This window comes from Dromaius novaehollandiae, chromosome W, assembly GCF_036370855.1.
Source record: "Dromaius novaehollandiae isolate bDroNov1 chromosome W, bDroNov1.hap1, whole genome shotgun sequence".
Classification (NCBI taxonomy): Eukaryota; Metazoa; Chordata; class Aves; order Casuariiformes; family Dromaiidae; genus Dromaius; species Dromaius novaehollandiae.
This window is the reverse complement of record NC_088130.1, coordinates 17,293,551-17,402,375: the sequence shown is the minus strand read 5'-3', so window position 1 is coordinate 17,402,375 and position 108,825 is coordinate 17,293,551. Positions and strand designations below refer to the sequence as shown.

General features: G+C 37.9%; 1 protein-coding gene across 7 annotated transcripts; it reads left to right on the top strand.

Moving 5' to 3' along the window:
* Positions 1–19,691: 19,691 nt before the first annotated feature.
* Positions 19,692–104,884, top strand: LOC135323501 (Fanconi anemia group C protein-like). Of its 7 annotated transcripts, none has more exons than XM_064499873.1 (17): positions 19,692–19,805; positions 30,351–30,447; positions 31,911–31,931; positions 35,171–35,344; positions 36,868–36,952; positions 42,772–42,866; positions 73,996–74,115; positions 74,891–74,955; positions 78,056–78,220; positions 81,684–81,840; positions 87,744–87,796; positions 90,418–90,517; positions 94,113–94,188; positions 95,035–95,107; positions 99,154–99,325; positions 102,357–102,554; positions 104,504–104,884. In XM_064499873.1, exons 4-17 carry the CDS (start codon positions 35,180–35,182, stop codon positions 104,645–104,647), a joined length of 1,668 nt encoding a protein of 555 aa, XP_064355943.1. In that variant the 5' UTR covers positions 19,692–19,805; positions 30,351–30,447; positions 31,911–31,931; positions 35,171–35,179; the 3' UTR covers positions 104,648–104,884. The 7 variants fall into 7 exon arrangements, with proteins under 7 accessions (XP_064355943.1, XP_064355940.1, XP_064355944.1 ...); XM_064499870.1 differs by having other exon boundaries at positions 31,911–32,028; XM_064499874.1 differs by having other exon boundaries at positions 31,908–31,931.
* Positions 104,885–108,825: the final 3,941 nt, after the last annotated feature.

Here is a 108,825-nt window from a genome sequence, read left to right as displayed (position 1 = left end):
CCTTATTAACCCCAGGTAAGACTTTAATCAGATTTTTGTCGGAGATCAGCCATATTTATTCAGGCCTTAAGTAAACATGCGGCCCAATTTTTGTTGGCATGACGCATGTATTTAACAGCTCCAGGAATGCTGCACGCTGCTAAACTGCAGCAGCGCCGCTGTATAAACAGGTGTTTCACTTTTGGTAACTCCCTCCCAATGAGCATCTGCGACTCCGGCTGCTTAAGCCTGAAAACCACCTTTGCCAAATCGTAATTACTTTTAACGGCTGCTGCAAGGAATGAGAACAATCGCTGCTTCCCCGCATTCCACGCGATCGCTCCGCTCCTTTCTGTTGCGGACGTGTCGGCGTTCTCGCTGGACCGGGACGCGTGCCGGGGAACGGCGCTGCCCGGCCCAAGCGGCTGAAGAAATACTGGCCCGCTTTAACTTTACGTGGTTGAAAGAAGGGAACGGAGTTAGGCGTGAATTACTCAGTAGGTAGAAAGGATCCAGAGCGCTGTTGCGCTTGCTTTCTCCGGCCTACGTAACTCCCGACTGGCGGAAAGGTTTCCTCCGCGAGCGCCGTGGGCGTGGGCGGCTGCCGGCCGGCGCGGGGCTGCACGGGGCGGCCTCCTGCGGGAGCGGGCGCTCACCGACCGTACACGAGACGTCGCAGGTCGCCAAACGTAGGTGACGGGTGACCTCTGAGATGGGCTGGATTTAAACTAATAGTCTTGAGGTTAAAATACCAATTAGCCAGTTAGCAAAGGTATAATGCACCCGTAACGATAGCTCACCTCTAAACGTGTCCTCATTCAGCGGGGGGAGCAGATATTTTGTTAGCCGTTAAGACCCAGCTGTGAGTGCCTTATTTCAGCAGAACAACTGAAAACGTGTAGGATGCTCACAACTTTCACCAGCGACAACCAGCAAACACCACAGGCGAATGCACGCAAGCCTTTCTCTTTATCGCTGCCCTTCTTTGCAGCCATATTAAGTAAGCTATTTTCAGTTAAGAGTACTTCCTTTGGCAGCCGTTTCAACGTGCTTCTGTACCATTCTGCAAGATTTTAGAGGACTATAATGGAGTCAAATGCAAAGATGTAAAATAGACTAAAGGAGAGCAGTGCGGTACGGTACCACGCACCTCAGCGCAGCGCTTAGGCAGACTGTCGGATGGCACCTCAAAGACAGCGGAGAGTTTTTATTTTGGTGTTCGTATTACGCAGCTTGTCTGCCTGGTGAAATATTCCTCCTAGAGGAGGAAATCTTTGTGTTTGGTTTCAGCTTCTCCGAGTTTGGAAAAACCCAGCCAGAGAAGTTCTCGTGAAACTAAATGAATGGAATGAAAGCACCCGTGGCAGGGGCCTGGCGAACACCGCGCATTCATAGGTTTGCTCAGTCCGGCCCACACTAAAACACGTGAGGACGTGGAACTATAAATTAAGACGAGTTCAGTTATTCTTAGCCCTTAAAAAGGTCTGAATATATGAATATAACAAATTATTAGGCATATAATTGGTGCAAATACCAACAAATACATAAGCTGTGCTTTCTGACTCTTCTGTATAAGTTAACACTTAACAACTCAACAGCGCTTCATTTTGTTAATTCAATTCTTTTCACGCTGCGTCTCCATGCTATTGCCAGGCATTTCAGCATAATTTTGAGGAAAAGTACATGTATGGAGGCAAAAAGGGGCTTTTAAGCACATTGTCTGTGAGAGCTTTAATCTCATTCATTAATAGATTTCCCAATGAATTATATAGTACGTGGATTTAAACCAATTTCAATGGATGTTCGCTAGCGCAATAGACTGTAATGCTCCAAAGTAACCGTTACAGTCCATTGAATCAGTAGCCCGTGAACTAATGAGGATTTACACATTAGCTGGTTATGGTTCCTTAGGAGCTATTAAGAACTTTTTAACATTTTGTTATTGAAATGAGTGTACGTGGAGCGTCCTGGACGTTCCTGCCAAGCCTAATGGGAACAAACCGTGAGTCAGCAAGGCTGCTCAAGGACGTGCTCAGCCTTAAGCAAGTATTGCTTTTAAATCGGCTTCAAAGGGATTACTCATACAGGTAAATCTGCATTTGTGCTAATATTTGCAGGGCTTGGCCCGTAATACAGTGAGAAGCGTGGGCCTGTTTACGCTATTCACACGCTTCCTTTAATACTGGATACGCATGCGGTGACTCAACCCACGGAGATACCCATCTCTTGCTGTTGATCACGTGGGGCATAAGGATTTCTCTCTCTAGAGGCCTCAACGCACACCCGAGGTAGATGCTCAAATTAGAGGATATGAATCAAGGCAAAAAAGTGTCTTTTTTTCCCTCAGATTGTAAATCGTATTTTTCTTGATGATATTCTGGAATTTCTTGAATGGCTTCACACTCTCTGGGAGCCTTTCTGATTTGCATCTGAAACAGAAAGTTGCCCAAGGAAAACCAGCCAGCGCAGGGTTTTGTTCATGGAGGTGTCCTGGCTCGCGCCCATCAAAGACACATAAGAGCTGTTCTGGGATATGCGCATGAATCTTAATCCTACACCTCCAGGTCCCTGACATTACATTCAGGCTTTCTTTAATTATGTCGATATTTCATAATTGTATTGTTTTGCCCATTCTGAATTACATTACCACCTTTTAAATTTGTTTAAATCTTCCAAAACCTCCGAGTCAAGAAAATTGTTGTGCTCAAAGTATGATGACCCAAACTGCACCCTTTAGCTCCGTGGCAGTGGCTCTCTACGCATGGAGATGGCCCATTTTGTTCCTTTAAGATAGCGTAGCAGTCACCACTACAGTACTGCTCTTCCTCCCTTTTCCCTGCCTCTTCCTCACCTTGCTTCTCCCCACGGGGACCTCCAGGTGGCATCCTGCAAGGCTCAAGAAATCCCAGGAAAAAAATGGTCGTAAAGCTTCACCCTAAGAAGCCTCTGAGGGTGGCTCTCCTGGGAAGGGCTCACCCACTTTTGGGTTGTGTTGTTTCTCTGCTTTGTGCAAAGGTTCGTGGATGGTTGTATGGTTCCAGTTTTGCTCGAGTTTCCCAAACACATTTATATTTTTACAAGGCAAGTCATTTATACCAGACAGGTTTAGCAGCAAGCATTGTGTTAAGCAGAACACGGGATTTTACTAACAAAAAATGGTGCTTCATTTATTACGGGGAGTAAATTAAATACGTACTAAAGCATTTGCAGAAACGGGATAGCAGTGCTTCAGCGCTTGGCTAAAAAATACGTATGAAAGCGTGCGTTCTACTACGCTCACAACGGTGAAATTTGGCTCAAGGCGGGACTGCAGCGCTGGGACTGTATGGCATGCAGCGGCGCGCGCTGCGGTGCTCGTGTGCTTCCCTTGGTAGATGCCGGGATGCTGAGAAAAACAGCAGCCAAAGGGGCAGCAAACTGTACAGTACAAAGAGAGGAGAAACAGAGCAGAAGAGAAAGGGAGCGAATCACACCCGAGCGCATGTGGGTGCACCCACAAAAGTTTCCTAAAAAGCCACGTTTTCAAGCTTGCGTAACACCAGCGAGGGTCTCATTCTGCCGGGCAAGGGAGGCTCGGGAGCTTTGGCCGTGACGGGCTGCTGAGCATAAGAGCCCAGTGTTCCTGCTCATAAGGGAGGTGATAACTTGCTTTGGGGGATATTTTTTATAATGTTGATGCTGGCTTTTCGAATGTTTTTCTATGCGGCATGTGTGTGCGCGGGTCTGTGCGTGTGTGTGTGATGGGAAACACGCGAGCGCGCAGAGCCGGCTGTGGTTTGAGTGTGTGGAATTTGCTACTGGCAAGTTATTCTAGCGCTGAGGCCAAGATAAACACCAGGTAGGCCTAGATTTTTGCATGCGCTTTTTTGTTCTGAAATGTTTTAAAAAGTCTTCCAAAATGCAGGAAGTTGCACCTGGAGTTTCAGACTTTTCTTGGGGCCGGCGTTTCTGGTGCACATCATTTAATGCTTGGCTTCTGCTTTAACTTTGGTTGTTTGGCAAACTCGCCGAAGGGAAGCTCGGAGGGAGAGGCTCCAGGAAAGTGTTTTCTCTTGGGCTGGGGGCTGCCCTCATTGACGCTTCCTAAAAAATGTTCTTCTGCTCTGTCCAGCAGACTATGGGAGTCTCCAGACTGCTCCCCCATGCTCCCCTCGTTTTGATTCACTTCTTCAGGGTACAGAACCAATGGAAAGGCACTGACTTACTGGAAATGGTCCTGTTAGCTTCTTTAATATATACGTAATAGAAGCAAAAGGCTTCGACTTGAAGACACTCCCTTGAGTCACTTAAAATTATTTTCTCTGGCCTTGAAGTACCTTTCCCTCTGAAGACTTCTTTGCAAGGATCTTGCACTACTCCGAGTTTATTCCTGCTGAAATTGTGTGTCAGACCTAGAAGTAGGAAAAAGACACTTTTTGCCTATTCCAGGCGACACGTGTCCCACTAATAACCATCACATTACTCCTCCCACGGCACCGAACAGGCTCAGGATGTGAGCAAGCCGGGACTCTGGGAGCCCCTGTGAAGAAGCGGCGCAGCAGGGATGTACAGGAAGGCATCACCTACGGCGCAGCTGGGAGTCTGGCTGCCGCACTGCCTTTCCTGGCGTTCCCACGGGGATTTGTGATCCGTGGCCTGCACCTCTGGTCAAGAGGAATGGAAAGAGCGGCTGGACTTGGGCAGACATGAAAGCCACTAACAGAGTGGCAGATGGGGAGGAAAGAGCCAGAAAGAGCATTATCCGGGTCTGAACTGTGCAGAGCAGCGGCAATATCCCCTTGGGAGCAGGGGAAGAAGAGCCGATATGCCTTGTGCTCAGGCAGCAGCAAGGAAGGAGGTTTGGGAAATCAGGGATTAGGCTGGGGCTCGAGCCAGGAGAGATCAGGGCTAGGAGGAGCAGGGACCTCTGAGATGGGAGTCTGGGGCTGGTGGTTCAGAAAGAGCAAAGAAGTCAGGACCAGATGTGAGAAATGGCGACTTTGTAAATGAAAATGCCTGAAAAAAAACTGCATAAACCCCACAAACCAGCATGTGTGCTTTAAAAATCTTCCAAACCTCAAAAATATTCATAGATCTTTATGACATGCCGACACAAGTCCACACAAAACAGACAGAAAGCAATGCAATCACAACTATTACCAACGAAATTAAAATCGCGATCTTTGAGTCACAGGAAATCAGGCCTTGAAATACGCCCATTAAGTACTGTACGTGGAAGGCTTATAACCTGTTCAGGCCAATCATTATATTTAAGCTACACTACACTTACACTAACAATAAATCCCACACAAGATTTAGGAACTGTCTGGCGAGGAGGAGAGCATCGCACGGGAAGGTAACGCACTTGCAGGTCACAGAGCTCAGAGCAGAAGTCTTGCGTCGGCATCTCGGAGCATGAATGTGCTTCACTTGCTGTTTTGCCCATTTTGTTGTCTTTTTTTTCAAAATTCTCACCAAAACAACAAAAAAATCCCAAAATGTAAGAGAGGCCAGTGTTGTCCTAGAACCTTTTCTTTCAAAATTTAGTTACTGATGGGGAGGAATGCATTTTAATTTTTTTTTTGTTTTTGCTGCAAGCCGGTTGTTTTTTCAAGATCAGATTTATAGTTGTCAGCCTTTTCACAAAGAAGGGTTTAAAATGCAAATGAGATTTTGTAGTAGGCCATCAGTAGGGGCGTAAGCTTGCTAAAGGCACCTAGAATTAAACAAATTCTTTAATTTCAGAAATTCTGCTTGCACGTTCATAGGTGCACATCTGTGGTCACTGACAAAGAAGCTTCTCATCGGGTTAACGTCTTGAATATTTGTTTCTCCAAAGCTTCACGAGCAGAACAGTTTTATGTCGCCTAAAACGAAGCATGAAAGAATCGCAACAGAAAACAGTGCCACAGTGGGGCTGTGACAAGTGGATGGGGAATTGTGCTTTCCTAAGAGCTGTGGTTTACCATGTTGGACGCTGGCCCCTTTCTTTCACCCTACAGAGGTAGGAAAGGATTTCTTTTTTTTATTATTATTTTTTTTTTTGCTATACTTTGTTCCAAAGGAAGTGGGTTCTGGAAACGTTCGCTGTTATAAATCATGGTTTAAATTTGATACTTGTTCATCTGCTTAACTGCTGCTCCGTGTTTTCAGACTCTCAGCCGGTGCTGCGTTCTCAGCAGAGCAGAGGTAGCTCTATTGCCACCCAAAAACACGTGAAAGTTATAATGGACTGCAGCAATTTGCATAAAACACTGATATTTGACAAGTTCTTCAGTCTCTAATGTGAAATTAAAAATGGTTACACAGGTTACTTACTGTGTGCTATGAATACTTTCCCATTCTTTCATGGTTTTATCCTGTACTAGGTGATAAAATCAAAGCCTTACATCTGTAGGAGGCTTTCCATACCCCGGTGAACTTCTAATCCAATATGATCTTCTTAAGCAGGAGCATTTTCTGTGGAGAGTTTTGACGTGAAGGATATTTCGCAGTGAGGCCCTTTTATTAAGTCCCAGTCTGCCACTCTAACAGAAAATATAGATGCATGATCAGTTGTTTACAAGATATTAAACAAAAATCTATGCTTTAATTACTGGATTCGTTGCCTTAGTACTTTCAGAAATGAATTCATCATTCCATTTTTCTAAACAGTTTATGGCTTGTTTAATATGAACAGATTTTCTGTGGTCCTGTAACCAGGGAATTAGTAAATGGAGAGGCAGTGTAATCTTTTAGACTACTCAAAAACTGTGTGGCTCTCAGCCTCATAGAGTTAAACTTGATTTTCTGTTATTGAAATACTGAGATTTGTGTTTGCTTCCATTTGCCAGTGCTCTACTTTGGACTGCTGTATTGCTCATACATATTCAGTCTTTTTTTTTTTTTTTTTAACTAGGATAGGTCACTTGGATTTTTACATGGGTTTGGCCCTATTTCCTCTTCTGTCCCCCTAAAAAACTGACTTTCCTGAGTTTGGCCTTTTACCATTAGGTAAACTAGAGGGAATAAATGGTAAGGTGTGGAAGCACGCGGAGGCTTCCTTTTATTTTGCAACACATGCAGCTCTGGCAAGAGCACTGCTTTAGCCAGTTGAGCGATATCTAACTCTCCTAACATGGAAAGAAGTCTGCCTAATACATGATTAATCTGAGGAAGAAGTGCTAGTGCTCGGAAGATCTCAGTGAAAACAAAATTATTTCAAAGCTTTTTTTCAAGTATTTGTCCACAGAAAGATAAGCTGTGGTTTAACATCTAGCAGCATTTAAACATTTTGCCAGTATCTATTCTGAATATCTGAAATGGATTTTGGGGTTGAAGCTGTCCATTTGACGAGAAATTTTTGTTCAGAGCAATGTGCAATACATTGGACAAGCCGATGCTGCTAAACCAGGCTGTATATCTAGGGTGCTACGTTGTGTTTTGGAATAGTGGTTTTATTATTAATTGTCTGGTTGAGAGACTTAAACCATTTGGTGCTTGGAAAAAATTGGAATCCTTTAAGTAAATAGTTTAGTCTTGGCATCCTTTCACCCTAACTGCTGCAACTTATCCAGTTAATGTCGGAGGGGTGGATGTTTCATCTCGAAAGCACATTTAGGACAAAATTTGGTTTTTATACACACTGTCTCTTACACTAAAAGCACAGATTTCCAAACAGTGTATAAAAGTCAATAATTCATACCCAGCCACAAGCAGCATTTGCAACCAATTCAGTTTCCTCAACTGGGAAGGCACCTTTTTGTTCTTGTCAGAGGAACCCAAATTTCTTAGACTTCCTGACTGGGAGTCTGACTTCGTGGACTACATTCGGTTACAGCTACTAAATGCTGGGGACCGAGAGGGAAAATTTACAGATAATATAGTCATACAGCTATGAGCACACTCCTGCATGCATAATAATATGTTACAATCAAAAATAGTTAGGCTTCAATCCTGCAAATGTTTATTAAGTGCTTAACTCTCAGAGGACTCTCAAGTGTGTAAAATTAAGCAGATGTGCAAGTGTATACAGGTTTGTGCCTTAGGACTTGCCCACTGAGCTCAGTGGAAGTTGGGTTTAGGCTATTCGGAAGCCTTAAGGCAACATACACATACCTTGTGGGGGCACTGAAAAATTGCTGAAATGTAAAATAGAGAAACCCATAACACATGTGCCAGCAGAAATAATCTTCGACTAGCATAGAGTGGCTGCTGGGTTGCATATGTACGTACGGAAAACAAGCAAAACAGATGCCAGAGTATTCCGTAGCAAGGATAGGAGATGTTGTAGTGAGACAGGATGTTGACAGGGCTGCTGGAATTATCTTTTGCTCTGCAGCTCTAAGCACCTTAAGAAAATAACGATTTTCGCTGCTGGAACACTGTTTGCCAAGCAGGATGACTGGCTTTAGAAACGTCTGTATTTACTGACAACGATTCAAAGAGCAGCTGAAAGGGATGCGTTGCTACTCATCTCCATCTTATTAAAAGCAGCGATGACAAGGCCTAAAGCCCAGTCACCTCTCTCGAAAGGTAATTGCTAAGGGAATTAAATCTTGATGAAACCCAAATCTGTCATTTGACAAAGGCAAAACTGCTTTAATGCACTGACCAAGTACAGATGCTTCAAATGAGTTGTCTAACATTTATACTGAAAATCAGAAGAGAGATAAAAGACTGAAATATTATATAATTGGCAGTGTAGCTTTATCTGTACCAGTGCTTTTCTGTTATCACTGTACAAATAGGTACAACAGTAAAAAATAATGTTTTCTTCTAAATTTCCAGAATTTCCTTTTTCTTCCCTAGCAGCAATAGCAGTATTTCAAGGACAATACTTGTACAGTATTTTGTTTTTGTTAATTTTTTGGGAATCGGAATATTAAAAGCCATGTGTGGATGGCTATTCTGAAAGATAACTGATCTGCTAGAAAGCATAAGATCTGAGATTTATTTAGTAGTCTATGGAGTTTAAATCAATCCCCGCTTTATTCAAAACGGTGCAGTTCCTATCTCCACTTATGAGCAGGAATACTGCCACTAAAGGCTCCTTCTCTGTTCTGGCAAATTGATTCCAAATGTATTTTCTCGAATCCCTCTTCTGCTACTACACTGTCTCCCCAGAAGATGTTTTAAATGGAATTATTTATTATTTATAGGCTCTTGTTAAAACCTATAAAATCCTGCCTGTGTTAGATTTTCATTTTGGCCTGGTGGCCAGCTGGTACTCTGAACGGTCACGTCTTTGTGCAAACACACGAGATAATGAGGAGGAGGAGGCGATGGTGCGCTCCACGGCAAATACAGGCACATCTCAGCGTGTTTGTTTGTTTGGAAGGCAAAAAGCATCTCATGTCTGCCAAGAACTCTGAAATAATAACGAGATAAACTCTCGTTTATCGTGCTCTGCTTCCATTTTTCGTAATAAGCATAATTAAACTGAAATGATGACTGGAATGCTGAGAGGTAACTCAAGTAATTGGGCTGGTTAATATTAAGAAGGTGTAAATTCTCCAGAAAAGCCCTGTGCATACCAACTGAAAATGCAACCCATGAAATAAATCCATGTGCCTACATTTGTTATAACAGTAATACTGACCTTCGAGCAAGGTATTTCCGAAGGATTTTTAATGACCAGCTGGAGTTAATAGCCTTTGGCTGTACCTTGGGCTTTAAACTCTGCCCAGCCGGTCATTAATTCTTAGGAAATGCTCTGTTCCTTGATTGTTATTGTTTAACTGCATGACAAGCTAGAGTGTAAATAGCTGTTAGCAGAGAAAATACAATTATTGTTAAAAGCCCGGAGTACCTTCCTTTAGAAAAGACTCCAAAACATACACAAGCTGAGGGTTCTGAAAAAAATCAGAAAAGGTGATTTTTGCTGCTGTGGAAAGAGGCTATGTTGTAACAAACAGGGCTCAGGAGATCCATATTCTCAGCCAGTCTCCGAGGAATCAGACCCTCTTTGGGTTGTCTTGTTGCCAACTACTGATGTTTCTGGCTGTAGGCTGGAGAACCATTACTCTCTTCTACCACTGGCTTTTGGCCAAGAGGATCTGAATTTTGTGGACATTTACTGATCTTTTGAGGAAACATGGCAAAAGCCTTCAAATATATGCCACCAGAGCTCCAACAGGCAGAAAAAATTAGGCTCATATAGGTAGCTTGAGGTTAAGTCTTATTATATAGGTGTATCATCTAAGGCAGTATAGCCTTGTCTGTGATGGGAGACTATTAGGATTGGGACATCTGATTACTGGAAAGGCTGAGTCAGACAAAATAAGCTTCATTTCTAAGGCCTCATCAAGAACATCCCTAGAGACGTTAAGAACCAGAAGGATGAAGAGAGAGACCCAGCGCATCATACAGCGGAGGACGCAGCGGGCCAAAAGCCAGATCTCTTGCCTTGCTCTGCTCCCCCAGCGGTCTCAAAGGGGGCCGAATCACCCCATCGTTTCCCATTCAGCCATGAGCATTGGTGAGCCGCCGAGAAAGCTTGCCCCGGTGCTGGAAAACCAGGTGCGCTTGTGCTTGCCAGCGGGCCCAGCGGCAGCACTGACTTTTGCCAGGATACTCTGCTCGATTTTAAGCACGAGTAGGTTTTGCTGGGCTATCGGCAGTGCCTGTAGAGAAGGCTTTGCAAGGCCTCCAGCCACACTGCACAGAAATACAGAATTTCTGGACTCCCCTATGACTTCCAGGGAAGCCGCTATTAAAACTGTCTCTTTCTAAAGTGTGAATGAGGGGAGACTGATACTACTGACCTCTAATACCTCTTAGGTATAACGTGATCAATGACTTTCGACACAGTTAGGTTAAGGAATTTTATCATGAGACTGTGAAGAAAAAATGAAGATGAGGATTTCACTTATACATAGCTTCAAATTTATAGCCAACAGAAAAAATATTGCTTTCGTTAATATACAGAATATTTTGCAGCAGCAATCTTTTAGTTATTCGTTATCTGTAACTGAGCTAGTTTGACTTTATTATATCTAACCTAGTTACAAAGTCTCTGAACAAGAAGTAATATATTTTACTATAATTTTAAATGGCGCACTGCTAAAGCTAGCAAAATGACATTCTAAACCCTTTCTTTTAGTAGTGGCAGACTTTCTTCAAAGAACAGACTTTTTTATTGTATTTTGTATTTTACTGTATTTTCTCCCAGCAGTTTCATAATTGGGTTTTCTATATCACCTGAGCACCCTTTAATCGTTTCCCGTTTCTAATTTCCTTCGGTGCTCCAGACCACCTATGCAGCGAACAGAGCGCCCTGGGGGCTGCACAGCACGGAGATGGCAGCAGCAGCGCGAGGGCGCCTCTGGCAACAGCTGCCCCAGGGCTTGCCCAGTTTTTACTTTGCCCTTGTCAGAGCCTGAGGAAAAGTCCAGACGGGGCCGAGCTCGAATCTTGTGGCCGGCTGTTGCCATCGACAGCCTGTCTCTCACTCAGGGGCGTGGGGTGGATTTTTGGGGAGGGTGAAAGGAATGCAGCCGCTCCCACGCAGGTTTTGGATATTGAGGAAACCGAAACCACGGAAGATAGTGTCTTGCTAACTAATTCAGCTACTCGTTTTCAACTTTTCATGTGCTTTCATGTAAAGCCATTTATTATCACCTTTAAGATATTTCACTGGCATATTCTGTGTTTCCAGTAAATATGCTCACTGTTTGGGAAACCACCCAGAAGCCTTTTTGTATTCTAGATGCTTTTCCAGGCTAAGCTCCTGTGGATACTTTTACAGGCCCTGTAGCCTTTAGTTAGTGCATGGCAAAGCCAAAGGTTAATAACTTGCTTGGTATCACAAAGCCAGTTAATGCAGAGTTGGAGGAATCAGGCCTCTTGACTCTTCTCCTTTGACTGGCTTCCCCCCTGCCCCCCCAGTAATGATTAGACTTATTTACATTATATTGCTTATTCCTGAATCCTAGAGCATTTTACAAGCCCAGTATTATTATTACCACTCAACATATGAGGAAAAATTGCCACACAGAGCAAGGAGATGAAATGCCTTCAGGCACCCTGTAGGCTCACGGTTTATCCAGTGCACTCTCCACAAAATTCATTGCCCATGCAATACACTTGAATATTACCTTACTGCCAGGGATGTAGTTGTATGCAATGCACTGTGACTTCAGTGAGAGAGAGTAACATTTCTAGACAGGACACAAATGATGCTCAGATTACAAACCTAGCAATTTGCTGGTGAGGTCAGACTGGACACTTTTTACATCCAGGCAAAGGTGGAGATCATGGGTGAACAGGCATGGTCATTTCTTTCTGCTTCTTTCTTCAAACTGTTGACCCATCCCTCCTGACTTAAGCACCGCTTCATTGCAGGATAGAATGTCTTCTCCTACAGCCAAATACCACCTGTTTATTTCTTCCCAATGTAGCTGGCCATTCAGTCAATTTGCACAGCCTCACCATCTGAAGTAAGGGCGTTGTGACTGAGAAATTTGTGGAGTCTTGACATTCTGCGAATGGCTAGTATTTCTAAATGTTGAAATTTTAGGATGGAAAATAATAATTATTTTTCTGTTCTCACTGAAATGAACTGTAGCTTAGGAGCAAAGAAATTTCTGTAGCGGATCAGGCCACTAGTATAGCAAGCTAGGTTATCTGTCCGCAGCAGTAGTCCATAGGTACATAATTCCGAGCTGCTATTCGTGAATGGAGAACTGCTTAGTCTGGCTTTATTGCTCTGTGCAGATTCTGCGGTTTTGTGCTAGCTCAGGTATCAGTAATTTGAAGGCTCCCTTGTCCGTTCCTGCCTTCACTCTACCTCGCACAAGACAGCAGAGCTGGGCAGACTGACAGAGGCAAACTGAGGAGCTCCTCAAATACAGAGACATCAGACTTAATCTATTAGACTCAATTTCTTTATCCAATGCTTTGTCCAGACCACTGAATTTCAGATAAGAGTTTAATAGGCAAGAATTAAGATTGCATAGAGATTACATATTTCAGGTCACTGTATGCTTCACGTGGTAGCACTTGGAGGGGAGGGGATTTGGCTTGGTATTCATACTTGATATGACATTATTTTATGATAAAAACTGTTTCAGCACATTAGGTATAAAAGAACCTGTAAAGATGTTGTAGTTGTCCCCAAAGTTGCTTTAAACCCTATGAAATAATAGAAGTATACAAATATAAGGATACTTTTGGTTAAAGCCTAGGGTTGAGCTGGAGGTCTTGAGCAACCTTCCAATGTCATCCTGGAGAGAAAGCAAGGGGTGTGACATTGTGGGAGACATGAGAAACAGGGGATAGGCTACTTTTTTCAAAATTAATAGAATCTAGTACTGAGCAACAGACTGTGTCTTAATCTTGTGATTATTGCATGAATAGATTTTTGGCTCTTATTTTGTGTTTCTTAACACATTTTCATTTACTTTATGTGTGATCTTGATTCTTAATAATTTGGCATTCTGATACTTGAATTTGGGATAATTCAACACAATTTATGTTTAATTTATTTATCTGTAATTTACTGATACATATTCTCAAACTCATCTCCATCATAATTCAAACTTTTGTCTTTCCTATTTTATTATGTATTTGTATATACATCCTTTATTTATGTTATATAGATAGCTGAAACACCACCTTTAAACCAAGCTTTATATGGCTGTATAAAGCACTTCTGAACGAAAGATACCGTATTCTTTATATGCATGTAAATGATTATCAGTTGTGAATCAGACTCATCACACAAAACTGCTAGCATTTTAAGGTGACCCAATGCAAATATCCATTTAAAGCAGCAAGAAATTTGAGGAAACAAGAGAACGCTATTTTAATGAGAGAATGATAGAAAACAAATTGATATTTTGTCTGGGATGTCATAAGGAAGGGGCTAAATCTGAAGATAGACAAGGTTAAAGAAAGGTTAATACCAATAAAGGAAGAGGATTGCTAAAACAACCGAGAGGAGATTTATGAAAGAGCACATTCCACAGATTTGCAACTATGAATATTGCAGGCAAAGGAGTGTGGATGACAAACTGTTTAAAGAAGCAGTGAAGGCACTGGAGTATCAGGAGTTGTATTTCCTTTGGGAGGTCAAAGAAACACCATATTGTACTGTTCGATAAACTAAACGAAGGAATGAGGGGGAAAAAGGAGATTTTTTTGGTTAATGTAAAGAAAAGGTGAGGGCGAAGTGGGCTATTCACTAATTGCACTTCTGGTTTTCTACTGCAGAGTTGTATTGTTTCAGGCCTGTTTTGAAGCATGAAGGTGATTCTGCAGACGTGCTGTACACTATCTTGGTTACTACTTTAATACTACTTAGGTTTGTTTGTTTGTTTTGTTTTGTTTTGTTTTGTTTTTTTTTTGAGAGATAGAGGCTATGCTGAAAAAATACATAATTCCCAAAGGCATGGAGGCTAGGCTAGCAGACTGGCATACCTGACTGTGAAAAAAGGATCATACACAACATTCAGCAAATGCTGAAAAAGGTAGACCATGGACACAGGTCCTCAAACTGGATAGCTAAAGCTCTCTACATAAGATCATACATACATACATAAAACCTGAGAGAAATCTTCTCTCTGTCTCTCTACTCGGTCTTCTGTTCCTATGTTCTCCAGCCTTTATTATTTATTACTCAAAATTTTTATATGCACTCTAGAAATCAGTATTAGGAATATATGGTTAATGTGTGGAATCTATGCATTGACTAAATATTGTTAATTTCCTCCCTTTTCTGCTAATGTAAGTATTTATGTTCACAGTTTGGATTTGTTTGGTTTTGAAGGACACAGATGCTTGGAAAGGCTTATAGAGGAAAGCTGATCTGATGTTTCAAACAAAACTGTATCTGTCTGGCAACTATGCTTCCATTTTTAATATATGTGCTTCATCCAGATGATAAAATGCTATATATATAATATATAATAAGAGAATTTGATCCACTTACGTGCTTACATTTCTCCCTTTCTTCTCCTGCTTGTCCTCTCCTCTATGGACAGTCATTGTGTTTCGCTGCATTTTTAGTGCAGCAGGATGTATTATGGCAACATTTTGCTTTTACCTCAGTTTGGGATTTGTATCATGCTATGAAAAGTTCAGGTATATCTTTTCTGTGTGTGAACTTTGTTTTATTTCAAAATCTGTCTATGTAAAGGAGTAAGTACTGAAATACAATTTAGCGTGCTCTGGGTTTGTCTGAAATTTAGGTGCAAGTTGTGATCAGCTTTCTCACCAATACGTATGAACTATGAGGAGAAAGGAATTTATTGAAATTTAATCTCTTGGTTTGATATTCCCACTTGGAATACTCAAGTTTGTAAAAGAAAAATATACTAAGGACTTTCAATGACTGATGTCTTTGAGTTCACTGATGTCCTTCTAATTATGCTGATAACTTCATTTTCTAAGATTGAATGCTTTGTAACTTGACACGAGTTTGAATAATGATGTGAGAATATGAAGTTTTACATTCTGATTCTGAACAGACAGTTTCTCACACCTGCAGGCCTCTGTAAATTGGTTTAAGTGTGATCCTTATCACATTTTGTTGATTTGTTATTTTAGCTCCTGCTTGCTGCTGATAAAATTGGTATTTCCCTTTTTACTATCTTTGCAGGTTCTAAAATGTGCAAATACCTCTTTTAGTTAAGGAAGATAGTCACATATATGAAACTCAAATTCTCACTAAAATATTTCAGATTGCTAAGAGTGAGAGAACAAGTAAAGGCAAAGTCATTAACTTTGTGTTCTATAGAAGGTATTTTCTGCTCCTTCCATGTAATCCATAGAAACTTTTCAGAGTATCAACAGGGACTATCATAGAAATGAGTAAGCTCTCTGCTTCTATGCACTGTATTCAGTTCCTGTGGACCGAGCTTTGGGAATGCTCCAGTATTCATCAAATGTTCAACTGTTGAACAGCAACAGGAAGTCAAGGAAGATTTCTATGTCTTGCTGCTTTCTCAGTCTTGGGAGTGATTGACTTCACTCGTTTTTTTCTACAGCACCTGCTGAGAACACAGATAGGTACAGGAATAATAATTATTTTCATGATATGAATCCATGAAGTCATGTTTCTATCTTTATAAAGACAGAAACACAATCAATAGCCAAGCTAAATACTTCAGCTTCTCTAATAACACATACAATGAAAAGACAGACATTCAGGCACATTATGAAAATCATGACTGTACCAAGATTGGCTAATTGATAGATATATGATATAATTTCCAAATTTTATGCTTGTGAACATACAAGTTGTGGAGGATTGAGAAATACCACGGGCACAGTGTTAGCAGATACTAAGAAAACTCCTAAGGTTTGTTTAAGGAGCATAAAATAGCACTGGCATATTCAGGGTCAATTTTTTAGACCCACACAGAGGCTCCCCAACTAAAGACTCAATGGTATTTCTGTTGTAAAGAAACCAAACATTTTTATCTACCATTTGGGACAGAGAACTCAGCAAATTATACATATATTATACATATTAATATTGTAATATTAAAATATTATAATATTATACATATTGCAGTATTACGTATGTGAGGGTCATGTGCATTGATGAATTATATTTACCATGCACCTTTGAGTGCCTCACCTGCACTTTGTCCCATTAATCTATCTCCCCCAATATTTATTCTAAGATTCCAAACTTCTGAGCCACTTCAAACAGCTGGGGCTTCTTTTTTTTTTCAAAACCTGTCAAAGATGTATTTCCTTCTCTTCCCCCAACAGGGGAATTTTTCCTACCAAATTAATACTGTCCAAAAGACCAAATGGAAATATTTTGCCCTGAACCAAGGTGTACTAACTGTGATATCTCATCAAGGTGCAAAGCTTAATGAGGGGCTTTTGCAACATATGCCAGGAAAGAGGAGATGGCTATGGTTCTAAAGGAACAGTCAGCAATTCCCTAATATTCGGAAGATCCTTGCCTAAATAGTCAAATTCTGAAGTCAGGGCATTCTTACCTATAGCAGTACTATATCTGGTGACTTTTAACAGTTTCAAATAATTTCTGGAAGTTGAGAAGATTTATAATTAGTAATTCTGTCTGAGACTAGGCAGCTGAATTAGCTACATATGTAGTACCTGCTACTACAGATCAAGGCTATGAAAAATAGCCCCAATATTTTTTAACACTCAAATGTTTTTCATTTATTAAATGTAGGAGGGTGGCAAACTGTATACAGAATATCTGAAGTAATGTAACACTTGTACTGGCAGTCATTTGATGTGTCCTACCTAATTCATTGTTCATATCACTGCCATTTATATTACGACTATTCAAAATGAGGATCATTTCAAAGGTAATCCTGTTGGGTACTCTTTCTGCCAGTGGAGTTTGTACCTATTAGTCATTTGCTTTCATCTTTGCTTTTATATTTACTCCTATTTTTATACATCCGTCTACTATACCCTTTCCCATGATTTTCTTGTATGCCATTTTTTTCCCCCTTGATATATTTTTTACAGCTTCTGTTATATTATAATAATCTTGGGCCAAAGTCTGGGCGTGCATGAGAACTGGGATGTGGATTCTTGCATAGTTAGAAGAGAATGGCTCTGCCAATGGTATAAACATTAAGCTGACTAAAAAAGGCAGCATTTTACTACTCTGTGAGTACAGGATAGAAATAGACATTGGACAACAATAGAATATATTAAGTCAGAACCATGAAAAATGATGCTATCAGACTTCTTCCACTCAAGCTTCTTCCACTGTACCACAACAGTTATATGTTTCAGCACTGAAATAATTAATAACGTTGACATCTAAGGAAGTGTTAGCACAATTCATGGCAGAAAATAAATAAAAATTCTCCTGTGTTGCCATTTGAAAAGAAAGGGAAGGAGCAGAATGATTAAAGACTTGCATGAGTTATGAACTGGACTCACAGTGTGAATATGGGCGTTACACCCAATGCTCTGTGCTGTGTTCTGCAGATGTGCTGGATGTGTGGGAAACATCCCAGCCAGTTTGTGTTGGTGCACTGCCTGAGGTGCAATTGCTTTTTCTCAAAAAGTATTTTGAAACTTCCCTTTTAATTCATCGGGTGTTGCTTATTTGGTAAGACAAAATGAAAAGAAAGTAATTTAAGAAGTATTTACACAGGGAGATATTACTATACAGGGTAGGGCAAATTTGGCTTTGTACTGAGGGGATGTGTCTTATTTTAGAAAATTTAAAGCACTGGTGATCAAAAAAGATGACACAGTGCACAAAATCTGAATAGAAGATTATGAATCATGAATAAGAGAAAAGAGTTTGGACATCAGCTGGATTGGGTAAATTGTGAAGAGAAAAAACACAACTTAGCTCTGCATCGGCTGTAGTCCTGTGTTTATACAGAGGACAAATCTTCTTGAACATTTACTATAAATTAGCCTGTTAATTCAGATTACTGATGTCAGTGGGATTTGATTTTAAATCCATCTGAAAAATTACATTCCAAGCTAGAGGAAAGATAGAAAAATTTTACTCTAGTGACTTTGTGCTTTCAAACAATTTGCTTTTTTTTTCTTTAGGCAGAATTACAGTCAGTAGCTCACTCTCCACAGCTCTTTCAAGGAAGAAATAAGGACAGAGTAGTACAAACATTAATATTTGGGAGGAGGGTGATGTTTCCTTAGGAAAGAAACAAACCATTTTAGGTGCTCCTAATACCTTCTCAAAAAGAGAGAGGGAAATATTGTAGCAATTTCCCACAAGCTCTTGGTTGGAAGCAGTTAATGCAGAAGCAGGAAAAAAAAATCACAAGTGGAAAAACCACAAGGATGAATATGGGAAGGAGCTGAGCGGATGAAGGAAAATAAGTGTATAAATTGGATAGGGAGTGAAGAACTGCAGTACTCAACAGTGCTAATGTAACCGAATATGTCTTTAGTTTATTTACTAATCAGATGCTTTTTAACAAACTGAGGGCAAGCATATTGAACCAAGTTGCACATTTCTTATTTTAGAAGCAGTGCAAATTTCAGCCATAGAAATCAAATATATTTGTAAACTCTTAGTTTATTTGAAGCAAAATTTCTCATCTACTAATATACTCATACTATCTGCATTGACGGCATTTTGGTGGAAAGGCTTGTTGATGTTGACAAAAGCCAGCAAGAGTTCAATAGGTTCTGCACTTAGGCTTAGACTGGAGGCAAACCCAGAGGATTTCATTCCTTCACGGTCAGAAACCAGAATGATGTCTCATGGAAAGCTGTATTCACCTGACCTTCGGAAACTGGATTAAAGCTCTTTCTTAGGTATAACATTGAACAATTCCTAACAGACTAATCACACCCACTGGGGGCCTGTCAAACGTCCTTGTTATTTTGATTCTCCTGTGGAATTACTTGTTCCCTTAATTGTATACATAGGATCAAAACTTGTTTTATTATATTTCCTTTGAACTGCACAAAATGAATCCCCGACCTAACAGTTTTATGCACCACATTTTTTGAAATATAAGTAACAATAGCTTGGTTTCCAGTCACTAACTGCACTTTGAGTCAGCCAGCTGTGAAGACTGATGAGGCTTTTGTTAAAGCTGCAGCTTACGCCGAGGTCCCGTTAAAGTCCACTATGTGAGATGGGCAACTAAAACCGCGTGTGGCGGAGTCAGCTGCTGAGCTGGGCGCACTCGAGAAGGGCGGGCGGTTAATTAAGCTGAGGTGAATCAGCTCCGCGGCTGACCCGTGCACACACGCTACCGGCCGCGCCACCCGCCCAACGGCTCCCCTCGCGCCCCGCCCCCGCGCGGCCGGGCGGCAGCGGCCGGCCTCCCTGCGCACGCGCGCGCGCCGCCCGGTGATAGGGCGGGCTCCCGCGGGCGCCCAGAAGCAGCGCGCGAAAATTCCAAACCCAGCGGCGCGAGCTCGGCGGCGGGGTGAGCCGCTGGGGAGGGGGCGGGGCCGCGGCCGCGGGGAGGGGTCCGCGCGCGCCCAGCCGTTACGGGCGGCGGGTGTTTCCCCCCCCCAAGTCTCCCTCGCGCAGCAGGGGCTCGGGGTGGCGCCTGAGCCAGCCGCGGCGGGGGGCGCTGCCCAGGGCCCCCGGCTGAGGCGGGGGGGAGCAGGGGGAGAGGCACTTCTGGCCCGCCGGTGCCGCGTCGGTGTCGCTGGCGCCGCGGGGACGGGGAGGTGGCGCGGGCAGGAGGGTCTGCGCATGCGCGGCCCTGCCGGGGGGGAGGGGGCGCGGGGAGGGGGCCGGGGGCGGCTTGGTGCTGCTCGCTGCGGGGCCCGCACCGGCTGGCGGGGCCGAGGTCGGCTCTGCCAGGCCGAAAGGCCGTTTCCGAGCCGCTGCTAGAGATTTCGGGCTTTGCTGCCACTGTGCTTCATCCTCGCCTTAAACCCGAGAGCCTAGGGGAGTTATGCTTCCCCAAATAACCGTTCAGCTTGTTAATGCAAACGCCAGTTAGGCCATTGACTCTCAGTGGTGGGCATGACTCGTGATAAAGGAAATGTATGGGGTCATGTGTTTAAAAATTCGCTTTACAGTCGACAGCTAATATTTGGTCGATGTTGGCTGGTATTGGAAAGAGAGAGACTTCCACATTTATGGTGTCTGCATCCTGCTATCCTCCTTTAATCCTAGGAACGGAGCAAGCGGGGCGGTGTGTCATTTTGTGGTGTGTGCATGACTTCAGCGCAACTGTAACACGTAGCTAGCTTCCTAAATGGTTTACGGAGAGAGCAAACAAGTAGTTTACAGCTTTGTTTCTGATTTAGCAGATGTGCCAACTTCTGTACTGTGCAATCTGACACTCGTAGACATCTGTTCTAGTGGAGGAACTCCTGTATGTATACAGTATGCTGTTAAGGATAGGTATGTAGCTGGCCTTTTATTTAAGGTAAAGGAATAGAGAAGACTAACTCCTCTTAAGTGTTGGGAGAAGTGCCATTTTCGTTTGAGGTTTTGATTCATAAATGTAGATAGTGAATCCATTTCCTTCCGTTCTTCTCAGAGGTTTTTCCCAAAGCAGTAGCAATGAAATAATTGCCATTTTAGATGTGGAAGAATAACTAAGATGGATAGCAGTTATTGTGCTATGTCACAGTGATGAATCCTACGTTAGGTAGGGGGACAAAAATTTGTGGGACATAATGTTATAGTGTGACAGGCTTTTGAAAACGAGGAGGATCTTGAATTTGGGACTATGTGATTCATTATTATGTGATTACAATGGTTTGAAACATCTTTTCAGGTCAAAATCCTTGAATCTTTTTTGTAAAAGGAGAGCTTTCCTGCTTGTGGCTGTTATACCAAACAGCATTCAATTTCTTTTCTCTTTTACACTGATTATGTGCTGTATTTATGTTCATCCTTCCTTCTTTGCCCAAGGCTGAAATGTTGTCTCATAAAATTCATCACCATAATGATGTTTCAAGTAAAACCTGAACTATAAGTATATTGCGAGCTACTGACAGGCGTATGAAAAACTTTTGTCCATGGAGCTTTCGGATTGCTGGAAAGCTCTCTCTTTACACTCTATTTGGTTACCGTTTTTTCCGTCTGTGTTGTACTGTCTCTTCATCTTGTGTGGATGTTTGTTCACCACTGCCATCTTTTGGATGGAAACAGGCCTGCTGCATGATTACGGTCCTTGTCCTCTAGTGGTTGGTTTGTAAAGAGAACATAAACTCTACCACACTTCTACCTCGCTGGAGACTTGTCTTTAGAGAATATGGCAATGGTTTAGTATGAGTCAGGAGCAAAGACTGACGATTATCTTTTGACTTATGTGCGTGGTTTTGATCATCGCTTCTGTGCTTTTTATTCCAGTTTCCCAAGGAAATCCGATCTATGTGATTGCACCAGCTTTCTGTCTTTTGGCTTCTAAGTATAGAACCTGTTGAACCCAATTTTAATGAAGTGTGAAAGCAAGTTTAGCGGTCTTAAAGATAATTGCATTCCTATATATATTTTCTAAAAAATAGATGCTGGGTCAAACAGAGAGGCTGAAATCTGTGCTGTTGTTGGGAGGAAGATGGGTGGAACCATGTTCCACATTCTCTTTGGCAGTAGTCATCTAGCTAGTCAGCACATGCACGTGGGCCAGCTGGCCCATGCGCACGTTGGGTTAGCCGCAGCACGCTGTCTGTTGGGCGAAAGCGTCCTGGGGACACCAGTGAGAGCTGGGATTTTTGAGGGTGGTGCTATGGAGAGTTCAAGCAACAAAAGGTATCCGTTTGTAGGTACTAGACAGAGTAGTCCTCCTGTTAATGGAGCAGCTTGTTTTATTTTATCACCCTTGTACACTCTCTGTACTCTCTTAAAGCATGATTCCTTTCTTTTTCCTTAAGCAGTATATTTCAGTATACTGACCTACAGTTGTGAAGGTGCTGTTTTTGACAAAGACCTCTTTTTAAAAGGTGGGAGATCCATTATGTAGCTCTAACAGTGGTTTCCTGAAAGTCATTTGGAAACTTTTGTAGTTCTTTGGTATACGTGAAATTGCTTTTGACATTTTTCAGGAAGCTACATATATTGTATGAGACTAACCCCAAATAAAAATCTTCAGTCTTAGAGTTATCAAACAAATTTTAGTTGATCAGTACAACATGTTTTGTACTAACCTGATATAAAAAAAAGTGTAAAAGAATGCCAGGCCGTAAAGATCTCGTTACATATATAAACAGTAGAACAGCTATAATAAATCAAGTAAAATCTCAAATTAAACAATTTAACCAAAGAGGGTATTCCCAGGCCTATTTTTGCAGTTAATGTTATATATATATAACATAATATAATATATATATATATATTATATATATATATAATATATATTATATTATATCATATTATATAACATAACATAATATATATATATATAATAATGACTGTCATTATTATTAATGTTGTTAAAGTGAAGACAAGCATACCATGTTCATTAAAAATCCATATTTTCTTTCATGTATCTTTAGAATTAAAAATTCCTTCCATCATGAAATTTGGTGGCACACCCCACCAACTTCTCAGACCATTTTAGGGGTAAATAGCTAATCTGCTTTTTAAGTTACAGGAATACAGAATATGTTGAGTATTCTCTCTTTAATGAGGACCAATAATTTTGTGGATATTGCAGAAGTATTTAAAAACTACTGAGGCTGGAGAGGCATAAGCTAGACTTTTACTTAGTTATACCTTCTAGTAGAGAAATAATATTTATTTTAGAATGGTTGTGACAAATGGTATGTGACGATCTTCATTTGGAATTGAATATTGCAATACAGAAACACTTGTGAATATTATATTATTAGTAAAGGAAGACATTAACACTGCTGTGATTTAAATCTTCTGAATTCACAATTTCTGTGTTACAGCTTCTTTAACATCTTTTCAAGAGTGGTTTTACTCTGAAGTATGTAATGGTAAAGGATGAACTCATGTGAAATTCACTTTATTTGCAAGAGGTTTCTATTGTTGTCATTTTTAACTGCCAACCTTGCATATGGTTTCAGGACTCTGACATAAAACTTCTGCATTTTTTTTTGGTGCCATTTCAACTTGAATAGAAATTCTATGGGTAAACAATGCCTGGAATTATACTTGCACAAATCTATTAGTCATAAGTTGTACAGACATTATTGGAAGCAAAATCTGAAGATGGTCAACTTGCCTGAATGTAATCTGCACAGCATTAGTTATGGTGATCTGAGGAAATAAAGTCCACCAGGCTACTGTAGCACAAGAAACTTGGTGAATCTTTGAGAGGAACAGATTATTTTTACTTGCAAATGGAGTAAATCTGATTTTACCAGATGTGTACTTTGTGTTTGATTAAAAAATGTAGAAAGGTAGATTAATATTAAAGCTTAAAATTAGAGCAATACTAATCATGCTCCTGCAGAAGTGAAGCAGAACAGGCCTTGGAAAATGAAATTACTTCTTCAGTGTCTCATGTGGGACATGTCAGAAGTACGAATCAGACTCCTAGACCTCTGACTCTGGAGCCAAACTTCAGGGCTGTCCTTCCTCCCTACTAGTAGATTCACTAGACATGTTTATTTTATAAATCTAGATTAACTATGTGACAGTACTGAAATATTCCAAACAGTGACTGTAATAAAGTAATAAAAGTATCATAATATACAACTAAATTGACATATGTGAGTGTCCAGGAAATCTAGGCCAAGAGACATACCACTAGTTAATACTTTTTCCCTATGCTGTACATTAAAAGTTCTCATCTATCATCGACTGACCTGAATTCACAAGGAACTCCCTTCCATTAGAATACCAGAGCTATATAGCTTCGCTTTCATGCCAGCAGTGGCATTGTTAAATTGTGAGTTTTTCATTAATGTATGGGACAGAAATCTTACTGCCAACTCACAGGATCCAGTATTAGCACATTTAAAAAGTACATGGGCATGGAACATGCAGGAATAATTGAAAGTTCCCCAAATAAAAGGCCTCTTTGCTTTGAATGTCACTGGCTAGGTCTCCAGTCTAAATGCCCACATAGCTGATTGTTGCTGCAGTACCGGTTTGACTGAGTGAATCACTCAGAGCTCTTGCCCTGCATGTTTCTGAGGAAACTTATCTCTTCTTATTTGCAAAGAATGAATGGGCTAATTTAATGCCTGTGAATAGCATGAAACCTTGTCAATGGACTCAAGGGACAAGCGTCTGTGGGGGTATGTTAAAATAGTGTACAACAAAAAGGTGTAGATGTCATGAAGTTGTTTAATTCTTCTGAAGAATACATTTTGCTGTTTCTGTCAGATGGACTTCGTGCCATAAATACATCTTTATTCAGAAAATTTCATTCTGTGGATATATCTGTGTGTGAGGCATCAGGGAGAGAGGAGACAAAAGTATAAGTCTCCTTGGCAAGGTTTTACACCGAAGGGAAACTCATTCTTTCATTTGCAAAGTTGCGGCCATTGTATATGGACTATGTGAATGCTTTTCACAGAAATTCAGTAGCCTTAGCTGGCGCTAGTATAACTAAATTCCATGTTTACCTGCGCTTATTGGGCTGTCATTAGAATCCATATAAAAGTAATTAAGCATATGAAATTTGTAAAGAAAATAATCTCCATGTTTGCTGTGTGATCAGTATCTTTTTTTCTTCACCATTGAATAATAGATGATCTCTGAGCAAATCCTTGAGAAGCCGTGTTGCCTAACAGGCTAAAACATGCGAGATCTGTGTCTTGTTTCACTTTCTGCTATTTGTTCCCTGAGTGACCTTTGTCAAGTCATTTTGGGTGTTTGTTTCCTTACATTTAAAAAACATATCTAAAAACGCTTTATGTTTGGATAGCTGATGAAAATTGCAGTGAAAGGTGCATGGGTCATTAGTATAGTAAGTTTAAAGGTTCTTGAAAGAAAAAAAAATTCTAGTGTGTTTTGGAGAAAAGGAATTAGTATGAGCTTAGTATGAGCAAGACAGTTCTGTACACTGTATGGATAGTTCTGGATATCAGTACAGTAAACAGTATTTTACCTGATGTTCAGATACTTATGCTGAAGAGTTTGGACCATTGTCAGGGTCCAGTGCTGTCTGAGCAGGTTCTTTTAGATATTTCACACACAGAGATGTTTATAACGTTTATATAAACATTTACTTTGAAGATATTTGAAGTTACACAGGATTTTTGATTTAGCAGAGTGATACAGCAATATACTGAAATCCCAATACAAGTGCATACACTCAGCAAAAGATAGCAATTGCAATGTACACTTCAATCGCAATACCAATGTGATCCGCATTACCGGTCTCTATAACACGCTCACTGTCGTAACGCTGGGCGTCCCCAGTGGCCAGGAAGGAATATGTGGGGTGAAGCCAGCTCAAGCCTGTTGCTCTCTTTGAAATTCCTTTGTCAGTTGTTCAGGTTTTATACTCGATGTTGGGCCAAGCCACGTATACACTTCTCCCATGCTGACCTCGCTAACTCAGGGAGGCATTCATGCTCTTGATAAACTTGGGAAGAAACATTTACACCAGCTGATCCGCTCAGCTGGGGTGTAGTCAGCTGATCCAGCCCTTTAGTGTTAACTCAGTACTGAATTTAAAAAAAAAGAAAGGCTGTAGTCATTTTACTCTGTCTGAAAAGTTCTTTTTTTAAAAAAAAAGAAAAAACAACCTTTTTGTTCTGTGTGTTTGTTTTTTAACATAAAACAAATTGAGTTTTTTGGAACCTGCTGCTTATTTGTAGCTGCTTATCTTCTCCACAGGCCAGCTGGAAGAAGATAATGTTCTGGTAGGATCTTCTTCTGAAGTTTTTTTTTTTTTTTTAATTGCTGTTAATTTTAATATGTATAGGTAGAAGTGAATGGTGTTCCTTGACTACCTAGTGCAAAGGCATATACTTTTTTTCTTTTTTGTTCCATATCAGGTCATATATGACTATTTTGAACAGAGGAATAATGTTATAACTCACTGTGTACAATTTAATATATGCCCTTCTCTTCTACTTATTCTTGGAAACCAGAGAATTAGTGCATTTTTGCTAATTGAAGAACTCAAAGTGAAAACTCTAAAAAGCAAGGAAGTGCCAAGGATTAATACACCCCCACCCCCCCACCCACCCCTTGCTGGTACCTCCAAGTACTGTAACTCTGGAAAGAGAGAAATGCCATATATTTCAGGGTGAAACTTTGAAACTATCTCTAGGCTAAGACTTTTGCAGAGGAATGAAATTTCAAGGCAATTATTTCTTTGTATGCCACTCAAGCAATATATAAATAAAAGTTAGTTGAGGAGGAGGTTCAATGGCAGGGGGAAGTCAAAGTAGTTGGTTTGGTGTATGTTCAGATCAGGTTGATGTTGTTGTTGTTTTTCTTTTTTTTTTTTTTCCTTGAGGAAATCTTTTTCTGTAAAGAAGAGGGTGAAGAAGAAATGCTTTTAGAAACGTGAAGTTACAATAAGAATTTACAACTGTGAATTTAAGCTGGAAGAGAGTGACAAGCACATGTTAAAGTGTAACTGAGAAAATACAATTTATATTTGTTTTTTTTTAAAAAAAGAAGACTTTACATCTAATTATAGTTCATTCATGTCTTTGCATTGGCTCAAATAAGAGTATGTGAGAAGGTGCTGTTTGCCGGGAGAGGGTGATGAGTTCATATCGGGTGACCCATGAGATTCTGCATGAAGCGTTAGGTGGCAGATTGGATTCTGGGAGGTGATACAAACAATACATTTCATCTAACAAGAATTTCCCGTTGCTGCTAATACCGATCTGACTTTGCTGGTGTTGCCAACTCTGTGGGGTTATGTGTGGATAAGGTTCCCAGCCTTCTGAATGCCCCCTGTGAAATCTAGGCTTTGCTGAGGCTAATGACGATTTTGCCGCTGATTTCAACATATTCAGATTTGTTCCTTACGCCGTAGCCTGCCAAAGAAGGTCTAAATTGTATAGCATATAAAATACTGATATTGGATGTCCATTCGCAATTGATCTGTGATATTACTAGCTAAACTAGTGTTAGCAGTGATTGGGCTTTTTGCAACGTATTAAAAATAAATTATTTTTATGTTCACAGATACTTCTCAGAGGCATTTCAGCAGTCTGCATTGTGTAGGCTGAACCAGGCCTAATTCCCCTTTCCAGAGCTGCATTTAATTTTTGTTTGCATTGTCCTCCTATCTCCATTTCTCTTTGTGTGGCCTTAATAGCAGCTGTTGCCCCAGAAGTCAGTTGGGAAAGAATTAGGCTGAGTGAAAAGGCTCTGTCCAGCAAAACAAATCTGAGAATATTTTAGCATTCATCTTCATTAGAGCCATACAAAAAAATCTTTATCCCTCAAGCAATAGAAAAGGTTGTCACATTAAAGGGACCTGATTGTTACCAAAATAATCTTGGACGGTTTGCAGTTTGGACTGTGTAAAAAGAAATAAGTACGTTTTTGCCTTACTGGGGAAATGCATTGAAAGGAGATGTTTTTTTTCCACCATTTCTGTAAGACTGTGAAGGCATGTACTTGTTTGCACTTCTGTTCATCATGTCCAGTGTGTCATTTCTAGCTTCTGCTACATTGTTTTACATATCATAAATTGTTGTTACCTTTGGAAATCTTGGTAGATTGCTGCGTTCTGATGAGAGATTAGCAATTCAGGTATAGAAGAAAAGCAAGTAGTTAAATGTTGAGCCAGAAGTCCCCTGATTCTTTCAAGTCTGGCTTCCGTTTTGGCACGCCATGTTGATCTGCTTTACATCAATGTGCACCAGTCAAACCTGGGATCTGCTCTCTTGCCTTGAAACAAATTTCCATTTTGTACATGCAGCTCATTCCTTGCCTAATAGTGTGGACAGCTTCACACGGGCCTTGCTGCGTTTGCTTTAGCTAGTTTTGAAGTTGGAATTCTGTTTTAGGACCCCGTACTGTATGGTGTTGTGTTGAACTGCGTAGAGCCTCCTGTCAGAGATGCAAATGTACTTTGCCTTATTGTCTGCTTTGTCCTGTTAAATGAAACCTATTCATTTTATACTCTTTTGACACTGGAATCTTCATTACTCTGTTGCTGAGTTGCTTCCAGAAGTGGCTTCCAATAGCTTGTGATCAGACTTTGTATTCGTTTTGCACCGAAAGACTAAGTAATCTGTTTTGGGGGCTGGCAGTTGCCTCTTTTGCCTATGGAAATGATAATTAATTGCCTCATTGACCTGTTAGGATTCATGATGGAAAACTAACAAGTAACATCTGTAAAACTGAGTGATATCATTTCTAAATATCTTTTGCATCTTTTACTGTTCCCTTGGGCAAGAGATACGAATTAGTATTAGATGTGCAGGGATATTATTTCTGCCCCTTTCCTTGAAGAAGGTTTTATTCACAGGCTCCACAAACGTGTCTGTCAGAGGTGAGATCTACTGTTGCAAGACAAGCCTGCCATTAGGACCAGAAAGTTTTAAAATCAATTTTTGTGTGTAGTATTTACTGTTATCAAGGTTTCCAAAAGGAAGGCTAATAAATAATACTTACTGGTCATAAAGCTCATGCTTCTCAGGACATCAGGTCTTTTCCAGTCCTGCAAGGTGACAGAGCACAAGCAGAAACTTCATTTTGCTGTTTGTAATGTTACTCAGATTTAAACCTTTGCAGGATATTTCACATGTACACTGTCTATAAGAATAGTCCTGGCAGTCACCACAGTCCCTTCAAGATGAAAATTGGGCTCCTTTTCCAGTGAGACGTGATAATATATTTCAGAAGGCAGATCTCACTGCGATTAAAATACTAATTCTGTGAGTAAATAGAGGAAACATTTCTCCTTCGATTCAGAGGAGCAATTTCCTTTCCCTAGGAGAACTGTCAATGCAGAGATTGAGATTATATCAGATTTTATATCTGCTTGACAACTATTAGTTTACTAAATTTTGCTTGTTTTCCAACCCACCTTAGCCAATGTTGTTTCCTTTTTTTTTGACAAGACTCTGTTCTTTTGGTTTTCTTTCCAGAGGAAGAGGGAGGAGATATTTGCATGCCATTTCTTTTAATTCAGAAAGTCTGTTTGTAGGCAGGCTGTTTTCTATCATAGTGGCACATTTGTGCTGTGAAAGATGTGTGGATGTTGGTGCAAAGAGGAATAGGCAAACTTGCAGTTATCTGGAAAGTTATTTTATTTAATAATCAACACTGCACATAAGTGTATTGTCCAGAATAGATATAAAAATTGCTCTCTAGTTTGTTTTGGACTCCTGGTCTGCCAGGAGTCTAGAATATAAATACATATAATATGCATCTAGTCTTAGCTACTCTTGAGCCTTTCTGAGGTTTCTAAAAATTATTCATTCTTTCCCTCAATAAATTTTTTCTGAATTTATTTCCTTGGGGATAGTAGTATATTATCTTTGAAGTGGGGAATAAAGAATGCTAGAAATATTACTACTTAAAAGAAAACTTAATATATGCTTCGTTAAGTCTTGGCAAGTATAAGGAGAGTTGTCAAGGTGACGATGAAAAATAGATTTGTGGGGAAAAAGATGAAGCAACCCAATAGATGTTTTATAGAGGAAAATAGTAAATGAGAAAATAGTGTCTTTGTTTCTGGATAATTACTACTTTTTTTTTTTTTGGCATAACTATCATCCATTTGATAGTAAGTCTGTGGCGTGATTATCATCATCTTTAAAACTTGGAGAGAGGAAGTTGAGAGAGTCATCTTCTCTATCAGTGTATCAACCACATTATATCATAATTCAGTTGATGATTAACTAAGGGGCCAAAAGCATGGTATCTTTCAATTATAAAATATACTGGAGTGCTTACTGGAGTCTCCTAATATCCATCAGAGTAATAACAAACGTGCATTGAAAAGACTGTTCTGCTTTTATAAGTGTGACAGCCCTAAAAATCCTGTGGAATGTGGAATGTCTTTATATGCTCTGTTAGCTCAGCAGAGACCCGTTCTGGTTGGGGCCTTTGGACCCTGATGTCATATAAATATTTTAACTGGTTTTCTTTTCTCACAAGCTAGGGTTGCTGATAGGTATGACTTGAGAGAGGAGATGGAGTAATGGAAAGTGATGTGTTCTTTTGGAGTGTGGAGCTACTTACCAGCAATTCAAGGAAAGGTATATGAATGAGAGTTTTATATCTTGAACACGAGGTTTTGTCACATTTGGAAACCTTGATGCTGACATAAAGCAATAATGTACCTAAATGATACCTCAGATCCTTCTACTTGAAGTGCTTTTATTTATTTAAAAAAATCATAGCTGAATTTATTACTCGTCCAGTCTTTACTCTTGTAAGTATTTAGTAGTCATTTTTTGGCAATCCATTAAAGGTAGATTTGGGGACATTGAAAGCTGTAAAAGCCTTTTTTCAACTGAATTTTCTATGGCAGAAATTCTTTCTAAGGAGCTATATGTTTTAGCAACTGCATATTTCCTTACTTTTTATTATTAGTGGGTCTATGTTTCAGAATTTGGAATAGTGAAGAAGTTACTGTGCTTTTACTGAGTTGTCTCTTACGGTTTTATTTAAAATGATTGCATTTCTGTGCTTGTAGAGGAAAAAAACGTACTCTTTTACTGCTTTACATGCTGGATGGAGGGATATTGTTTCATTTTCAGACCCTAGACAAGGAGATAGTTGTGAAAAAGTTTTCTGAAAACTTTGTTGGTGTCTCTTTGACCTTTTCAAATGTTTCATTCTCTACTGTAGATGAATAGTAAATGAGAGTGTTTCCTATGGAAGACTTTGACAGTGTGATATTTGTATATATGTGTTCAGCAGAATGTAGCTGTAACTTGGTTATTAAGTGGAGTGTGCTGGTATACTGTAGAGCTTTGCCTCAAGATGTGATAACAAAAGTTACTGACTAAAATGTTGCATGTCAGACACTAATCCAGATAGCTCACTTGACAGAATAAAGCTAATCCATTCCTTGTTAGAAATGCTGCCTTCAGCTTCTGAAAGATGTAACAAATACCCTCACGCCTAAGCTCCGCAGGGTTCCCTGTGCCTGGAAGTACAAGAGCAAGGGTGTTTGACTGGCAGCTTCTGCGAGAGGAGCAATAGGACTCTTTCTTCCCCTGCTTTCTAGAAGTAAAAGATAGCTTAAGGCAATGCATAGTAAATCCAGCTTCTGAATTTCTAATATTCTTGCATAAATAGTCAAAAATAAGAGGCAATTTTTGATTGTGGCAGCTGAAACAAAAGGAATCACAACTAATGAAGAAAGTGGAAATGAACCTGAAAGAGCTTGGGAATATACTTGACAGTATGACAGGTCAAATTATGAATCAGGACTCTACTATCTATAGTTTCTATAGGCCTTTTTACATGTTTTGTACTTTACTGGAATCTAAATGTTAACTCTAAATTTAATTAACCAATGGTTTTATATTTCTTTCATTAATAAACTATATGTCTGTGATAGTTCTTGAGATGAAATCTGTGTGTTAGGCTTGGTATGTCATGTTTTTTTTAATTGTGTTATTTATACATTCAGTAATTTTACTGTATGCTTTCCAGTAGTGTTGAAGTAAAGACAGGATTAACTTTAAAATTGCTCTTTTGTTTCTAGGAGGACTGGATGCTGTAGCATCAAGTAAGTACATAAGGAAAATTGCTATTTCACTGGAGGCTTCTGAAGAAAGCAAAGAAATAAATACAGCTTAAAAGCCATGCTTTTGCAAATAAAATAGGTGTGTAAAGTGTGAGTCCCTGATTTTGTTTTAGTCTGGCATAAGCAAGGTTGTGAATCCAGCAAAATATTTATGTACGTTAAGTTAAGCATGTTCTTGATCAAGGATGGATTGAAGCATATTAACGTGCTAAACCAGGACCAACTGCCTATAGGAAAAACACAGAAATTTTCAGAAACGTTACTTTAATATGCTCTTTTGTTGATCTCAGTACATGTTTTATAAGAATGTGAACTGATAGTATCCCAAAACAGATAACGGCAGTGACTCTACCACCACTGGATTGGCAAGAGTAGTTTATGTATAAAACCTTACAGAAATGATCAACCTTACCTTCTCTCCCTAAAAAGACCTACAACTAAGATTGTTGTTCGTGTCACTCTTGATGGTTTAGTTCTCAGTCTATGTACCACATTTTTATTACGGATATGCATTGTGAGTTATGTGCCCTCTTAATCATATAGACCACTTGCTCCTTATTTCTTATATTGTAGTCATTCTAAGGCAATTTTAGAAAACTATCAGAAAAATATCAGAAAAATATGCTTATTTGTCCTTTAATCTACTTTAGAAACTGGACAGAGAGCTGGTGTCTCTGTCTTTGTCCATGGACTTGTCCATGAATGAGTATTAGACTGTGGGTGAAACTTCTAAATTTCTGAAATCTGTTTTGGGAGAATTGTGAGATACAGATGATCTGAAAGGAGCAAGTTCAGTATTGATTCTTTGGAAGGCAAGCTCTTACGTCAAGGATTTTTAAGGGGTGTGTGTGTGTGCATACGTGCAGCCCCTTTGCTTATGCTTTCATACATCATACAACTGTTTTATTTATGTGACTAGAACTCGTTCTGTAGATGAGATGGTACTTTGCTCATATCCAAGAGATTCAGCACAAGTATCTTAAGGGAATTAACTATCAGAAACTAAAAATAAACAAATGGATTTAGCAGTGCATTGAATATATAAATTTCTAAGACTTTCTCTTAAACTGTGTGTTGATGTTTCTCCTTTTTGTCGTAGTTAAGCAAGAATGTGCATCTCAATCTTTGACTGTTTTTCATCTAAGGAAATTGCTCTGGACTAGCTAAGGAGCTGCTAAGCAGTTGCTGTGGACCTGCAAGTTTATTTAGATGTAATTAAGAAGGGAGATAAAACACCTTCCTTATTGTGGAGCTGGGTTATCAGACTTCTGGAAAAAGACTATACTCGCCCTATGATTGTTGTGCCAGTGTGCATGTTGAAATGGTTATTGCATGTACCTTGTACAGGAGAAAAGCCTGTTTGATTTGCTTACCTGGGGATCCTCTGTTCAGTCTTCATTTCCTTCTGTGACTGGCTCAAATGCTCCCGTGTGTGGGGGGGGTTTTCTTTTGTTTGAACAACCATTCTGTTAGAACGCTTATTTTGTAATTATTCAGGGGGATTAATCTTATGTGCAGTTAAGAAACACGCTTATTAATTTATGCAGATCTGTAAGTCAAATTTCTGGGCATAACTTGTTCTTCACTTCTTTATTATGTGCCTGTGACAATAGTGAGTTTGATGGCTAATTGCAGCTGGATGTTTGACCTACGCCATTTACTAGAGTGCTATTGTGATGAAGTCTCATAGCTGATGTTTAATTCTTACTAGTTGAGGGATATCTAGAAAATCAGTAGGGTTTTGGCACTGCACAGATCCATTAAGAGTTCCACTGACAGCAACAGTTACAAATAGAAATGGGAGTATAATAAAGAATGCAGAAAGCACAGGCTTTACTTACGTTACTTTGATCAAGTTTAGAGCAAACATGCTTTGAACTCTGGCCAGCCAACTACCTTACCTTGTTTAAATGTTTTCTTGCTGGACAGGATCCAACTCATATAATAGCTGTGATTCATTATGGGGCATTTATTTATATATTCTGATTAGAAAATTTATTAATCTTAAGTTTTTTATCTGGCTTGGATTAGCATGTTATTTAAGTGATGTGAATGTAAAGAGTTAATGAGAGCTGTATAAAGCAGGCTTGATTTGCAAGGCTAGTGCTTGGGTTGAGGTTTATTTTTTTTGGTCTATAGCTCCATGTCCATAGCTTACAAAAAACTGCAGAAGGTAAATATCCACCAACTTCAGTTGCTTCTACTAATGTCTGAATCTGCCTCCAAGTGGACACCAACCGATATCTGGAAACTGCTACCATATTTGGCCTTAATTGATGGTCATCTTTGTAGTCTTGGCAGAAAGGACAAAGACTGAATGGCTGAAGAGCTCATCTAGCCTGTCAGGTGTTTCTTTCAGACAGATTTAAAGGTTAATGTAGAGCCTGCTGCGCTGGTTCAAGATTTCAATATTGTGACTTGGCAATAATTCTGTTTCTTCTAGCACAGTTTTTTTTCAGTGAAGTATGTAACTAGGTATAGACTATATATCTTACAGAACTGGGTTATCAGTGATCTTGCACATGGTCATGTTTTATTTTTTCCCTCCTTTGTATGAAAATAAATAAAAAAAATGCAGCTAAAATACTGAATTTATTAGTTTCCTTTAAGGAAAACTTGTTTGGCCAATTACAACATTACAGCCAATTACAAATGCAGAACTTAAAACAATTCCCCTGCTTTTCCCTCCCCCTCTCCCCAAAAAACCCTTGTCTTTTGAGCAAATCTTTTAATGCTTTAATTTACCTTGAAACAGGCATTTTCAGTTTTCCGTCATGCAAAGTGTTCCAAATACTTTTTTTCAAAAAATACCAGAAAAAAGAAAAATAATATTTCACAAAGAAAGCATTGCATTAATGTGTTTCTGCATACCCACGTGTGCGTGCTCACGTTATTTTAATATTCTTTGAATGAAATATTGGCGATGACAAATTCAGATAATAAAAGCCTGAGACCCAGCTGGGTGGCACATTCTGAGGTAATTTGCCAATCACTATGCCACCTTTGCTGCCTTGTCACGGGGGGGTTACTGTTTTGTCCTCTTATAATTAAAAAGCAAATTGACAGCCTGACTGAATGTGAACACAAAGGAGAAAACCTTCGTTCCTTCTCCCTTTCCCATCTGAGCACAAAAAATTAGCAGAAGTCCTTCCTCCCTCTCGCATTCTTGGTCTCAAGTCCGTGTTTAGATCCGCCTGATTGGGAGTTGCAATCTCTTTTAGGACTGTGGAATGGCCCAGGATACTGCAGTGCCTAAACTGAACTTCGAGTATTGGCTGGATAAGGCTACCGAGTGGGGACAAGCCACCACTCTGGAATCCCAGAAGGATGTGTGCCGTCACTTGCCCCAACTGCAGGAGTTTCTCCAGCAGATTTATGAGACTTTAAAACATATGGTAAGTAATTTAACAGGAAGAATGCACTGTTTTGAAGACAGCCTCAGAAACCATCTGAACCGTGTTTTGACAAAACCAGAAGCTAACAGTAGCAAAGAAGCTTGTGGTATTGACCTAATGTATTGCTGGATCAGAGAGGCAAATTGGGGAAACTGCCACAGGTAATGCAAACAGGAATGTGCTTCCTGTTTCCCTGATTTATTGTGAAGGCAGCTTTTTCTTCTTGATTGGTTATGTTGTCATGTGAGACTTCCCAGCCAATCCTGCAGCCTCCTTAAAAACCTCTTTAAAATAAACAAGAATTTGATTCTGGTTGTCAGGTCATAAATTGGATTATTTAAAGGCCTGAACATGCAAAATCGTAACTGATCCCTTAAATCTTAGAGAGTCTGCTGACATGCTAACCCCAGTGCTATGGCATACATAGTGAATTCTAGAAATATGGTCAGATCATTGGCATATGCTGCTGGCTGTTCTGTCAAGTAATTTAATTGTTGTCTGTACTCACTAGATTGCTTTTTCTTTTTTTTAATACGTTTTTGTTATTTACGTGTATACTGAAAAAGTCATGTTCAGGAAAACATATGTAGTCATTGTAGTTATCCTTAGAAATATGGTATTATGTTATGAGGTTGAGTGTTTATGAAAGTATTTCTTTTTAAATATTCTCTCAAGATTGATTTTTTCCTAAACTGAAATTTGAATTTTAAAATAAAAGATTGTCGGGTAGTGATGCTTTGTCCTTTGTGTGTATATCTGATGGAAAAGATATAATTAGACAGGGAAAAAAATATAATTAATGTTGCTACTTCAAGTAATCTGAGGCTTGGCTCGAAATGGACCTTGTGCATATGGCCCCAGAAAGTCTAGGGCTCGCCCCAAATGTGAGACAAATCTAAGGAATTTATTGCAGCAGCAGGAGATGGTTATCGTTCTTGCTACTTACACGTTATCTCAGCACAGTACCATTTTAAAAGCCTTCATTTATTAGACAGTAAAGCTACAAAAATGGAAAAATAAGACTGATTACACAGGATTGTATATAGACTACACTGCCTACTACTTTCATAGTGAAGCTGCTTTCTATTTTGTTAGAAGTTAAATGACAGTTTGCTGACTAGTCATTATGTCATTTAATTTAAAGAAAGCAAGCAAAAGCAACAGAAAGATACTTAGTTTTATGCCATAGCGTGTATTAATTTCTTCAGAAACTCTGTGACACAGCATATTAAAGCAATGAGGGGCAACAAAATATATTTTAACTGTGCTTTTGTTATCATAAAATTCTGTTTACAAATATACTTTTCCTATTATTTGAGAGGAATTTTTTTTCTACCATAGTTAAGTATTATTAGTTGAGGAAATTAGCTGATTTCAGGAAATTCTGAAGAGATTTTGCTTTCCAGAGCATTTCACAGCAAAATCATTGGGATTATAAGTTATCATTAACAATGCTCCTAACCTGCTTTTGAGGCACAGTATATTTATTATGTTTTTGTTTGTTTTTAATTTTTTTTTAACAGAATTCAATTGAGGCAATCCAGCAGTTCCCTTTAATTGGCCAGCTTCTAGGAAGGCTCTGTTGGAATCCTTTTGTTATAGGATATGGTGAGAACTTGTAATGATCTTTCTATAACAGTTCCTAAAATTTTATTGTCTAGAAAGTAGCAAAGTCCAACTTGATGTATACTTTGATTTTTATGTAAAAATGCTGCAGAGTTGTTACTATCAATAGTTGTCTATCTGTTATCCTCTAATTCTTTTTTTATTAAGTAAAATTTTGAGATAAAAGTTAGTACAATTATGTAAAATATGTGGCATTTGGCAGTCTTAAATTTACTTTTGATTCTAATTAATTTCAAGGATTATCTGCAGAATCTTGACTTGGGAGCAGTAGGCTTTAAACCTAATGAACTTTTACGTGCTTCATGATTTCTGATTTTTCTTTTTTTCTTTTCTTTTTTTTGAATTTCATTAATTTTATTTTTGTTAGGGCCTCAAAATGCATATCATCTACTGTTTCAGATTACTTTCAACAGAGATTTCTTCCAGTTACAGAATATTCTATTATATATGTTAGCAAAGAAGAATTCCGTTTTCTGATACTTCTTTTGTTGTGTTTATTAATAGAAAGCTATGCTAAATTCATGATCGTTTGTTTTCATAGGTTTTATTCTGCATTTCTTTTTTTCCACCCCTTTTTAAATTAGTGAAAATGTAAATTAGATCAGAAAGCAAAACATTACAGTGGTAACATGGAAAGAAAAGGTATAAAAAATGAAGAGGCTCTTACTCTTAAAGTATGTGTGCGTGCACACGTGTATGTGATAACAAAGAGGAGGAAAGAAGTTAGGGACATAAAAAGTGGTGGGAAGTAGCGCACACTACCTGTGCTACATCATCAGCAATTCCAATACATACGCAGGGACTGAGATGTTGATAAATGGTTGAAGATCTACTGCTAAGCAGAAAATTACTTTTAAGTTACTCTTTTAGCCCCTAAAAGTATCTGTTTTCTTAAAATATTCTTTTGTCAGTATTCTACTACAACTACAAAAAAAGTTGCACTCTGTCTCCTCTGGTTCATTCTTCCTTTTGGGGAAATTCAGGAAAGGACTACTTTTGTGGTCTCCTGGAATGGCTTATTATAAGGTCAAGCACAGCATTAGGCTAAAGTGATTATGTGTCTTCTGGTTTGGATTTATCTTCTTCCAGCCAGGGCCAAGCACAGGCAGAATGAACATGTCTGTGAAGCACATGGTTGACATGCATTATGTCAGCATTTCCATTTTGTAAAGAAAATTTGGGAAGCAACCATAGATTTAAACATAGCTGACTTTCACTAAGCAGCAAATGTGTACTCTTGTGGCACCTTCTGAGAAAAGCCATGTTTTTTTCTCTCTGGACTTCTTAGTGAGAGGGGAAACCATTCTCTTGCAATGGAAAGGTTCCCTTTCTAATCATACTTTCAGTTTTGAGAATACTGATGATGATTATTAATGTTTACAGTTACATGCATGCTTTCCTTCTCAGTTTTTCCTTGGAATATGCAAGTCTTTAGACCACCAGTTTTCTTCAGCCGACAGCGTATTAACTTGTAGAATGAGACATCCCTCACTTTTCATCAAAGATGAAAGCCATCTGTTTCTGCTTTTTGACTCCTTTCCACAACAATCCCAGGAATACCTTCTCTGTTTCCTATTCTTTTCTTCTTTGGTATCCCTCAGCATTTTCTAAAGCAAAAAAAGCACTTTTCCTACAAGTCGCTCCTTACTTCTGAAGATTGCAAGAGAATGGATTTTTACTTTCGGCTTCCGTGTGTGTGCGCGTGGGGGGCCCTGGTTTGGTTTGTTTTTTTGTTTGTTTTGTGAGGAGGAGTGAGGAGAGTTGCCTCGGAGTTGCAAGCAAGCCAGTTCAGAAAACTTCGCTTGCTCACAACGGAATCCTTCACTTGAACGCTTAATGGTGGGTCAAGGAGACTTCCTGACGTCAGTAGACCTGAAGATGTCTGCTTATGTGTTCCCACCACTTCCTCTTTTTAGAGCCACCTGAGTTCTCTTTGGACAGCTGGCATTTTAAATTCAGCTGATTTTCATTTTGTTTGGCACTAGTTCTGAAGATATTCTCTAAGATAATGTTGGCTATAGCAAATGCTGACTCTCAAGTGGGTTTCATATAATTTCTCGTTTGGATAAATAGCTCATTCAGGCATATGTCTGAGACCAGGCCACCCTTGCAGTACAAGGAACTAATTTTGTTCAGTTCAGTCTTTCATACTAATACATGGAAGAGGAAAAAAACATTATACTTCTGCTTCATGTCCAAACCACAATACCTGTCACCTCAAATGTATGTCTGTTGGTGCTGGGAGCTGACATAGCTGACCAGTCAGTGCAGGAAGCATGGTCTCCAAGGGAAAATAATCTCCTCATAAACACTCCTGAGCAGGAGGTGACCAAGTTAGCCTTATTTAGAAGACTAATCTGAGGGAAGCATGACCAAACAAAATCTTATGGCCATACTTGTGGCCCTAAACCACTGGGGATATATGAAGAATTTATTCTTGGTAAGGAATTCTGGTGCTTTTTTTCTGTGGACTGGGGAGGATTATCTTCTTGGTAAGCCCTTCCCTGTTTAAGTTTTGAGCCCAAATGTCTTGAATCTCAAACTAATGCTATAAATGCCGGGGAATTTCCTGGTGGCTCTGTATATCAGTATCTGCATATGTGTATGTGTGCATGCTCATGTATCTGTTCATTTCCACAAAAAGTTCAGTTGCAGCAAATCTACATTTTTGGATTTTTTTTATCAGAAATTTTATGAAAGGCTCCAAAAAAGAATATTTCTGATTTTAAAATAAGAGCTTTCTCATTAGTTCTTGCCTCTGGCCCAGTTCATGATAGGGTATTTATAAATGGACTGAATCATAGGATGATTCAGACCACACTGTGTTAGGGGAAAGGAGTTACAACCGTTCTTCCCTTTTTTCTTTTTTCTTCCTTTTTTTCCTCCTGGGAGACTGGCATGGAAAGATTGCTATATATTTCATAATAAAGCTTTTTTTTTTTTTTTTTTTTCCCCATACAAAGGAGAGCCCAAGCTGTCTTAAATTTCCTACAGAAAAATTTCATTCCTTTAGTTGGAGTTCCAGCATTAACCTACTTAAATTCAGGAGAAAGTTGGTGAGATTTTTCTTTGGTATAATTTCCACCTTTAAATTAGCTAATTTTGTTCCTCTGCATGTACTTACCAGGTATTTTTAGATACAGTATGCATTCTTTCAAACCGTAATAAGATCAAATGTTCTAGTTCATATCTTGATAATGGCTTCCAGTTCATACCAGGATGGTAGGCTTTTCATGGGGATCACAATTACTAGCAAAATGAGAGGAGGAAAAAAACGACCACTAACTTTTCCATGGTTCTCTGTGTTAGGTCTTTTGACGTGATTATCTTTTGCAGTTGCCGTAAATTTGATTAAAAATCTATCTCCTATTCTTAATCTTCCTGTATTTCTGTCCCAGTTTTAAAGCAGCTGTGAAAAAAATACGATGAACCTGAGAACGGCCTCCACAGTGTTACTGGGTACTTCAGCAAGAGGACTGGATGACACCTTTTCCTCCTTTTCACAGATCTAAAGGAGGCTATAGGGCATTCAGTTGTGTCCTGGCCAAAAAGTGATTTTGTCTGGGAAAATTGCTCAGCTTTACACACTCTCAATTTTGAAGGAACTGTAAGCATGGCTATGACAGAAATACATGCTCATTTCAAGTAGACTGAGTTTTGAATGTATCTAGCTAAATCTGTATAAGCTCCTTATATTGGCAAATCGCACTTCATTTGTTAAAGCTTTTCTTTCATCATTTTAGCTTTCATCGTACTGATTTATATTACTGACAGGCAATAGTATATGCAATTTACGCTGAAGTATGCTAGAAGTCTTCTTGAGTAGCAAAAAAATCTTTTCATCTCTAAGTCCTAATTAAGCTGTTACATGTATGTTTCCTTGATTTTTCTGGTTACTGAGAAACTGTAACTTAAATAAAATGACTATATGGCTTACCGTAGATGTACAGCTACAAATAGGATGAGGCAAAAGGAGGACTGTAAGCACTTGAACTACATACATTTCTTTGGGATAGGTGGTTTGGACTTGATTTTTTTCTCTTTTCTGTTTATTTGCCTGTATATTTTGATTCTAAATATTTTTTCTGTTAATAAAGTCTGGCTTTGCAGATGACTTCAATTACTAGTATTAAAACAATATCTGTTTATAATATTTAAACTCCTTTTTTTCCGAGAAGCAAATGACTGAGCAAATCATTGAGCTGGTTGGACAATAAATCACTGTTGTTTATTTTTAACTCCCATATGATTTTTGTATCAGAGTTGGTCTAGATAAAATGAGTTTTGAAGGAGATAATATTGACTTCTAGTGCTGATATCTGAATGCTAGTTGGATATGATTGCAATCAGTGAGTATGGACACTTCAAATTTCTGCTGAGTGGTATGCAAGATGTGTCTTTTATTCTGATCTTAAACAACCTAGGAAATTATTAGCCTCATAAAAACCCATGTTAAAAAAAAATCCCCCAGCACACAATGGCAGAATATCCCAAATTGTAGTTAGTTAAATGTGTATGTTTGATAAACCATTTCTGTGCAGAGATGTTAGTCAGTGGGAGGCCACTGATGGCCTACAGGCTTGTTAGACATTTATTGAGGAATACTGGTTTAAATCAATATTAACATCTCTGATCACCTGGTGAAAATATAGACATTGTTTAATGGAGCTTTTAGTTTTTCTTCGGGCTTTGCCAACACAGCACTTCTACATAATATTGTTTATTACATCCTGGATAAAAAATATAAAGAGAATAGCAGAAATAATTTGTTGAGCATTATAATATTCAGATTATCTCCTAATGTTGCTTCTAAAACTCATGTAGCAATACTCTTTCGTATTATAATTAAAAATAGTGGCACTTAGTAAGTGAATGTTGTATCAAAGCTTCAATAGTACATCTAGTTTTCATAATTTGTATTACAATGATGCAATCTTACTCTGGGATGAAATTCAATAGAGAGGCTCTTGGTATCTGCCAAAGCACATTTCTATTTAAAATAAAGGCCAAATGAAAGTGAAGTTGTGGGAAACAATCATGAATTAAATGGCTCTTCAACTGCTTATTCCAAATAATCAGCCCTTCTGTAATATTCTCTGTGCATCTGAACAGTAGCAATATTGCTAAGTATAGTAGGGTTTTAGAGATGGCATCTTGTTAGCAGTAGTAGGTTAGAATCAAGTATAAACCTGATCTGATCTTGAATAGAAAATCACAACAGGATTTTTTCCATTAGTGTTCAGGTATTCTGTCTGCAGACATGTCAATGTCCTGAAGCACAGAGAATCTTAATTTGTTTTTACAAAAACCACTATGTTTTACGTTCTTGTTTTGAATGGTTTCGTGAATCCAGAAGTTAATTTTGTCAGAAGCAAATGCTCTTTAGTTGTGCAAACTTCAGACACAATGTAGTAATTATTGTATTACTGTTGAATATTGTTTATTATAGATGATATTACTTAGATACTTAAATTCCTTAATGATAGCTTCAGGTGTTATTTATGTAAACAATTTGCTAGGCTGTACATCTTTCTCAAGAATGTCTAAATATTGTATAGATTTTAAACTCTATGATAACTTTTAAATTGCTATTGAAGGGAATGATTATACAAGAACTATATATGAATAATATTAAATGTGTGGTCTGAATCTGGTAGAATGGAGGCATTATGAGTTGAGACTGATATTTAGCCCTTTGGTTTTGTGGATGGATAGCGATTGTTGTGTGTAATTCTGTCTGTGTTTTTTTTCTTTTTTTTTTTTTTTTCCTAAATGCATCCTTATTTGCTTTTTTTCTGCAGATGAAAGCCAGAAGACTCTGATGTGGTGCTTATGTTGTCTGTACAGCAGTGAACCACAGAACCCTGTGGAATTGAAGGCCAACAGCTGGATACGGGTAAGTGAATGAATCCTTCCCAGAACTGCTTTGAATTAAATTGATTATTTAAAGGTGCTACATCTATAGCATAGAAACATTGTCATTTAAGAAACTGCTCCAAACACAACTTGCATACATATTGCATTGATCCGTGATCATCTCTAATTATAACACAATTTGTGCTAATCTGTCATTTTAAAAGTAAAAAGAAAATGTGGTATTTTAAAGTGGGATAGTTTTAAAGCCTTTTAATCCAGTGAATTCACTAAATCCAGTAAGTGCGAGTAGGAAGCAAAGACCACAAATCAGAAGGGAAGAAAGTGTTATTTAAAAAAAGAACCTTTCAATTAAGGAAAAATAAATAATATGGAGAAATGCCATAGTTTGTTTTGAAAACAGCTTGTATTTGCTCTTTAATTTTGTTCTCTTTTGCTTTTGTTTAATCTTCTGCCTCAAAGGCAGTCACAGAGGGGAGAGGTAGTGCTTGTGTGTGGATTTATATTTAGTGACTTAACGAATAATGAATCCTTAACTTTAACCCCAAATTTAGGGGTTTTACATAGGCACATCTGTTCATATTTTATGTATTTCCACACTGAACTAGCAAAGCACGCAAGCATGTAAATAACTTGCAGCACACTGATGCTTAAAGCTATACATTGCTGAATAGCAATTTGAGGGGGCCATGTTGTTGACTTTCCATCTTGGCATTCTCCATGGATCCTTATTTAAATATGCTATAAAATACATTAACAATTCCATTATTTTTTTTTTTTACCATGTAGTCCTCACAACTAGAGAGATTATAGTATTAATTGATTATTATTAACTTACCTTCAGCTTTAGCAAAAATGTATTTTCAGGTTCCTCTGAACTGTTCATTTATCAATTATTAGTTGACTTTGCATGTACATACTAGTTTTCTAGGTATGCATATCATACTAGGATGTACAAATTATTATAAAGTAGGTAACGGTATTGCAGATGTGCGTGTTGGTAAAGAACTTTTAACTGAGCAGTATTGTTGATTTTGGTGAGATGATTCTCAGCAGTTCTCTCAAACATTCAGATGCCCTGTGTGTACTTGTATGTGTGTAGGCTGCCTTTATGTATGTATTTGCTGGGTTGTACCGTAAGCCGTGAAATTCTTGATAGCTTAATATTAACTAAAATCACCTTCATTTGCTTCCTGTCTTTAATCTTTTTCCAAAAGCTTTTCTTGAGGTCAGTGTAGTTGGAATTCACTGTCACAGTGAACTATTATGGCGTTAGTCTTGGTTTGTAAAGGATTTTTTAAAGATAGACTTGAAAACCATAGTAAGGTAAAGTAAAAATGATGCAAAACTTCTACCTTTTTAAATGTATTCTAGCTGGTTGGGACGATATTCTTCATAATGACCTAGGAGATGCAGCGTGGCAGGCACTTAGTTGTTATACAGACCAAGAGCAAAATTTGTTGTTGCATTTGTTACTAGCAGCAGCACACGCGTTAACCTGGTGAGGGAGAGAGATATCCAGACCACTTCCATTCCTGGGGAGGGGAAAAGTGTCATTTTAACTTAGATCAGTTACCTGATCTGGTTTATCATGTAACTGGACTGATGCTTTTGCTGGTGTAAGAGAAAGCGACACAGAAACAGGAACAAACAGGCATGGATGGATAGAGGTGGGACTGTTGCTTTTGGCAGCACTGCTACTGTAAGCTGTCTTAAATTGGGACTAACTTGTAAGCATTCAATCCAAGGTTCACTGTAGCCTGCAGGAATTTTTCCACTGACTTTCAGTGGGTTTGAAACAACCTTAAATAGTCATTGTGACTTAATGAGTCACAAGTTAGTCTGAAAATGATAGAGAAGAGGCGTTGAAGGCACAGACATAACTTACCATGAACTATTTTTATCATTCCACTCTTCCCTGGATGCTTGAAGTGTGTGTAGCATAATACAATCTGAAAAGTAATATGCTCACATTTTGTTTGCAGGGGAAGAAATAGCCCTCGGAAAAGTCTTAATGAATAAAAAATAAACTTAAGGAAGCAAGGGAGGCTGTAAAATGCACAGCGTAAGGATACAAAAGTTGAGATTAAAAGAGAGAGTATTACTAAGTTGTTTTCTATAGCAGTTAGAATTTCTTCTCGCTGTCTGTCCAGTGTGCATCGTAGTAAAGCTTTTTGAACAGAGTGGTTTAATCCCATTTTTTGTAATCAGCATTGTAATTCTAGTCATCAGCATATGTGATATAATAAGGACTATTGTTCTTGTTTGGACAGATGAACCCATGTTAAATATCTTGCTACTTTTGAAGAATTCCTTTTGGGAACGATGATGATGATTTCTATTGTCATAAAAATAAACATACAGTAAGTTGGCCCACCTAACGCATATTTAAAATTGTTTCCTCATGGGCTGTTTGTTTTCCACGTTGTACGTGTCTCAAAAGATTGTCACAGGAGGAGATCAAGACATAAAAGCTATGGGAGCCATAAATTTGAAGTTTGCCTTGGCTGTTTTCACATTGACTTGACCACCAACTTGTGCAGTGTTTCGTTCTGACCTCAGCCTTATTCGTAGTAAACAGGCAGCTCTTTTTATAACAGGGTTATTTACAGTCTTGTGTTGAAGACTGCAAATACACTGTTGTACATTATGGAAAAAATGGCCAAAAACAGTCTAAAACATATAGTTAAAACAACTTGTTGGGGTTTGGAAGGGAGGTAATTTTGTGGCAACATGATGAAAGGAAGTTGAAATCCTGAAGTTATTCTAAATAAACCTCTGAAAATCAAGTTTTACTTAGAAGGTTTTTAGGATTATGGAAAAGGTGTCCTGCTTGGAATGAAACAATAGATTGTCTAAGCTGTTTAAGCTATACAGAGAGGGTACGTAGGGAAAGCCATTCATGCCAGAGCACAGAATGGGGTTCTGCGTCAGCTCCAGGCATATATGTTGGCACAGAAGCTGTGGAAAAGGGGAGTTCCAAATCTTTACATATAGGAGTCGCTATTCAGCTTCTGCCCAGCTGACCTTCATAGTAGCCTTGTCCTTTAGCCCTGCAGCGCAGAGTTAATTTCATCTCTTCAGCTTAATCCTTTAGCATAAAGGAGGAGATACTCATCTCCTGCTTCGCCCGAAGGTGAAGTAGTTTTTCACTGTGCAAGCCATCATGCCTCAAACCAGTCAAGCCCTCTATGTGTACATTTATTCAATCTTAGAAGAAAGAAAATGTTACAGAAAAGTTGTGTGCAATGGGGATAGGCCAAAATTAAAATCCATAAAACTGGGAATCTCCAAAGTTTGTTTTATTGTTAAAACTAAAGCATTAATAGTAAACATAGATAAAGTTGTCCAAGATTAAAATTCTCCTTCCAAAATGCAAAGATATATATGACTACAAAATAATATTATTGAGTCAATTTAGTGGTGAGTGTTCTTCTCTTGGCTTTTATAGCTATATACATTGACTATTAAATTAAATCTTGCTTTTAGTGATGGCAGGCACCAGTTCCCAAAGAATAATTTGTGGCCTTCCAGTGGGACTGTGGTTATGTTTATTGATGAGAAGGTTGATCTCATGGCCCTTATTTTCAGCTACTACATTGCATTTTCAAAGTAGCAAAAGATATATTTGACACTAGCGTAGTTTTTAACTCTTCTGATGAACAGCTTGCTGCCACTACCATTAGGAAAGCTTGGTTACTTCTAGTGGGCAGAAGGGTAGCTGTGCACTTTGACTATATTATTAAGAAGTTTCAGAAGCCAAGTTTGCGTATGCCTGTTTAAGTCCTCATAAAGAATCAAATGTGCAAAGAAATGGTTTGGTAGTTAATTAAAAGGCACAAAGTAGACTGCAGTATTTTTAAGGTTGTATGCTGTTTAAAATTGTGAGAAGTTTCTTTCTTTTTCTTTTTTTATGGTTCTGAATTATAGTATTGGAATCTCGGCTCCTTATTCATCTACCAGCCAGATGTAGTGTAGGAAGCCAAGATACGTGCTGCTACAGACTTCTCACCGATGAAATCAATCGTGACCTGGTGAACCAGTTTCCAAGAATGAAAGTGATTTAGTTTCTCCATCTGGCCTGTTCTGAGCAGAGGATTTTGGAGCCATGCAGTATGTGTGGTTCTAAGATGGGCTTCTGTCTGGTGGGGCTAAACCAGCTTCATTTCAGTCACACTGCAGGTTACCTTTGCAATGATACTGTGCCAGCTAAAGAGCATTTCTGGAGTAGTTTCCCATTTTGTTAACGTGGTCACACCACCACCTGTGCTCTAGGTTTGTAAACTGTATTTATGAATTGTTTACTGCTTCAAGATTTGTTGGTTTATTATCCTATCACTGTTTTTTTTTTTTTTGCATGGTTTTAGAAAGCCGTGCAAACTTATGAAAGCGTTTTAATCCTCCCCCCCTCCTCCCCTTTTCAAATTTGGTAAAACAGGAACAATTAATATCTCTCTTTTGCCTCTTTCTTTATAAAAAGTATTTTTCTTACTACTCTAATTTCCTTCTAAGGAATATGAAGGAATAAAACGGTGTATATGTAATGCCTTAAACATAGGGGTTGGGAAGTCCATCACCCTTGATATCTAGTTTTAATGGTGTTTTTTGGTGTTGGCTAAGTTTTCCTTTTTAGAAACATAGTTATTTTGGATATCTGTATCCCATGTAAGGCCACATTTTTATTAATGCCCACAGGAGTATAAGTGTACTTTATAAGAGTAATTTTTAACAGCACTGGAATTATTTGTATTGCATTTTGCTAAAATGTCTAATGGAATGTGTGTTTTATCTTTCACAAGATTTTATACATGTTTATCTTTCACTAGTGTTTTTCTGGGTAATTTCTAAACTGAAGATGGTATGATGCCAAATTAAAATTTTGATTCAGAAAGCTTTAATGTTATTGCATCAGCAGATCTGTAAAAGTATTATTCTTGTGAAAAACGGAAACTGATTGTTTTCATAGTACCTTTACACATCTTTAATTTGAACATGTAGTATTTTGTATAATCTGGACCACTTCTGCACTGTGCTGTGTATGAGTGGGCATATGTGCAAGCATGTAACTCTATTTTGACTTGTCTGTTGATCAAACTCTGATGAACTCTGATTTTTGTCTGCTAATCATTTGTGAAGGTTACTGGGATAATCCTGTTGCCAGGCTAAGGTTTTGAACTGTGGTCTGCAGTCGCTGTCTCTCCCCGTTGTCTAAGAGTTAAACATCGCAATTTTCTGCTGAACTAAACAATGCTGGTGGAAAGCTTGTGGAAGACTTGTTTCCAAATGTATGCAATGGGTGGAAGAGACTGTTATTTTTTTCCTTTGGGCGTTGTGAGTAGTCAGTAAATAATGCTGTCTGCCTCTCAGTACCTCTTTGAAAATGCAAACGTAGCCTTTTCAAGTAAAGGGTCTCTGTTTTGCTGAATACAGCGTTTGCAGCGAAATTGCAACGTGCTTGCTGGAACTTGGCTATTTTTTTACAGAAATGTGAGGGACACCAAAATATCAATGTGATTTCATTAAGTGTTTTTTTCAATAGCAAACATGTAAACAGGTTTGAAAACTATTAATTTAATATGATAAGCTTTTTGTACAGCCTCTGCTTATACAGCAATTCTCAAATATTTTCTAGTAAAAAGAGTTTTGTCCCTTAGAATTTCAGTTACAAATCTGAAAGCCTGATGTCAAAGATGGTCTTCTATTTGGGATCTTTCCCTTTAGTGTTATTGCATTTTGACTCTTTTTAATGTGTCCCCATGTGGAGGACACATTAAACAATCTGAATGAAAGTCTTATTTTCCAGAAGGAAGGCATATACCTGTCCTCCACCTGTGAACCTTTTGATGTACCTTTAAGTTATATATATTGATTTAGTTTAAATTTGATGGAGTTCTGTCTATTGTATCTTTGAATTGTATTAGAGTGTTTTGTAGTGGTTTGCCACTGCTTGAATAGGCCAGATCAAGAAATTTATTGCCAATTAAGCACAGGATGTTTGAGATTTTTAGTGATGTTCTCCGGATGACCTGGATTTTTTATGATCATCTTGACTTTTTCATTAAGCTACAATTTTAATTGAGTTGGTTCAGTTAATGAAGTAGTGACCTTTCACCCTTGGTCCTGAATCTGTGCCAGAATTTTACGCAAAATGGGTTTTTAGGGCCTTTGCTTTTTTTATATAGTATTATTTTTGTTTTATATAAGAGCATTTGCTTAATGAGTAAGAATGTCATTCTTATCTCATTATGGATGTCTAAGGCTGTGATGAATTAACCCACCTTTGAAAGGATGGTCTCTCAGCCATGGTTGCGAATGAAATCGTTTGTGATTTCCTTCTTTAGAACAGTGGCACCTGCATTTAAATGTTTGGTTACCTCTCACTGCAGAGTTTGACTTTTCTGTAGTTTCCCTTTCCTTCCTCACTGTCAAGTCTTTCTTGACTGGTATTTTTAACTGTCCAGCTGTCTGATCAAGTGTTACCATATTTGTCATTCTTGAGAATAGCTTAGTGACATGTATTTTGTTTAGGCAACAATAGTCAGAAATAGTCAGAAAGTAAAAAGCATTTTTACAAAAATTCTGCAAATTAAACTTCTTAAAATTATAAGATTTGAGGGACTTATTGTTTTGTCTGTAAGGGAACAGTTGCTTATCTTTGATCTGCTGGGAGTTTGCAAGCTTATCCAGTTACTTCCGAGAAAGGAAATAATGTCTCATGCAAGTTGAAATAGAAGTATTAGAAGGAAATGTTGAGGGAGAGGGTGAGAAGAGAAAAGGAGGATGCTACTAGAGAGTTGTGCAAAATAGCTTGGAAAAAAACCTGGAAAGAAGTCCTATTAGGAAAAGGATACGGAGTGTGAAACTGTTCATGCATATTTGTCTTGTAGCTGGAATAAATTACCTCTGAAGCAAATCATCTGATTAAATGCTTTCTATATGTCTGTCACAATGAGGACAGTAAGGCACCACAGTAAAATAAGAAGGAACTGAGAGGGACTAGGTTGTCTTATGCGAGATGCATAGAGATTCTTATATTTTTATAATGTATCTAAATTAGCTTTTATGGATGGAAGAAAAAAAAGGCAGATAACTGTTTTATAATTTTCGTTATATTATTTATCTTTTATATTTCCTTCCTGTGTCTTTTACGTAGAGAAGCGCATTTTGAGAGGTGTATGGCTCATATACACTTGTTAAAATGCAGTATGCTGAGTCTGTAAGGAAGACGTTGTTTAAAACTGGACAGTGTTATTTGCAGTGCATAGTAATGGCAGTTTTATTGCTTACAATGATAGCTATTTACCAACTTCTGAGCAATGGTGTATATTCTTACATACCAGTAGATGGCATTCTTTGTATTATATGCAGGTATACATATGTTTATTTTGTGTACACAGCTGTCCATTTCACAGCATTCCGCTACATATTCTCCCAAGGGATTATAAACAATTTCTTATAATAATATAGTCTCTAGACTACAAACTAACTTCAGTACTCTCCAGTTTGTGAAGCGTTATTTTGAGCCTTAGTTGTCTAATGATACCTGCACCGGCGAGACATCTGTGTTAGGATTTCCTGAAATTGTTGGCAATTATTTAGGGCATTCACTAATAGGAAGACAAATTTCATGATCTTTCTACTTTCCTGTATGCACAATACATGCAGTTGAACTGATTTGTGGGAGAATTCTGCTTGTGTTTTACCTGTTGCTATGATAATGACTAACTCTTCGTATTTATATTTTTCAGTACTGAGGGGCTTTGTATCTAGGATGCATCCTACTAAACACTGTGCACCAATAGTTTAGAAAACATCCTTGGTTTTGAAGTGGTTACAGTCAAAGACTCATTATGCAAATAGGTGGAACAAAGAATCAAAAAGAAGCAACCACTCCTTTTCTCCAGCCCCCTTCCTTCACCATTATAAAATTACAGATAGTATAATGGACACTCCAGTTTTCTCTGTATTTCCCTTTTTCTCTCTTTCCTGACTGAGCTTTATCTCTGGCTTCAGAGCAACTCATTTATATATTGTCATGCACTGTTTTGTTAAAGACAAGTCCCATATGTATTTCAGGTGGTGGTGGTTGTTTTTTACGCATCCGTCATTGTACTACTTGGTTTGCTGCTCTCATGGTTTACTGTGTTCTGTCACCTTTTCCACTGCTGCTGGCTTCAGAGGTTTATTTGCTGCAGATATTAGCATCTCTCCACGATATTTGGCTACAACAAAGCATCCATTCTTTTATTTCTAACACCTTGTTAAGAGTAAGCCTTTTGTAGTGCATTACCACAGCAACTCTATCAAATGAAATGAACTGTGAACAGGTCTACCACTAAATGCCAGTAGGTGGCACACTCTTTATTAACGAGTTACTGGTATGTACATACATAAAAACGTACATACATACGTCAACAAGCACTCACACGCAGTTTTTAAACAGCGGGGTAATTTAGATGTTGTCGGGGATTAAGCTAATGGTCATTAACGTGGCCTTTCTGTGGTCCCATCTGGATGTGTTTTGTTAGAAAATTAGTTAGTATTATGTGGTAGTTTGCCTTTACTTTGTCAAATTTGTCAGAAGGATGACAAATAAAGATGAGTGCTTTCTCTAAGGAAAGACTGGGTTGAACTCAACTTCTCCAAGCAAAACTATGTGTATAAAATAATGGCGTTACAGAGTGAACACAAACAGGCATTCACGGGAACTGATAATGAGAAATAAAAAATGGGAATTAGCTATTGTGTGCTATACCATCATATAAATTGTTTTATGTTGCTGAAGTTTTCCGCTCTTAGTAACAACTAAGAGCAATTATTAAATAAATATGCCCCATAAAAATGGAAAGAAACAAAAACAGTCTACCAAATATCCCGCTTCTAATGGCTACCTGTTCTGGAGGCTTTTGTATACTTGTGAAAAATTCTGGAGTGGACAATTACACAATAATGATCCTTTCTATGAGATTGTTTTGTTTTATGTTTTGGAATTTTTAGATTACTCTTCTTCATGATTGGTCAGAGCATTGAAGAACTTGGACTTTAATGCAATTTTAGTAATCTGATTACTTATGCAATATAATTATTAATGATCTCATCATTCTTGCAAACTTTAACCCATGTCTAAATCCTACTTAGGCTCATATCGTGTGGACAGGATGGGAAAGGCAGATTTCGGTGGCATTTGTAAATTGCTAAGCTATCAAAGTTGCATCTAAGAAATCTGAATGTTGTATATGACTTGTGAGTCAAGGAATACTGAGGAAGAATATTGGCATTCTGAGCAAGAAAAGCTGCTTACAATTGTTTCACAGATTAAAGGGGAAAACATAAAAAATTTTGCTTCTTAATTCGATGTCAAAATTCTATTTACATAGTTTTATTTTTCTGGGTACAAAACTACATACAGTTATACCATCTTTTTCATCTTAAACCTGATCTGTTTAATAAAGAAGCTGAGTAAAGAACAGCGAGTATACCTAAATGAACATAATTGTCACAACAGTTAAACTGATGGCTTTCCCACTATTGTTTACTTAAGTTATAAGGTATCTAAAGCATTTGTTGCTCCATCCTAGCTTCTGGGTAGTTCTCAGTCCACCTTATTATACAAGGAAGTTTAAATATGTAGCAATGGCAGTGAATATAAAACTGTTCTTTGCTACTTTTGTGCTTTGCTGCTTACTCTCTTGACAGGTACGTATTCTCATTTGGATTTTTTTTGCAAAGAATAACTTCAGAAGCTATAATTTCCCAGTAAATGATGCTACTAAACCTCCATTATACTATCAAGGGATATTTTTCCCTGTGTCTAGTAGTATGAGTTGCTTCTCAACTTTTCTTCTTCTTTACTTGTTCTTTAAAGGTTCTGATCATGATAGCCTTCTGTTCTCCTAAGGACATAATTGGAGCATTTTTCAAAGTTTGGATTGCAGGGCATTAAAATGTGCTCAACAGAGGTGAGTGAGAAGCATTTAGAAGGAGATAGGTGGTGACTGTACCTATGAGAGTTACAAACCAGCTGAAACAGACCGAAGTTATACAGAGTTTTATTTGAACAATGCTGATCAACTAGATCTCGGGAACAGAATGAAACGAACACCTGAAATGCACTCTGTTCTAGATAGGTTTCTCAGTTATATGTAATAACAAAAATTAAGAAGCTATTCTGACTGAAGATAAAACAGCTGAAAATCCCCCGTCAGAGCTGAAAGGACATATAAAAGACTGAGAAGTGCCATTTTTGTCTCTGCTATCAAGCTACAGAAAAGTCAGAAGGCAGCTTTGCTCTTTATAGCTGTTGGAAATAAAGTATTCAATGTTTTAAAATAATTTTCAGTTAAATCGTCCAGAGGAAGCTGAATGGATTTTTATTGCAGGCGTATAATACAAAAACTATGCATGCACTCATACACACATGCACGCACACACACTGTAAAATGAAATGTAAAAAAGAGTTGTTATTTTTTTAAGATAGAGAATGCATAAAGACAATGGGAGTAGTTTTAAATTCTGTAAAACTGTTTGTGAATAATGTAAGATTAAAAAAATCAGTCTTGCAAACTTAAGGGCTGAATTCTGAATGACAAATCAAAATGTGACAAGGATTTGAAACAAACACTGAGAGACTTCAGCAGATTTAAACCTAACTTCTGATGCCTACTATTTGTCAGTCAGCAATGTGACCATTAGAGTTCTGTCAAAAATGAACAAACTTCTGTCAGTTGAAGCTAAAATGAGTTGGGGAAATGAAGAGCTGATTTTTATCAGAACCTGCTATAAAATGAAATCTGATGGGCAAAGGGAAGGAACTGAGGGAGCATGGCGATCTCAGAATACTAGGTAGGACTTCAAGTTTTGGTAGTGTTTGGGGCAATGGACAAGGAAAACGCTCAGAACTTTCAAGGCAGAAGAATAATACTCAGTGGGGGGAAAAAAAAAACTGGGGAGACTAACTGTTCAGTAATTCTTTTTTGAAGGATGGCTGTTCTAAAGAGCCACTTGAAGGGTACTTTTTTGGCTATGTACAAAAGAACATAAAGCAAAAACACCAAAAGATTATGGGATTAAATATTTTAAAAGAGAATATCTGATAATGCCTCATAAGGAGAGACATGTCTCAAGAAGTGACAGATGCCAGATGTTAAGCTTGCTTATAATGTCAGGGTTTAATAGTTGGTCTTAGAAAATCAGAGCAAACATTTTCAAATTCAGCCATCTCCATAAGGAAAATTGTTCTTTTGTCGTCTTGACTCTTTTTTGGGTTGGGTTCAGCAGTCAGTTCCTCTCAGCTGAATGCAGCCGCATGTTTTTGGAAAATAAGGAAGTTACAGGAACCTGGAAGAAAAAGAAAAGCTAAAACAACAAAAAACCCAAATGCAGCAACAGAAGAATGTAATCAGAAGCTCTGAGCAGTTTTTTAAAGAAGTGGGACTGCTGAGCTAAATGAAACAAGCAAAAATAGTAGATGTAGCATACCTGTGGAGAAAGTGTTAAGCAAGGAAGCTCACAGGAAGAGGAAGAGCATCATATATGTTCAGAAAGTCTTCTGAATGGAGTTCATGTACTTAATTGAGTTGCCTGAACCAGGCTGGTGGGTGTGACATTGTGCAAAGATGCCTACCAAACACTCTGTGCAGTAATTAGAAGAGTTTGAGAAATAGAAGGGAATTAAGACAGACTTTTAAGAAAATCTAATCCTTAGGTATTATGATAATAACTTTCAAAAAGACAGAGGGTATCATTGCAGTTATGTTATATTCTTATGGTTAAAATGGGAGAACAGCACTGTTTGAATCATGGGCCTAACAAAAGCAGGAGTCCATAACTGTCCATATTCTTTCATTGGCCTTAGTCCACTTAGTGAAATGTTTGTATTATTGAAATCAAACTTCAGCTGAAATGATGATAAACCAATTATGGCCATTCAAGAAAATGGTCTGAAGACGAATTCAGAGAATCAAACACTTTTTCAGCTCTAAATACAATGTTTGTAAACTTGAATTCAGACCTTGGACAGATTTGTTTACTGGAAAATCCAAAAAGCATTTGGCAAAAGCTTAGTGAAGCAAAGCTTAGAAATAGATTGGTTGTTTTTGATGTAAGCTCTAAGAGTGTTGAAGACGAAGACCAACTGAAAAGACTTGTAGTTGTACCTTTTGATGTTGAGTGTTGGGCCCGTAAAGTGACAGATGACATTCAGTGTAGATAAATGAAGAATGATGCATTTGGTGTGAGGGATCAAGAAGAATAAAATGCTCCACAGGACAAGGTGAGCCAGGATCCATGGATGCCAACAAGGCAGGCGGGGCAGTGGCTTTATGGGCAAGGGGCCCAGTCCCACAGTACCCAAAGAAGAAGAGCAGAGCATGTCTGGGGATAGTAACCAGGGTCTGCCACAAGTCCAGTGATCACCAGGCATGTTCACACTGACGAGGCACATCCCAGGTCAAGCCAGGAAGTCAAGTCCAGACTTGAATACATGGCCAAGCATATCCATAGCTGCAACATAGTTGAGGCAAGGACTAAAGGCAATCCCTGTGCTTAAATGTAGCTCCCAGGCAAAGTCAGGAGGCCCCAGGTTCTCACAGTTCTTGCTCGCAGAACATTTCTTACAATTATACTGTATCAGAGCTGGCCTTGAGCACAGGCAGCCAAATCCCCAAGAGGGAGGGGAAAGCAGTTGCAGTGTGGAGAATCAACTCCTTAGTTGGTCATTAAGACTGAGAAATGAGCTCATGAATAGATATTTCTGCGAAAACACTGCTCAGTGTTCAGCAGCTTTTGTTAACAGAAAGAGAGTACTAGGAGAGGAATAGGAAACAAAATGAAAAGTAACGTATGCTACTCATAAATTTGTGGTAATAGATAGTCTGCACCTTGAATACTTGGTGTAGTTTCTATGCCACCATTTTGAAAAGGATACCATAGAGCTAGAAAAGGTTCATAGGTGAGCAACAAAGGTAATCAAAGATATTTTGGCATCTTCCAGTTGAGGAGTGACTAAGGAGACTAGGAGTCTTCAAACTGAAAAAGAACCTATTCATAGAGAGAGATACCAGAGGTCTGTAAAATCACAGATGATACAGAGAGGATCATCAATGAGTGAGTGAATTCTTCATTGTGTTTCTATATAAGGATGTAGCATCATCAGGGAAAAGTGATAAGTTCAAAATTAAAAGTAGTAGTTACTTGTATGATCTATATTTAAAGTGTAGAGGCCGTAGGATGCATAAAATGTTTTGGATATTAGAAACTTATGTAGGTATAAGAGAAAATTGGATAAAATAATCAAAGATAAATTCACTGAGGACTACAAAATTAAAAGGTGCCAATTCTGGCTCAAGAAGACCCTGCGCTGCAAGATACTCCAGCATACTCCGGATACTTATATTTCTATTGTAGGAAATAGGCAGATGCCAGAATATGCTTGCTGTATTCTTGTAAGTTTTTCCAAGGCTCTGCCTTTCACTGTTTTCTGAAGCAGGATACTAGGTAGATAGAAATCTCTTTTTATGGCCTTTATGTTTTTGTGTAATTACATCTGTCTCATTTCAACACGCTGTGGGTTGTAATTGTTAAAGGTAGCACTGGAGAATATTTATATAAATACTCATATTTAAGAATATGAGAATGTAATTGAAGTATACTATTTCAGGGGGCCACTACTGTTCCCAGTTTGAGAGGGCCAAGGAAATGTATTGCAATACTCTGTGGGTATAGGAACTGCTATCATGGTTCCTTTAATGCAGTAGAGAAAAATATGTTAGAAGAGAGAAATCTTATTTAGAGATTTAAAAAAAACATTTAGTTTTGACAGAAATATTTTAGACTGATCTCAGATGAATATGAAATGATACTAAGAAATGTATTAAGGCTTATTTCAGAAGTTAAAATTGCAAGCTGAGTCAAGTGAGAATCCCCTAAATCTGTGTAGGCATAGATTTACGTAGTCTTACAAAATAAAAGTATTTTGATTATTGTTCTATTTCGTAGAGATAGCCATACAGTAAGATACTGTATTTAATAAGGTAATTGCTGCCTATTCTCTACTCTTTTTTCTTAGCTATAATATATTTAGTATACATGTAAGATATATTCTATATAGAATTCTACTATATTAGTAGGCTACAGATCAATAGACTTTTGAGGTATGCCACCCTAATGACATTTTTTGGCTTTGTTTTCTTATTGAGGTTTGTTTCAGGTCTCATTTTTGCCTTGAGTGATTTCTGTGTGATACAATGTGAGGTTTCTATAGAGGTGAATTAGGAGATGTAGGAATACAGTTTCAAAAAGTTTTGTTTGAAAAATCCTGGAAAGGCTTAGCCAGTTAAGCTAATTTTCCTGTATCTTTCAGTTGCCCCTTGAGGGGCAACTGAACAAATGTGCACTGTGAGGAGCTGCTGTGTGTATGGCAATTAAAAAGAACTTTTAATCGGGAAGTCAAACAGGTTTTTGTATGTGAGTCTCTTCTGCCCAAAGGTCGTGCTATTTTTTTCTGAGATGGCTAAAGCAATATTTTTATTTTATATTTTATTTTATATTTTATTTTATATTTTATTTTATATTTTATTTTATATTTTATTTTATATTTTATTTTATATTTTTATGATGATTGAAATACAAAGGGAAATGCATTCATTAGAGACTGAGGAAAAAACTGGTTCTTGGTGGTGCCAGCACAGGCTTTCTGGCTTTCTGACAGATGCTTTTTTCCTGTTCCTTCAATTTAGTAGTCTTTTGTAGGTGATTCGTGTTCCTGCGAGCTGACTGCTTGACTTTGGCTCAGTCTTGGGTAAGAGAGGGCATGATTATATTGGAAACCTGCTTGACTTCTGCTCACTGGGATGGACCATTCTTCACCTTGGAGAAAGTGATCCTTGAATATCAACCAGTTTTCTTGGACCCCTCTTCCTTCTAGGGCCCTATCCCATGGGATTCTTCCAAGCAGGTCCATGAAGAGGCCAGAGTCTGCTCTCCTGAAGTCCAGGGTTGTGATCCTGCTTTTTGCCCTGCTCCTTCTTCCCAGGATGCTGAACTCCATCTCATGGTCACTGCAGCCAAGGCTGCCCCCAGCCATCACATCTCCAGCCAGCCCTTCCTTGCTTGTAAGTATGAGGTCCAGCAGAGCACTCCTCCTTGTTGGCTCCTCTATCACTTGTATCAAGAAGTTGTCATTGATGCTCTCTAGGAACCTTCTGAATTGCTTGTGCCCTACTGTTTTGTCCCTCCAGCAGATATCAGGGTGGTTGAAGTCGCCCATGAGGACCAAGGCCTGTGAATGTGAGGCTACTTCCAGCTGTCAGTAGAAGGCCTCATCTACTTCTTCCTGATCAGGTGGTCTGTAGCAAACACCCACAGCAGTGTCACCCATGTTAGTCTGCCCCTTAATCCTTACCGATGAGCTCTCTGTCAGCCCATCGTCCACCCGTAGGAAGAGGTCCATGCATTCCAGCTGTTCTCTCACATAAAGGGTGACTCCCCCTCCTTGCCTTCCTGACCTGTCCTTACTGAAGAGCCTGTATCCAGGCTCTTTAGAGCAGCATTCCAGTCATGTGAGCTATCCTGCCACGTCTGTAATCACAATGAGATCATAGCTCTGCAATTGCACACAGATCTCTAATTTCTCCTGTTTATTCCTCATGCTGCTTGCATTTGTGTACAGGCTCTTCAGAGAGGCATCTTAACTTAATCCTATCAGACTAGAGCATCATCTAAAGTTTAGGTCACATACCTTGACCTCTTATGCAGAGCTTTGCCTGGCGTCTTTAGAACAGGTTTCTCAGCATCTCATGCAGTCAGCCAGCTTTCCTGCCCCCAGGAATATCTTTATTCCTGTGACAGTGAGTCCTTTAATATCTGTAGTAGGAGGCACGTTCACCTTCTGCCTCTTTAGTCTGGCTGACTGCTGTAGTCACCTAATCTTGGGCAGGGATACCATTTCACAGACATAACAGTTTTATGATTTTATTCCCTTGTGAAGAGAAGTTTGTGTACTAACATCGGAGAGCTCAAGGCTGTTTATAATCTCTGTCTGCAGATTATCCTGTCCAGATTATAGTGGGTAACATGTTTAAGTATTTTTTATCAGTAAAAGTGATAAAACATAATCTTCCCTGAGCTGGGAAGTGGTTCATACTGTGAACCATCAAAGCCACTTGTCTGTGATTTCTCCTTGGTCTCATGAAGCTATCTTTATGCTGCAAGGTCTTGAGCTGGAGATCCAGGGTGGTGTCTTCTGGGCTGTCTTCCAGGACTGAAGGTTTTCTGAGGTCAAGTCTTCTGTCTCAATGATGAACAAGAGATACTTTTGCCCAGAACTTGCCCCCATCTAGGTTCTTTGCTGTCCCTGTCCTCATCGGTTGATCAGAGGCTGTTATCTTCCCTCCCCCATTTTTTCCCAGGATCTATGATTGTTTTGCGTTTGCATATTTTGCAGGCTCTTTGGGCCCAGCTGTAGTCCCTGTCTATATATTTGACTTGGTAGATTTATTTGTCTGTTTTCTTCTCTGAAACTCAGGTTTAATATTTCTGCATACTTTAGGTATTATAAAAACCTCTTCTGTTATTCTCCCCATTCCTTTCTTTCAGTTGTTGAAATAAACAGCATAATGCTTCTATGAAGAAAATGTAAATAAAAGTAGTGAGTTTTGTTAGGACTTGCTGTAGGAGTGCCCAAGTAGTCAGATGATCCAGGCACGCTCCACCAGGAATCAGGCTTCGTTCCAGTATGTGTGAGGTAATTACTTGAAGTTCTGTTCATACCTTTACCAAATGATGGGTCATATTGGAGGCTTCCTGAAACAGTACTGTGCATGGCAGAATAGACCTTGTTTTTCTAACACAACTCCAAAATCCGCTAGTAGATTGAAATTTCCTACAGTATGAATATGTAGATAAGTATTGAAAAGAGAGAGAAGAGTTTCTCTGAAGAACCTAGAGATCTGTTGTTTGTTATACATTTCATAACCTTCCTTATTGTCCTTTTTCTTGTAGAACGTGAACATAATAGGGTGTATACTGCCCTTTTAGGGTCATGCAGCCACCACAGAGGAGGGCAGGGTATGATATGCACTTCATGCATACTTAAGGCAAAAAAATCCCTTGGTATAAATATTGAGGGAATAGATGTCTGTAGGACAACACATCTCAATGACAATTGCACTCAATTCTTTTTGGGAGAAACAGAATGAAATTAACGGAGAGTGTGCCTTCATAAAAGTTCTTTTTTAAAGTGTTGTTGCTTATGTTCCTGATTTAATATAAATTACATCATTGTGATTTTAAGGAGATGGTTTTCCATCCAATTTCCATGGTCTGTCTAGCATTACAAACTTTAATACAGAGGTATAGCTGTATATGAAGATGTGGTTTGAACATGGCAATGATATGAGTCTGTTCTTAAGTGATGTGTTGATTTGAGTTTGTGCTCAGTATACTAGTCATCTTTTTATAAAACTTGCTACGTATTATGTTCGTGTATAGTTCAGGCTCTGTTGGGCTGTTAATTTAGGGCCAAATCTGAATTTCCTAGGTTGAAAAAATACTGGACATCAACAGGAGATCTATATGACTAATTATTTGCAGGAACACTTCACAAAATGTTGCTTATAGGAAAGAACATGATATGTTAAGAATAATCCAAATATAATCTAAAAAGGTTTTTTTTTAAGTGTTCTTATCTTTATAAAAGCAAATCTAAAAGCTCACATTTTTCTAGGGGACATGAATTTAAGGTAACATGAAGAAGATATTTGGTGCACAAATTACAGTGAACCTCAAGATCCATCCAGTCTGCTTTATTAAGTTAGCAAGAGCCTAAAGCTTTTGTCATGTATGGAAGCAAGTGGGCCTCAAGATCATTTGGTCCAGAAAAATATTAAAATAGTGTTGGATTTACAATAAATGATGTCTGTATGAGATAAGAATAATATATTAATGGCATTTATGGGTAACATGTGTCTATTAAAAGGCTTAGGAATTGCTAGAGGTCATACTGAGAAACACATTGTTTTTTTCCTTCTTATCTAGACAGTTTTGAAAGAGCGAGATTAAGAGCTAAACTGAGATACTTGAGTTAAAATTATAAACATACTTTACCTATTGTGTGTTATTAAGAAAGTTAAAGGAGAAAGAGTTTGTCATAAAATGCAGGGGTTTAGTAGGGGTTTTAGTACAAACTTATGGTCTGAATCTTTGGTTTTCCCTCCTTCTAAGAGGAGAAAATTCACTTAGTAATATTCAGACTGAAGTAAATAAATAATTGCTTTATAGCATTTCTTATCTTTGTAATAGTATCTATGTACTATTTTGCCATAGGTAAAACACAAGATAATTAGAAGGGAATGTTAGTTTAAAAGAGGAGCGGAGAACTGGAGTGGGGGATCTGTTCTGTCCCAGCAGTTAGCAGTTGTGGGAAGAGAGAGGTCTGTGTTCCAGGGCACATGCTTCCAAGAGAGAAGTGGAAAATGTTAAGTCTCTTGGAGGCCAAAGTAGTTCAAAGTCAGTTAATCACTTTGTGAGATTCAGTCTTGTGGTTTTAGGGATCTTATGGCTTTTTTGGTATGTTTGGAAAAGAGGAGTTGTCATTCCTCCTCTAACCTGTGCAAATAATTATCAGGAACTTTGATCACTGCAAAGACTAGTGTATTCCTTCAGATGAAAGACATCTGATGGCAATTAAAGTATGTATCTTGTTTATATTTTTCCCATTCACTTTTTCTGTATTTTTTTTCTCTGGTCCTTCAGGTGTCTTTGTGGCACTTTTCCTCAGTCACTGTATGTGGAATTTAGCCTTGACTCTCATCAAAGAGGGTCGAAAGACATTTCTTCAGGAAGTTGTGTGGAGTGGGTAGAGATGAGTGGGCTTTCACCCGGTCCTCGATTTTTTTTTTTTCATTCAGCCTTACCTTTGGTATATATTTCTTCCCTCCTTTGCTAGGCAGTGGCATGCATTCTGTGTAGCGTAACGCTTCATCTTTACAGTAGACAATCTGTGCTTTTCACAGAACCATCTGTGTAGCCAGCTCCTGGAAAAATTACTGAAATGGTACAGATTGCCTCATAAATCTGGAAGTGAAGGATGCAGTAACAGCTATGTGTTGTGCTTCTAACAGCAGCATTGTATGCCTAATTTTGTGTGTTACAGCACCAGACAACATCAAGAGAGTGCATGGAATAAAAGTTTCAAAAATTTTTTTTTCTAACTACTTAAAGCAGACGTCAAAATTTGAAATGAAATTTTCTGCTAAGAGAATTACTACTTATTTTGATGTTTAGGTTGTCTTATCTTCCAAGTTATATTACTGCAAAGTATTGAATATCCATCCTGAAAGAGAAAGGGAGAACTTGTAATGCATTTATGTCATAGGGTCACTGGAAATGTTCGGTGTGTGTAGTCACTTAAAGTGGCAGATGGAATTGTAATATTTTGGTGCTCTCTAGATACAAGTTTAATCCACAATTCACATAGTTTCTGTGCTTTAAAGACCTAAAGTAATGATTTAGCTCATTATAAAAATGTGGGGTGAAGGATGGTATGTCAGGCTATATCTTCTGATAAGAGGGGTAAAGTGAAGGTTTTGGTGGTAGATCTGTTTTCATTATGGTACTGGCTGTACTATAAGGCAAAATGTTTTCATAAACTTAAAAGAACAGTATTTAAAGTATCCAGTTTTGTAGCCATTTGTGCATATTAAAAATAACTTGCTATTCATGTTCAATGGTTTTCTTGTTGGACAATGTAGGAGACTTGCCTCAACACATGCAATAGATTATAAGAAGACTGCAAATATAATAATTACAGCATGGAGCAGACTTTGCTGGCAGATACTAGAACGCAGAACTCACTTTAATCATAGTGCTTCCCATAGTGTGGGTGGTCACAGTCTGCAGACGTTTCAGTCAATCCATTCCCCATGCAACAGTGATTGTAAAATAGAACTGAAGTAAACAGCATTCCACAGACTTCGAGGTGGTTTTTTTTTATTTATTTTTGAGAAAGTGTAGCTTCCTTCCCTTGGCCCTTCCTTCGGTCTGCTCGCTTTTGTCAACCATAACCATACAGGTTATGCTTCTTACCAAATCAATTCTGTTTGAAGTAAACAATATATAATATAATATAATACATAGATTCTTCAAAAAGGGATTTTTTTCCTTTAAAATATATGCTATTTTAAAAACTATGAATGTTTAGTTGTGTGTGACAATAAGAAACAACCTCTGCTATTATATTAAGTGCAGTATAATGTTTAATCTTTTTTTAAATGTTTCATCTTCCTTGCTTCCCCCTCCCCCCAATTTGTTTTCCTTTGATGCTCAGTGTTGTTTTACTGTTTCTCCAAAAATTTTTACTGTCACTTTAGCCATTAGCACAGCACTTTTTCCCCAACAAAGATGATGGGGAACTTATTTTTTGCACCTGGCAGCCAGTTTACTGCTTTGGAAGCTGGTTTCATCTCCTTAATGTTTGACATCTACTGACCTGGAGTCTTGAATTTCATGAAATAGATTAAAATGGTGATACTAAACTTGGTGTCATGCAAATACTTTTACCTCATTTACAGGCTTTTTTGATGTACATAAATCAATTGCAGTTGGTTACAGATATTGCAGTTCTATTATATGAAAGGATACATTTTGATGGATGAATTTTTACATTGCATTTAAGCATACCTAGAATGAAGTATTTAAATGAGCTTGAAATAAATGTCTTAACCCTTTCACAGGATAACTGACTGTTAAAATTCAGAGGTTACCCTTGAATCAAAACAGAAAATGAAAGACTGTTAAATGAGATGTATGCACACTTCTAAGACCTGACACCGCTGATTAGGGCTCAATGACTCGATGAGTTCCTAATGTGATATGGGACCTTTTGACTTTTAAATTACTAGTTAAAATTCAGCTTGAGGATCAAGTCTGCCTGCTTTGCAATATGCCCCGAGCGAGTAGTGAGTGATAAAGGCACTTTCCTTACTCCTTTGTGCCATTTGTTTGTGTCCCAGGTACCAAGGGAAAGAGAAACAGGCTTCCCAGAGCTGCTGTCCCTCTCTTCCATCCCCTGGTGTACACATCCTGTGCACGCATAAAATGTGTGAGCCAGAGGTGGGGTGATTTTGGAGCCATTGTTTAACAAGTTTGCCTGGGGAGCTGCGCCAGCTGTTTAAGCGTACACGACTCCACTGGGTAGCCGTCTTCTCCCAAGAACTCCGTGAGAAGGTTATGATCTGTTCCAGGACTGGTGAAACATTACGTGGTGTTACTTCTTGCAGATTGCTAAATTCTGTTTAAGTTCTAAGTTACTAGTCAATTGAAGACATTATTTATTGGAAGCTTTTGAACTGTTTTTGTAAAAAGTTGCCCATTTTCATGGTGTGTTCTAGTAATGCATACTTTTATCATAAAACAGTTGTGAAAAGTCAGGTTAGCAGTATGATCTGTTCTGTGCATCATCTATGCACATGACACTTCCTTCTCGATGACTTTCATACGTTTAGATAAATTTAATGCCTGTGAAATAAAGGAAGCCCATAGATGTCATGTATTTTTCATTTGTTCAAATCTGTCTGACTATAATCACAGCATCAACACTTTATGAACATTTTAAACTGTCAGTAGTATACAAGAAAGGATTTTGGAACTGGTTAAATTTAATATAGTGAGAATACATGTAAGAACAAAGATGGATTTTTATACACAGCACATAACTAACTTTCAGTGCTTATTGTCCCAAAGTTTTACTGAGCTTACTGGTAGTTCTCCCACTTGCCCCCTTCAGTTTTTTAAAAGTCTTCCAAGGAGAAGTCTCCGTTGTTCCTCACCTATTGAAGATTACATACCTAAATTGTTTGTTAACTTTCTCACTAGTCCTTTTGTGAATCAACTTTCCAAGCTGATTTGGACCTTCTCCGTTTACCTATAGATGAATGCACTGGTAGGAGATAAGTGTTTGCAATATTTACCTTTCTTATCATATTCTTTTGGTTAAAAATAGGAATCATAAAGCAATTATATAGTATGAATGGGCTGGGGAAAACCAGACCTTGGTTCTTCTTTTTCAAATAGATAGTTGTTGAACAATGCTAAGCTAATATTGAATATAAATACTTTTTTGGCTTCCAGGCCAAAATAAACAAAAGCTCAAAGAAAATCTCAGAGACCAAAATGAGAAACTAAGGATTCTGCCTTCCTGGAAGGTTGCTTGAGCTTGAACAGCCAGTGTCACAATTTGCTAGCCAGCTGATATTTCTCAAAGCACTTTACTAGTGCCAGGTGGCTCTAGTAAAGAATAATGATTTGTCACTGACAAACAAAAAGTGGTCTCCATTTAAAGAAATAGTATTGGCATTAGGTATTTTTGCTCAGCCTGCTATAATTAGTGACCCAGCAGTTATTGCATCATCGATGTATAGGCATTTTGTGCTTTTTTGCTACTAACTGCAATGAATATTTCTCTCCCCTTAAACTTTTAACAATTTGATACTTATGAAGTCCAAAACCAACTCAGATTTTAATTGGATTTTATATCCATAATTTTTAGAGCATTAACCTGTAAATCAGGATAAAGCTAAAGAAGCAAAGCTTTGAAGTAAAAAATGTTTGATTGAGTGTCTTTTCTGCTCCTCTTTTTTTGGGCATAAAACTTGCATGAGTATGTGTTTCAGTATCCATGTACGCAGTGTTTAAGTGAGGAAAGTTGAATGGGTATGATTAAAAATAATTTCTCAGTATCATCCTAGGTTAGGTGATCTTTGGGAATTTGCACTGTGTACCTATTGGAAGCATAAAAACTTGACATTGGACAAATGTTTTTCTTGAAAAAAACATAAATTTGGGATTGTCTTTTTCTAGAAATTATTCAACTCAGATTTAAAATAAAAAGTGAAACAATTTTATGATATGGTCAGTCTTTCTAAACTTAAATGCCTTCATCCTTTTTTTCTATATTTTTTTTTGTGGATTTAGAGAATTCTTCTGTAGGAAGCTTGCATCTTGGCTTTTGAAAATTGTGGGAGAAGAGGAAAATTAACTCTAAATCTCTGGCTAGTTAAACTAGAGAGCTAAAACTAAAGAGATTTATGGTTGACTCTGGCAAAGCTATTGAATTTCCTTTTGTAAGTTAGTGTAAATGTGTGTTTTATTTCAGCAACAAAAGTCTCTCCTTTTTAATACAAAGAGTAATAGGGCTTTCTTGGTGGGTGTTTTTTTTTTTTTTTTTTTTTTTTTTTTTTTTTTTTTTTTAAGATAGAGGAGAAAGAAAAGAGAAGGAGATTTGAAACTGCTTTTCCTGTTTAAGGCCAAATGTAGACTTAAGGCTTGCCAGCCCCACAATTCTTTAGCTTTTTTTCTTCTGATTTCCAAGGGTTTGTTAGTGACTTGCAGATGGAAGCTAGGCTTTGGAACGCATCCATGAAAGTTGTGTGGTCTTAGCCACAGTAGTAGTACAACATGTTTTTCCTATACTCGTTTCACAGAAGTTAACTGAGCTTGAATTGGTGGGAGAATAACAATACAGCTTCCCTCCCCCCTCCCCATAATTTTCCTTTACTGCATACCATTTGGAAATTAGGATCAGGTTCATTTTGAATCGTATGAAAGCATGTAATACTTTTCTTCCATTTTAAGAGATAGAGGTAAGCTATGAGCCTAGTCTTTTTAATAAGCTATATATATGCTTCAGCAAAATTAATAAACACAGATTAATTTCAAAGAAAAAGCATATTAATCATAATGTGTTCTTTTTTTTTTTTTGCAGTTAGGTTTTTCTGAACTGCAAAATGCAAAACTGCAAAAAAAACTTTAACACTCAAGTGTTCATGGTCTTTTTGTGTATTTTTGCCACTGTTAGTTCTTTAACAAGCAAATTACAATTACAGTTGTCAAAGCAAAGTTAAGATAACTGAACTAATTTAAGGGCACTTTTAGGCTCATATTCTTTACTGTTGAGCATTTGAGCAGTTAACTATGAACACTGACTAAAGGTAGGTCTGCCTACATGCTTGAAAGAAAGGATGGGATTAAGTGCTTTATTGCATTGGGTACAGTGTGGAGAACTTCATAGAATCTACTTTTTCCTGGGAATACCTGAAAAGCAATGAAGTCTGTGCATCTGGCACCATTAGTTTTGCGAAAGAATAATGTAGTTCTTGGGTTTTTTTTTTTTAACCCTAAAGTAATACTAACTCATTCTAGCAATTGTGATCTGTAGGTGTTCTGTAGCTCGGTCATACTCTCAAATGTCAAGAGCCTTATCTCTGTAGGAATATTTAGCAGAGTAATTGGTTAACCATCAACTAGCCTGCCATGGTTATCAGTGGAGATTCGGATGTGGGCAAATTTCAGATTGGCATTCCAAGTGAATAAGGAGAAAAGCAAGAGGCTCTAATAAATCCTAAATATGTACTTGTGGCCAACAATTTTATTTAATGTGCTGGTATAGAATTTAGCTAATGAAAACCATCCCATAAATGCAAAGAATGTGTATCCATAAACTGGGCTGAAACAAAAACATTTGCTGACAGTAAATGTTTCTAGGAAGAAAACCCCTCCCCTCCCCATGCTTAGGCACTTTGGCCCTGATCCAGTGACTTACTGCAGGATATTCTAAGCTTTCTTAAAGTTAAGTTGAAGCTTCAAGTGATTTGTTTATGCAAAGCTTTGAGCGGTTACTGGAAGGGACTCAATTTGGTAAACAGGGAGGTTGTGTTAACTATCTAATCATTGAAATGTAAGTGTGTTAGTATAACACTTTTGCCCATTTAAAATATGCTTTAAACATAACTTGAATTTTAAAGGAGAAATTGGAGATTTTAATTAGGTGTATTGGTGATGGTAAGTAGTTAAAGAAATTTTTTACTAGCTTGTAAAATACACTCTCACATACTGAAAATACTTAAGTTGTTAACAAATATATGCTAATGTCATTTCCCCATACCTAATTTTAACACTGAGACTTTTATAAAACATTGAGAAAAGAAAATTTTATGGACTAAAATAGTACTTTGAAAGCTACATTATATTTAAATGCGTGTGATGTTTCTTCCACTATATTTTCTTTTGCATTTTGGTTTTGGTTTGTGGAGAACCTATTTTCTCTCTTTTCCTGGAACTAAGAAGCAAGTGAGCAAGAGGTCCTGTAAGCAAAATTACAAGCTGCAGACTTTGTTATGATTGGATCAGTGTGTGGAAATAATATGAATTGTGTTATGTCAGCATCCTACTCTCGGAACTGGTTACGTAAACAGGGGATGTTGAGACGTTCTGTGAATGAGCAGGCTTCCCTGTCATTTACAGGCTTAACCACTACGGTTCTCCAGGTTTGACTGTTTATTTCGCAGGAAAACGGTTCTAAAAATACCAGACCAGGTTGCGTTTTATTGTTGATCGTTTAATTTGGATGGTATGGGACGCAATAAAACTTCTAAACCTTCAGGCAGGATTTTTAAGAAATAGTAACCAGAACGTGTCTGCAGGAATTTGTGTTGGATTATGCTGCTGAAAGCTAACAAACAAACAACCAAAATGTGGAAAAATAGCCCTGTGAATTAATTTATATTTAAACAGATCAGAGAAATGTTTTTACATTGTCTTCTGAGCACCCATGTCAAATGATTTAGGAAGTAAATTAGGAGTTAAGGATGCTACCTATTTAAAGAAAAAGTACATAGTTTTTTGCATTTTTTAAACAAGATTGGAAATGATATTAATCTCATTCATCACTAGTGTTGTAATTGCTTACGTAACTTTGAAATATTTTTAAAGCCAGGCTGGAAATAAAATGTAATCTCCTGTCTCGTAGACTATGTTGAAAGCAATGGACCGTCTGACTGTACAGGGTGCACTTAAGAATAAAATTGACGTACAGCCTCTTGAAACCATTGCCATCCAAAATATCTTCATTCCAAAATGCGATAAAATGCAAAGAGGAAATAGCGCTTTACTACTTCTAATGCTTCCTCTGAATAAGATTTGTTTTTTGCTATTTTACCCTCTTTCTCTTAACACAGTTGAGAAGCTCTGGTTCCTGTCTAACAGATGGAAAGGTCAGAAAGAAACCCATTATTTGACCAGATATCAGAAGTTTATGCTTGAGTATCCATTTTGTATGAATTCCAACAATTTCACATGGATCATAATTTTCAGTAAAATATCATTAATGATCTCCTCTCCAAAAATAATGGCACTAACTTGAAGGAGAGTATATTAGAGAGAAATATCCTTTAGGATGAATGCTAGATCCTTCTGTTCCAGATGTCTCTACCTGTCCCTGGGAAGTCCGAGTTGGTGTCAGGTTTGATAGGCTCATCCCCATGAAACCATCGCTCTCTTCTGCTCTCCAAAATATATTATCTCTGTTAACTTTAACATCTGCTTTTAAATACATTGGGAATCATAAATTTTTTAGAGAGAGTGTGTTGAGAAGTTTCCAGAAACAAATTGGTTTATTTGGTTCCTCTGGAATGTCTTTGAAACTGTGTCATAAATTCCAAGATGGATTCGACACAAATACGGTCTCTAGTGTAAAACTTGCTATGCGGTCCTGTAATAAAAACCAAGTGCTATTTCTGTGTTGATGTTTAATTTCAGAGTAATTGTACCTTTAATTATGTCCCTACCCCCCTCCCCGGGACATAAGCAGGAGGATATTAACTGAGTCAGTGGATGAATAAAGGGCAGCCTTATAGCCAAACCACAGATGACAGGAGTCATGTTAAGTAACCAGGCCCCCTCCACTAAAAAACGTGGAAGATACCAAGCATTGTGTTATGTAGATAAAACAGATAATTTCATGTCTTCAAGCAAATCCTCCTAGGATTATGTGTCTTTTCAAAGATGATTAGAAATCCCAGTGCAGCAGGGAATGCTACATCGAGTTAGCTGGAATATTACTTGATACAAATTGCATTAATAAAATAACTTCAAGGGCAAGGTTGTCTTAGGAAGTTGGTCATTTTCAAGAGTTTATGAAAATTTATAAATTCACTCTCAAGCTCCCCAGGACTATGTCACAGATCTTTAATCCAAGGCCATGGGGATGGATGTATTGTCTTGCAGCTAGAACTGAGATGCGAGATGCTTTCTTTTCTGCCTCCTGCTGCATCAATGGTGAGAAGCTACAATAGGGAGAAATAACTTCTGGTATCACAGCATGCCTGACGACTTAATTTTCCGGAATCCTGCCATGTTGGTTTTTTTCCTTCTGAACACAGCACTTCCTTCACAGAGTCATTCATTTTTCTGACTTGCAGAATATGGCTTAGAAAGTGAGCATTAATTCATTAACGTTGAGAAATAACTGCTGATTTTGTAGGTCTCAAATTTTCTACTTTGTTGAAGTAGGCTGGGGTTCGTGCCTGAGACCAGCAGCGTGGCAAGGAGTTCAGAACCGGCAGCTCGCCCATCGTGGTGCTGAATTCCTGCTAGCAGGTTTGAAGGGGTTCCCTGGAAGTTACCGTTCTAAGATCACTGATCTCTGTGACCCCAGGAATCCAAACTGTGGCTATTCAGTCCCTATATAAAATGCCTGCTGTGTTTTCTTGTTTTCCAGCATAGTATGGCTTCTTACCGCAATAAGGGAACCTGTTACTTGTGTTCAGTATTCCTACAGCCTTCCATAAGACCCTCTCTGAAAAAATCCCTTAAAACTTTCTCCATTTTTCTGCAATATTTTCTGAAACAGTTAATTGCAAAAGCAAAATGAGAATTTCACAAATATGAAATGGCTGTTTTACTTTCACTCTCAGAGCTGTCTGGTTCTTACCAGGTTCTGTACTGTCCCGTGAAATACTTACGGATACTATCCCTTTCAGACCTGAGTATTACTGGGATTGAACAGTTGTCAGTGAAGTTTAAGGCTTGATGTAGAGGTGACAGTTTTCACTGCTATTTAGTTTAAAAACAGCCATTCCTGGTTTACGCTGTACTTTTCATAGCGTAGCTAGTGTTGTATAGGATGAAGGAAGATGGACAAATAGCATAAGAAAATAATTACTGATGATCTTTTTGTTCTCAGCTGTTTTTTCTCTTTAGAGATTATCTCTTGGAAGGTTTTCCTTGTTTTCACTTTCCACGTTCTAGCTGGAAAACTGGGTCTCAGATACTGCATTTGCCTTCTGGAGCTGTTCTAAGTCGTGGGAAGAGTCGTATGGAAAAAAACTTATCTCTGACTTTGGGTGGAGGTTATTGTTTATAGTCTTTATTTCTGGTCACTGTAACACTCCTTCAATGCCACAGGTGTACTTCTGTAGTAATACACTGTTATAAGCATCTTGCTCTCAAGAAACTGTTTCCCTTAAACACTAATGTAGAAGTGGGTTGTCAGTACGTTTGCTTTCTTTCAGGTGGCTATCTGCTAATATGATATATAGAATTATCACCTATAACCAGAACTAAATAATGTGTTATACGTTTAACTACGTGTACTAAATGAGCTACATTTTGGAGAGAAAGGAAAGACTTTCTGGACATGTTTTGGACCAAAGTAAACGTTTAAATCTAGTCTAGAAAAACAAATGCTTTAAACTGTTGTTATGCAGTTTCTTATCTTCGTTGCGTGTAGGTTTGTCTCAGGCTTTGCACTGGCAAAGGGGTCTGTAAAATGAAATATGTAAGAATACATAGCAATACATGAATTCTTGGTGTCTTTCACCTTTTAATACATACTTTTGTGGACTTCTTTTAATGTTGACTACGGTATCTCCCTACCCCTATTTCCTTGCCCCCTTCTGGCAGTTCAGAGCTTCTCTGTGTTTGAAAAATATAACTGAAGTGATGTGCAAAATCCCAGCAGGGATACAGTGAAATGCTGAGAAAGGAATAATGATGCAAAAAAAAGAAAAGCATTGCAAACCATATCCAAACTCTGATGATGTGTAGTAATTTTGTCATGTCTTTGCCTGTATTGAAAGGTTAGCCATAACTGTTACACGGGGACGGGGGAAAATAATTTTGAAATTAATCTTCATATAAAGAGTATTTGCTTAGTTTCATCCTTAGGAAAATGCTCGTTATGTAAAGGATGACTAAGTAATATATTTTGTAGCATTAAAGTTAAATATATGGGTTTATAGATTGGTGCCTCACGTAGCTGTCTTTAGCTGCCGTGTCTGCCTGTCTAATCCTTTTCAGAGCTTCATACGTTTGTTGTTCCCAGCTGTGCAAACTTTTTGCAAAGCTTCCACCGAGCTGTCTAACAACATTTGCCGTTTCAAGCCCTCTCATCTCTAGCGAAAGCGACACCCCCGCCTTGCTGTTGCCAGCCTCTCCTTTATCTTGTTTTCATCGGGCAGTCTGAGCCGTTATGCCCTTCTGCTTGCCAGAGCCTGCTGCTTTGTAGGAACTACTTGTGTGACTTCGCAGTAGAGTTCTGAAAGCAGGCGCTAACACAGATAGTAGTTACGAAGAAAGAGAAAATCACATATGGTTCCAGAGTAATCAACTAATGGAAGCGTATTGGGATGCTGTAAAAGCTAATAGATTTTAGGCTTCTCTTCCAACTATGTTTGGAAGCTTGTTCGTTTTTAAAGTTTCTTAAGAATACAAAGATGGCATATAAATTACTTCTTGAAACTCTTTTGCCACAGTATTTTCCTTTCCCCTTAGTTTTAGCAAAGTCACTAGGTGGCAGTAGAACAGCAATTTCTCCTTTTAAGGGTTATTGAAACAAAAGAAAGCTTTAGCGTGGAGGAAGGTACTTAAATGTTTAACTTAAGTCTGCAACGGAGTAAAATAATTCAAAACACAAGTATGAGAAATAAGGTGTTTCTGTTAGCCCTTTGGTGTGCTTCCACTGATTGTATCTTCTCTCTTACATTAATACATCAAACAGGAATAGATTTAATTCCAGGACTTCTGAAGCAATTGATTAGGGATGTCCAACAAAAGCATATATAAATGTTTGGTTTGAATTTCTGGAAGCAGAAAATGACTTACCTGATTCATTTTTCCCCTAGAATGTTTGTTCAGATTTCCCTTTTTAAAAATATACATAGAGTAAGACCTCCTAAGACCATAAAAGTCAAGGAGCTTTCATCTGAACTTTCCTTCTAAAAACATGTTTTTTAAGTGCAGGTCTTTTTCAGTGTCACAAAGAGTTTTATATTTATTGCTATACAGGGTGTAATCTAGTTTATAATTTAAATATCAGTGATATATAAAACCCTTAAATGACCCTCTGAAAATGGAACATAGTTGTTATTTTATCAGCACTTAGCAGGTGAGGATAGGAAATTGCCTAGATTAAATTAAGCGTGGATCAGTTGATAAGCAACATATAACTACCCCAGATCAGTTATGACAGTAAGGTGCAAAAAACTAAATGCTCTAAATTTCACCCAACGGTTTTCATAAACTAGTTCACGTCGGAAGAGCTGGAGTGTTAAGATTTGTCCAAATGGCACCATAGCTGGTTAGTATAGTGCTGGAATACTGGGAAAGCAGGAAACCAGTGTTCAGGATCTTTCTCTCTACGTTTGTGCAGAATCGGTGCCTCACACAGTTAATTTCACTTTAGTTTTACAGTAAATCAATTATCAAAGTATTGGTTTGATTCTTTTAGATGATATAGTACAAAGGTTTTTTTTAAATACGGCTTAAAGCATTCAGTAATGAAATTGTTGCAGAAGTAAATGTCAAACTAAAAAGTTGTCGTTATCTCCTGATGAAGGAAATTAAATTATGATGCCAGATCCTGAGTAACAGCCAAAATACTGGGGTATCTTGAAGGAGTGATGTGAAAAGTAAACATTAACTTCTTGCTTACTCTTCTTGATTGGAGTATTTCTACATGTGCTTTTCTGCTGTGTAGCAATGCATATGCCCCTATATCCTAGAGCATCAGACTGAAATGGCTTCCAGAGGACTGAAAGCTGCCTAAGGGTCTGTCTGGTTTTGGCACTGTGTCCTCTGCTCTTCTAGAAATACTGAAATCATGTGGCGTATGTGGCATATTTGATAGTAAGCAGCAGAGACATTCTCCTTATGGTTGAAAGAAGGTGTGTGCTTTTGCATGTTGATGAGATGGTGTAAAATGTCCACAACGCATCAAAAGATCTTGCCCAGGTAGAGGTCAGGAACAATTGCTTATTTTTACAAAGTGTATTATTGCCTCAAACTCTTTTTTTTATTTCCCTTACGTTGATTTCTTCCAGAGTTTGCTCTGTCATCTCCTTTCTTCTTCTAAATGGGAAAGTAATGAAGCTGGGACCAATACATTCATTTCAGCTCTTGGCTACACATCAGCAGATTATTATTCTCACTTGGTTAAAAATGTAAGTATTTTGTGCAATTGAGATTTTGTTAATAATAAATCAACAGTCTATAAGCACATCCATGGAGTTGTCATTGTTATAAGGAACAGGAACTGAACTTTGTTTATCTTTTCTTACCTCAGTTACTTTTACAGCCTTTTAAGGGAGAAAATGAAATGGGAGATCTCTACAGAGAAAAAAGAAATTTTTTGGTTAGGTTATACTGTAGTACATATTGGTAAAAATACCTGTTGCTGTTGTGTTATAACAAAAAAATGTCTGGCCTATCCTTTTTTTTTTTCCTCCACTGTGAAGTTAAAAGTAACATATATTATTTTCTGTGTTAGAATCTAACTTTTGGAATCTTTTTTTGACTGAGCCCTAAGTCTTAGGAAAATTGTCTTTTACTACATAAAAATCATGGGGATAGTATTTCATAATATGAAATGATGCTTTATCTAATGTAATCATTAGATCAAGCATATAAAAATTATTAGTTACACTCTTCCAAAACACCCAGCTCTTGGGGAAGCAGAGCTGAAATAAATTGCTTGCCATTTGTCAAATAGGGAAGATATCTCATGGGTGTTCACAAAAAGTTTTGCAGTATAATTTAGCCATTCAGTGGTCTGGAAAACTTTGATTTGGCACCAATAATTTAAAAATTAAAAAATAAAACTGAGTGGACAAGGAATGTTACTAATTTCCAAAGGCATCCCTCTCATGGAGAATAATGCAACTAATGTCTGCTTATTTGCAGTGTGTGTATTTTAATGTCATTTATTTCATTTAACAGATGGTCTTATCGTTAGTAACAGAACTCAAAGGAAATCAGTTTAATGGACTTAACATTCAAGAGAGGTAGGTGTTATCTAAACATCATTTTGGTATGTTTTGGTTTGGATCATTACAGTTCAGTGAGGACCTTTTTACAGCCCTGGGCATGTAAGTATTTAGGCGTCAGTTGGAAAGTTTTGGGTGGTCAAGGGTTTAGAAAATTTCCTATGTGGACAAGCCTGTTAAGTTGTGCTTCACAGAAGGCTTTATACTTACATGATAGTCACAATGTAGTTACCATAAGGAAAAAGAAAAGCTTTTTTTCCAAAGGAAAAGATGTTCCTTGTGTGTGTGAGTGATAGTTTCATATGGCTGAATAGCAGTTACTTTGCAGTTGTTATTAATAAAATTTGACTGTGCTTACCCTTAGTTCCTTGGTCTGGTAACAAATAGTATTGTGGCAATACTGTGTGTTTCACATACAAATATTTTAAATGTCTTGCTCAGCAACTTGGCTGTTTTCCTTTTGATGATTGAGGTATATGAGCATTGTAGTCTTTACTTACAAAGTAGACTTTACTGCTTACTTGCTCTCAAAAGGGTAGTTTTCACCACCATTGCACAGTTAACCACAGATTGAATTTCATGCCCCATTATTGACACAGTGTAGTCCTCAGTCTTCCAAGTTACAAGTTTGTTAGACTGCATAGCTATGTCTAAACTGTGCAACCTAAGTTTTTGTGTGGGGTGAGACCCAAGCACATGCTCTCCTGCCCCTTTTAACTGCTGCCTTGCCCTGGTTTTCTAAGGAAGAAAGCCTGGGAAAGGGAGCATGAAAGAAGATGTGATGTGCTGTGGCTAGATTGCCAATCTGGATTATCAGGAGAGGCTAATAATCACTTTACCACATGATGTAGTGTGCTTCTACATGTCTAGGTGTAACCAGTGAGAGTAATCACGTACTTCATCCACGATACTTAAATATGTTGAATTAGATGATAGGACTGAGTGAGTGAGTTGTATGAACTGTAGTTGCCAAAATCTGTGATGAAGAAAAGAAGTGCCTAATTCTACTCTCACTATTTCAGACATGATTGAGCCCTTTCACTGTATATCCACAATATAATGTGGATTTCTTGAAATGCAGATGATAATCTTTTCATAAATACTTTAAAAATTATTGTATTTAGCATGCGTCAGTAGGTCCTTCTGATTGCAAGTAAATTAAGTATATTCCAGCTATTCCTCCTCCCCCTCCCCCAAAATAAAGATAGATATTTTTATATAAATCTACCGAAAGTGTGCCTGTTCTTTGAAAGGCCTGTGTGATTCTCGTCTGCATATTTTGTTGGTCTTCAAAGTCAAAGCTGCTCACGCTGGTGAAGTGAGTTTTATTACTTGTATAATGCTGCCTGGCCTTAGAAGTTACAAGAAAGAAAATAAACTAGCTTTCTTCTCATCAGTGGAAACTGTTGATAGTTTTAAGCATTTTAGCGTAGTTTAACCAGCAAAAGGAGACCAGGTTACTGGAGGATGTAGTTACCTGCATAGAGAGCGTGTGTTGCTGCCATTTGAGCTGAGGTAGTACAAATACTTCTAACAACCTTTCTGTTTCTGGAAGAGTTGGGTTGCAATAGTCTTCCTTATTTGATGATGCTTCTTATACTCCTTTCTCTTGTGTAGCTTATCTCTTTTCTTCCTTTCCTCCTTGCACCTAAACATTTGCGTGAGATAGAGTAGGTGATCTGAGTTCATTTAGATTACATTAGTATTGCAATTGCTGTAGCCCAGTTAATGAGGAGCATCACAGTTTTGTTTGCTGTAGAAAACAAACACTGCATTTTATAGATTAGGGTGAAGGAGGTTTGGCTGAAAAGCTAATAAGACTATTTTCTGCAGGATTTTTGAGGACAAAAATACTTGATTTCTACCCGAAGAACAGGAAAACTTAGAACTTCAGGTGAATTTTGAGGGTGGGAGTTATGGTATGTCTCTTTATTGAATTTGCAGAGACAGATGTAGTTTGCAGTTAGAGATGCACATTGTCTTGTTTCTGTTGTTAGTGACACTTGCAACAGCATGGATAACAAAACACCTGTGCAAATTCCTTGCACACAGTGAGCTGTATAGTATTTTCAAAAAATAGTTTGAAGAATATGAAGTTGTACTAATACAGGAAAAAATGGCTTGCAGGGTCTTTCTTGAGGAATTAAAAATAAATCTAAAGAAAACAGTTTTGGACTTTCCCTAAGTGTATGCCCCTTTTAGCAAGCAATGCAATGAGGAGTAATTTGTAGCAATTCAACAAACAACCCAACACTGACTAATTTGCTGGAATTCAATATTTAGGAGCTGTTGGTCTTCATAAATGTCTTCCTCTTTAAACTGCATCTAGAAACTATATATACTCTGGGAAACTTATGCTTTTACTTTTGTAAATGTAATCTCATGTTTTATGCTGTTTTCCTTTTTGTGTATATTTCAAAGATTGTGTTTCAAGAATATGTTTGTAAATGACCTTTTTATTCTTTGTCTTATGACAAGCTATTTCACCATTTTGAATAATTTCCAAACATGCAGTTTTAGCAAGCAGGTCAAGTGAGTGTTCCATATTTAAGATCCAGAAGTGTTATATATTCCTTCAACTGTAGATCTCTAAAACAAATAATTTTTGTCTGAACACTTGAAGACAGCAGGATTTGTACTGTTTTGTCCACAGAAGCAATTTCTATTAAAAGGAGAGAGAAAAGTCAAAGAAAAACTGCAGGAGGCCTTAAACCCAGCTAGGTTGTCTCTTCTAGAATCTACGGGAGCTGTGAAACTGTAGTCTTCCTTACCCTTGCATTGCTCTTTCTTGAAAAGGGCAAAGCGTTCCCCATTAAAAAGGGTGTAATTAATACACAAACACCTAGCTGCATTTCGGAGGTGGGTTGTTGTCCCTCGTTATTTGCCCTGAGCACTAAAATAGCAAAATTTTATCTGACTTCGTTTCAAAATTCTTCAGACAATATGTAATATTAACACAATATTAATTCCCATAAATAATCTTTATACAGTTAGATACATATCTCTTACACTTAGCCTTCTGTAATTAATTTAATCTTCTTTTGCTTTGTAGCTTTAGAAGTTGAAGTTTTGACTTCTCTAAAATAAGAACTGTATTTATTTTTTTTTCCCCCCTCAGAGTTCCAGCCAGTCGTGTGAGTGAGGTGTCCCTTTTCTGTCTCCCTCTGATTACTTTGCCTGATTTAACTCCATTGCTGGAAACTCTCCTTCTTTGCCATGGAGGTGCATCACAGGAACTTCTCAGTTCAGAGTTTCTAGACGCCGTGAATGAGGCCTTTCTAAAGTAAGTAGCATACACTGTGTGATTTTTCTACTCTTCATGAAAAAGAATATTAAATCAATTGAAATATCTTTTCCATGGACTTGTATGCTGAATGCACCGAGCATTTTCTTTTTTATAATAAAATATTTCCTTTGCACTTGAATAGCAGACATCAAGTTGCAAGACAAACCAGGATTTTCACTTGCTGATGTACAAATTACGGCATAACAGCTTTAGATATTGACTGAACCCCTTCCCACCTTTTCTCTAAAATGGAGGTGTAAGTCTGCACCGGATTTTTAGAATGTTGCGTGAAAGATGTGATTGCTTTTCATAGAAATATTTCCCTTTCATAGAAGTGCATGAACATTCCTACCATGAGATTTTGAGAACCATCTTTAAATTTGCTCATTTTTCTGTGCAGAAAATGGATTCTTACATTTGAGTGGTTCCATATTATCTTATTTTTCCTGAGAAATTGGTTCTCAACATTTTCAATTCTCCTGTTTTACCACAGATTATTTTTAATGAGGCTCATGGAAGCAATTTGTTAAATATAGTTTTTGTTTCTCTGCTGCTAAAACAACTGTTTTGATAAAATCAGCCTATGGATGAAGGGCAGCTGAGCGAAGCTGAGCATCAGGAAGGCTGGCATTGCTAGGGAAGGAGAGGTGGTGCAGCCTGCTTTTGATTGAGAGCTGATCTACTAAAATTGTAGCCAAAAGGGGTGATCCTGAATTTCTTACTGAGAATAAGTTCTTGCATACCCATGCCACTGGATACTTTCTGTCATCTTTGGTTAACTAGAAAATTCCATTCCATGCTGGCAGACAACTATTTGGCCTTTAGTGTAGAAGTCTGTGGCATCACAGACTTGAATGACAGGCATGTGAAATACCTCTGTCTGAAGCTGCCAGACTTGAAGTAGCTTCATTTAATACAGGGTGCTGCAGCACCGCTACTAAATAGGGTGAGGTGTGGATACAAGAATATCAGGTTTGTCCATTGTTCCCTACTCAGACTCCCTGTAGGACATCAAGTTCAACATCCTTATTTTCGGAGAACTTGGCGTTTTCAGTATGGGACAAAGAAAAGATCACCTAATGCTAGGGAAGTATAATCCAAAGCTTTTAAAACAAAAATGCAAATAAAAATTGCAAAAAATTTTTAGCAAATTGCAGTTTTGTGTGTTGGTAAACAGTTTTGATACTAGAAAGGGTCTTTTGGGAACACTTCACCCTACTTACCCATTTCTCTCCTTTCTAATCAAAGTTTTAACTGCTTCCTCTGTACTCAACAGCATTACCTCTGAGATGTTCAGCTTAAGTTTCTTATATACATCAGTGTTTCCTTGAAAAGTCCATCAAAAAGACATTAACTAGTGGAAAAGAGGACTTGCTAATGTGTTACGTACGAACGCCTCTAGACATTTCTTCAAAGCTGAGGAAAATCAGTGAAAAAAGAATCTGAAGATCTTTAGTGGAAGATGTGTCCCAAAGAGACAGTGAACAATCTTTCACTTGTCTGTCTTCTATGGCTTCTGATGGACCTGTTCCACAAGCAGTAACAAAATTTGGAAAACTTTCTCAGAGCAGGTACACAGCTCGGCATGGGTGGTCTGTTCTCATGTCAGTGAGGCAACAGTTGATCATGACGTACTTTTGACACTTCTTAATGTGAGTCTGATCACCTTACAGGGTTATAAAAGGTTCTTCTTACTGAAATGATCTGTCCCTTGTTTAATCTTTGAGCTACTTGTTCACCACAGTGAGTGAAAATAATTCGGTTGATACTGCTTTTGCCTGAATGACCCATGAAGGGTTTCTGACAAAAGTTTTTGGTTTCTCTGGGGATGGATGTGGACTTGCACCTCTTTTGCGTTTTATACCCTTGGCCTTTCACTGAAGCTCATGTAATCTTAGGAGGGGTGTGCATGTAATCCCCCCCGCCGTGAATAATTGAACTGCGTGTTCCCTAATGCTGTCGTTGTGTTCTGAACACATTTCCTCATTTCCTTCGGGTGTAGCCTGCTCCATGATTTAGGGTCACTAAGTGCTAGGAAGAAGCTTGTGACTTGCAGTGCTTCACAGAACTCAGAGGTGTCCCACTGGGACCGTGTACAAGTACAGTGGGAGAAAGACAAGGACTGAGGTTTATTTCCTATGTGATTTGAAGTCTGAGATTTGAAAGATGTCTGTGTAAGCTTCTTAGATTTCTATTTCTGGTATAATATCTATCGTATTATCATAAAAAAATCAAATGAAAGGGACTTAAGGGAAAATTTAAAAGTTCATGCTATTCTTAATTTACTCTAATATGCATATTTTAATAATATATATATTATACAGCATTTTGAAATCGGGCAGAGCTTTACCATTTTGAAGTTCTAAATATTTGTTTTGATATTTCTTCTTGCCTACAGACATACAGTTTTAACTGAAGCTGTGCAAGAAATAGTTTTGAATGGAAAATATATGGCTTTTCAATGCCAGTCAAAATTCTGAAGGCTGCTATTTAGACAATGATTAAAATACGTACATTGAAAAATAAAACCTAAAAAGCTGTTAAATCTTTCTGTTGATGTTTTTCTCTTATCAGTAGCTCTACGTGGTACTCTCCCTGCCTAATTTTAGTATCATCTTCACTTTATTTAAGAACAAGGCATATATTTCTAGTTATTTATATATTTTTTAATTTTGATCTTTTAATCTGAAATGAGGATAATAGCTGCAAAAATATTGCAGGATGTTTTGTGGTCCAGTATCTCTTCTTGGGTGGTTTCTGTAATGTGTTTTTGATTTGTGCCTGGTCCACACACACTATGTTGTTGTCTCACTATATACTATGCCCATTATTTTCTAATGATATAATACTTTATTTCAGCTGAGTTATAGTTGAAAGCTTCAGGTAAAAAGAGATAATTATCTTCTTAAATATTTCTTTTTCAAAAGGCTTTGGTCCATGTTGGTGGGCTCAAGAATCGATCTACCTTGTTTGTTTTCTTATTTCTTTGCAAAGGCCAGGTAATGCTTTGAATTATAGCCAGCAATAAAAATATGTAGGACCTTTCTGCTTGCCTGTCAGCTGCTGATGGTTTCTAGTAGACAGGTGCACAGGAAACAGCCTGGGTTTTAAAGAGAGGGAGCATGAGGTAGGCTGTTTCTCTAGAGAGTTAAGGAACTCCAGACTTGAACTTTCTGTTTCCACTTGCTGGGATCTGGCAAAGACAAATTTTTGATTTTTAAAGACAGGTATTGAGGTTCATTTGTAGGTGATGGTGATTCTCTGTTTTTCTTTGGCATTATTATTTGATAAAGCTACGGTCACGTTTAGAAAGTATGGCAGTCCTGCCTATTGAGCAGAGCACCGTAAACCAGGTTTTGTCTCTTTTGCTGCAGGTTGAGTTCTTTGTCTTTTTTCACCGCATGTGCTTTTGTTTGTCTTCCAGTTTCTTAATGAAAATAGTATTTTCCTCCTAAACCAGAAAGAAGATCTCCCTCTCTGAAACAGCTATCTTCGGCCTATGGCTTCGTCACTTACCAAGCCTTGAAAAAGCTACTTTATATCTTTTAGACCAGCTGGTTTCCATTCAGATGACTTCACTGGAAGAAGTAGCTTGTGTCGTAAAAGATTCATTATTGGTATGTACAATGGGTAGTATATTTGATTCTGTACTTTGTGCTCAAGAGTTGACAAGGAGTTCTCAAATATATGGCAGCATCTTTGGAGGAAAAGGGCTGTTGCGTGGCATGTAACTTGCTAATACAAAGGCAAATCTTGAATCTTATAAGTATCATTTACATTTTTAGTTTTTACTCTGAACTGATAGAAGAGAAGAAAGATTTGACCCGTATACCAGGGAAAGATAAAGAGAGTGAGAATATGGTTGGTGGGGGTGTGAATACCTGCCGCTGTCTTTAAAAATTAGAAACTTTTGGGAGAGAGGATTTGAATCTGTTTTTACTTATGTCTCTGTGCCCTTGGGAGTTTAGCAGTTTAAACAATTGAAATGCTTTGTAGATTGTTTTATTGTGGAGGGTTTGGTTACTTGGTTTTGCATGCAAACATGAACAAAATACTTAATGTAAAACATTTGCTAAACTATAATTAAAATTTGATTTCAAATGCTATGATACAAAGTGCACCAAATATGTTCTTTCTTTTTAGAAAACATAATGACACAGTGCCTTCTCCAAACTTATGTTAGTTTGCAAAATTAAATGTAAATTTAAATGTAAACATGTGCTTTGCACTTGCACTCTATATTTCCTAAAGTGGAGCTCACTCAAAAAAGGCAGACGATACCTTATTTTCACCCTATGAAATTTTATAGTATGTCTTTTAAAAAGGAAAAGAAATGACATATTTAGCATTTTTTCCTTTCTAACTCAAACTGCAAATTTCTGTTTCAAGGGTCATTTACAATGCTTGCAAATCTCTTAGGTGTTTCGTGTCATCAGTACTTACGCATCATTTGGGATCTAGGTCTTCCAGAAGACAAGGCTATAAGACAGGCTATGTGCATATAATTTTTCTGTACTGAACACAATATATGAGTTGAATGTAGTACAGGGTACCATACATAGCTCAGAAAAAATCCTAGGTTTTATATATAGAAGGAAGTAAAATCTTTATCATAATTACTGGTTTAATGTTGTTTATTAATTATTTTCATACTTGAGTTGTTTTCACACCCTAATTCTTGAAATGGATGGGACCTTACTGTGCTAGCACACTTAGATTGTACCTATTTTTCTCTGCTCCAAAGAATTTGAGCTTTCGAAGGAAAGTATTCACAGGGAGGAAAGACCCCTGCAGCAGCTTTCAGTGCTGGTTTAGAGGGGACATCCTGTGGACAAGAAGTGGTATGAATGAGGGCCTAAGAGTGAGAGTAGCTTCAAGGTGGATATTTCTTGCTGATAGGAGTGATGTATTAAGAAAGAGAGTGTACAAAAGAGAGATGGAATGGCAATTAAAAAAGAGAAGGTGAGAAGCTTCAGGGAGGCAGTAAAGGAGAAAGAGATGGGATCGCAAAATTATGGCTTAAAATGTCTAATGATATCTGTGTAAGTTGTATTGTAAACATACTTGTGTGATATTAAGATCAGTGAGCATTTTGAATACAACAGTATGATTAATTTAGCTTGTCTAAAAATATCTGAATATTTATTTAGGGATATAGGAATGTATTTTTTGACAGTTGGATTATGGTATTTGCAGGAAGTGACCTCATTTTGCCTTATGAATATGGTAATTAAAATGTGGAATGGTGAGACAAAAGTTGATTGATTTAGACTTTCCTTTTTCTATTTGCAGTAAAACCGGTAGAGTATAAATAGGCAGAAATCTATTTGTGATTTGATTATATTATATGATAAGAAGGAAACTTGAATAAGCTGTTTCATAATTGCATTATTGGAGTCATTTATCAAAACAAAATATCTTGATAGAGCAACCAAATGTAGATAAACCTCATAAAGATCTAGAGTATCCAGATAGTTATAAACAACTATATTTTTATTATGAAAGAAACTTGATATCAATACTGTTACATTTGAATTCCAAAAGTAATTACAGTGTGATGGTCCACTAACTTGTGTTTTATATGGTATGCTATTAATTATGTCTGTGTCTTTCGGGGGAAACTGGAATTAATATTGGAAATTTTATAGTTACTGAGAAGTAGTAAATACAAAAGCTAAGTGTTATACATGTTGCTTATAGTGAAATGACCTTCGCAAATGCTCTTTTGCTTCTTAACAATTTGGCGTGTGTAAGGATGTCTGTCTTCTTGAAGTAGGGCTACGTTTCTCTGTGTGAGTTAATTACTAAAATTAAAATAAATACACAGATTAGGTACTTTATGCTTTACCAGAAAAGCATGGATATATATACATATGCAAACAGATTTGTAAAGCACTTACATAAACTAATGTGAACAAATTAGTGTCAATCATGTTCCCTTTTTAGTTATTTTTTCAAAGCAGTTTTCTTGCTTTAAAGTTATGTTGTAAGAAAAGCCTAATAAGAAAACCCTAATCTTCTGCTATAGGTTGAGAGTGCTTAAAATTTGTCATCTTCTCCTTCTCCGCTCTGCGATTGCTCTTTGTTGTTTTTCCACACAGTCAACTTTCCTAAGTCTGGCCCAGAATCAGAAGTGCGCTGCGCTCTACGGAGTTCTCGCCCTGGGGCTTCCCTTGCTTCTGTTTTCACCTCAGCACTAGAGTCAGAATAGAGTTGTAGTAGGTGATACAGTGACTCTTTCCTATTGCCATATAGCGTACTGAAGTTGGAGATACGCTCCAGTTCCCATGCCCTTACTTGGCCCTCTTGCTTTGCCTCATGACCAGGTTTCTAGTCCAGCCAGATCCATGCTCGCCTTCCACTGGCCTCTGTGCCAGAAGAAGGTGGACAGAGAGGAAGAATGAGCACCGCGTTGTTCTTGTTGCTGCTGTTGTAATACAGTCCAGCTATGTCACGATTAATTTCCTTAGTGTTGTCTGTCTTCAAAAGCTCTGTCGTTATGGTAGAACATTTGAAATAGTGCACACTAATTTAATCGTAATTTTGATGAAATTTGGAGGGCTTTAAATACAAGAATTCTGTGAAAAGATAGTAATGCTTTCAAAATAATGTGAAATTAAAAACATATTTAGCACTTGGTAGAAGAAAAAGAGCAATATATTAGTTGAATAATACTTACATAAAATTCAGGAGTACAGGTAAATTTAAATTTGGAAAATGCAGACATGTTAAATAAAGAAGTGTAGTAGTTTCTTAAATCAAGTTGTGTTTAACTGTAGAAGTGTTGTGTCCAAATAGTTGCATGAGAATCTGGAAGCCAAGAGAACGGGAATTTCTGGTGGTATCGCTTCAACTCTGTTGCTGTGTGGTCTTGGGCACAATTTGTTTCCTCATGTTTATTCTTACTTGTGATTGTTATAAAGAATGCTATGATGAGAATAAAAAGCAGTAGATGATTATTACTGTATTCTTCTGCACACCATGTACACACCATCTTAATATAGATGCAAATGTATTTTTCTTATCTTCATTCAGTGCTTGGCTTTGTATTATGGTAATAAATGACTTACTGAGGAGTCTGCTTTCTGGTAGTAAATCAGGTACAAAAGTACTGTGATTTTATAGAACTTGGATGTGTAATACTTCATGTTACAATACATTTTTCACGTTTTATTTCTTTTAAAGATGTTTTTGTGTTCTTCATTTTTCTTTTTGAAGAAGCATACATGGTCTTAAACTTTGTAATCATTATATTACCCAGGCAATTCCAGTTTCCTGTGTCTGGATCTTTTTGGCTTAGCGTACATTGTGCTGTATGGGATGTGCATGTTTTAAAAGGGATTGAACAAGTTCCCAGTAGACAGGGTGTTTATTTATTATTATCTGAGCTTTATCTGGAAAATTTTGCATAGTTGCAGACAAGATTATGAAAATGTAAAACATGCCTTTGTTTTGAAGAAGTAAGGAGATGAAATCAGCAACCTAAAAACCCTATGAGAATCCCTCCCGAACACCAGAATTGCCACTGCTGCAGTGTGGACGTGCTGCACAAGAGGCGCACCTTCAAATTGCCGTGGAAACTTTTGTGCCATGATAAATATTCTCATTTCCAGGACTCGCAAATGAATTGAATACAGCACATTGATGAAAACCTTGTTATGAAATCAGATAACAATCAATGAGTTTTTTCCTGCTTAATAACAGTGACGAAATTCGTATCGATTTCAGCAGGGTAGGTTAAATACAAGGAGCTATTAGCTGGGGGCTCTTAAAATGAGTGCCGCATTTGTTGCTGCCTGTCAGGAAAGAGTGGAAAGTTTTTTTCTTGTTGCTCAGAGCACATTTATTTTGGTCTCGTTGAAAGGAACCTTGGTTTGATCTTGGTGCCTCAGGCAGGGTGCTGCTGGACCCTTCCTGGGAACGGTGGCAAAAAGTCCTTGGCAGCAGTGGGCTTGTATGTCATTAGGATAGCATGCTTGCAGAGGTATACAGAGGAGCTGAAAAGACAGAAAAAATTGGTTGAATTCAATCCTTCAGCCCACAGAACTGAAGCATGCTTTTCACTTTAGACTATTTCCCTTTAGGAAAAAAAAAAGTGTTCTTTTTTGTCTCATCCACCCAGTTTTTTTCTCCCTCAAGCAATGGGAGTTGGGAGACTTCAGCCTTGCAGTGAGTTGCATGCTGCTTTCCACACTTTTTTAACCTCTGGCTGTAAATGCTTTTGAACACAAGGTGGCATATGTTCAATAGGACAACTTTACTGCAGCCCTGTGATGGAAGAAGTATGGTAAAAGATGAAAATGAGGTGTCACCTAGTATTGCCAGTAGGGTAGAGGCAACTGTGAGAAGCAAGGAGCGGGCCTCTCTAGAGCTTTTCAGGATATTAAAGGTTGTCTAATTTCTGAGATTATTGTAGAAAGTAAAGTCCCCATTTGGCCTGTGTGTGATTTAAAAAAGTTCTCTTCCACTTGGTACTTTTTAGCCTGAGCCAGATGCATAGAAGATTTCTTTGGAGTGGTGCTTCAAGCACTTAGAGCTGCTGCAGTAAACACTGTGTGTATACACTCTATTCCTTCCATGCATCCTGAAGTCTGTCTATAAAGTGCATTTTATTAGACGTGTTTTACCCCAGATTGTTCAAGAATTATCAAATCTTCAGGTGCTAACTTCAGAAAAGACAAGGTGTGATAGGATTTGCTTTTGTTTTTTTTACTTAGATAAATATATGAGGAGGAATATATAAGTGGTTGTTTAATCCTGCGGCTGTATAAAAGCCTACAGAAATCTTAGAATTTATGAATATGGGATTAAAAAAGTAATATGTTTACTAATGCATGTTTAATGTAACAACTTTCTTAAAGCAGCCTTTTGTATGCTGACACCATGAAGATAAAAAGCTTCACTAGGTTAAAAAAATTACAGTTTGATCTAGAAGATGCACTGAGATACTTAGGTCATATTAGCAACTCTGAAATTCAGAGAACAACAGAATACTGTGGAAAAATACCTTGGATCAAAATGTGTGTGGTAGTATTAAAGACAGAGGAGATAAGGCTACAGATTTAATTTCTGATGTTTAATTTTGTTGATTTAGCAAGAATCACGAATTACATCCGACGGGATTGTCTGTAAAGGCAGGAAGAAAACTTTTAGTAAAGTTGCTCCCCATCTCTCATCTCCAGCGATTGCATGCAATAACCTGTTTCATTTCTCTGCCACCCCTAGTATTTTTAGTGATGGTTGTCATAAACAGTTTGGGATCCCAGGTGTTTGAATTTAGCAGCTGTTTAGCCTGCTTGGTCTTGCCGTGGGTCTCCTTTCTTGATCCTGATGCAGTTATGTTTAAGAAGTGAATTGTGAGAGAGTCTGAGTGTTTAATAACAGTTGATATGAGATCTATAGTTTAGTAATTGCAGCATAATAGCATCCATGGGTTAAGGTAATAAATTATACAGTGACAGTTGTTTGAGTTGCTTCTTATTAATTAATGACCCGTTTCCTTTCATTTCCTTATCATCAGCCACAAGCAGCGAGCCATCCTGCCATTTTCAGAGTTGTTGATGAGATTTTCAAGTAAGTTTTGAGATTGTATTGGGAAGTGTTTCAAATGACCAGTTTATACACTGAGAATTTATTTGTGAATATGCAGTATTATAATCTGTGATGTATTATAATTTCTGGATGTCCTGTTCTTTAGCTGCATGCCTCTGCGTACTCTTCTGTGACACATAGGACAAATAATAGCCAATGTTAGTCTTGAAATGAAACTTATATGAAAGTTACATTATAACAATTATTGATAAAATAGTGTATTTTAGCCCGTAAAGTAAAAATTTGAATTTTATCATTGAAATATGATCTGATGTAAGAAATATAAATGCTCAGTAATGACTTGGCCCATGGCAGCATGAAGGCCTTGGAGCTGAGCTAAAACATTTGTGCTTGTTAGTGTGGCCTCTCTAAAATTGTGTTAAAAATCTTTCGGGATTGACATCAGCTGTGCTCTTCAAGGCATTAAACTGTTGATCTGCCGGTTAGTAAAGAATCTGGTTTTGAATGTGTTTTAAAATACTTTTCAAGTAATATGTATTGTTCACCACATGGGGGCTTCCAGTCCTTTGTACTCAGTTTTCAGTGGCTTTTTCTCTTCCATTGACTTTCTTATTATTTTACCATTCTTTTGAAGTAATCTACCCCAATCCTAGTCAGTACTATGATTTTGATACAAAATAATGTACTTGGTGCTAACAAGAAACTGACAGTCCTCATTCATCAAAGCTCCTGCTTTTCAAGGAAAAACAGCTTCCCAGTGCATGTGTTCGGGGGCATTTATGTGTCTGTGTGTGTTTATGTGTCCGCGTGTGTGTGTTTCGGTTTGCGCAGGTACTGACAGAAGGATTGCTGCTGCAGAAACTGTAGACCGCTGTATCGTGAAAGGGAGCCATTTAGCAGCTCTTGCTCTAGCAGCCCTTTCGCTTACTGTGGCCCGTTTGCTGAGCAGGGTTAGCAGATTTTGAACGGTTGAAGTCGACACCAGGCGCTTTCCCAAGGAAAAATGCACTTGAGGGTTGATATGACTTCCGAACAGACCCGTACAAATGTCTTAAGCTGGAGGCTGTCTATAGCGATGGTGTAATGAGACAAAACTGGTTTATTAGTATTTCCAAATAATACTTTGCACTGTCTTTTTTTAATGTTCCAAATGATTTTAGAAATTCAGCATGTTTTCCTGTTGTTCAGCTGAAGAGTCAAAGTCCGTTCCCTTGCTTGTTTTCCATTGTGTCTATTTAGTATGCTCATGCATTGCATCAAGTAATTCCTTTGCATTCTTGGCATTAAACCCTTAATTTGTTTAAAAAATACTGTGTTGCTGGTCCTTTTAGTATTAAAGGAAGCAGTACGTGTTGGCCTGCTTTTGTGGATCAATTGTTTCTGCAGCTTTGTTTTCATTTTTGTTGTACTTCTCTGACATACTTCCAGCTTTTTTCAAGTGCTGCCCAGAAATTAACACAGTATTCTGTATTTAGTCCCATGGGAGGTTTTAGAGAGCTGCTGCTGAAATAGAGCTTCTACTTTATTGCTTTCTACACCTGGCACAAAACTGCAGTTATGGTTTTGGGGGCTATACTTTGTTAGAAGCATCCATCTCAACCTCATGTCTCTTACAGGAATAATTTTTCCTGCTCTTCGTATTCTTCTCGTTGAGCTTGATTGTGTTAGACTGTTTTATCTCGGACAGAAAAACCTTTTTTTCAAGTAGAAGCTTATTTTGTTATTGTGTGTGGATATACAGAATTCTAGAGTCTGTGAATTTCTATGTAATATTTCTGTGTTTATATTAGAGATTGTATTTTCCTCCAGTTTTGTGAAACTTCTGACTTACAGGAATGTGTTATTTGTTTCCATCTTGCAGATATAAAATTTCCAGAATGGATTTTTATGATTTCACCAGTGAACGTACTTGGAAATGCATTTGTCCCTAATTACATCTGTAGCAATTACTGATTTAGAGTACGCCTTTGGTATATATTCATTTCTGTTTGTGCTTCTGACTCATTGCTTAACAATCACTAATGAGTCACAGAGACTGCACACCGACTGTATTATTTAATATTAAAGTTCAGTCTTCTTGTTTAGTATTTTAAATGTGTAACTTTTTCCTATTTCCCTTGCTTCAGTAGGAGTGCAGTACTTAACAGTGATAGTCTAAGTTTCTTTTGCTCCATGTACCATATCCCAGGAGATTATACTTTTTCTCTAGCTTGAGATGGCCTGTGGGACACAGGCCAGCAAAGCACTAAAGCGTGCCTAACTGTAAGCTTGCGAATAGTTGCATTGAACCCAGTAAGACTATTCAGATGCTGAAAATTAAGGTTGTGGAAGTCGTTTTTTTTAATTTTACTCTCTTTTTTCCCCCAAGGGGTAGGGGAAATTCTTTATGTCTGTGTGTACATTGTATATACATAATACATATAGTTTATTTATATAGTTAACATATGTTTTCTCTAAGAAATGCCTGCAAAGTTAGTAGTTCTGTCAGTTTTCATGCTGGCATAATAGCCTGATGAGTTCAGACACAGCTTGAGGCCACAACATTGAAAGAATGTACTTTTCCCCCCCTTCATTCAATTAACAGTGGTGTGATTGGCACACTAATAATCTGATCTGTCATAATCTAACTTTTCAATGCTTAGGAATGCACTACTGGAAACTGATGGAGCTCCAGAAGTTATGACCATAATACAGGTGTTTACACAGCTCTTTGTTCAGGCTCACCAGAACAATAACAAGCAGGTTAGTCGAGATCTATTTTAATGACCTTTTTTTAATTTAAATTAATAAATTAATTTAAAATTTTTAAGGAAAAAAAACTTTTTTACTGTTAAGAATGGTGATTGAATATAACGAGCTAAATAATGGCTCAGTTCAGACATTTTCACCTGAGAATAAAAATGCAGTGCAAAACCAATATGTAAGAGCAGCTTATCTGACATTATCCTGGAGTAATCCCCCAGTCTAAACTGTGATTTACACAGGGGCAGTTAATTTGTTAAATGAGTTTTTCTTCTGCAGTAGCAAGGATCTTGCTAATAAGTGAAATGGAGGGGATAACCCCCCCTCCCTCCTCTTCCAAAGAATTGTAAGTAGAATATGAAATACTCAGTTTTTTAGTCAGTCTGTCCAAAAGGTCAAAGACCTGGAATACATATTGCTTTCAGTTTTTAACCTTCAACAGTGGCCTTTCGGAGATCGGAGATTTGGCCTCAGTTTAAAGCTTCAAATTTCCCAGCTCAGGAACTCTTCTCCTGCACGAGTTTTTATACTGCTCGTACTGAATTAAGTAGAATTACTTTGTTCTGTATTAGTTTAACCAAGAGGAGGATCAGTTTCTCATTTTAAAACTTCAAAATAGGAATTTGAAAAAGTCTCGTTCTGTTTATAGGCTACGTACTTCTTTTAGGCACCCGAAACACACTGTCATTTGACATTCTTACCTTTTCATAACTGCATGGCAAAAGTTTGGGAAAGCATCCTACTGTTTGCTAATTTTCCCTCTTAGACTTGAAAAAATTTTCAATTCCTTTGATTTCTGCATCTTTTTGGAAGATGATAATTAAGAGAGGTTTGGGTCTTCATCTTGGAACTTGTGATGTACTTGCGTCTAATTAGCACTGTGATCGAATCTGTCTTCTAGCTTCAGGCAATAGGAATTAAGGATGAAACTGCAGCTGTCTTGTGTAATATATAGGTGCTGCGCATGTAGATTTTATGCCACCCTGGTTGCGTGGCAGCAGCACATTGTGTAGCTCCAGGGAGGTGGGGGTGACTGGGTGGGGAACACAGGTAAAGATCCCACACCCTTCAGACACCTTAGGGCTAAACCTGTTGTGCAGGCAATGAGTTTGCTTTAGGGCAAAAGTCCTTCATCTGCTAACATTGTGACATGGACTATTGCCCACTTGTTTTTGAAGCTGGTTTTAAATGTTAAGTAGTTTCCTGTATTCAATTTATATACAATTAGATTCATGGGCCTCTAATTAAGGTAGTATCTTAAATATTAGAATTTAAAATGCCTCATTTCAGTGTTTATGAATCAATCATAATGTTGACTAAGACTTGGCATATAAGAATGCAGTCATGGACAGCTTCATAAACTTTTTTAAATCAGTCTGATCATATTTGTTTTGTCATGCCAATATCATATGTATTCATAAGGCACCCATCTTTGTGGTACCCAGGTACACTTAACAGGACATAATTTGCTCCATTAACATTTCACGTAAGAAGGATAAAACCACTTAATGACAGAGGATGAAGAGGGATCTGGCTGGGTCATCTGAGACTTTAGGAATTTATAAGGCAGTTAATTGAAGAAAGGCTAGGCAAACATGTATGTCCAAAAATTCCTTCAAAGAGCCAGGTCACGTCTGGCAGCTGCACAGGTTTGCAAGGTAGGAGGAGAATGATTCCCTGTGCCACTGTGGCAGCTGTCAAAAATAACTGTCTTTTCTAATAACTTTGCAGACTATTTAGGGAGAACAAGAAAATGTAGAGAAAAACTGGACAGCTTGAAAAAATAGTCATGTGGATTTTAGGAGTAGACTTGCTCATCTGTGTTTTGGGAGACAGAAAAAGGTATAAAGGGAACATGAAGTTTAAACCTACACAAGAAAAAAGACCATTTGTGTAGTCACCAAAAAAGAAATTTAAGAATGGGTGTATTGGAACCACTGTTGGGATGATCCTCTGTGTTTTGTACAAGCAGGGTTTCTTCAAGTTTGTCATGATAGTGAGAGCTGGCTTAAGGATATTTGGGTCGTGTTAGTTTTGAATTTATAAACTTAAAGCTTATGTATTTACTTGATAGAAATTATGATTTCCTCCGAAAGTGTTTTCCCTTGATCATTTTATGATCGTCAGCTGCTTTCACCTGGAAATTAAATATTTGTTTTAAGTAGCTGGATAAATATTTTAAATTGCTTTTCCACTTTTCTTTCCTGTTTATTGTTAAGCGAGAAACGTGGTGCTGTTATGTTAGTTATTACATCCAGCCAATCCAAACTCGCTTTATCGCTTAGTGCCTTGCTTTGTAGTTTGTGATAGTTTATGTAAGGAACGAACCGCCTAAAATACTATGCTTGTGTGGTAGGAAGCAAACTTTTTTGCTTTGCTTAAACTGTATGCTGAAAATCAGTTTTCACTTATCTTGCAATACAGTTTTCGTATGTAATTCATGCTGTGGGTTCTCTTGGCTACTAACTGTGTCAAGGGCTGCTTTTTCATGGGGATTTTTGGGGCAAGCTAATTGGCCACATGCATACTTTAGTGTAGGGATTATTAACTTTTAATTAAGCTAATTCCACTTGACAAATAGACTTTTAGAGTCTTGTCATACCAGTGATACACTGCATGTTTGAGGATACTGTATATATTAGTGCAGTGTAATTTCAGTTAACTATTATCTACAGAAGAGAAAAATACTGACAATGTGTCATTCCATTTGTTTATAAGACACATATATATTTCCCACATCTGAATGCTTAAACTAAATGCAGTCTTCACTGGATTCAGAAATTTATCACATTCTATATAGTCTGTTTTCCAAGTCTGTGTTTTGAGAGATGGTCTGTTCGTTCAATAGTCTCCTATTCTGGAAGAAAGGAGCCAGAAGAGTGCTAAGGTCATTAGTATGGTGGCTTAAACAGAGGTCACACTGCAGTTATGCATGGGTGATACATGTTAGATGTGCCTGTAGTAGATGCTTGCAGAACAAAAAGATTAAAGGTGTGCTGCTGTTAGTCCCGCAATTGCACAAGCAGCTATGTTCACAGCGTACAAATCACATGTGCCCAGCTAAACGGAGGGCAAATTTGTCATCGGTGACTACCTACCTTGTGCTGAATCAGATCCTAAGAGTTTTAGTTTTCCATTTCTCAGCGTAAGGCAATAATCTACATCATACCCTCAGATTTTGTGGATGTTACTAGTTGTTAGCTGGATAGGTCCACAAACCCATTTACGTCATAAAATGAAAGTGAATAAATAAGTATCTCTTTTTACCTCTGCGTATTAGAATAAAGAAGAATAAAGATTTTTGTGGTTATAGTAGAAAAAAAACTAGGAATAGTAAGATTTAATTCTCATCATACTCTGAATCCTTTTTAATGCATGTATTAAAAAAATCCATAAATACTTTTTTTAAGCAAGCTTTTCTTACATTTTCTCTTTCTGTCTTTATGCAAAATGTTAAAATTATGTCTAGAATAAATTGTGTGTCCTTTTACTTCAGACTGTATTGTTAGTTACTATGTTAGATGAGTTTGGTAGCTGTGGGTTTATTCTTGAAAACTGTCCGGAAAGTTCTTAAAATGACAATTTTGTATTTTAGCATAAGTTTCCACTGAAAGCCTACTTCTCTCGCCATCACCAGCCTCTCGTAATAGCTTTGCTCAGACGACCTTTCAGTAAGTTTCTTCATGAAATGTTTACAGCATTGACCTGCATTGTCTGTATGTCTTAAAATAACTTTAAAAGGGCCTAAGTCAAGATTTTACCTGCAACTTAAATTTTGGCATTTCCTGAAAATTGGGTGTTTTAACTTTGCAATTTTTATAACGTTCTTTTAGTGTATCTTTTGTAGGCACATGTCGTTATTGTGTAAGAATAATACAGCTATAACTTTAAAGAAAACTAAAACTGAGCTGGATAACAAGGGAGGAGTGTGTTATTTTTAGTATAAAAGCAGTGATGCTGGGAATTAAGACAAGTTACTGAGATCTGTAAAGATATTAAAGTATTCTTATCTTCCAATACCGTTAATTGTCATTATGAAAATTCTGATAGGTGCATTACAAGAATTAGTGTGTTGCCTTGCTGTTTGTCTCTGTAAGCTTGAATTCATCGGGGCTTTTAGATTGCAAAATTAATTTTTTTAGGTCAAGAAACCACTACTTAAAGTAGTACAGCTCTTCATGAGCAACAATTTCTGCTCAGTGTAAGAGCGTCCGAGAATGTTTTTCTACTGGTTATGTGCTAATACTGAGGTAGAATTCATACAAGGGTACATCAGCCTAATTTGAAGATAATACCTAGCTGTACCTCCTTATTTGGTGTTGTCGCTGAATTGTTCTAAGAAAACGCAGTAATAGTTATGGCTGAAAATTGGGAAATTTTAAAATGAAATTTTAAATGCTTTGTGAAAATGCAGTCACGTCATACAAATTTGCATGCTAGTTTAATATGGTTAATTTTGTTGTTTCAGTTCATTTTTCTTGAGATTTTTTTATTCTTCCTTCCTCCCTAATTGCCAGGTACGCATTGCTCTCAGCACTTGAAACATATTTCAGAAATGCTCAAAACATTAGTAGAAGATGAAAGCATTAGGTAAGCAGTGTTATAGTCTCTTTTTTTGTGCTTTACGTCTGTTACTTTGTGGAAAATCACATACTTTGCAGTCGTTACTGGCCACATTTCTTCGAGTGTAATTTTCTTAATATTCTCTAAATTCAGCCTTCTTTTAAAGATTAGGACTTAGATTACCTATAGAACTGAACTTTGTAGCACAGGTAGACCTGACCAATAAGCCTCTCACAAAACACAATTTTGTAGTTTCACTTCAGCAAACAACTGAACTGTATCAAAGAAATGCTTACTTGCCTGCTCTCCCATTTTTCTCCTGAAAGTTTTCTGGATTGAATTTCTAATCCTGAGTTTTTCAAAATCATTACCGTGTCCAGAGAGGGTCCAATGCGAACAAGCCAGTGGGAACTTGTCCTGGGCATTGCCCTTGCTCTTTCCTTGTCTTCAGGACACAGAGCCACTGCAGCAGAAGCAGAGTCCTGAAGAAGCGCTGTGAGGGGATGTACAGGGAGGTTTATCATGTGGGAAAAAATGAGTCCAAACTGTGGGCTGAAGGAAGGCGAGTTGCCTTTGAGGATGCTGGTTGGAAACTTGGTCTGGCATTTCTCCATTTCTTTGGCATAACAAGAGAACTCTCCCTACCAGAAAAGCAGCTACTATTGGAAAAAGCCTGTAGGGAGCAGGATTGTTTATAAAGGAGATGGGATTGGCTTTCTGCAGGTTCGTGAAAACATCTAAACTTCAAATCTCTTGATTTTTCATCAAGATACAACTGTTAGGCTATTCGTAGTTTGTTATATTGCACTTTGAGGCAACACCCCCTGTTTCTGACCTTTTGTCTGTAGCTTTTTTTTTTGTCTGAATAGTTGTTATAATGAATGATAGTGTCTGTCTGCGTGAATTCTGCTTTGGTGATAGATGTTGTAGGAGTATCTGAAAAGAATGAAAAAAGATATATCTCTGTCTCTTGCTGCCCTCTAATTCTTTCTTACCAGGTGTATGATGAGACCCTGAGTTGCCTAGAGTTTTGATAGGAATCTGCTTAGATCTGCTCCAAGAATGAGCTCTCCAAAGAATATTGAACAACTTTTAAACTCAAAAAAAGCCAATTTCATTTTGATTTAAAAACTGAAACAGTTTAAATAAAAACATAGAGTGACCAGGTCAGATAGATTCACAGAACAAGACTCCCAGCTGTCACCTTTTTCATGGCATCCTGGAAGGCAGGTCCTTGTGTCCACACTTGGTTTCAGTTAACTCACGGAGAGGTTTTCTTGAGTGGTAGAAAAAAGTTTTTGCAGTTCCCTCCGAGGCCTGGCTGCCTACTACCTGCTTCTCAGACTTTCTGTTTGAGCTGCGGTTTGGTGCTATGTCTTGCGTGTTCTACTCTAAAGTCTGTCAAACGCTTTCTCCCTTGAAGCGTGACTAGTAGCTGACCCTGACTTCTTAAAGAACTGTAACTCAAACATAGAACAAACAAATAAAACAAATATCATCCATCATGATGTGTTACAATAATACAAGCGTGTCTGTTCTTTTGTTGCTTAGCCCTTTCTTGGCTTATATTGCCTTTTCCCCCCTTCGGCCTTGATAGTACACCAGTTTGAATAGTACTGTACTTGCCAGAATATCCTCTTATTTCCTTTACAATTCATGCAGCAATTATGTTTCCTCTCAAATCCCTCTCTGTTACAAAGAGAATGGATCTGGCTTAAGTTTTTTAAAAAACTAATATCCATGAGGAACTGTATTTCATGCGTCTTTTATTGATTTATTCCTAATTCTGTATCCTTTTTACTTAATAAGATTAACAGAGGAGCAAATAATTACTCCAGTACAGCATATCTTATTGTCTGTTATAATGAGTGCTTTTTGTTTATACAGCCTTTTGTTTTTTTGTTTTTTTTTTTTTTGGTGCTGTCATTTTATACTAAGTATTAAGTCTTACAGCAGAGTGCTCTGTGTGCATTGCTAATACACATATTGCCTCTCTACCATTTTTTATTATTACGTGTAGTCATGTCAATAAACAGTAAATGTTACATGGCATTATAAAATAGAAATCAACTGAGGTAAGTTTACAAAGGAAGAAATATCCCAGGAAAACTGCAGGACCGCTTCTGGTAATAGGGGCAGAGTGGCTGACGTAGTAGCTACTACAGAGTGAGCAGAGACTGTGATGGGAACAGAGGTGGACAAGATGCACCTCCAAACCAGGCACTGGTTCGGGACGGTACAGCAGTTACAGCGGGTGGGGAGTGCAGTGGTGCCTTGACTGTCGAGGCAAGAATAAGATGCTAGTCTGTTGAGTACATGTTAAAGTCATTTTAATGCTTCAAGTTTAAGGATATGCATTTACCCTTTGAGCTATCAACACTTCCAATTGTAAATACTGTCTGTATTACCCTTAGTAAAGCTATCAATTCTTAGTAATTAGCTTTTAATTAAATTTCTTGTGTGACTGTAAATCTCTGAGACCTTGCCTGTCCACTTAAGTTGTCATAACATTGAATTATGGTCAGATAAGTAAACAGATTATTTTGCTGAGGGGAAGGCTATTGTCCTAGATTACGTTTGTATGTTTTTTCAAAGGTTTTTAATGTTACTTTTCCAGATTCTAGTGTCTTCAAAGACTCTGTCAGTGTTGAGCCTGTTCCTTTATCTAAGCAATTTTAGTCTCACATTTCGCCACACATCTGTTGTTCCCTGGAGTCAGAAATGGGCTGCTACCCATGCTAAAGCTGTGATATCAGCAACAGTGACTTCTACAGCAGTCACATCAGTACTGTATTTTCCAGCCCATCCTATGCCAAACTCTTATGTCTGATGTCAGTGACCATGCTGTTAGTGACCATGCTTATCCAAAAATATTAACATGGTGGACCTGTGTCCTAGGAATGGGATTTTGAGACCCCAGGATAGTGTGGCATATAGACATTATGATTTACAATATCGATAATTTTGGGGCACCTGTAGAAGACATGTCTGAACAGTATACTACTCCCAGGTGTAGATTATCTGCACCCATCATACCTTCAGCTGTAAAAGCCAGCCCTCCGACCTCTTCAGAAAGTCTAAAAGATAAAGTGGTTTATTCCAACTGTCATATTGTCACATTGTCCAGATGAGTTGCTTGTGTGAGACAACTTCATCAACTCCTGAAATTTCGAAAATCTCTGAGTTCCCTGGGAAGGGTGGCACAGCAGCTCTTGGAATCCCCAGGAACAAAACAGAAGAAAAATCTCTGATTTTTTTGACCTAACAAGTTGTTAGGACTACCCATTCTTGGTTCTTAGTCTCCTTGCTTCCTTCCTCCCTTCCAAAAGCAATCTGTTTGACTTTTTGCTCGTGGGAGGCCTATCATTACTTTGGATTTCCTCATTATTTCTCTTCTCTTAAGTCTTCAGTTGGATCAGCTATGGTGAAAATAATCTATCTTAATTTCAGATGAGTACATACAAGGGAGTGCAGAGATTAGCTGTGGTCCTTTCTGACCTTTCTTTTCCTTCCTGCAATAACTGAGATTGTAAATATCTTCCAAATTCTCATTAAAGAGGATCAGAATTTTAAAAGTCAGGAGATAATAGATAATATCCTTAAAAACTTGCATTTAGTCCACTTAAAGGTACTTCTTCCTGAATTACCAAAAGCATACGCTCTTAAACAGAAAAGAAACTGCAAAGCGATATAAGCCAATAGTATGTTAGAATAGTTTTTAAGATAGAATTTAAAGTTTTAAAAATCCTTAAATTGGAGAGTATAAATTGTAAAATTTAATTTTAAGATGTATATTTCAGTACAAAATATTTTCTCACTGCTATTTATTGGAAGCCAGTGGTATAGATACTTTGTTCAACAAAGTTAACTTTTTAATAACATTGGTGTATGTTTTCTTTGGTCTTTACTGCCAGAAGTACAGTGCATGAGTACCTGCTTAAGTGATAAGGCAGTATCTGCTGAAGAAGAGTTTAACAATCATATTTAATGCCAGCGCCCTTTGTAATTAATTTAAGACATTTTAAAATTTTTAATAACAAGAAATACTTAAGTGTCTTTATTTTTTTTTCCAGATCTTTTGTTGACCTTTTTGAAATCTGGTTTTTGATTGCTCGCTTTGGAGAATGGCTGGATATTGCGGCAGAACAATTACTGAAGGCCTCTGCAGAACCAGATGCTTTGCTGTGGCTGCTGGCATTTTACTACAGTCCTCAGAATGAAAATCAGCAAAGGACTCAAACAATGGTGGGTAGTGTAGCAATAGCAATCAGCAGTAAGCAGACAACAGCCTGCTTATATCTGATTGCTATACAACCAATTGTACACTCAAAAAAAGAAAAAAAAGGTATTGGTTTTGCAAGGTCTCATGGGAATTGTGCTGCAGCGAAGTAGTTCAAGGATAATTTTTGTGTGGATTTTCTTGCTAGTGACATTTAGATAGCTTTTTTCCTTTTTTTTTTTTTTAAGGCTATTATATAGACTTTTTGGCAGTCTTTTAAAAAACTCAGCTGCTTCTAATCAGAAAATAAGCTGATCAAGGACTGTATTTTTGAAATCTGTGAAGAAGAATTCAGCATCCTCTGTGAAGGAAACACTTGCAAGAGGAAATCGTAAGAGCAGCAGTAGAAGCAGCACTGAATCCCAACCACACCTGTCTATTCTGATTTCTCTTATATCTCTCATCACTGAATTTTTGGCACGTATGAGATTGTAACAAGCATGTTATGTTCCCATGTGTTAAGTTTCTAACAGAATGCAGCAATGTTCTAACCATACTCCCTGTTGCATGAAAAGGGGTGTGTGTCTGTGTATACATGCATATGCATGAAAATCTTTAAATTAGACCTGTTATGCAAGTTTGAACTAGCCTGGGGAATCTGTTCTTCAAAGCTCAGATTCAAAATCTGGCTGCAGTATCTCTAGTTTTCCTTAATTTTAAAACTGATACTTGTTGCTTTAAAAATGCAGTGAAATATGCTATACTATTAAAACACCATGCTTTCATTTTACATCCACTGCTCCACGTATTGCAGTGTTTTGCAGTCTTTCATTTCCTTCCCTTCCTCCTCCCCCTCCCAAAAATTTGCACTACAAAATTGGCACTACAAATGCAAGCTCCCATTCCAATCACTTTTTATTTTTTTTCTCTTGAAGTTCTCATACTCTTCTAGGATGGAGAGAGTTTGTATGCGTGGGGGTGGAATGTTGGCTGGGAAAGGTTAGGCTAGAGCTACAGCGGGGTGAAGAAACTAGAGTTTTAAAATGCAGTTTTGGGGAAGGAGGCAAGACCAAAGCAAGAAACACGAGCAAATGAAACCAGAAGACTAGGTGTTGAGATCCATATATATGGAGCATTGTTCTGTCTCCAGCACTACAAAGTGAAATCACATTGTCCCAAATCTAGTCATCTCCCTGTGTGTCCCCTATGTTATTTATCAGTTTGTTATTCTCAGTAATAATGCATGACAAACATGAGTGAGAGAAAAGCTTTTCCATTGAGAGCCCACGCAATTACTCATCTATTCCCAGAGGTCTAATATTTCAGTTCAGTAAGATTCTTTTATTTAGAGTTATTTACAGCGAAAAAGATTTGTTTTTTCTACTTATCAGGCTACTTGAAAAGAATTCCCACAGTTGATGCAAAGCTTCTGCCTTTTAGTTAGCCATCTGCTTTACTCTGCACTATGCTTGATGAGGTTGTCAAGAAAATGTCCTTTGGCAGGTTAGCTTTCAGTGGAGGTTATGGGCATATAGGCTGTGCTACCTAAGAGCCCTGTCAAACGGAGCGGTTCCCTCCCCACTTGTTGCACCTTTCACTGCTTAAGGATTACCACTTCTGACCTGCTGATCTCCAGTTTAGCTGTAAACAGGGGCAGGAAAATGGGCTGGGAACTTCTGGCAGAGACCAAGCTCGGGGGGACTCTTCACCCAGCGTATTTTCATCTGGGAAGGTGTGTGCTCGTGACTTAAGATGTTGAGTTTCTGTCACTTATTTTAGGTAGCAGCTTAGATAGGAGCAAGAGTGGAATACTGAGGGCTAAAACGATTTAAAGAAGAAAAAGGCTACTTCTGCTGTATACTAGAGTTCACTCAGATGCGCAGGCCTGTTTGAATGTTCTGCTTCTCACTGTTTTGTTGATCTGTTTAAGTTCTTTCATACATTTAGATCCCGTAACGTTGAAGAAAAAAGGTTGGAGGTTGGTCATGATAACTTTGGCACTAAGAGGGAGTCTCTTAGGATACATGAGTCTGTGGAGCAGGTCCTGCTAGCTAAAAATCTCCCATCGCTGGCACATGGGATGGAAGCACACCAAGAATGGGACGCATACAGGGATAAAGGATCTTGAGGAATTCCAGTTACCTTACTTTAGGTTCTGGTATCATTTGCTACCCCCTATGTCATTTTGAACATAATTCACTTCTAGAATAGCAGCTTTTCCAGACTATTTCATATGGAAATGATAGTGGAGGAGGGATGAGAAAAGCAAGGTCAGGTAAATGACTAAAGAAATAGCCCTAACAAACATGGTTGATAAACATAGTGTCCTTTTCCTTTGGGTCGGCAGTGATATATTTTTCCATTGTCCTTACAATTACTGGCTGCTTTTTAAAAATTTTACCAGTTTATTTAGTTTATTTTTAATATAGTGAGCAAAATTATTGTTAGCATTTTTTTGCAATAGTTGCTTATAGTTCTTTTTCTATTGTGTAGGTGCCAAAATCTTCTGTTTTCTACTCCTAATAAAAATGAGTTTGTATTGGCTAACTCAAAAGGTAAAAACATAAGTTGCAAACAACACAGGAAGAAGGAAAAAACTGCATTTTTATCAGAACATTTTATCAGCTGAAGTCAGGTTGCATGGGGATTTAATTGATTTGTAGCAGCAATATTGAAGTGAGCCCTTGAGGAGCCTCTGTTCTTTTTCTCACAATGCAAAAATCTGACTATGTTCTGCTGAGGGATTTTCTCCATTTCCTTTTATTATTAAAAAAGGTCAAATCCTGGCTTGATGCCCTGCCTGCTTAGTTTGTAAGACCAAAGAAAGTTAAAAAATCCATTCTGTCCACTTATGTGTGTGTGAATCAGTATAAAAGAAATGTGTACTGCCCTTCCTTCCCTGTTCTCCCTGCTGCTTAAATTCAGACCCTTTTCATGTTTGGGTAGTTTTTGCCAAGGATTCAGTTTCCTGTTAGTGAATAAATTCAAAGGCAAAATACCACAGATATGACCTTTACTCTTCTCTGATCCTGTGTCCTTTGAAATTTTTCCCTACAGGTAGAAGCTCGAGGAGTCTATGATCAGCTTGTGATGCTCTTCAGTTGTACAGTCCTCTCTGTCAAAGATCTGCAGGCTGCTGTACACAAAACAGATACAAAGCAAAGTTGTACTCAGCATCTTACAACACATCTTCTTACCAGCTTTTTACTTTTTTCTTCTGGTGGACATATGATTGCCCAGGAATTTATTTCCCATGTAAGTGTTACTTCCTTTTTTCAGTTTAAGTAAAATACCTTTTTCTTAGAATTCTGGATTTAAGTTCCTACCTCTTAAGAAAGAAAATACCGAACAGAGGGTTAAAGATGATTGTAAGTACAGCAACTATATCTAACCTGTTACATCTCAGTTGTAGCTGCAATCAAAATATTTTCCTTCTTGACACTGCTTTCACAGGATCCAACTGAAAAGATTGCTGTCCTGACTATAGAGCTGCAGAAATACTCTGACTAGTAGCTTGCAGTTAAGGGATACCTGCAGTTCATTTGCACTTGGCATCGATACCATGTGCAAACATTTTGCTTTTGCCAATTATCAGTCCCTCCCTTAATTATCCAGCAACTGCAGAGGTAATCCCAACTGTCCGCTTTCCATTTTCCATTATGTAAGCAGATAGTTAGTAAGTGTTAACACCGAAGAGGCAGATGTTTGGTGCTTCAGGAAACTAGAAGGGAGAATAGTGTAATAATTGAGAGAAGAAAGAATGAGGACCTGAGAGGATGTCACTTTTGGGGTAAAAAAATCTGAAGAGCAAAAGAGTAAAAGGTTGGATGTGTGCTACAATATTTTGCTATTTTTGATGAGAGCCTTCAGATATTTTGGCACGAGCAGTGAAATGCTTGTATCTCCCAAGATGAATGGTGCTATGTGAGTATAAGATTAGAAATTTCTTCCTATCTGGTTGTAAAAACATCTTTTAAGAAGTTCAGGTATCCTATGGAAGCAGGTTCAGGGCCATGGTATGGTTTTAGCACTTCAGTTCTTCCTTTCAGTAGCAGTGATCTACATTTCTTCTATTCTGTATAGGGTATATGTCATGTATAAGGAGTCTGGTTCTATGACATGGGAAACTGAAAAACTATTTTGGTTGTTATTCCTTCTGGCTGACCAAACAGACAGCATTTCTGCATGTAAGAAGGGCTAAGATATTTCAAGCATCTTAGATGTAAGTTCAGAAATGGTCAACTCCTCCTAAGCATAAGAATGTAATATTTTAAAATTAGGATTTTTGTTTGTATTCTCCCAGTCTGCTGTTGCTAGTTTTTCTCTTTTGAGGAGTATGACTGTTGAGCAAGCAGCTATGCTGTAGTATACTAGTCTGCTGCTGTAACCTGTTAAGGAAAACTGGAGGGAAGTTCCTTTTTTATTTGTAGAAAGCAGCATAAATGGATTTTAAATATATCTGAATATTCCCCAATACAGGCAGGTCATGAGCTGGTGTAGGACAGAGTATGTCAATCTGTTTTATTTTGACTGTATCTCTGGAAGCTTTAATATGTAGCTAGGATCTCCAGTGTGATTTGAAGGTGTGAAGGCAGTATGTGAAAGGCAATGGAATTGGGATGTGTGGCAGTGGTAAGCACAGTAAAATTTGGGAATAATAGATTAGCAGATACATGGAAGAAAGCCACTCCCGATCTGCAAAAGTGGCACCTTATAGTCTTTTCCTGGAACTTTGTTATGCTTCTCCATCTTTCTTGGGGGGGGGATATTTTTTACTTCTGAAAACTTTAGAGAAGCTTTTTTCACATGGCTACCTAAACCCAGCAAGACCTTAACATATTTCTAAGGAGCTGACTCCTACATGGTTGCATTGTCTATCTGCTAATGTTTCCTTTAAAAGCTTTTGAACCTCTTGATTTCTTTCAGCTAAATTTGAGAGACATTAGAGATCTCAAAGGTGCTCAGTTTCTTCAAGATGCATAAAAAGAGAGTACTTGGGTAGAAGGCAAAATTTTGTGCCTGAACTCGACTATTATTAAATATTAGAGCACCTAATGTGTGTTCAATGGTGAGAGACAAGTCTGGGGGCTTCTGTGGTTTGGTTGCTAATATCAATATAAAATAATCAGTACTTCAGTGCAGGATCAGAGTTTGCATTTAGCAACATAATTAAATTATTTTCCTTCTTCTCTGTTTTCCTTCAGATTACTGGGACAAGTGATGCAAGCAAGGAAGTCTGTAGCCTTCTCTTCCGTACTGCATACAGAATTAACCGCAATGGAGAAAGAAACCAAAGGACTGTGAAGCTGGTGAATGATCTTCTTCAAAAACTAACATTGAAAGTTTAGATTTTTAGTGTAATGTATTTATCAAGCCAATGAATCAGATCTTTAGCCGGGTGGCAGCCTTTCATGACCAACTTGCACTGCTAGTTATCAAAGTGTAAAAAAAAAAAAAAAAATCTGTATTAGTTAAGGATAACCCTTACCTCTGTCTTCTCACAAATATATTTGAAAATACTGCTTTTTTTGGAAGTGTTAACCTATTAGAATATAACATGAAATATTAAAGACGGTTGAAAACTTTGTCCTTAACCCCTTTTTTTAGAAGAAAGCTATGTCCTTTGAAGCAGTTTATCACCTTATTGTTTATCTGGTTGTGAATCAGGGATTTTTTTCCCAAATTATGTATGGTTTTATTAGCAAATTGCATCAAATTGTTTGGTTGTTAAGTTGTTCCTAAAATGTTTGGTCCATAATTTTGCTTTTACGAGACTAACAGTGATCCCAAGTGAGAGGTAATGAGTCATAGTGAATGCACTCCGTGTTCTCAGGAAATCAGCAATGTTTCCTGCACTCCTTAATTCTTTCTGAAAATGTTTCCAAAATGAAAATCCTTTCAGATTTGTGAATGGTATTTGCCAGTACTGTGGCTTTCGCAGAGTGCTGTTCTCTGCAACGTGCTATACCAAACTGTTGATCTGCATTGTCAGATGCTGCAGGTGGAAGTTGGCTCCCAAACAGTCTATCTTCAGTGTGCCCTGGTTGATGCTAGTGTTTATTCCTTTAAGAAATCTTTTTTCACCTAGACAAAACACAATACAGGCTTAAGGAAAATATCTGTTTTGAAGGCCAGACTTTCTGTATGGTTGAAACTCATCTCTTTTTATGTCCAGAGGTAGTTTGCTTGCTTACTCTTTCTTTAGGTTGTCAGATAAGAAAATGATGAACAGGGAGTGATGGCCTACTGTTGTACCCTTATGAAACCATTTGTCCCCCAAAGTTTTATGAACCTGTTTCCAGTTTAACTAGAAAAATAAGCATGCAGAATAGTAATGTTCTACTTGGAATGCTACAAAGATACTACTTGGAATAGTATTGTTGCATATAAGATCTGAGGCATGTATCTTAAATTCACACAGCTTTGTGAGTGTAGCATTTGTTTTTGAGCAGGAGAAAAGAAAAATAATGTATCCCTTGGCTGTAAGAAGTGGAAGGATATTTTCTGGAATGCTGTTGAGTAATTTCTTACAATTTTGTTCCTGGTGAGTCATATCAGACCAAAATACAGAAGTTACATGTCCTCTCAGTCAGTTTATTAATATGCTTGTAATATTTGCTTCCAAACATATGAAGAAACAGTAAATATTTAATATGTTTGTGAAGAAAGTTGTCTGTCTTTTTGGATCAAAAATATTTCTGAATGAAAAATCAAAGAGAGATTTGTTGCAGCTTTTCATTTGTTGGTAGCCACACATATGTACAAAAGCAAAGTCAAGCAATCTGGTTTTCCATTCCCTAAATATACTTGAAAGGCATGTTTTTTAAACCAAAAAGTTGGTTTGTTTTCCAAAAACTCTAAGGCATTTGTTCAGAGGGAACAAATGTGTTGAGTGCTGTCCCCAGGATGACAATCTAAAACTTTGGCTTCAGCGGAAGAATGACATTCTTTGGTTTACTTCTTTTCTAATCCAGTTACATGTGAGATTCAGTGGCCTTCCTTAAATTCTCTCCATATTAAAACTATATAATTTTAACTACAAAAAAAAAAGAAAAAAAAAGAAGCAAAAGATTGGCAAAGAGGTGCAATATAAGATTCCTGAAGATCTGTTTGGTCAATCCTATAGATACCATGCTATTGGTATCTGTAGTTATCCATACCTGGTATCTGTAGTTGTCAGTTGCTGGAGGTGAGTTTGTAACCATCCTTTTGCAGTGCTGTCATTTTTCTACCGTTAACAAAGTGTACAAAAATGCCTCTAACTTTCTGAAACAGAATCAATATCCTGTTAAATAATGAGAAGTCATTTCAAGTAGGTAGGAAATACGCAGTAAAGGTGGAAAGAACAAAATGAGCACTGAATAGCTACATTCTCGTTTTCCTGTGTTTGGCTTCTTGAGAGGTAGTGTGTGACTTAAACATTACAAGGAGGGTTTGCTGGTTTCAGGATGCTTTAAAGGAAAAAATCCGATTAATGCTATCAATAACTTTAAAAAGAGACATCTGCACTGGCATTCTTTTTGCTGTATTTAGCGTGGTTATTATATATCTTTGGTATTTCTTTTTCCTTGCTCTTTGACAGTGCTTGAATTATGATCTATCACTGATATAAACTGTGGTTTTGCGGCGTGTTGAAGCTACTTTTGTTAGTTTGCCAGTGGAAGGCAATAGCATGTATTTGGTAGATCTGAGTAATGGAAGATTTTTTTTTTTTTTTATTTTTTATATGGTGGCCCTGCATCATCCATCTAATGTGCATCTTCTCCTCTGTAATCCCCGCTTTCTGGAAGGGCTCTTTGGAGCCTGCAGGGCTGTGCTTTTATGCAGAATCAGCCAGCGAGCCCTGAAATCGGCGCTTCAAGCAGCTTGCTCCCTTCCCTCCAGTCTCCACGTTTCTCTGAACCCTAATCCTGGATTTTATACTGAATAGGGAGCTTTTCAGAAGCTGTATTTCTACTTCAGGGAGTTGTTTTAAACAAGAATACAAACAGTGTCTTTGGCTGCTCTGCTGACGATGCTTCTTTCCAGCCTCAGGCTCTCTTAAGGCAGATCCTTCTGAGTTCTGCGAGCTTCCCGCCCCGCGCGTTCCCCTTGGGGCGCTTTTGTCAGCCAGGGCCTTGGCGCGCCGCAGGTGCGGAGCGGAACGCGTCGCATGTTGAGAGGTGCGCTAGGAACAGCTCTGCACTCAGGTACTGGGATTTAGCTGGCTGGCACTAACATGTTAATCTGCTGTTACTGGGATTTGCACTCAGTTTCCCCTACCCGTGGCACTGCAAATGCGGCGAGGTGTTAACAGAAATTCAGGCTGAAGGTACAAGTGAGTGAATATTAGTTTAGGTAATTTAGATTTCATGCCATGGTGTTGTATGTTTTGGCTTGGATTTGTTTTTGAGGTGGGGGGGGAGTGCGCAATCCAAAAAAATCCAGAAGCATTATACAAGTTTAGGATGAAATGGCTAGCAGAAATGGCTAGCAAATACCAATCAAAACACCAGAAGAACAGATTTAATCCATTTCTTCACTGTTTTGTCAAATGACAGAATAAAATGCTGATAGTGTGTGTGAGTGAATAATGCTGCGCTAAATAAAATGCGATTTTTCTTGTAAGGATATAGAAAGGTGAGAAGTTCTGACATTGAACTCCAGCTTTCTGCTAGGCCCCTTCTTTGAAAAGCTGGAATGTTTTATGGGGAGTCTCGCACCACAGCACTGAGCGTGCTTTTGAATCCGTGTTTTTATGCTTCCCATGCAGTCTGCAATGGGAGTGTTATGCAGCCAGCTTGTTTTGCTGGGCAGCACGAGGAATGACGCCGCTGCCGCTCCGTTAGCCGGTGCCGCAGGCCCCCCTCTAGCACTTAATTCATAGCAGCACTCACATGTGGGCCTGCTTAAGTTCACCTACCTCTCTGGCAAGTTCTGCACACTCGTGATAGATGTTTTCCTTTGAATGTTTGTCTGGACTCTTAAAGGATATGTTCATGGTAGCCATTTCAGTTGCTGCCTTAGCAGGGAGTAGCTTATTCTGGGAATTTGCTGTTAGGTGGTCTGTTCACTAGTGAATGCCAAAAAGGAGTTTCCCCTGCTTGCGTTGGCCATCTTCCTTTAACCATCTGTCTGGCTGTAGGAAAGGAATAAACCTCATGAGCCCCTTCTGAAGGCTTAAGTGTACTCATAGTGACTGAGTCCTTTTAATGGCCAAGGTTCAAGAGCCAGCTAGGGATAGGCACTGGGTTGCCATCGGCCCCTCGAACAAAAATTTGAAATGTCAGCTGGCTGTAGCTGATTTGTAGCAATACGATTTGTAGGTACAGATTGTGCCTTAGTTTGTATTTTGTATTCTTGCATGTGTGGGGAGGGGGAGAGAGAAAAGGAAAAAAGAATAACCCACAGCATGTCGAAACTCAGTTGCGGAAATATAGCTGTGGGTTTTATTTCTAATCAATTTGCTTGTAGTATGATATGACTAAGAAATAACAATTCCTTATAAGACAGTTAACCTGAGCGTCAACAAATAGCAGGAAGAATC

Excerpts from the sequence above, each read along its gene's own strand:
- LOC135323501 (XM_064499873.1), top strand. The coding sequence starts at position 35,180 with ATGGCCCAGGATACTGCAGTGCCTAAACTGAACTTCGAGTATTGGCTG. Across the intron at positions 36,953-42,771 it reads TCCTTTTGTTATAGGATATG|ATGAAAGCCAGAAGACTCTG; the intron begins GTGAGAACTTGT and ends TTTTTTCTGCAG. Across the intron at positions 87,797-90,417 it reads GTTGTTGATGAGATTTTCAA|GAATGCACTACTGGAAACTG; the intron begins GTAAGTTTTGAG and ends TTCAATGCTTAG.